This window comes from Moschus berezovskii, chromosome 17, assembly GCF_049115385.1.
Source record: "Moschus berezovskii isolate FMDL1 chromosome 17, NW_MosBer_1.0, whole genome shotgun sequence".
Taxonomy (NCBI): Eukaryota; Metazoa; Chordata; class Mammalia; order Artiodactyla; family Moschidae; genus Moschus; species Moschus berezovskii.
The window spans coordinates 70,804,178-70,948,356 of NC_142476.1; the positions used below are offsets into that span (position 1 = coordinate 70,804,178).

A 144,179-nucleotide genomic window follows, 5' to 3' on the forward strand; every position below is an offset into this window, starting at 1 on the left:
ATTAAGACATTAATATCATCTAACATATGAGTAAGTTATTGTTGTGTTTAATGGGGTCTATGACTAGAGCTTGGATCGGACTGTATTATTTGGCTCTGTATCCTGGGGCAAGTTATTTATCCTACTGCCTGTTTCCTTAACTGTATGTTGGGGATAATAACGGCACCTCCTTCACAAGGTTATAGGAAGACAGACTGGATGAGTTAAGGGTATTAGAAAATGTTAGATAGTATCTGGAACATGGTAATTACTGTATAAAGATTTGCTGTTATCACTGTTTTCTGATCCAACTCATATTTGAAGGGCTGACGCAGTCATCAATTGCATCTCTCCAGTGGTAAAGAATCCACCTGCCAAGCAGACACAGGTTTGATCCCTGGATCGGGAAGATCCCCTGGAGGAGAAAATGGCAACCTGCTCAGTATTCTTGCCTGGGAAATCCCATGGACAGAGGAGCCTGGCGTGGTACAGTCCATGGGGAGGCAAAGAATCAGACACAACTTAGCAACGAAAACAACTGTCAACCCTTCGAATGTTGTATTAAGACAGTATTTAGAGTTTGGGTTCTGGAACAGCGGAAGTGGGCAGTAAATATGTCTTAGGCTCTCATTTAAATGTCAGAATCTTGGTACTCAGTGTGAGACTTGTCTTTTCAGACCGTCAAAAGTTATTTTCTTAAAAAGAGAATGCATTATGTTCTTGTGTTCATCTAATGAATTTCTGGCATTTGAAAAATGTACTCAAGCTAGCCATAATGCTTTTAATCTTACATTTTTGGTCTACGTGCATTCTTGACATGTGATTTCACCAGTCTTCACAGCCTTCATGTTAAATGGTAGCACACACGTGGAAGTTACCATAGCTGATCGACATTTGTATGTGTCCTCATTTCACTGAACTTGTCTATAATTTGTTGCTGTTAAAAATAATGCTATTGTATTGTTCACACAGCATTTTCTATAATTGAGATCTTTTCCTGCGGAGGGTTTTTAGAAGTAGAATTACTGGGTGTTCAAAAGTACCTACTATCTTCAAGGCTTTAAACTTTTATGGGGGGCACTCATTATTGAGAAGAGGAATACTTATGATTACACAGATCAGAAATGAATACCATATCTACATGTACAGCACCTAGTTCTCCAACTGCATAATACTGTTTCTTCAGACTCTCCCTACTAGAGCAGGCACTGTGCTAGACAGCCGCTGTGCATGCACCATTCCAATCCCTCCAATGGAAACAAATGGATCCCTATGCCCGAGCCACGTGTGCTGTGCTTATTTGCTCAGTTGTGTCTGACTCTTTGTAACCCCATGGACTGTAGCCCACCCGGACCCTCTGTCCATTGGGGATTCTCCAGGAAAGAATACTAGAGTGGATTGCTATGCCCTCCTCCAGGGGATCTTCCCAATCCAGGGACTGAACCCAAGTCTCCAGCACCGTAGGTGGATTCTTTACCATCTGAGCCACCAGGGAAGCCAGAACTATGAAAAAGCCTCAAAAAGTTTTGACGTTTTTGCATGGCTTAATCAGAGTCCAAACTGAACTCTGAACTTAGTTTTGATTCCAAAATTTTGCCTTTAACAATGAATATTGGCATTTCTAGCAATATTCCATGTAAATATAGCTTCATTCATCATTAAAAATACTTGGGAGTCCTCATGAAGGCCAAAATATGGCAGTTCTGTCATGCAATAGATATTCCTATCATTTCTACCATTTATAAAGAAGGATAATGTCACCTTGAACCTTCTGGACTCTTCAGCTTATTTACAATACACTTAAGAGAGCCCAGCGTTATTATACAAAGACAAATATTATGCAGAAACAGCCCTGATGTTATGCTTAGTACTACTCAGGATTTCAGGGTAACTGCTGTGTCTGGCTGCCTCGCTGATGTTTTGAGAGCTAATGTCAACCCATTGTTTATGTCCATCCCAGGGGAGGGGATCCATTTTTACCTAAGACTGAAGACTGGTTCTGTGAGTGCGCAGAGGCAACTGTCTAGTAGCTCCAGGGTGAATCAACAGCTGCAAGGCCACCCACGCAAAGGACACAGCTCTCAGCTGTCTCTCCATTCAGAGCCCCAGTTGGTCTTGACCCCATACAAATTTGGTGTTCCTGCTTTGATGTTTATGAACCGATTGCATTAAAGATGCAGGATAATGATTCAGGGGTTAGAGAAACTGTTATTTATACAAATGTGGTTAACACCTCATCATTTTAAACTGGCTGTGCTAATAATGCTCATGGTGCAATTTGTTTTCTCTTGTTTTTTTTTTTTTTTTTGGCCCCAATCTGCAAGCTACATTTGCTGGGGCAGGATGTCGTGTGCGCGCTGGGACAGATCACAGCTGCCGGACACCGCGGGAGCCTGCCACTGAAGGCACTTCCTCCGGAGACCCCCAAAATAAGGAGGCTCCTGACCAAAGTTCCCTAGCTTAGATGGTACCTGTTATCCACTGCTCCGGCAGTTCTCAGTATGTCATTTTTTTTATCACACACCTAACACCTATTCTTTGAGTGTACAGCCATGAGACTTAAAGTTCAGTGTGTTCATTCTGAAAGCCGCAGGTGATAATACTAAAAAATACCATTTGTTACGCACAGTAGCCTAACATGTGAGGATAATAGTTACACCTCAGGAAGTAATTACAAAGCAACTTAACACATTTCTTTAAAAAATACAAGTAGTGAAAAAGACATCAACCATAATTTAGTCAATAAACTCACATCAGTATTTCTATGTACATAAATTGTATCTATCAAAGTTTAGGGGAGAATTCGAGGTAGACGGATGATTCCAAAATTGGCTGATGTTTTATTAGACTAAATATATGCTCTGAAACTTTAATCTCTTCACAGATAGACATACTACCACTAGCCACGTGCAGCTTTTAAATAAGGAGATGCTCAACAGCCACTTGGGCTCCCATATTGGGCAATGGAGATACATTCCCATCATCACAGAAAGTGCTACTGGGCAGCACTGATGTAGGGACTACAATCGTAAGAAATTAAACCCACTTCTCTAGCATATACTCTTGTTCAAAGACTCAATGAAAACCAAAAAGCATTAACAGAAATACACACTCCTGCTATGGTGGGGTGGGGGAGTGAGTGAGGTGAGCAATGTTGGGCCAGATATTGTTAACAAAACATGCTTTGTAACTGTCTCTGAGTACAACTCATCTGAGTACAGAAGGTTCTTCACACACCTCCATAAAAAGCCCGAAGTCATAACTCCCTGGAAGGATGCTCACTAGACCAGATGAAGAATAGTGTGTGGCTCTAAGCTAGAAAACATCCTTTAGAGGACCTAAAATTGTTTAAGAATTGCTGGAAGATATTTTTCAATCTACAGAGTTCTGATTAGATTCATTACAATTCTTAGGACTTGCCACCAGTCATTATTCTAAACATCTTGTCACCTATCTCAGACACGGTTTTACTTCCCAATGTGTTCCATTTCCTCCACCAGGGGACCTTCCCAACCCAGGGATCAAACCCACATTTCTTGTGTCTCCTGCACTGGCAGGTGGATTCTTTACTACTAGCACCACCTGGGAGGCCCCCTCATGATTGACATTTTTAGTCAAGTTTCAGAAAAGCTCACCCAAAGGAAAAATTCACCAGGGGAACTAACTTTACTTAAGTAGTAAGATTCATCTATCCAGCTGGCCCAAAATCATAGATTGCTGCTTTCTTGGGGGAGGGATTGAGACCTTTCTGTAGGCAAGGATGCATCTTCTCCTATTTCCAAAATTTGTTCTAACTGCCAGTTCGCCTCAAACAGTCTTCATACTATTTCTGCAGAGCTTAACAGGCTTTACCAGTCACTGATACACGGAGTGGAGATAAACACTAGTCCCATTGATTGTGACAGATGAACTTAAGGAAAGAGCAGTTATGAACTCTGCTTCCCTCAACTGAAAATTGTTTCCAAGTAAAAATGAAGTTAATGTCAATAGTGTACTGACAAATCAATCTATTTACAGACCTAATCTATTTAGTACAGACAAGCTTCGTTATTCCAGGACCTCTGTTTCTGTACAGTTATTGTATAATTCTATTGTAATAGATTTTTAATGTGCAATTTAATCTGAATCTTTAATCTGTGCAACATCCACTATAATCTTTAAAAGGTTATTTTTTTAACAAGTATTTCTTAAGTCATGGTAGGTAACTGATTTACTTCAAGTTATCACTGTTAATTCAAACTGCCGCAAGATTCAAATCACATGGTGGGCACTTACTGCAGGAAGTCAACTTTAGAAAGGAAGAGGAGGTTTGACTCTTTTTACAGGAGTAAAATTATTCCTTATTTTGCATAAACAATATCATCACTCAAATAATTCTAGCACAGTTCTTGGAACAGATGTTCAATTAATGCCAGATAAATGTTTCACTTAACTTTGTAATTCTATTGAAATTTAAATATTAAGAAATTTAAGTTGAGAACAACAAGGACAGCTAAAGTTATTTCATGTCTATGTAAAAATGTACCGTTTGCTATTTTATACACTGCTATGGACTGGAATTTTGTATCCTCCCCCACAACGCGTTCTCCAATTCCTATGTTGACGCTCTATTCCTGATATGAAAATATCGGAGGTGGAGTCCTTTAGAAGGTAACTGGGTCATGAAGGAGGTGCCCTGGTAAGAGACATCGAGAAAGACTATCTTTCTCCCTCAAGTAAAGACACAGCAAGAGGTCAGCTGCTGACAAACCAGGAGGAGGGTGCTCATCAGACATCAGATCTGCCAGCACCTTGATCTTGGACTTCCCGACCTCCAGAACCACAAGAAATAACTGTCTGTTGTTTTTGCCACCCAGTCTACGGTATCTGGTATAGCAGCCTGGATTAAGACACACTCTCCACCACGCCCCAACACACACACACACACACACTTAAGAAATTACAAATGTCAAAAAGTACTTACTGATTTCTTCAAATGTTTGTTTTAAAAGTGAGATTCATGTGGCACAAATGTATTAATAATAATATACTAAGCATACTAATGGTCCTCTCTGGGCATTTAAAAAGACTGAAAAAATAAAACTCCCATCCCATTTCACTTGACTCCTTCAACACATATATTCATAAAAACCTGTAACAAAAATAAGTAAGTATATAGAGAGAGGAAAAAATTATCCAGAAGACGCCAAAGAGTCAACTTATTTGACCTCCTCTTATCTCTCTTAAAGAAATATTTCTGTCTTACGCAGCGTGTTTGATGGGCGCTCTTAGGCCTGTAATCCCTTTCGCCCCTCAGCACCACAGGCTGTCTTCAGTCTGTCCAGGTTCCTGTTCACACTGCAACCCGAGGACATCTCTGCTGTTGTATGCTTGACAGGGACATCTTTGGGTGTCTATCAACTGTCATTAAAAGGCTTCATGGTTCAGTACTTCATGGTCCTCAAGACCAGCATGGGTGGCTATGGATTAGGTTAGTTGGTAGCCACTGAATATTAAGTATGTTCATATGTGCAAAATCACAGTGACTGAAAAGTCCCAAGACATCTTCCACAATTTAAACATTCCCTTCACCTACTTATTATAAAAGACAAAATATTTTAGAAGGATTGGACTTACCGTTCAATAAATCTTCTGCAACTTCCTACAGAGTCATTTCAGATTATAAGTACTGAAAGTGAGCCATCAAACTAGTCCATCAAAGTGTTTCCCAGATACATTTTTTAACAAATAAATAATACCTAATCTAGTATATGGAGAAGGAAATGGCAACCCACTCCAGTGTTCTTGCCTGGAGAATCCCAGGGACGGGGGAGCCTGGTGGGTTTCCGTCTATGGGGTCACACAGAGTCGGACACGACTGAAGTGACTCAGCAGCAGCAGCAATCTAGTATAAGTCTAAGTAACTTTAAAAATTCAGTATTTTAAAGTACTAAACTACTGTAATGATTCTAAGTTACTGTCAGTCTATAACTTTGTGAGACTGCAAAGCCTAAAAACAAAAAAATAAGTAATTCTAAACTATGCTAATACTGAGAATATTCTCCCTAGCTATCTGAACACCCAGATAAGGGAATATGATAATACCAAGTAATTGGTTTCCTGGTTACTATTTTCTATTGTTCTTTCTAAACAAAAATAAAATCTATTTATTACTATTACCCTAAACAGTTAACCAAAACATATACCCAAATATTGTTATATTTTAGGTGTCAGAAGAATTTAAATGTTGTAGGGTAAAATATTTAGAGTAGAAATGAGAGATTACTTAAAACATTCACCTAAAGATACACACTTAGTTTCTAAAATAATATGCTAATCCTTAGATTCATGTATGGTGGTATTTTGCTCAATTATCTGACAGTCAATATGCAGAAATACTAACACACAAAAAACATTCCATCTTTATGATGAAAATTATTTCACATAATTTATATATGCTTTATAGCCTTTTAGCATAAGTGATACATTTTTTTCCTTACAACAGCACTTCAATTTTATTTTGGAATAAAATAACTTCCAAGAGAAGAAAATCTACAAATATGCTCTTACTATCAGTTTGAAGTTAAACCAAGGACTATACAAAAACAACTTTTTTTTTTTAACTAAATGAGAAATTATTTACCCATTTCTATCACCTGATGTTAGTACAGAAGATTTGCAAAGCTTTAATATGATTCAGAAACAGATTAAGAGAAAAAAATTAAAATCTTTGATTCTGAGAAGTTTTTAGGTGCTACAAATTTCTCAAAATTGTCTACATATTAGGTTGCACTGAAATATTTATGTGTGTTACGTTATATTGAGATATTTAGCTGCTCATGTTACTACTGAGGAATATCTGTTCACATTTATTTATATTACATTGACAAAATAGCAGTCCTATAATTCAAGAAGACACTAAATTTCAAAAGTCTGGATAAATATAAAAATGCATTTTGAGCTCTGCTGGTTTAAGCATTTGATATCTTAGATGTATACCTTCCTTTTAGGATAACAAATACCAGGCCATGGACTAATTTGACTCTGGTTACATAACACTTGTAACACTCAAATGGTTTTGCAAATATAAACATCTCTGCTCCAGCACAGCTCTGAGGGGAGGATTATCCTTCCACATATAACACACGCAAACAAGTGCAACTGGGCAGTAGGAGGCAACTGTTTTTATTACGGAAAGATGGCAAAAGAGATGAGTCCTTTTATAAAAAAGAACAGATCACTTTTATTAAATAATTCCCCTACAAACTTTGCAGCTTAGGCTCAGTGTCACAGAAATTTGGGAATGGTATTTAAATAGTCCTGCTTTCTCATCTCTTTCTGTTTAACACCTAGACTGTAAAAGTCACCCAATGTAGTAACCTTTAAGGCAACTATAAGGAATCAAGCCTCAACTCAGATGCAGCTTTCTGACGCAGACTCTGTTGTCTGGGCTTCCCTGCTAGCTCAGTGGTAAAGAACCTGCCTGCAAGTCAGCAGCCGCAGAAGATGCTGGTTCGATCCCTGGGTGGGAAAGATCCCCTGGAGGAGGGCATGGCAATCCACTCCAATATTCTTGCCTGGAGAATCCCATGGACAGAGGAACATAGTGGGCTACAGTCCATAGGGTTGCAAAGAGTCAGATACAACTGAAGTGATTAAGCACACACACACAAATTTATTGTCTACGATTTCACTGGTCAGTCCGTCCATAAAAGAGAATTTAAGCTAACTCAAATATAGGGAAAAAAGGGAGAAAAAAACTCAAAAATAGGGAAAATAAGAGAAACTAGAACATGTCAAATATGCTTCCAAAGAAATTATGCCTCACTGTATAAGTTAAATATGAGAATTTCCACCTCAGTAAATCTCTCATACAAAACTAAACTAACATTTAAAATAAACCTAAGTCATTATTTATATACATTACTTAGCATATACAAGGCAATATAAAAGTAGAAATTTGATACTTCTTAAATCATTATTTGCCAGAGTATCTATAAATAAAATCATTACTCCAAATCAGAAATGCTATGATTTAAAAATTTTGTTATTAATACATAGATTTTCTCAATACCTCACCAAAACCACCACCAACCCTTTCCCATAAAAAATATACACATACAGGTCTGGAAGTTAGAGGCTGAAAAACACTAACATCAAGGAGTTCATTTTAATTATAAATTGATGTTGCATTTCCACAAACACCGGTGATAGCTGAATGAAATACCAGTATCCAAGAGCAGTATGTAAACCTACAGTGAACCCAGCAAAATGCACCTCTCAAGGAGAAATATTTCTTTTTACAAACGTTCTAAGGAACAATGCTTAAAATCATGTAAAGTTTGAAATATAATTTTAACAAAGTTTACATGAAAAAAGGAAACACCAAAGTTGGTAATAATGCAAGTCTTTTGGCTTTCTGATAAATGCAATCTTTATAATTTCCCAACCTTCAGAGTATGAACTCTTTTTCCAGGAAAATTAAAACGTGAACTGTGTTTCTTATATAGCGTTATGTGTCAGAGTCACTTCCAGACCCTGGTCTGCTGTCATCTGGTCCATCACTTTCTTTGTCCCAGTCTTTCATGGATGCTCCCATCATGAAATCATCACGCAAGATCGTCCATCCTGGGCCCTCTTCTGATTTCACTTCAGTCTGAGGGAAAGTACATGATCAAAATATTCAGAAGTCAATTTCACTGTAAGGAAATTTTAAAATTCTAGGCTACAAAACAAACCTGTCAACACTTTGTTTTATAATAGGAGTGAAACTAAGGCAAACAATAGATTAACTGTATACATTATCATCGTATACACACAAATACTGTTAAAAAATGTGAGCCTCATACAAGAACCACAGAAGCAGAATTATATTTTTTCTTTATCTGCAGTGTGTATGTTGGGGGAGGAGTGGGGGATTGTTTGTGGTGATACAGTAAAATTTAGGTTTGGGATCAATTTTTTAAATCTTCTGACAAAACAGACTTACAAAATATTATTTAATATTCAGTGATAACCTATTAGAAAACATTTGGCAAATTATTTTAACACACAGAGAAATGTTTAACAAAGTATTTTAATCCAAAATTAATTAAAAGAGTGAAAATTAACCTCATACTGTGCTAAGTGTTTATAGATGCTATCACATTTAAAATTTGATAAAAATCTGAACCAAATGTTATAAGTTATGATCTCACTGCCTCCCCAAATCATGGACTCAAAAGACTAGTCACACACTAAAACCATAAATAACCGAACCAGGCAATAAACATAATGGTAGTCAATTCATTTTGTTTATTCATAGGATTTATATAAAACTATGCAAGAGAGTCTAAGAATTACAGCCTTTTATTTCACGGTACAACAGTACCACCTTGTGGCATTAATTAAGTAGTGCAGGATGCTGAACTAGTTTCGTTTCTTCATTCCACAAATACTCACTGAGAACTGCGTATCAAACACTGTACCGAGTGTCAGCGAGATGAACAAAGTCCCTGTCTTCATGGAGCTAACAGTCTGTGCTTTTCTACTTACTCCATGCACAGAAATACACCATGTGGGGGAAAAATCTAAATATACAAGGGCCCATTTGGTTAGAGAAAACAGTTACTTTATGGGAGCCTATTAACCTATAAAAAGCAATTATTAGGAGAAAGATGTTAAAAACACTTACACGGTTAAGAGATTACTTACCTAATTCTGAAGCCATTATTTTTTAATTTAAACAAATATAGCCCTGAAACAGTAATACCTTTTTTTTTTTAAAAAAAGGATGCTATCACAAATAGGAAAAAAATGTCCTTTTGGCTTACTCGTCAAAGCTTTTTCCTAAATAGAACCTGAAGACTGGAGAGCATATAAATGTGAGCAAAGATTACAGAACTGACTTAGTGAATCAAACAGTATGCTTTATACTGTAATTTAACCAGCATGAAGAAACGAGACATCTGTGTTGGTTAAAAACCCAACCATAGAACAGTTCCAATGCTTTCTGTGCCGCCACTGATGGAGAGCCACAGAGCAGAAAGGCAGTTTACAACACTGCTCCTGGAGGGCTGGACATGCCTCCATCCTCATCACTTATAACGCTGCTCAGGAGGACGCAAGCACGCCTCCATTCCTCCTCTCTACCGGACCAAACCCACATTCCTAAATGACTGCTGCTTCTGTTAGATTAAGTTACCTAACTGAATAAAAGGCCATTTTCCCTGAGTCAGCTAGTTTTCTCTGCCTATCTCACCTTATTTAAATAAGCGAGAGCTTACTTAAATAAGAGATCTCAATGAACAGAGATCCACTTTGAACCATTAACTGTAACACCTCTGCCAAGTTAATTATTCAAGGCTTTCAATTAAATTCTAAAAGGTATATGCTTCCTGGTGTTTGTTGTTCAGTCACTAGCAAAGTGAAACTCATTCAGTCATATCTGACCCTTTGCAACCCCATGGACTATATACAGTCCGTGGAATTCTCCAGGCCACTGGACACTTTGCAACCCCACGGAGTGTAACCTGCCAGGCTCCTCTGTCCATAGGATTTCCCAGAGGCAAGAATACTGGAGTGGGTTGCCATTTCCTTCTCCAGGGGATCTTCCTGACCCAGGGATCAAACCCACGTCTCCTGCATTGGCAGGTGGATTTTTTATCACTGTGCCACCTGGGCAGCTCAATCCAGGAGGACAAGATCCAAAGAGAAAAAAGCAACACGACTTTAGAAGGTGGAAGCAGATGGACCACGTCTTGGCAAAGCCAAGGAAGGTGAATCCTACAACTTCAATTGCCAGTCTGACAACTAACCCAGTTCACCCTGCAGACTCTTCAGGGGAAAAAAAACAAAACCTAGGAATGGGCAGTTCTGGCACTTTTGGAAGTAAGGACAGAACGGAGGAATCAATCAAGATAGAGAACTGGGTGAAAGTTAGACTGAGAAACAATCAGACTGTTTCCCTTGGATTCCCCTCCCCACTCCCCTGGCAGAAGACTAGAGGTTTAACCTCTGGAGGGGTAATGGGCTAGCAGAGATGAAAGCACAAGTGCAGTACCAAAACCAGGGGACTAAGTTACACACAAGCACATACACTTCACCTCCAATAATGAGTCCCACCCAGCCTTCTTCTCATGGTGGACTCCCAAAATGCTGGTAGCCAGAGCTTTTTCCTCCAGGGAGGAGATCAGGAATACTCAATAGAAAATCTAACCAGTAACTAATAAATAACACACTAAGAGAAGGCTACATTAAAGCTCACGTCATGTGGGCAAACTCCACATATTCAGAGCGTTTAATCAACTTTTCTAGGATTATTTGTTCTAATCATGAAGATTTATCAAAAAGAAGAGGAAGAATAATATAAACAAACATTTAAAAAGCAACTTCCAAGAAAAAGAAACTTTTCAAATTAAAAAAAAAAAAAAAAACTTAGGGGAAAATACCATGAATATCCCTGAAGAGTTAGGAGATTATTTTGTATCTACAAAATGAGAACAGTTGCTACTTTAAAAGAAACATTAAGAGAATAACAAAGAGCTTAGAAATAAAAGCATGATGGCTGGAAAAAAAAAACTATAAAGGTGAGAAAACAAAGCTAAGAATATCACGCAGAAAATAGAGCAGAAAGAAAAAAGTAATGAAAAACATTAGAAAAAGTAAGATAACTGGAAAAATAGTCTGGGAGATTCCAGCACGGTGACTACAGTCAGGCAGTGAGGAAAGCCTGGAAGAGTGACCTCAAGGAAGACAAAACCCCTGGGGGGTTGCTGCTGTTGTTCAGTCACTAAGTCGTACCTGAAGCCCATCAGGTTCCCCTGTTCATGGGGTTTCATATGCTTTACCAAAATAGTGGGAGTATCAATTCACATTCCCACCAGCTATGCAAGAAGGTTCCCTTTTCTCCACACCCTCTCCAGCATTTGACTTTCACCAGCAACACAAGAGTCCCCACACCCTCTCCACAATTTATTGCTTGTAGACTTTTTGATGATGGCCATTCTGACTGATGTGTGGTGGTATCTCACTGTAGTTTTGATTTGCATTTCTCTAATGAGTGATGTTGAGCATCTTTTCATGTGTCTGTTAGCCACTTGTATGTCTTCTTTGGAGAAATGTCTGTTTAAGTCTTTTTTTCCCACTTTTTGATGGGGCAGTTTGTTTTTCCAGTATTGAGTTGTATGAGCTGCTTGTATATTTTGTAAATTAATTCTCTGTCAGTTGTTTCCCTTGCTATTATTTCCTCCCATTCTGAGGGTTTCCTTTTCACCTTGTTTGCAATTTCTTTTGCTGTGCAAAAGCCTTCAAGTTAAATTACATCCCACTTGTTTATTTCCATTATTCTAGGAGAAGGGTCACAGAAGATCTTGCTTTATGTCATCGAGGGTTCTGCCTATGTTTTCCTGTTTTATAGTTTCCAGTCTCACATTTAGGTATTTAATCCATTTTGAGTTTATCTTTGTGCATGGCATTAGGAAGTGTTTTAATTTCATTCTTTTCAACTGAGCTGTCCAGTTTTTCCAGCACCACTTACACAGGGCACTATGGAAGATGGTAAAAGTTGCTCAGTTGTGTCCAACTCTTTGTGACCCCATGTACTATACAGTCCATCGAATTCTCCAGGCTAGAATACTGGAGTGGGTAGCTGTTCCCTTCACCAGGAGATCTTCGCAATGCAGGGATCAAACCCAGGTCTCCAGCACTGTAGGTGGATTCTTGACCAGCTGAGCAGTACATGGGTACAATCTCAAAAACGACAGAATGGGGGGAGCGTAGGAAGATGGTGGAAGAATAGGACAGGCGACCACTTTCTCCCCCACAAAATCAGCAAAAGAACATTTGAACGCTGAGTAAATCCCACAAAACAACTTCTGAATGCTGGCAGAGGACATCAGGCACCCAGAAAAGCAGCCCATCGTCTTCGAAAGGAGGTAGGAAATAGTATAAAAGATAAAAAGACAAAAGAGGGAGGGATGGAGCTCCGTTCCAGGAAGGGAGGCCCAAAAAAAAAAAGAGAGAGAGAGAGAAGTTTCCAAACACCTGGAAACACTCACGGGCGAGTCTGTGGCGAGCCTTGGAACCTCAGAGGGCCACATAACCGGGAGAAAAAAGGAATAAATAATTAAAACCCACAAACTAAGTGCCCAGAGGAAACTCCCAGCAGAGAAGCAGTGCAGACGCCCGCACCCCCCATTAGCACACAGGGACAGGGCAGGGAGGCACAGTGGCAGCACTTAGAGAGAGGACCTGGCCTGAACACCCCGAGGGCAACCTGAGGGCGCTAAAGGGGAAATAGCTAAGCAGACTGTGGGAAAGCGACCCCACGGAAAGGCAAAAAGCCGGCGAAAAGCCCCAACCTAAGACTCCGCCAGCCCTGCTCACAGAACAAAGGACTGACCAGAGCAAGCCGGCTGTGATCAGCCCATCCCCCGGCCCCCACGGGGACAGGCAGGGGAGGGCGGCCAGAGACGGAAAGGGCAACTGCGGCCCCAGAGAGGCTTCCCATACCAAGCTGCAAGCAGGCTTCATTGCTAACTGAGACTTTGTGGGTTTGGGCCAGTGGATATCCGCCCGAGAAGATGCGCCGGTTGTACACCCAGAAAACCGAGTGGCAGGGACCGGGAAGGCGATAAGTCGCAGCAACTGCGCTCACCAAATGCCTGGTCACTTGAGCTGCTCGGACTGGGGAAGGCACAAAACGCAGGCCCAACCAAGTCTGCGCCTTTGTGGAGTACCCGAGGACCTGAAACCAAACCACTCAGACCTGGGAAGCGCATACAACCCAGCGCTGGTCTCGGACAGCTCCCTACAGAGCAACCTAGAGCCTGAGCAGCATAAACAAGGAAAGCACACACGCTGCGAGTGGGAGCAATCCCATTGTAGCCGAGACACTGCAAGCACTCCCCACAGATGCCAGGGATATTTGTTAGCAGCGTTCCTCCCTCCCCACAGCAGGACTGAACAGCTGAGCCGAAAAAAGTGTCCACCACTGCCCCCTGGTATCAGGACGGGAATTAGACACTGAAGAGACCAGCAAACAGAAGAGTTTTAAAAGAAGGAACTGCCCTGGAAATAACAGATGGCGAAGTCTTGAGTCTACTGCAAGAATAAGAAGGCTACTACTGAAAACCAGAGGTAGCGGATTAAGTCCAAATCCTGAGAACACCAGAGATCTCCTGTTCCAGGAACATTAATTGATAGGTGCTCATTAAATGCCTCCATACATACACTGAAACCAGGCACCACCCAAGGGTCAACAAGTTTCAGAGAAAGACATACCACGCAAATACTCCAGCAACACAGGAGAATAGCCCTGAGCATCAATATACAGGCTGCCCAAAGCCACTCCAAACCCACTGACATCTAAAACTCATTACTGGACACTTCATTGCACTCCAGGGAGAAGAAATCCAGCTCCACCCACCAGAACACCGACACAAGCTTCCCTAACCAGGGAACCTTGACAAGCCACCTGTCCAACCCCACACACAGCGAGGAAACTACATAACAAAGAGAACTCCACAAACTGTCAGAAGACGGAAAGGCCACCCCAAGCACAGCAATATAAGCAAGATGAAGAGGCAGAGAAGTACCCAGCAAGTAAAGGAACAGGATAAATGCCCACCAACACAAACAAAAGAGGAAGATATAGGGAACCTACCTGATAAAGAATTTCGAATTTTAATTGTGAAAATGATCCAAAATCTGGAAAGCAAAATGGAGTTACAGATAAATAAAGTGGAGAAAAGGATTAAGAAGATGCAAGAAATGTTTAATAAGGAATTAGAGGAAATGAAAAAGAGTCAGTATACAATGAATAATGCAATAGATGAGATCAGAAACACTCTGGAGGGAACAAACAGTAGAATAACAGAGGCAGAAGACAGGATAAGCGAGCTAGAAGATAGAATTGTAGAAATAAATGAAACAGAGACGGAAAAAGAAAAAAGAATTAAAAGAAATGAGGACAATATTAGAGACCTCTGGGACAATGTTAAACACCCCAACATTCGAATCATAGGAGTCCCAGAAGAAGAAGACAAAAAGAAAGACCATGAGAGAATACTTGAGGAGGTAATAGTTGAAAATTTCCCAAAAATGGGGAAGGAAATAATCACCCAAGTCCAAGAAACCCAGAGAGTCCCTAACAGGACAAACCCAAGGCGAAATACTCCAAGACACATATTAATCAAATTAACAAAGATCAAACACAAAGAACAAATATTAAAAGCAGCAAGGAAAAAGCAACAAATAACACACAAGGGGATTCCCATAAGGATAATAGCTGATCTTTCAACAGAAACTCTTCAGGCCAGGAGGGAATGGCAAGACATACTTAAAGTGATGAAAGAAAGTAACCTACAGCCTAGATTACTATACCCAGCAAGGATCTCATTCAAATATGAAGGAGAAATCAAAAGCTTTCAGTTTAGTTCAGTTCAGTCGCTCAGTCATGTCCAACTCTCTGCGATCCCATGAATCACAGCACGCCAGGCCTCCCTGTCCATCACCAACTCCCGGAGTTCACTAAAACTCATGTCCACAGAGTTGGTGATGCCATCCAGCCATCTCATTCTCTGTCATCCCCTTCTCCTCCCACCCCCAACCTTTCCCAGCATAAGAGTCTTTCAGACAAGCAAAAGCTGAGAGAATTCAGCATCACCAAACCAGCTCTCTAACAAATACTAAAGGATCTTCTCTAGACAGGAAACACAGAAAGGGTATATAAACTCGAACCCAAAACAATAAAGAAAATGGCTACGGGATCATACTTATCAATAATCACCTTAAACGTAAATGGGTTGAATGCCCCAACCAAAAGATAAAGGCTGGCTGAATGGATACAAAAACAAGACCCCCATATATGTTGTCTACAAGAGACCCACCTCAAAACGAGGGACACATACAGATTGAAAGTGAAGGGCTGGAAAAAGATATTCCACGCAAATAGAGACCAAAAGAAAGCAGGAGTAGCAATACTCATATCAGGTAAAATAGATTTTAAAACAAAGGCTGTGAAAAGGGACAAAGAAGGAAACTACATAATGATCAAAGGATCAATCCAAGAAGAACATATAATAATTATAAATATTTATGCACCCAACATAGGAGCACCGCAATATGTAAGACAATTACTAACAAGTATGAAAGAAGAAATTAAGAAAAATGCAATAATAGTGGGAGACTTTAATATCCCACTCACACCTATGGATAGATCAACTAAACAGAAAATTAGCAAGGAAACACAAACTTTAAATGATACAATAGACTAGTTAGACCTAATAGATCTCTATAGGACATTTCACCACAAAACAATGAATTTCGCCTTTTATCAAGCGCACACGGAACCTTTTCCAGGATAGATCACATCCTGGGCCATAAATCTAGCCTTGGTAAATTCAAAAAAACTGAAATCATTCCAAGCATCTTTTCTGACCACAATGCAATAAGATTAGATCTCAATTACAGGAGAAAAACTATTTAAAATGCCAACATATGGAGGCTGAACAACACGCTGCTGAATAATGAACAAATCATAGAAGAAATCAAAAGAGACATCAAAATATGCATAGAAATGAATGAAAATGAAAACACAACAACCCCAAACCTCTGGGACACTGTAAAAGCAGTGCTAAGGGGAAAGTTCATAGCAATACAGGCACACCTCAAGAAACAAGAAAAAGGTCAACTAAATAACCTCTCAGTTCAGTTCAGTCGCTCAGTCGTGTCCGACTCTCTGCGACCCCATGAATCACAGCACGCCAGGCCTCCCTGTCCATCACCAACTCCCAGAGTTCCCTCAAACTCATGTCCATCGAGTCAGTGATGCCATCCAGCCATCTCACTCTCTGTCGTCCCCTTCTCCTCCTGCCCCCAATCCTTCCCAGCATCAGAGTCTTTTCCAGTGAGTCAACTCTTCGCATGAGGTGGCCAAAGTATTGGAGTTTCAGCTTTAGCGTCAGTCCCTCCAATGAACACCCACATCTAAAGAAACTAGAAAAGGAAGAAATGAAGAACCCCAGGGTTAGTGGAAGGAAAGAAATCTTAAAAATTAGGGCAGAAATAAATACAAAAGAAACAAAAGAGACCATAGCAAAAATCAACAAAGCCAAAAGCTGGTTCTTTGAGAGGGTAAACAAAATTGACAAACCACTAGCCAGACTCATCAAGAAACAAAGGGAGAAGAACCAAATCAATAAAATTAGAAATGAAAATGGGGAGATCACAACCGACAACAGAAATACAAAGGATTATTAGAGAATACTATCAGCAATTATATGGCAATAAAATGAATAACTTGGAAGAAATGGACAAATTCTTAGAAAAGTACAACTTTCCAAAACTGAACCAGGAAGAAACAGAAAATTGTAACAGACCCATCACAAGCACGGAAATAGAAGCTGTAATCAGAAATCTTCCAGCAAACAAAAGCCCAGGTCCAGACGACTTCACAGCTGAATTCTACCAAAAATTTAGAGAAGAGCTAACACCTATTCTACTCAAACTCTTCCAGAAAATTGCTGAGGAAGGGAAACTTCCAAACTCATTCTATGAGGCCACCATCACCCTAATCCCAAAAGCTGGTAAAGATTCCACAAAAAAAAGAAAACTACAGGCCAATATCACTGATGAACAGAGATGCAAAAATCCTTAACAAAATTCTAGCAATCAGAATCCAACAACACATTAAGAACATCATACATCATGACCAAGTGGGCTTTATCCCAGGAATGCAAGGATTCTTTAATATCTGCAAAGCAATCAATCTAATATACCACATTAACAAACTGAAAAATAAAAATCATATGATTATCTCAATAGATGCAGAGAAAGCCTTCAACAAAATTCAACAACCATTTATGATAAAAACCCTCCAGAAAGTGGGAATGCAAGGGACATATCTCAACATAATAAAAGCTATATATGACAAACCCACACAAACATTATCCTCAATGGTGAAAAACTGAAAGCATTTCCCCTAAAGTCAGGAACAAGACAAGGGTGCCCACTCTCACCACTACTGTTCAACATAGTTTTGGAAGTTTTGGCCACAGCAATCAGAGCAGAAAAAGACATAAAAGGAATACAAATTGGAAAAGAAGAAGTAAAACTTTCACTGTTCGCTGATGACATGATCCTCTACACAGAAAACCCTAAAGACTCTACCAGAAAACTACTAGAGCTAATCAATGAATACGGTAAAGTTGCAGGATATAAAATCAACACACAGAAATCCCTTGCATTCCTATACACTAATAATGAGAAAATAGAAAGAGAAATTAAGGAAACTATTCCATTCACTGTTGCAACGAAAAGAATTAAATACTTAGGAATATATCTACCTAAGGAAACAAAAGACTTGTACATAGAAAACTATAAAACACTGGTGAAAGTAATCAAATAGGACACTGATAGATGGAGAAATATACCGTGTTCATGGATTGGAAGAATAAACTTTGTGAAAATGAGTATACTACCCAAAGTAATTTACACATTCAATGCAATCCCTATCAAGCTACCAACGATATTTTTCACAGAGCTAGAACAAATAATCTCACAATTTTTATGGAAATACAAAAAACCTCAAATAGCCAAAGCAATCTTAAGAAAGAAGAATGGAACTGGGGGAATCAACCTGCCGGACTTGAGGCTCTACTACAAAGCCACAGTCATCCAGACAGTATGGTACTGGCATAAAGACAGAAATATAGATCAATGGAACAAAATAGAAAGCCCAGAGATAAATCCATACACCTATGGACACCTTATCTTTGACAAAGGAGGCAAGAATTTTAAAATGGAGAAAAGACAGTCTCTTTAACAAGTGGTGCTGGGAAAACGGGTCAGTCACTTGTAAAAGAACGAAACTAGAACACTTCCTAACACCATACACCAAAATAAGCTCAAAATGGTTTAAAGATCTAAATGTAAGACCAGAAAAACTATAAAACTCCTAGAGGAGAACATAGGCAAAACACTCTCCAACATAAATCACAGCAGGATCCTCCAAGACCCACCTCCCAGAATACTGGAAATAAAAGCAAAAATAAACAAATGGGACCTAATTAAAATCAAAAGCTTCTGCACAGCAAAGGAAACTCTAAGCAAGGTGAAAAGACAGCCTTCAGAATGGGAGAAAATAATAGCAAATGAAACCACTGATAAAGGATTAATCTCCAAAATATACAAGCAGCTCCTGCAGCTCAATTCCAGAAAAATAAATGACCCAATCAAAAAATGGGCCAAAGAACTAAACAGACGTTTCTCCAAAGGAGACATAAAGATGGCTAACAAACACATGAAAAAATGCTCAACATCCCTCATAATCAGAGATATGCAAATCAAAACCACAATGAGATACCATTACACACCAGTCAGAATGACTGCTATCCAAAAGTCTACATGCAATAAATGCTGGAGAGGGTGTGGAGAAAAGGGAACCCTCTTACACTGTTGGTGGGAATGCAAACTAGTACAGCCACTATGGAGAACAGTGTGGAGCTTCCTCAAAAAACTGGAAATAAAACTGCCATATGATCCAGTAATCGCACTCCTGGGCATACACACCGAGGAAACAAGAATTGAAAGAGACACATGTACTCCAATACTCATTGCTGCACTGTTTATAATAGCCAGGACATGGAAGCAACCTAGATGTCCATCTGCAGATGAATGGATAAGAACGCTTTGGTACATATAAAATGGAGTATTATTCAGCCATCAAAAAGAATGTGTTTGAATCAGTTCTAATGAAGTGGATGAAACTGGAGCCTATTATACAGAGTGAATTAAGCCAGAAAATCACCAATACAGTATACTAACGCATATATATGGAATTTAGAAAGATGGTAACCTTAACCCTGTATACGAGACAGCAAAAGAGACATAGGTATACAGAACAGTCTTTGGGACTCTGTGGGAGAGGGTGAGGGTGGGATGATTTGGGAGAATGGCATTGAAGCCTGTATATTATCATATGTGAAATGAATCAACAGTCCAGGTTTGACGCATGATACAGGATGCTCGGGGCTGGTGTACAGGGATGACCCAGAGAGAGGATATGGGGAGGAGGGAGGTGGGAGGGGGGTTCAAGAAGGTGACATGTACACCCGGGGCGGATTCATGTCAGTGTATGGCAGAACCAACCAATATAATATTGTAAAGTAATTAGCCTACAATAAAAAAATAATAATAATAAAAAAACCGACAGAATGATCTCTGTTTGTTTCCAAGGCAAACCATTCAGTATCACAGTAATCCAAGTCTATGCCCCAACCACTAATGCTGAAGAAGTTGAACATATACCCCAACCACTAAAGAAGCTGAAGTTGAACAGTTCTATGATGACTTACAAGACCTTCTAGAACTAACACCAAAAAAAGATGTCCTTTTCATTATAGGGGATTGGAATGCAAAAGTAGGAAGTCAAGAGATAGCTGGAGTAACAGGCAAATTTCACTTTGGAGTACAGAATGAAGCAGGGCAAAGGTTAACAGAATTTTGCCAAGAGAACACACTGGTCATAGCAAACACCTTCTTCCAAAAACACAAGAGATGACTCTACACATGGACATTACCAGGTGGTCAATACCAAAATCAGATTGATTACATTCCTTGCAGCTGAAGATGGAGAAGCTCTATACAGTCAGCAAAAACAAGACCAAGAGCCGACTGTGGCTCAGATCATGAACTCCTTATTGCAAAATTCAGACTTAAGTAGGGAAAACCACTCGACCATTGAGGTATGACCTAAATCAAATCCTTTATGATTATACAGTGGAAGTGACAAAAAGATTCAAGGGATTAGATCTGACAGACTTCCTGAAGAACTATGGGAGGTTCATGACACTGTACAGGAGGATGATCAAGACCATCACCAAGAAAAAGAAATGCAAAAAGGCAAAAAAGTAGTCTGAGGAGGTCTTACAAATAGCTATGAAAAGAAGAGAAGCGAAAGACAAAGGAGAAAAGGAAAGATACACCCATGTGAATGCAGAGTTCCAAAGATTAGAAAGGAGAGATAAGAAGGCCTTCCTCAATGATCAACGCAAAGAAATAGAGGAAAACAACAGAATGGGAAAGACTAGAAATCTCTTCAAGAAAACTGGACATACGAAGAGAACATTTCATGTAAGGATTGGCACAATAAAGGACAGAAACGGTATGGACTTAACAGAAGCAGAAGAGGTGGCAAGAATACACAGAAGAACTATACAAAAAAGATCTTAATGACCCAGATAATTACGATGGTGTGATCACTAACCACACATCCTGGAAAACAAAGTCAAGTGCATCTTAGGAAGTATCACTTTATGAAGAAAGCTAGTGGAGTTGATGGAATTCCAGCTCAGTTATTTCAAATCCTAAAAGATGATGCTGTAAAAGTGTTGCACTCAATATTGCAGCAAATCTGGAAAACTCAGCAGCAGCCACAGGACTGGAAAAGGTCAGTTTTCATTCCAATCCCAAAGAAATGCAATGCCAAAGAATGCTCAAACTACTGCACAATTGCACCCATCTCACATGCTAGCAAAGTAATGCTCAAAACTCTCCAAGCCAGGCTTCAACAGTACGTGAACCGAGAACTTCCAGATGTTCAAGCTGGATTTAGAAAAGGCATAGGAACCAGAGATCAAACTGCCAACAATTTGTACCTATGGCTGATTCTTCTTGATGTTTGACAGAAAACCACGAAATTCTATAAGGCAATTATACTTCAGTTAAATTATCCTTCAATTAAAAAAATAAAGTGGCAAAAAAAACAAACAAAAAACACTGGGAGTAAACCAAGAAAGAAGACACCAGATCCAGGAAACAAGGAATCTAATCCTGGAGATACTCCCAGGATCATACGAAATTCATGTCCCAGGATGACAACTGTGAAGTGGCCCAAAAGAGCAACCCACCCAGGAAAAGGAAAACAGAAGACTCTAGGAAAGAATGTCTCCAAGGAAGAAATTATCATAGATACATTACCTGAGACAATTTGATTATGAAAGACTAAAACTATGTAAGTTAAATATGACAAATCAAGGCAATTAGTAGTTTCCCTTCTATTTGTCTTCCTTGAAATTAAGTAAGGAATATTACAACTTTCAGCTATAAATAATACTTGCTTTGTCATAATGATATATGGTGAATACAGAATTAGCAAAATATTATAAACTAACTATACTGAAAAGGATGGAGGGGAAGAAACAGACTGTGTAAGAGATTGAAATCTTGGCCTACAGTAACAGAAAGCCAGCAGGTAATACCTCAAATTGACAAGTGACAAGATCTGACTCTGTGATAGCTGGGAGGTGTCTAAATGCCAGCAGAACCACAGCCACAGGAGCTGGCTGCCCTGGCTGCCCAGGTGGCTCTAGGGTCCGAACTGTGTGGACAGAATGGGGCAGAAACCTGCTTTATCTAACATAACGAACTTTCTGGCAAACTGTGGTCTTTTAAACTACATGCAGAAGTAAAAATTAATTTAAAGGACGACAATGAGAAAACTATTCTTCAATCATTTCCACAAATCTCAAGTTTTACCAGTCTCCTCCAATGTCTTCCTAAAAAATCTCCACCAAGAAACCTTTCTGGTTTTATTAATTATAATGTTTCTCTTTTCCTGTTTAACTTCTTCAATGATAAAAGAATTATATTAATACTATGATCTATACTATGAAGCTATTATGTGCCAGACATTTTATACAATATTGTCTTGCTTCTAATTCTCTTAAGATTCTTAGCCAGATAGTTATCATCTTCCTCATCTCTGATAAGGAAACTAAGACTCAAAGAAGAGAAGCAACTTACTTAAGTCAGAGTTAATAAACAGCTGAATCAATACTTAAATCTAGATCCACTTCATTCCAAAGTCCAAGTTGTTTCCACAATACTACACTGCTGTAAAACTGAATCAGTATGAACACAGCTCAGTTCAGTTCAGTTGCTCAGTCATGTCCGACTCTTTGCAACCCCATGGACTGCAGCATGCCAGGCCTCCCTGTCCATCACCAACTCCTGGAGTCCACTCAAACTCATGTCCATCAAGTTGGTGATGCGGGCCAACCATCTCATCCTCTGTCATCCCCTTCTCCTGCCTTCAGTCTTTCCCAGCATCAGGGTCTTTTCAAATGAGTCAGCTCTTCGCATCAGGTGCCCAAAGTATTGGAGTTTCAGTTTCAACATCAGTCCTTCCAATGAACATTCAGGATTGATTTCCTTTAGGATGGACTGGTTGGATCTCCTTGCATAAGGGACTCTCAACAGTCTTCTCCAACACCACATATGAACACAATATACTACTAAATCATCTGTTATAACCTAAAAAGTACACAGTAGAATGAGTACTAAAATACACTGAGAACTGAAGCACACTTTAAGTTAATTTCTATGAAAGTCAGAAGTTGGGCAAATTATGTCAAACAACAGATATACATAATTGCAACTTACTGGATCTTTTCCATAAAGATGTCTTACCATTAAGTATAAAACTTCCTTAAAAAAATGGAGCACCCACAAAGAAAAGGTGGATCAGAGATTAAGAGATTAAGGTGGATAAGAGAAAGAGAAAAAGTGTGAGGCAAATTCCAAATGTGTCATTCATTGGTAAAATTTGCCTAAGGTGATCCCTAGATACTGTTGTTGTTCAGTCACTGAGTCGTGTCTGACTCTTTGTGACCCCCATGGACTATAGCCCATCAGGCTCCTCTGTCCAGGAGATTTCCCACTGGAGTGGGTTGCCATTTCCTTCTCCAAAGGATCTTCCTGATCCAGGGATTGAACTCTCATCTCTGCATTGGCAGGCAGATTCTTTACCATTGAGCCACCAGGGAAGTCCAATCCTTAGAGAGATTTCATTAAATTTTGAGACATCATAAGAATGAAGTTTTTGTTTTATTTGTAAAACAGAAGCAATGGCAAACTGATGTATTACGATTACAATAGGAATAAAAAACCCAGAGAGTTCTGGATTTGAATTACTGGTTAACTGATGACTACAACACCATCTACAAATGAGAAAGTATATATAGAGGTCTAAGATTGGAAAGAAACTAAATGTACTTCCCATTCTTCACCTTGATATAAATATAATGTTAAGAGACAAGGACCCAAACTGTATACATGAGACTCAGATATTTACCTTTGCAGGATGAAGTTGTGCTGACTGATCAAATTTTACCAGCTTATGAAGTCAGATTTACTGCAAGGCAATAATGACTCAATGACCTAAAGCAACCTACAAGACAACTCTCTGTGCCTACATCAACTGAAAAATAAAACTGACTTAAATGCAAAAACTTAATGAAAACCATATGACACACGGAAACAAAATAGTCCCCACCCTCACTGGCCTGGCTCTGTACAAATATTTAATCAAGATCATACAGAAGCAGTCTGTGTTGATTTTGAAGATGAAGACAACCCTTCAAAATGTTAATCAGCTTCCATTTCAAGGATCAAACATACACTGGCAGCTACTGAAAAGGAAAACTGAAAACAGAATTTTGGAATTATTCATTAGTCTAATACCAAATAATTAAGAGCTTAAACTCACTCCAGTTTTGAAGGGGGAAAAATTAAGTCAAATCCTAAAAAAATAAACATGATAATCATATCTATATTTAGCCATCAGCAAAAGCTGATTTATTTTCACTGCTTCCCCTAAGAAGACCGTTGTGTTTTCATTTTATTTTCACCTAAACTAAAAAAGGTTCACACCACTGGCTAAATTCATCTTAATACCTTTGCTGCTGTATAATTTTTTTATGCGATTTCCAACTGTAGTTAGTAAATCTCCCCTACATGTGTGAAAGGCAATCAAAATGGAATCAGTAGTGTGCGAAGTGAACTGTCTGACTCTTTGCGACCCCATGGACTGTAGCCCTCCAGGCTCCTCTGTCCATGAGTTTCTCCAGGCAAGAATACTGGAGTGGGTTGCCATTTCCTTCTCCAGGGGATCTTCCCAACTCAGGGATTGAACCCGGGTTTCCTGCATTGCAGGCAGACGCTTTATCCTCTGAGCCAAATGGAGCCAAGAAGCCATTAGAGAAGTATGACTCATGCACACCTCTGCCTGGATGGAATCTGACCTTCTGATCGGATAAAGCCATTCAGAACATTTCCCAGAAAATCATGACAGCAGAGTCTTATCTACTTGTTGGACCTCCTACCCTGAAACAACTAGTGATTCCTTAAGGACAAATCTCTGACTTGAGTCAGTCAGTCACAATTCTTGGTGGGTGACTTTTGTTAAGTCCCTATCTCTTTCTCTTCCAGGATTACCCAAATCTGCCTCCCTCAAATTGCAATTCTTAAGATCCAACAAATAAACTCTTTTCTTATTTGCACCCTCCTATGTTGAGAGGAATTCAAAAGCCTCTTGATGAAAGTGAAAGAGGAGAGTGAAAAGGTTGACTTGAAGCTCAACATTCAGAAAACAAAGATCATGGCATCCGGTCCCATCACTTCATGGGAAATAGATGGAAAAACAGTGGAAACAGTGTCAGACTTTATTTTTTTGGGCTCCAAAATCACTGCAGATGCTGATTGCAGCCATGAAATTAAAAGACCCTTACTCCTTGGAAGGAAAGTTATGACCAACCTTGATAGTATATTAAAAAGCAGAGACATTACTTTGCCAACCAAGGTCCGTCTAGTCAAGGCAATGGTTTTTCCCGTGGTCATGTATGGATGTGAGAGTTGGACTGTGAAGAAAGCTGATCGACGAAGAATCAATGCTTTTGAACTGTGGTGTTGGAGAAGACTCTTGAGAGTCCCTTATACTGCAAGGAGATCCAACCAGTCCATTCTAAAGGAGATCAATCCTGGATGTTCATTGGAGGGACTGATGCTAAAGCTGAAACTGCAATACTTTGGCCACCTCATGTGACGAGTTGACTCACTGGAAAAGACTCTAATGCTGGGAAAGGTTGGGGGCGGGAGGAGAAGGGGACGACGGAGAATGAGATGGCTAGATGGCATCACCGACTCTGTGGACATGAGTTTGAGTGTACTCCGGGAGTTGGTGATGGACAGGGAGGCCTGGCGTGCTGTGATTCATGGGGTCGTGGAGAGTCGGACACAACTGAGTGACTGAATTGAACTGAACTGATGTTGAGAGGTGGTGGTGGTAGTGACATATCCTATCTTAAAGTTCTGCCTATGAAATTAAGAGCATACGAAAAACCCCTTCAAATTAAAAAACATATTCTGGTAGAAATCAACAGAAGTAAAATATAGCCCCAAATCTTCAGAATTTGAGTAAGAACAATAATGATTTTCTAACTGTGTAAGACACTGTGACATCCCACTAAAGAACTGAAAATTTAATCATAAGAATTGAATATTTTCAATCTTGAATATAAGAGAATTTCAATGAAGAACCTATTGATTCAAGATTATATGGAAGATTCCATGTCTAAGCAAACTTAACTTTTCTTTAATTCTCAAAGGATTCTTAATAAGTAATTCCCAAGTGAAGAGTAACTAAAGAGCCTCTTGATGAAAGTGAAAGAGAGAGTGAAACAGCTGGCTTTTAAGCTAACATTCAAAAACCAAGAAAATGGCATATGATCCCATCACTTCATGGCAAATAGATAGGGAAAAAGTGGCAGATTTTATTTTCTTGGGCTCCAAAATCACTGCAGATGGTGACTGCAGCCATGAAATGAAAAGAAGCTTGCTCCTTGGAAGAAAGGCTATGACAAACCTAGACAGTGCATTAAAAAGCAGAGACATCACTTTGCCGACAAAACATCTAGTGAAAGCTATGTTTTTCCAGTAATCATAGTACAGATGTGAGAGTTGGACCATAAAGAAGGCTGAGCACCATAGAACTGATGTTTTCAAACTGTGGTACTGGAGAAGACTCTTCAGAGTCCCTTGGACAGCAAGATCAAACCAGTGAATCCTAAAGGAAATCAATCCTGAATATTCATTGGAAGCGCTGATGCTGAAGTTGAAGCTCCAAGCCTTTGGCCACCTGATGCGAAGAGCCAACTCACTGGAAAAGACCCTGATGCTGGGAAAGATTTGAGGGCAGGAGAAGGGGGCAACAGAGGAAGAGATGGTTGTATGGCATCACCGACTCAATGGACCTGAGTTTGAGCAAATTCCAGAAGATAGTGAACGACAGGGAAGCCTGGTGTGCTGCAGTCCACAGGTTCGCAGTCGGAGACAACTAAGCAACTGAACAACTGTCTTGAACAATTTTTGCCTTCTCCTTCCTTCACAGGCTTTTTTTTTTTAGTTCTTTTAACTGTCTTACTATGATGGTATTCTGGCAACAAGCCCACTTGAGCTTCATTTTTATTAACATTTTTAGTTTCCAGATTCTCATATAGATTACAAATTCAAATGGAAAATTTCTAAGATCCTAGCAAACTAGAAAAAAGCATTTATTTGTATATCCTAGGTAAAAAAAGATCAAGATGCTGAAATCACATCACCTTTAATTACAGCCTAAGCATACATTAAATGTACAGAGCTCTCTAAGAAAAACAAATTCTGCCTGGCTTTCCAAGAATTCAGGCCTCATACTCCTGGAAAACACACTTGTTCGATGCATTATTTTTTTCATCCACATACTGTTTTTTGTTTATTTTTTAATTCCATTTGCTGCCCTTGACTTAACTATGGACTTAATTAACACTTATGTCCTTGCTCAACAAAGACTCTTTCTGGTTTCTTCTATTCTAACTTGCATCCATCCAGCTCCACAGAATTAAATTTTAGGAAACATTCCTGAAACTCCGATTTTCTTCATTGTTGATAATATCTGAAGGACTGCTAATAAGTTAAAGTTGACAAAACTGCCTAAAAGGACAAAGGTAACATCTCAAGGAGTCTTTTGACACAAGCCCTCTATTCATTTTCATACTTAATTAGGAATGTGAGATATTCAGAATACACTCCACCAGTCTCTTAAAGTACATCATTATTTTTTTATCTCCTACATTACACAGTACACATCAATGAAAATTCAGATTTATAACAAATTAGCAGAGCTGTGAATTTATCTAGAAAATAGATACCCATGTTTTAGTATCACAAACTGTTAAAACCTTAAATGACACAAACAAACATAAGCCTCTCTTCCGTGTGAGAACATAGCAAGAAGGCACCTCTAATGATAAAGGAACCATGTCCTTTCCAGACACCAAATCTCCCGGTGCCGATCTTAGACTCCCGGCCCCCAGCACTGTGAGAAATGAATGAATGTTGTTTTTAAGCCACCCAGTCTGTGATAACCTGGTGAAGCAGTCTGAATGGGCTAAAACAGTATGTGACCTGACAATTCTCTCTTCTGAAATGTGAGAGATAATAAATACCCCCTCTCTCACATATTACATGCACAGCCAGTCATATAGGTCACTGATTATAAATACATGGCTGCTTTTACTACCAAACAGACTCCTTGTCAGTCTTTTAAATATAATACTTGATGATTCTCCCTCCATTCTTCTCTTTAACTTGTTGAAGAACAGCAACCATGAAGGCCCTTGCAGCAAGAGAATGCAGAGAATTCTTGCTAGTCCACACTGCAGTTAATGAGACAAGGTATCAACAAACAAAAAATTTCAAAAAAAAAATTTTTAAGTTCTTTGTAAGACCATGAAAAGCTATACAAACGAAATGAAGTTTTATCTGGTAGATAACATGCATAGTAGCAATCTACTGAAGTCAAGAAAAGAGTTAAAAATAAATGTACTGTCTCACTAGAGTTCCCTGTACAAATAGGTGATTCCAAGTCTGGGATACAGGAAGTTCAAGGTTCATTCTGGGACATCTTGCTGTCCCAGAAAGCAAGAAAGCACTCAAAGAAAAATGAGGTCATGTCAAAAGGCCATGAGGGTTAGTATGCACTGGTTCCCATTACCTCATTTGTGAATTTAACTGTCAAAAAGCACAATGATTGTAAAGGACTGAACAAATAATAACTCCTGTGTCCATGTATTAAAAAAAGAAACAAAACCAAAGGCAAAGGGGGAGGGGAAGAAGGTTCACTTGCCACAATTGGAGATGACTGTTAAACCAACTTCTCACTCCAGAAAGCAATAATTAAAGGGAAAAGAATCTTAGCCCCCACCTTCAGGAACTTAAATCAGTCCTAGAAAAACAAACAAAAAGTGAATGAGAAAGTCATCATTCTGTAAATGACATTAACTGTTTTAGGCAAGAATAATCAATTGATGCTAAAAGGTAAAGATACACAGGGAAAGGAATACTAGACACCAGCTCCTTTCAAAGCACACACCCCAGAAATGACTTTATAACTGTAGGGGGAAGTGTACCCTAAATAAGGGACTATTTACTGCCACTTTAACCCAACGAGAAAGAACCATCACTAACAAGAGGTGTGAGGCAACATGAAGTGCGGAGCGTTCACGTGTCACACCTAAGAGACAGGCCGGATACGCCAAGTCCTAACCTTTAGTCCTAACTTCCAGCTTACATAAAAGGACACAGGGGAACGAGTTAGCAGAAGACATCATGACAAAATCAGACAGAATCTGGAATCGTCTTCAACTGGCTTCTCTCTGTACAGGGTCTCCTGAACAGGGGGCAGGGCCACACGTGGGATGGGGAGGACAAGGGACTAGTCAGCAGAAGAGGGAGGAACGGAGATGAACAGAACCAAACATAAGGCATGAACCCTGACCAGATTCTGGGTCTCAAGGTTACCAAAGAATTCTCTGAATTTTGTGGATGTGAATCATATCTCAATAAAGCTCTTTCTTAAAAAAAGAGTCTCTGAGACAGTACAGAGAGCACCTTCAAGTAATCACCCCAAACAAACAAAAACCAGATGGAGAGAGAACAGGCAGACAGCTATATAAAATAAACACACGGACAACTGCTAACAACTGTAGCGACTAGGTGAGAGAAACAGTGTTCTTTCACACTTTTTTCCTGTTTAAAAATCTTCTACAAAATAACTGAGAAAAAAAAAAAGGATTCTAAAATTTCCATTAGCCAAACAATTAAATGATATCCAGTAACTTTACAAAATTTCTTGATAAATGAATGGAAAGTCAATTCCAAGAGTAAACTTATAAAGAACTCTCTCTTCTTTGGCCGCACTGCGTGGCTAGCTAGATCTCAGTTTCCTGACCAGGAACTGAACCCAGGCCCACCGCAGTAAAAGCGCAGAGTCTTAAGCACTGGACGATGAGGGAATTCCCTAAAGAATTTGCCAAATGAGTTTAATGAATTTCATTATTCTTAAGTGTTTCACTATGATAATATTTTATCTTGCTTCCTTCTTAGCAGTTTTGAGGAATAAGATTTTAAAATGAGTCATTCCCAAGTGCTACCATGCAACCAGCGAAGGGGAGCTGACTCAGGAGACCTCAGCAAGCTGCCCGGTTCACCACTTGGTCCAGTACGGGCAGGTGACATTGTGGCTCGCCAGGCAGCCCCCTTCTTTCCAGCTTATCTAGGTGAGAGAACGGAGACAGTTTTCTGCTCTGCTTCTGAAAAAGTACCTCACTCCTCTAAGCACACAGGCACCGACGGCTAAAAGAGGGTTCTGAAGCAACACAGACTGGTTTTGATCCAGTCTGTCCAGTATAATCAGTGGGACCTGGGGCAGGTCATTTAATCTCACTTTGGGTTTCTCAACTCTAAAATGGACGTTCTAGTATTCTTAAAGTGGTAATTACAGAAAAATACCTTCCATAGTACCTGGCGCAAACAATAAGACAACCCCTCCCAGACCCGCTACCACAATTCCTTCCTAGAAATGCCTTGAGTCGTCATGTACACACAGAATTCCCAACTCAGGACATCTGTGATATTCTAATGATGCTCTGTGCTTTGCTCACAATGATGAGAATGCTCAAACAGTAGGAAACCACACACTTAGAAATCAAAGTCTCCCCGGTAAAGCAAATCTTTTAAGTAACACATTTCAACCACAGCTTGAAGTGAGGAGTAAGAAAAAATGGACACACTTCTAGGTCCTCAAATCTAGCTTTATTATTTTGTTAAGAATTACACATTCATTCGTAAACCAGATACACCTAAAACGAGAGTTGTTGTTGCTTAGTTGTTTAAGTCGTGTCTGACTCTTTGCAACCCCATGGACTGTGCCCACCAGGCCTCTGTCCATGGGATTTCCCAGTCAATACTGGAGTGGGTTGCCATTTCCTTCTCCAGGTGATCTTCCCACACAGGGAATTAACCCGTGCCCCCTGCATTGGCAGGTGGGTTCTTTACGACTGAGCCTCTAGGGAAGTGCAAAATGAAAGACAATTTTCCGAACACAATTTTTATTCAACTATTGGATAATTTTTGGACTATCTTGTAATTCAGCAGAAGTAACAACAGTTTCCCTTCAAACTAGCTTCCAACTTTAGATTCATCTTTGACTATCCGTTAGGAAAAAAATAAGAACTGAATATAAGAAACTCATTCTAATAATCACATGCAGTTGCAAACATTTATATAGCACTAACCAGATGCCACGGAGAAGGCAACGGCAAGCCACTCCAGTACTCTTGCCTAGAAAATCCCATGGACGGAGGAGCCTGGTAGGCTGCAGTCCATGCGGTTGCTACGAGTCAGACATGACTGAGCGACTTCACTTTCCCTTTTCACTTTCACACATTGGAGAAGGAAATGGCAACCCACTCCAGTGTTCTTGCCTGGAGAATCCCAGGGATGGGGGAGCCTGGTGGGCTGCCTTCTATGGGGTCACACAGAGTCGGACACGACTGAAGTGACTTAGCAGCAGCAGCAACCAGATGCCAAGCATTGTTCTAATTCTAAGCACTTTACAAATACTAATTCACTTGACCCTCACAGTTATCTCTGTGAGGTGATTATAACCCCGAGAATGACTGTCTCAAACAGAAGAGAAACCTGAGGTTTGGTGAGGCTAAGCAACCTCTTCACTAAGTGGCAGACCAAGTATTTGGAACCCAGCTGGTCTGGCGTCTCTGCCACTATGTATAGTACACCATCCATCCCCATACACATACTCAACTGCCTACGACACAGAAACGAGGATTTTTAGTGAGAAACAATAAAATACTCTTGATTTTTAAAAATGCATCCCTAAGTGCAAACACATGCTACAAGACATACTTTATGCAGGACATTTAAATGTTTAAAAAAGCCTCAATCTCACTGATGAAAATTCTATGTAGGCAGCCACTTCAGCAACTTCAAATAGAACATTTCTTCAAAGAGGGCCAGAAGATGTATGGCACCATTATTAATTTTTATTTTAACAGTAACTAAAGATTTCCACAGCAGCTCCGTAATTATATTCTTCACTTATACCCGTATTTTCCCCATGTCAATGCTGCACGTTACCACACTGCCAAACCTAAATTCACTGTGATTACAACTGCTGTTCACATCAGAAACCGCCCTACATTAAAATTAAACAGCGTATTTTAAAAGAAGTGAGTACAAAGAGAAACTGGCTTTAAACTGTTCCCATCAACAGCAGTGTGCACAATCATGTGCATTCTCATTTCAAACTCCGAGTCTCTCTTTTGTCTGAACTCTAATCTATTTAGGCATTTTCAGTAAACAAACATTAAGCTGAATTATTTACAAAGCTAGCATTCCACACATTCCTGTTAGAGCAGCTTTTATGTGAGAGTAAAATACTGTTGCTTTGCAATGCAGGGGCAACTCCAGGACAGCATCTTTCTCTACATCCCCCACACTCAGCCCTGGCCTGCGTTCCACACCCCCAACTCCTTTTAAACACTGAGGCCTGAAAATTGCTGGGGAACCACTGAGGGACGTGTGTGAGGAGTCCTTCCATTCCCAGGCATTCTCCTTTGGGAGTAGGAATTCAAAAGGTCTAGGAACCAGCATGAATGCACAATTTTAAAAGTAAACAGCGATTAAGAGTCTAGGGCTAAGTTACCAAGATACCAAAGAAGCCAGGTATTTCACAAGTATTGCCACCACTAAATATCCAGCTGTGAAGAAATCACATGGCTGCCATTTATGAGAAACAGAGTCCCCTAACTCAGCTCTGTGTTTGACACATATCTCTGTTTGTGCTCCTATCACAAAATCAGAAAAAAGTAAATACCTTATCTCTTCCAGTAATTTCTGCCCTTGATTTTGATCGAAATTTGCTGGCCTGCAATCACTAGGGAAGCTACTTTCTAACAGAAACTAGCTGGCACTTTCCCTTACTACAAGATTATCATTGCAGTTCCACTATCACAAAAGCCAAAATGGATATACTGGCAATTTCAAATAGATGAAAACCTTGCAAAAAGTCTATAACTCAAGAGTGTTAAGTAACAGTTAGTCAATGATCTCCTAACAGCAGCCAATATATTCTCCTTAACAGACTTACAGATTTAAATTGCATCATGCTTGCTTCAGTGCCACCTTTAAGGAAACAGGCACTTAAATGCCAAGAAATCTGACTGAATTTCAGTCAACTTTTCAAGAAAAGAGCAAAAGGAAAAATCACAACTTTAAAGGTATGGAAAAACATGGGCAACTCTAATTACCAAAATCTTGGGTTATTCAACATACTGGGAAAACAGATCACTCTAGACTGGTACGTGTTCTGAAATGAGGGTAAGAAGGTACTATTTCCTTAAGGAGTAAAACAAATCTTTCTTACACAAAATGTTAAGTTTTTGTTTCTTCCTAAAACAGTGTCCTAAATACAATTTAATCTTTGTTTAAAAAAAAAAAATTCACTCAAGGTCAACATCAAGGAAGCAGTGTGCCCTGCCATTTGTTGCTATGTGGCTGGTACAGGGCTTCATTTATTTGGTCCAACAGAGGGATTTATAGACTCTAGATTAAAGAATTCCCTCCAAATAGGTGACAATTACTTATTTGAACCTAAAAATGTTAACATTTCTAAAATATACTACTGACATTCCCCAACTGTGTAAACTGGCTAATTGTTCTCCGGGTGCCTGGGACCCTACAGAGACAGAAAAATTGGCCTACACACACACATGCACGCACACCACACACACACACACACACACACACACATGTACACTCAGCTATCCAGGCTGCCTGCTTCTTTGTGTCATGTTTCCTGCACTAACCCAGGGCCTCTCCCCACATTTGATGTTTTTAACCTGATCATTACTTACTGTCATCCATGTCAATTCCGATTACAACCTGGAGCAGGCACTGCCTCCGCAAGTCTTGACCTCTCAGACACATTCCACTTTTTAGTCTCCATTTGGTGAAAGCTCTCACTGTTTCTGAATCTCCCAAGCTGTCACCCTCACAGTCCCTCCCTCTCCGTCATCCTTCTAAATCCTGTCAGTCCCAAACTCACTCAACCTCCAAACTGCCTTTCAAGCCTGCTTCCTCTTTTCTATTCACCCCCTGACCCACCCCATCTTACACAACCTTAGTTCTCCCCCTTGCTCTGATTACTGCAAGAGCCTACCACTTGGTCTTCTGATACAGGATTTACATGCTTCAGCCTTCCTTTTCTTAAAAACAACCAACTCTCATTACATCACTTACCTGATGAAAAATTACAACTGGCGCCCAAATGCCTAAAGTCCAGATTCCTTAACTAAAGGCAGAAGACTAAAAAATCTGGTCCCAACTTCCTCAGAATCCCCTTTTCCAGCTCCCCATTGCAAAGAATCAGACACGACTGAGCGACTTCCACTTTCAACTATCAGCAAACACCCTATATCCCAACCTCTATGGAGGAAGAAAAGAGAAAATTATAAAGAATGTGAAAAACTGGAAAATTGTTAGGCTTTTCCGCCTTCGAGTAGTACAGTGACTGGCAATTCTTTTTTCCCTAACCAATGAAGTAAAAATGAGATGCACTAGCTCCTATTCCGTGAATTAATAGTAGTGAAAACGTCTACTGATTATGGCTTCATTCTCTGATGCTTATTTCATTTAAGTGTTTTCAAAGACTGTCTCAATATAGGCTGGTTTCAGCAACACTGAAAACTTGTTCTTTGTGACTTTCTTTATGAAATGCTTCAGTTTGAAGGTAAACACTTCAACAGAAGTATCACTCACTGCTGCTTCTTCCCCTGTTATCATCTGAATTCACCATTACACAATAAAAGACGCTTTTTCAGTTACTCAAAGCACCTTCCTTCACCTACAGACTACGTTGGTCCCATGGATGAACTAGTGCCATCACAATGTATTCTTCATGACACTAAAATCAAAGCTAAGGTTCTTAGTCTTCCAAACACGTTTCTTGAGTGACATTTCCTATGAATACTCTCACACCATAACTTTTCCAGCATTTAAGACTCGAATTTCATAAGCAAATATCTGTACTACCTGGAACACATACTAAATCAATTTTCCAAATGGTTTCTCTTCTTGTTTCTATATGAACTATTTGGTGGACTGATTCATTCAAAGAACCAAACCTCCATCTACTGAATATTCGATACTGATATTCAATACTTTATCCAAAATTTCTATTTTTTCAGGTAAGAATCACTTCTTTCTTAGGCTTTCTCACTTTCACTAATGATGCTCCATTTCATAGCCTTATCTCACAAAAAATTAATAAAATAAAAATAAGTCTGCTGTATTTAATAAGACTGCTGTACCACAATATGACAGGGAATAGAGAAAACAAGGACATTACTGAGAAGTGAATACTGTGCAGCGAACTCACCAGTAAGTGATGTATTTCTGCACGTAAGCTTTACAATATCAGGAACTTTTAATACATCCTCTGTACAAAGGACCATAACCATACATATTTAACTGAAGAAACAGCTCATTTTTAAGAGATGAGAAATACACAGAACAGTAACTGCCCCAAGCACAAATGAAGGCATTTTTTATTTATAAGTATTAACTGTTATCTCTTCTGAAATGAGCCCATCAAGCACCTTTTTGCTTTATTTCGCAGTACTCCAGCTCAGCTCCAAGGAGTATAGTAATTAATGACTCATATGTAATTTAATATATCTGTGTGACATGTTTTAAAATACTTACAAACCATTTCAAAATCTCTTTCCCTAAAAATGATCTTGGAAAAGCAGTTATACCTTTTCTGCCCTAAGAAAAGCTTTCTAATACGAGTTCCCAAGTACTCTTCTGCATAATAATGACTACACATGGCATAATTGGGGCAGGGGCGGGGGTCACTCTAGGAGCAATTATATTATCCAACTCAGCAGGATCAGAGGATGAAAAATGTTCTGATAAACAGCTAATGATATGAATGGCAGTCTTTAGAACATATCAATAAGTACTCCAATCTACGTACCAAAAGCCTTAAAGCAGATCATGGTTTTAAGTGAAATAAGCAGAGTTTAAATAGCTAAGTTGTAGCTCACAAAAACAGTAAATATGAAAACATGAAATAAGTCAACTGTCGATGTATAAAGTGCATAAACAGACTTATAAATCAGATATGTGACTTATAAAGAAATGAATCAATAATTCTATTTTTCAGACTAGATAACAAAAATTATCAGACTAGTTAAAATTTTTAAAACGCATACACTCTTTCCGTCTTAATTTTCTAAGAAATAATGCTAAACACACATGTGCCAGAGCATGAATCTAAATATCTAGACTTTCAAAAGAATAGAGATAATCACAAAGACTGTTTCCAAAGAAGAAAAAAACCCAGAGAATGGAGGCGTATACACATGCTTTCCATGGATACCCTTTCTTTATACGGCTAAAATTTCAGGAAGTGTTTTAATTAATTCACTTCACTTAAAATGTCCATTATCAAAATTTCAAGGTTTACTGTTTGTGAAATACCTTATAATCACCTTAAGACTACCAACAATTCTATTAATGTGATAAGGTCAACCTTTTTGCTGTCAAAATAAAAAGGAAGTCTTCCAATTAAACATCAGCCATGCATTTATCTCCAATTTTTATGGAAAACTTTAATTAAAATAAAGGTATAAAAGTTATAAACATACAAGGAAATAACACAGAAGAGAAAATAAGAGTAAACACAATAAGCCAATTAATTTGGAGGGGGAATGAAAACTAGGCAGAGTAGCAGCAACCAATTAACAGAAAAATAAACTGACATTTAAGTGAAAACCAGTGGATCCATGCTCAGAAACTAGAAGAAATGGGCAGAGTTGGGGAGGAAAGCATGTGATAAAAACAGAAGATTGGCTGATAGTCCGTGTAAGAAGCAGTTATTAAACCTCTAGGTCCCCTCTCCAGCCTATGGAGGCAGTGACTGACTCTAACATAGACAGGAGTTTACTCCCTGAGGATAATTAAATCAGAGAGGTCTTGGACTCCAGAACATTGGTTAACACAAACAGCTTATACTGAATTAAGTCTTCATACTGAATGCTGGAGCCCCAAAGACTATTCCTATATTCTGTTCCAAGAATACTGGCAGCAAGTTCTTAACCCATACAGAGGCAGCAGATTGCTAAGAGTCTTCTCTAGAAAAGATAACTTCCCAGAAGAAAGTCCTACAGAAAACTGACATTTGGACATTCCCCAATGAAAGAACCAACCCTCTTGATTCTTCCACAGCTGAGTTCACCAACCAGTGAACTCCGGGCTCATGCTGGAATGTTCAATCCATCCTCTTTACTCTTAAATACAAATGGACAGTGAGGATCACCATGTACTAAGGAAGGCCTCCAACTGCTGAGTGAGGCCAAGACAAACAACATGAATGAACTCAGAAGAGATTAAAACAAGGCAGAGAAAAAGAAAAATTTAAGATGCCTATAATTAATTCCCCACAGAGAACAGACAGTGCATTTGTGAAATAACAGGGTCCCAAGAACAAAAACAAAACAACAACAAAAAAAGAGTTCTTGAAAAATAAAAAATATGAAGTCATATATTTTTAAAATTCAACGTAAGGGCTAGAAATCAAAGAACTTCACCAGAAGGGGTCAGAGAGAGAATCGGAAGGGAAAACACGAGAATAAGAGGATCAATCCAGAAGATCTAACAACCAATCAGCAGAAGCTCCAGGAAAGGGAACACAAGAAAAAAGGGACAGAAATAATCAGACATTAATTCAAACAAACCACACAATGTGTAGAGAAGGGAGGAACATGAATTTCTCACTGGGGAGACAAAGTCACCACAGCACAAGAAGTGAACAAGCTGCACAGGGAACTTCACTGCCAAGTTGTGCAACAGGAGAGACAACGAGACGACCCAAAAGGTTTCAAGGAGGAAAGAACCAGAAATCAGAGTAGCACCAGACCTCGAACCAGCAAAAAAAAAAAAAAAAAAACCAAGAAAATGAAACAGTAACTTCAAAGTTCTGAGGGAAAATTATTTCTCACACACACATCTATATGGTATTAGTTTCCCATGGTTGCTATATGACTACCACCAACTGGGTGGCTTCAAACAACAGCAATATATCCTCCCACAGTTCAGAATCTGGCCAGGCCTCCCTTCCTGGGGACTGTGGGCACTCTTTGGCTCACGGCTATCACTCCAGCCTCTGCCTTGGCTGTCACCGTACCAGCCTCCTGAGAAAACTGTATGCAAGTCAAGAGGCAACAAACATGGAACAATGGACTGGTTCAAAACTGGGAAAGAAGTACGGCAAGGCTGTATATCATCACTCTGTTTATTTAACTTATATGCAGAATACATCATGCGAAATGCTGGGCTGAATGAATCACAAGCTGGAATCAAGATTGCTGGGAGAAACATCAACAACCTCAGACATGCAGATGATACCACTTTAATGACACAAAATAAAGAGGAACTAAACAGCCTCTTGATAAAGATGAAAGAAGAGAGTGAAAAAGATGGCTTAAAACTCAACATTCAAAAAACGAAGATCGGAGAAGAACAAGATAGTGGAGGAATAGGTGTCGTCCAGTACATCTCTCTCCACAGAACATCAGAAATACACCTTCAGACACAGAAGTGTGTGCGGAACACCAGCTGAGAGCAAACAGGAGCACCTGACCAGCAGAAAAGAATATATAGAACCACCCAAAACTCGGTAGGATGAAGGAACTAGAGGGAAAAACAGGAGTGTTAGGAGGACTGGACCTGCCCTCAGTTGTGGGGAAGGAACTGAAGCAGGGGTCCAATCCCCATATCAAGGCAATTGTCTGAGTCAGAGGAAAAACATTTAAGGCTGAGAGTGAAACAGCTGATCTGTGGCAGCCTAAATGGAATGAGAATCAGACAGTCCTTGCCGCAGCCATACATTCCCCGGACAGGGACACAGGTCCACTGGAAGGTGCAGCGGCTGGGAGCTGGAGCTTAGGGATTGTGGAGCAACCCCAGGCGAGGGCTGCTGTTGACTGTGGAGAGACGGATCTGGGGGGTGTGAGGGAGGAGACTGTGGTGGTAAAGGCCTGTAAAGGAAAGCCAGGCAGCCTTGGAAACAAGGAGATACTGCTGAGTCAAGCCAGGGGGTGGAGCCATCACCATAGCCTCTCTTCCCACATAGGACGGCATGGGCAGCTGAACAACAGAAAGGCAGGCCCATCAAATGTCTGAGGCACTGAACTACAGAGTAGGACAGCACCCAGGGTGCTCCTTTAAGTGACTGACATGCGAGAGCTACAGAGTAGGACCCCAGCCAGGAGGGCTCCTCTATGAGCCTGAAGCACTGAAGGACCACTAAGTGCCTGAAGGGGTGGAGCTACGGAGAAAGACTGGCCAAAGAGGCCTTCTGATCACTAGCCACAAGAGGCTTGAAAAAAGACTGACAGGGCCATAACTCCTGCACCGGAGGCAGTCCATGTGCCTGCACACTTGGCGCAGCCTGGGTCCCCACAAGCCAAGAAACCACGCCACCTTCACACTCAACTCTCACTGGGGCAGAGCTGCTACAGGCAAAAAAATTCTTCATCTATGTGTGTAGTGTCGCTTTGGTCATGAACAACTCTTTGCAACCCTGTAGACCGTGGGCTGCCAGGCTTCTCTGTCAGGGGGTTCTCCAGCCAAGAATACTGGAGCATATTGGCCAATACTGATTGCCATAGCCTTCTAGAGCACTATATTTCCCGCTGCCCTAGCCACCAACTCACCTGAGTACCTGGTGCTGCCAGAACCCCTGCAACTCAAGCAGCTGCACCATCTCCACACCTGGCCCTCACAGGGGCAAACCCAAGTCCTCCAGGGCAGCCTCAGGAGCAAACCCCAGTGGACGACTCACATGCAGAGGTGGAAATTTAAGCCACAACTGAAACCCAGGGGCTGTGTGGCTAAGGAAGAAGACCCAAAACCTTCCCACCAGCTATACAAGCTGCAGATTAAATCCACACTATCAATTAGGCAGACTCTGTGTCTATGGAATATTCAAAATGACATTGAGAGCTCCCACAAAAGAAAACGCACTAGTTCTGATACCTGTGGACGCTGGAGGAAAGAATACACAGTAGGACCAGATGAGAACCTGATCTGCCCCACAGCAGGTACAGAGATCAGCACAGTGTTGGAGGACATCCCAGGGAGATGAGGTGGACTGTGACTCCCAGCGAGGGAAAGGACTCTGATTTTAGTGACTCAAGACAAACATTTGTTTTTCTTATGTTTGGACTTACTCTATATATTTTTTCGGATTTTATCTTTTTTTTCCTCCCTTTCCCCACCGTGCTCTGTTGTAATTATTGATTTTATTGGCACTATGAAATCTAATTAAGATTTTGAGCTTTTTTTTTTCCCCGCAGTCACATTTTTTTATTGTTGTTATATACCTCTGCCTCTACATTGGGCTTTGGCAGTTCTGTGGAGTTTTTCTTCTTTTCTTCTTCGTTTTTCTCTTTTTTTAATTTTAACTTAAACCTATTATTTCTTCTATGTCTGTTTCTTTGTTTGCTTTTCCTACTGCTCTTTTCCCCTTGCAATTAATCTTTAATGTATATAAATCTTCTTTATCTACTTCTATTTAATTCTGCATATCTATTCTCTCTTTCTTTCCTTTCCTCTCAACATATTTGTTAGTTTTATTTTCATTGCCTTATTTCCAAATTGGCACCATGCTTTAGTTTTGTTTTCCAGTTTGTGCATTAGTTTTGTTCTTAATTAGTAGATATAATTTTTGGTTTCCTTTGGTCGCCAGCTCAGTCTTTTACACTTTATTATTCGTTCTTTTTTTTTCTTTCTCTTAAACCTATTGTTTTATCTGCATTTATTCCTTTGTTTGCCTTTCCTACTGCTCTTTTCCCCCAGCAATTAATCTTTAATGGATATAAAACTTCTTCATCTACCTCTATTTAACTTTGAAAATCTATTCTTTCTTTTCTTTCCTTTCCTCTCAACATATTTGCTAGTTTTGTTTTCATTGCTTTATTCCCCACTTGGGACCTTGCTTTAGGTTTTCCAGTTTGTGCTTTAATTAGTTTTGTTCTTAACTGGTAAATATAATTTTTGATTTACTTTGTTTGCCAGGTCAATCTGTACTTTATTTTTGTTGAACTGTTTTGACTTTGTTTATGGATGTGTGTGTGTGTATATTCCATTATTTTAATTATTATTTGCCTGATTTTGTAACAGCCATTTGTCTGGGGTTCCTCATGGTTTCTCGTTTCTGGGTATTTGTTTTAATCTCACTTAATGGGCTTCCCTGGTGGCTCAGAGGTTAAAGCATCTGCCTCCAATGCGGGAGACCTGGGTTCGATCCCTGGGTCAGGAAGATCCCCTGGAGAAGGAAACGGTAACCCACTCCGGTATTCTTGCCTGGAGAATCCCATGGACGGAGAAGCCTGGTAGGCTACAGTCCACAGGGTCGCAAAGAGTTGGACACGACTGAGCGACGGAACGGAACAGAATGTCATAACAAACCACTTGTGGAATCTTCGTTCCTGATCAGAGATCAAGCCCTGAGCCTTTGCTCCTGAGCCTTGGGAGCACTGACTCCAACACCCTAGACTACGAGAGAACTAAACATAGGGAGTATCAAATAGTGAGAACTCACACAAAGGAAACCATATGAATACAAGATCCAGCATCACCCAACCACCAGTAGCACCCTGTGCAGGACACCTCATCTCAACAACAAACAAAGCAAAAACACAAACCCAATCATCAGCAGACAGGATTACCACCTCAATCAGCCTTGCCCTCAGAGGAAAAACAAAGAAACAAACAAAAAAGTCAGCAGAAATCTCACCCTATATGAACCTTATACAAACCACTGGACCAACTCAGGAGGGCAGAAACCAAAAGGAAGAAAGAATTCAACCCTGAAGCCTGTGAAAAGGAGACCTCAAACATAGTAAGCTAAAAAAAAAATAATAATAATAATGAAAAGGCAGAGAAATACTACACAATTGAAGGAACAAACCAGAAACACAGAAGTCCAAATAAATGAAGAGGAAATAGGTAAGCTACCTGAAAAAGAATTCAGAATAATGATGGTAAAGATGATCAAAAACCTTGAAAACAAAATGGAGAAAATGCAAGAATCAGTTAACAAAGACCTACAAGAATTAAAGAATAAACAGACAGAGATAAACAACACAATTACTGGAATTAAAAATACTCTAGAAGGAATCAGTAGCAGAATATCTGAAGTAGAAGAACAAATCAGTGAGATATAAGATTTAAAATGGTGGAAATAACTTCTGAAGAGCAGAATAAAGCAAAAAGAATGAAAAGGGCTGAAGACAGTCTCAGAGACCTCTGGGACAATATCAAACACACCAACATGCGAATTATAGGGGTCCCAAAAGAAAAAGAGAAAAAGAAAGGGTATGAGAAAATTTTTGAATCTGAAAAGATTATAGTTGAAAATTTTCCCAACATGATAAAGGAAATGGTCAATCAAGTTGAAGAGGCGCAAAGAGTCCCATATAGGATACACCCAAGGAGAAACATGCCAAGACACATACTAACCAAACTAATAAAGACTAAACACAAAGAATATTAAAAGCAGCAAGGAAGAAGCAACAAGTAACATACAAGGGAAACCCATAGGCTTAACAGCTGATCTTTCAGCAGAAACTCTGCAGGCCAGAAGGGAACGGCAAGATATACTCAAAGTACTGAAAGGGAAAAATTTACAACCAAGATTAAGGTAACTGGCAAGGATCTCATTCAAAATTGATTGAGAAATAAAAAGCTTTTCAGACAGGCAAAAGTTAAGAGAATTCAGTACCACCAAACTAATGTTAAAGGGACTTACAGAGTCAAGAAATACAAGAGAAGAAAAAAGATCTGCAAATATCAACCCCAAACAATTAAGAAAATGGCAGTAGGAACATACATATCAATAACTACTTTAAATGCTCCAATCAAAAGACAGACTGACTGAATGGATAAAAAAGACAAGACCCCTATATATGCTGTCTACAAGAAACCCACTTCAGACCTAAAGACACACACAGACTGAAAATGAGAGAATGGAAAAATACATTTCATGCAAATGGGAAGCAAAAGAAAGCTGGAGTAGCAATCCTCATATCAGACAAAACAGACCTTAAAGTAAAGATTACAAGAGATAAAGATGGATACTACTAATGATCAACAGATCAATCCAAGAGGAAGACATAACAATTGTAAATATCTACACACCCAACATAGGAGCACCTCAATACATAAGACAAACACTAACAGATATAAAAGGAGAAACTGACTACCACAATCATAGTAGGAGATTTTAACACCCCACTTACACCAATGAACAGATCATCAAAACAGAAAATTACTAAGGAAACACAAGTCTTAAATGATACATTAGATGAGATGGATCTCATTGATATCTTCCGGACATTCCATCCAAATGCAGAAGAATACACGTTCTTCTCAAGTGCACAAGGAACATTCTCCAGGATAGACCACATCTTGGGTCACAAATCAAACCTCAGTAATTTGAAGAAAACTGAAATCATATCAAGCATCTTCTCTGACCACGAGGCTATGAGACTGGATATCAATTACAAGAAAAAAACTGTAAGAAATACAAACACATGGAGATTAAATAATATGTTTCTAAATAACCAATAGGTTATTGAAGAAATCAAAAAGGAAATAAAAATATTTCTAGAAACAAATGACAATGAAAACACGACAACTCAAAACCTATGGGATACAGCAAAAGCAGCTCTAAGATGGAATTATATAGCAATACAAACCAACCTCAAGAAATAAGAAAAACATCAAACAACGTAACTTTACACATAAAACTGGAACGAAGAAAAACAACAACAAGAAAATTTAAAGGAAAGAAAAGATCCAAGCAGAAATAAATGAAAAAAAAAATGAAAGAAACAATAGTAAAGATTAATAAAACTAAAAGCTAGTTCTCTGAGAAGATAAAACTGACAAATCTTTAGCCAGACTCATCAAGAAAAAAAAGAATCAAATCCACAAAATCAGAAATGAAAAAGGAGAGGTTACAACAAACAACGCAGGAATACAAAGGATTCTAAGGGACCATTATATACAAATATATGGCAATAAAATGGATAACCTGGAAGAAACGAATAGATTCAATTTTCCAAGACTGAACCAGAATGAAATAGAAATTATGAACAACCCAATTACAAGCACTGAAATTAAAGATGTGATCAAAAACCTACCAAAAAACAAAAGCCCAAGATTAGATGGCTTCACAGGAGAATTCTATCAAACATTTAAAAATGAGCTAATGCCTATCCTCCTAAAACTCTTTCAAAAAGTTGCAGAAGGAGGAACATAGCCAAACTCATCCTATGAGGCCATGGTCACCCTGATCCCAAAACCAGACAAAGACAATACAAAAAAAACTTCAGGCCTATATCACTGATGAACACAGATGCAAAAATCCTCAACAAAATTTTAGCAAACAGAATTCAGCAAAACATCAAAAAGATCATACACCATGATCAAGTTGGGTTTATTCCAGGGATGCAAGGATTCTTCAATATACACTAATCAATCAATGTGATATACCATATTAACAAATTAAAGATAAAAATCATATGATAATCAAAGGAAATGCAGAAAAAGCCTTTGATGAAATTCAGCACCCATTTATGATTTAAACTCTTCAAAAGTGGGCATAGAAGGAACCTACCTCAAAATAGTAAAGGCCATATATGATAAGCCTACAGTAAACATTATTGTCAATGGTGAAAAACTGAAAACACTCCCCCTAAGATCAGAAACAAGAAAGGGTGTCCACTTTCACCACTATTATTCAACATAGTTCTGGAAGTCCTAGCTACAGCAATCAGAGAAGAAAAAGAAATAAAACGAATCTAGATCGGAAAAGAAGTAAAGCTCTCACTGTGCAGATGATATGATACTGTACATAGAAAACCCTAAAGAGAGTATCAGAAAATTACTAGAGCTAATCAATGAATTCAGCAAAGTTGCAGGATACAAAATTCACAGAAATCACTTGCATTTATATATACTAACAATGAAAAATCAGAAAGAGAAAGTAAGGAATCAATCTCATTAACCACTGCAACAAAAAGAATTAATTATCTAGGAATAAACTTACCTAAGGACACTGGAAAAGACTCTGATGCTGGGAGGGATTGGGGGCGGGAGGAGAAGGGGACAACAGAGAATGAGATGGCTGGATGGCATCACCGACTCGATGGACATGAGTTTGGGTGAACTCCAGGAGTTGGTGATGGACAGGGAGGCCTGACGTGCTGTGATTCATGGGGTCGCAAAGAGTTGGACACGACTGAGCGACTGAACTGAATTGAAGGAGACAAAAGAACTGTACACTGCAAACTGTAAGACACTGATGAAAGAAATCAAAGACGACATAAACAGATGGAGAGATTATCCATGTCCCTGGGTAGGAAGAATCAATACTGTGAACATTACTATTCTACCAACTTCAATCTACAGATTCAACGTGATCCCTATCAAACTACCAAAGACATTTTTCACAGAACTAGAACAAAAGATTTCACAATTCATATGGAAACACAAAAGACCCCGAATAGCCAAAGCAGTCTTGAGAAAGAAGAATGGAGCTGGAGGAACCAACCTTCCTGACTTCAGATTATACTACAAAGTTACAGTCATCAAGACAGTATGGTATTGGCACAAAAACAGAAATATAGACCAATGGAACAAGATAGAAAGCCCAGAAATAAACCCATGCACCTATGGGTGCCTTATTTTTGACAAGGGAGGCAAGAATATACAATGGGGCAAAGACAGCCTCTTCAATAAATGGTGCTGGGAATACTAGACAATTACATGTAAAAAAATGAAACTGGAACACTTCCTAACACCATACACAAATATAAACTCAAAATGGATTAAAGACCTAAATGTAAGATCAGAAACTATAAAACTCTTGGAGGAAAACATAGGCAGAACCCTCGATGACATAAATCAAGATGCTCTATGATCCACCTCCCCAAGTAAACAAACGGGACCTGATTAAACTTAAAAGCTTTTTCACAGCAAAGGAAACTATAAGCAAGGTGAAAAGAAAACTCTCAGAATGGGAGAAAATAATAGAAAATGAAACAACTGACAAAGGATTAATTTCTAAAATACACAAGCAGCTCACACAACTCAATACCTGGAAAACAAACACCCAATCAAAAAGTGGGAAAAAGACCTAAACAGACATTTCTCCAAAGACATACAGATGGCTAACAAACACATGAAAAGATGCTCAACATCGCTCATTGTTAGACATATGCAAATCAAAACTACAATGAGATATCACCTCACCCCAGTCCGAATGGCCGTCATCAAAAAGTCAACAGACAATAAATGCTGGAGAGGGAATGGAGAAAAGGGACAGCTCTTGCATTGTTGGTGGGAATGTAAAGTGATACAGCCACTATGGAAGACAGTATGCTGCTGCTGCTAAGTCACTTCAGTCGTGTCCGATTCTGTGTGACCCCATAGATGGAAGCCCACCAGGCTCCCCCATCCCTGGGATTCTCCAGGCAAGAACACTGGAGTGGGTTGCCATTTCCTTCTCCAGTGTGTGAAAGTGAAAAGTGAAAGTGAAGTCACTCAGTCGTGTCCGACCCCTAGTGACCCCACAGACTGCAGCCCACCAGGCTCCTCCATCCACGGGATTCTCCAGGCAAGAGTACTGGAGTGGCTTGCCATTGCCTTCTCCGGGAAGACAGTATGGAGTCCTTAAAAAAACTAGGACTAAAACCACCATATGACCCAGCAATCCCACTCCCAGACATATACCCTGAGGAAACCACAGCTGAAAAAGAAACATGTATCCCATTGTTCATAGCAGCACTATTTACAATAGCTAGAACATGGAAGCGACCTAGATGCCCATTGACAGATGAATGGAAACAGAAGTTTTGATACATATACACAATGGAACATTACTCAGCCATAAAAAGGAACACATCTGAGTCAGTTCTGATGAGGTGGATGAACCTAGAACCTATTATATAGAGTGAAGTGAGTCAGAAAGAGAAAGGGAAACATCGTATTCTAATGCACATATATGGAATCTAGAAAAATGGTACCGAAGGATTTACTTACAGGGCAGCAATGGAGAAACAGACATGGAGGATAGAGTTACGGACATGGGGAGAGGGGAGGAGAGGCTGAGATGTATGGGAAGAGTGACATGGAAACTTACATTACCATGTGTAAAATAGATAGCCAACGGGAATTTGCTGTATGGCTCAGGAAACTCAAACAGGGGCTCTATCAACAGAGAGGGGTGGGATAAGGAGGGAGACAGGAGGGAAGTTCAAAAGGGAGGGGATATATGTATACTTATGGCTGATTCATACTGAGGTTTGACAGAAAACAACAAAATTCTGTAAAGCAATTATCCTTCAATAAAAAAATAAACTAATTTTAAAAAGTAGGAATAAAAAGAAAAAAAAAGAAAGATGCCTCCTGGCAGAACAGACTGTACATGGAGTGAGAGCCCTCTAGAATTGCTGGAGGGCTGAGGAGGGGACTCTGGAGTGGTCAGTTAAGGGCAAGTCGGGCACTGGTCCTCTAGGGAAGCCACTACCTGGGCCTGGAGGGGACTAGGAGGCCACCAGTGGAACTGCTAAATTAAAACACGCACTGTCAGTGCATCAGAAAAATAAGGAGTAATGCATCTAGGTAGGGGGGACATCCGATAAACCAAAAATAACACGTTAGCAGTGGGAGGATCTGGGTGGTGTCTATATGTATATTCACTCTACAATACTTCGAACTCTTACATATCCTTGAAAAGGCTAATTGAACAAAATTAAACAAATGAACAAAATAACAGACTTGTAGCCTCTCTCTATAGCTGCTATTACTCTAACTGGCCCTTTAGATGGCTGTGGGGTGACTGGACACTGGAAGGGCGAGTCTGGCCCCTGCACAGGCTCACCTGCCGTGACCATGGAGCTGGAGCTGTGGGAGATCAACTTTCTTACCTGTCATCACCGCATCTGCCATCAGCAACGTCCCAAACAGCAGGAAGATGGCCCCCAACTCGCCCCTCCTTGCTATCTTTTCTGCAATTCTTGAAAGTGTGCTTTAATTTGAAGAAAATTAGTCTGACTCCTTAATTCAAGGAAATCTAAGGATCACAGTTCTTAGCTTCCTAGTGTCTACAGTTTAGGGATACACAGAAGGAAATCATACAGAGTGAAGTTAAGTGGGACAGAGAAAGACAGTTATATGATATCACTTACCTGTGTAATGTAAAAAAAAAGTCACAAATCAACTTATATACAAAACAGAAATAGAGTCACAGATGTAGAAAACCAACTTATGGTTACCAGAGGGGAAAGGGGAAGGAGGGATACATTGTGAGATTAGCACTGACATATACACACTACTATATATAAAATGGATAACTGATAAGGACCTGCTATATAGCACAGAGAAGTCTACTTGATACTTTGCAATGACCTATATGGGAAAAGAATCCAACTATACTTCAGTAAAAATTTAAATAAATAAAATATATACTTAAAAAAAAAAGAAGATCACAGCATCTGGTCTTATCACTTCATGGCAAACAGATGGAGAAAATATGGAAACAATGTCAGATTTCATTTTTGTGGGCTCCAAAATTACTGTGGACAATGACTGCAGCCATGAAATTAAAAGACGCTTGCTCTTTGCAAGAAACGCAACGACAAACCTAGACAGCGTATTAAGAAGCAGAAACTTCACTTTGCCATCAAAGGTCCATCTAGTCAAAAGCTATGGTTTTTCCAGTAGTCATGCGCGGATATGAGAGCTGGACCATAAAAGAAGGCTGAGCACTGAAGAACTGATGCTTTTGAACTGTGGTGCTGGAGAAGACTCTTGAGAGTCCCTTGGACTGCAAAGTGATCAAACCAGTCAATCCTAAAGGAAATCAACTCTGAATATTCATGAGAAGGACTTACGCTCAAGCTGAAACTCCAATACATCTGATGTGAAGGGCCAACTCACTGGGAAAGACCCTGATGCTGGGAAAGACTGAAGGCAGGAGGAGAAGGGGGTGACAGAGGATGAAGATGGTTGGATGGCAGCACCAACTCAATGGACATGAGTTTGAGCAAACTCCAGGAGATAGTGAAGGACAGGGAAGCCTGGCGTGCTGCAGTCCACGGGGATGCAAAGAGTCAGACACGACTGAGCAAGTGAACAACCACCCTTCAACCCACTGCATATATCCAATCAATCCATCAATTTACAAAATGAGGATACCTAAACCCTTTCCCAGAAAGCTACTGGTAAATGTAACTGTCAAAATGAGAGAGAGAGCCAAGAGAAAAGATATTTAGTCCCAGAAACAGAGGCTACTGCACAGGAAAGAGACAAAGGGAATTCCCAAGACAGTGATAAAGCAGAGCTGAAAACAGACAGTGCATACCAGGTAAAAAACAATCAGTCTGGATTGTAGCAGGATGACCATGAAAAAAGTAGTACTAAGAAGGGTTTAAGAATTCTTTTTGCAGAGCATAGGAAGGCTCTGGTGCATAAACTAAGCAAATGAGAAGAGGCAGCCATTAATTCCAGGAAAACAAAAACTATAAGGAAATAAGTTAAAGAAAGAAAATAATATTACCGTACATTACTTTGCACAGCAATGAACAATGTTTACAATGAATATTGATTCAGCCAAAATATGAATATATCATATTAGAAAGACAAAGTATGCGATGTATGGGGGTGAAGGAATGTTAAGAATGCCAATTCTTTATCTTCCATTAAAGATAATAATATTGAGAGTGAGCTAGTATAAACATTATTTAATATACGGAGGTAAATACCAGTAGAAAGATCTACTACTTTGGGGTGAGGGAATGGAACAAGGGGTAGAGGCAGATGGTCAAAGATACTGGCTATTTTATTTTGAAACTGCGTTCCCATTGCTCTGAAAACAAAATTAAACAAAATATAATGATGCAGGAAAAAAGAAAAGGTTCTGAGAAAAGGAATTTGTTCAGGGCCATGACACAGTTAAGAAATATTTGTCACAATGTCTCAAAGTTTCTAATAGCTTGCAAGAGTATGAAAATTCTTATAACAGGGTTCTTCAAAAAACAATAAGTTTCCAAAGTCCTAAGTCTTCCTACAGAGTCTTCCTAAAGAGTCAAAGGAAACCACACACACCACCAACAGCACTCCTGAAGTATGCTGACTAACAGATCCACCCTCTATGTTACATTATTATAACTCTGCCCAGCTTTTGCTTATTGTAACACTACTGGCTCCTTTTCATTTTTGAACTTTATAATATCACAACCATAAATGACTTGTGTAACCAGGTAAAGAAGTTCAAGATATAATCCACACTGGTTATCTGGGAAGATACCTGCCAGAGAATCCAGTCTGTAGGTGAATGGACCCTAAAGATTGCACAATATTAGGAATATGCGATTAAAAGCCTGTGCTCTGAATACACCCAGAGAGGGACAATGAGCAGCTTCCATAAAAACTCTTCTGTCAAGCTTGTATGAGGAGAGGAGAGGCTATCAGGAAAACGTGTAGCAGCAAGGGTGCTGGGACAAGGTGAAAGAGAAAAGGGAAATCTTATTCTCTACTTAATATCCTTCTTTATCTAGTTCATTCATGTCTGACTCATTGGCACACCAAATCTATTTCCACTTTGGCCTTCCCTCCTCTTCAGTTGCCTTAAAAGTCCACCTACTTCAACTAGACACAGACTAAACTGCTCTTATGTCCTAAATGAACATTGGCTACTTTGAAATTCTCCCCACAAATAGGGACAGCCACTTAATTACAGCTGTTATAGTCAGTGTAACTGAAAATAACGCACAGTCTAAACGACCAATTTAGAATCTCTATGTTGTCATGCTAATCTTATTTACTTATTTCCTTGAGGTCGTGTGTCTACCTGAATTGTAAACCTTTAAAAGATGTAAGGATAGCACCAGGAACAAATAGGTACTTAATGTTTTCCTATAAATGTATGAAAACAAACATTTTTAAAAGAAAAAAAAAATGTGCCAGGGTAACCACTGGTGGAGGGTAGGTAGCTCTAGAAATAAATTTTTAAAGCCAAGCCACTTTGGTTAACATCTCAAGCAGTTTTTGACCTTGTCCCAGATTACTACCATGCCTGTGAGCACTGAAGTAGGAAAAATCAAAGGTCAAGGGCAAAAAAGCAAATGGTAACAAAGAAAATACAATGATGCCACTGAAAAGAATCCTTCATGTATTTTCATAACTCATGAAAACATTAATCCCAAAGCAAAAACAAATGCTTCTATTAAAAGTTATTTTGAAACCAACAAGGAAAAGGGGGGGAAAAATCTTCCTTTTCAATCAGCTCTTTCTCATTCAATGCTGCTCGATCTTTCTCCAATTTTTACAGTAAAACACTCTTATCATGAGTGAGGACAGTCTGTTAAGACTTTTTAACTAAAAAGTATAAATGCCCAATCATAGCATTCATGTCTTCATAATTACTTCTGACAAACTTTAAAAGGCAACACTAGTGAGCACACTTACATAAATATGCAAAATGTGAGTCCTTTTGACATTCAGAAGACAGATCAAATTCAAACAGCTTAGAAAACTTCTGTCAAAATTAGATAAAATGGCAACTTAATCAAGAAACTTGAAGAATACTTCAACTCTAGAAGAGCATGAAATTCCTAAATGCTCTTGCCAGAGTTTCTATTGTTTTCCCAAAATACAAACAAAAACTTATGATAGAAACTCTAGCTTCCTGATTGAAGTTCTCTTTATTGGCAACAGAAATCAAGCCTTCAAATACAACTATGTACTTTGCTTTAATTTAAAAAGTAAATAAGCCCTTTCAAGAGTAAAGCACATTTCAGAACCTTTCACCTGGTACAATAAAAAGAAAGCTATTGTGATTCATAGGTCAGAGGGCTGGAGAAGCGGAGCTACATGCCAAAGATCATGAAAAGCATTTACGTTCTTTATCTCCCAACCAGCTGAGTAGCATCAAAGCTGCCTCAGTCCAAGGATGAGTTCCCATCATACTTCCTAAAGCTCCAGTTCTTCATTTTAGGAATTATGCACCATGTCAATTACCACTGTGGGTTAACAGTCTCAATTGAAGCTGTATCCCTCACTTGGCCTTCTATTCTACAAAATGCACAAAATGCAGGATTTCAGAAAGGAGACTGTCCTATCTCTAAAAAATTTACCTAAATCTACCAGTTCCTAAGTTTTAACAGCAAGGCCCTGGCATCTGTAACTGGCAACTTCCATACTGAATAAGTCATCATGAGACATAAGAATACAGAGTTAAAGTAGGCTGTGGGCATGTGGAAATCTTAATAACATCTGAAAAGAAAAATTATTAATTCTATAGTATGCTTTTTTTTTTTTAATTTGGCTGCGTCGGGTCTTGGTTGTGGCACTCAGGTATAGTATGCTTTTCAACCTCTAAACTCTAAGAGCTGACATCTATCTGATGTGCTGAACCCTGTGTAAAAGTCTTACCTGTTTGGCTTTTGAGTTCTTCCCAGCAGAATTCTTCTCACTTGCACTTCCGTCCATCCCTCTCAGAACACTGATGAAGTCCTTCTTGGAAACCGAGGATATTAACTTAGCTCGTTTTCTAATAGAGCCTCCAGCTTCTTTAACCTTTTCATCTACATTCTTTTGATGCTTTTGAACTGCATTAAATAACTGCACCACACCCCTATGGAACACAAATTACCAGAATAATGTCATTAAATAACAATTACACTAGAACACAAATTCGTGAGGACAAGCGCGACCTATTTTCACTGCTCAGAAAAGAGGCAATCATCTAATACGTGCTCAAGTGAAAAGCACGGAATAAATCTGAAAAGTGAACATACATTTCAATGAAATTGAATATAAGTATCTGAATAGAGAATAAATACATGTGAGTTGATTTGTGGTTTTTCTCAACTTCAATCTTTCTAAATCAACTTCTGAACCAACAGCTACTTCTCAAAATCTAATCATATAATGGCTGAAAACTTTAAGTGTCAATAGGATGAGCACAGGCTTTACAGTTAGCTATCTGATTATCTGACGCTAGAAAGATCTCCTGGATCTTGATTTTACCTGTAAATGGCAAAAATAATACTTAAGAAGCTTAGAAAGTATTCAGCTACTTTACCTGCAAGTCTTATGATATAAAACTAATTTTTTAAAAAGTTTATTTGAAGTACTTTGTTCTGAAGTTAAACTCATTGAAATTCTCAAGATTAAGACTTTACAGTAGTCACAGGTTACATGTAACAAGTGAACACACAACATACAGCCAGAACAATGTTGCAGTGTGCTCCAAGTTTAAAATACACACTAGATTTTAAAGACAGTATGAGAAAAAATTTTTTTATTTCATTAATACTTGTTTTATATTTATTACATGTTGAAATAATTTGAATACACAGAGTTAAAATTTATCATTGACTTTAATTTCACTTCTTTACTTTTTTCAAGGAGGCGCTCAGAAAATTTTAAGTTGCATGTGTGGCTCACACTGGATTTCTAGTCGATTTCTACTGTCCAGCACTGCTTTACACCATCGACACCCTCTCTAGCTCTAAGCTTCTATCACCTATTCATGTTCCTGCTATAAACATCAACAGTGGAGGCAATCCGCCACAGGTGCTGAGCATCCCTGCACGTTCTTGCTGGGTTCTGAAGAGCACAAGGCCTGGCTGCTCTTAACCAGGTCGTTTCTCAGGGTTGTGTCTGCGGTACGCAACCTTGAGAGATGAGGTAATGTCTCCCCCCAGACAAAGAGCAGGCTTGTTACCATTCCCCATTAAAGCAATGGATCCCCAGGTACAGAGTTCCTCTCCTGTAACACAACCCACCGCACGCACAGGCATCCGTCGAGGGCACCTGCGCCACCCCTGGGGACACAGGGAACCGGTGGGAATGTGGAGCTTTGGCTACGGCTTCAGCTGTGAAGACAGTCCTTTGTCTCTGACCTACAAGCGTCTTGTCCTCTGGCAGCATCTGAGAAATCTTACCAACCTAGCTTATTTGTTTATAAGATGGGAAAAATTCCATACACTTCACAGCAGGGCTGGGACCACGGTGCTGAGAGGGAGATGCCCCGGGTATAAAATGTAAGGGGCACTTACTCTCTGGCACCAATCCTGTACTCTTCTCAGCTCTGCGTGGGTATTAATTCATTTAATTCTCAGAGAAATCCTATAGCATAGGTATAACGTTCTCGCTTGTTTCCACGGATAAATAAACTGAAACAGAAGGAAATTAAGTAACTGCCCAGGGACACCCAGATGGTAAGTCAGCGCTGGGATCGGTTAGCAGTCTGGCTCTGCTCTCACTCCCTCACCCATCCGGCCTCACTGGCTCTCCATCCAACACCCAGATGGATTGCTGTAGGCAGCTAGGAAGTTAAAAGGGATTTCACTGAATGTAACTGTTGTATTCTTTAAATGGTAATCCAACTGCTACCTCCTTCATGGAGCCTTCCTCAACTCCATACACAATCTCCCATCAGATGTTCCCAACTCACAGGATACATCTTTACTCCCAAAGAGATTAGAACCTCCACAGATAAGCGGGCAAGGACCATGCAGCAGCCACCAGATTCTATTCATTTCCGGGCACAGAGGATATCAACTAAATGTTGGTGCCAATATTAAAAAAAAAAAAAGTGCTGAGTGAAAGGAGCACACGAAGCTGCTATAATGTGTAATTTGTTAGGTCATAAATATAGTGCAAGATAACAACAATCACCTCGTGCCATAAATTTAGATAATCAGCCTAAGAGAAACACAGGTAGAGGTCTGATTATAATGTTCTCGTGATCATAAAACACAAGACGACCGAAATAAGTTCATACCAAATATACACTTAGCCCATTAGACTCTTGCCTCACAAGACCTCCAAAATCTGTGGCTGAATCCAGTATTAGGTAGGCAGGCTGAGATATAAATCACCTGGCTCTGACCAGGCAGAGCTTAAGAATCAAACCTCGTCAGAAATGGATCACTACAAAGCTTTAGTGCACTTAGTTTTTAAAGGGCAAGAACACTGTCTTACCTCGTAGCAATTCTCTGAAGATTTCTCTCCGTTTCTTTGTCTTTGACAACATCTGGCTTTACTCTGCACATCATTTCCCATTCCCGCTTCTTATCAAGCTGTGTTATAAATAGTGTTATGTGAAAGAATATTAGGCATTTTTGAAAGTGCAGCACACTTTGATATGATACTCTGTGAAAGGACAAAGGTAATAAATCATTCAAGCTTTAGTTTGTCATAGGGCCTTTCAGAAACCCACCCTTTCGGGGGTCGGCTCCAGGAGCCTGCGGTTAGCGCTTGGCATGTCATGTGAGAGGCACCAAGTGAGCAGCCGGCAGGCTCTCCGACAGCAGGGGCCTGGAGCACCGCCAGTGTGAGGGGCCAGCAGGGCCAGGCTGGGGGTGAGGGAGCCCCATGCCCAACCTGCCATCACAAGAAGCCTCAGAGGGCAGCATCAGCAAGATGCCAAACCACCCTCTTCCGTAACCACGACTTTAAGCACTGCTTCTCTTTATTTTTAGAACCTGACTTCCCCAGTGGCCGGAACTTGTATCAGCTTTTAAAAGAGCAGCATGGTGTCCTACTAGCGCTGTAATAAATAGAGCCTATTTAAACAGTGACTGTTCTTTTTCCTCTTATGGCACATCTGACCACTGTCCTTGCCGTACATGGCTTATCAGTCACAAACTACAGCAAGCTGACTCTGAGATAACGCAGATATAGAAATGGATTAGGAAATAAGAATATCCCACAGACAACAACATCTCATTCAAAACTGTTCTCAGGGGGGTTTCCTGATCTCAGGTCCTTGATTTGATACACTTGCTTCTCCAGGTCCCCTGCTCAGGTCAACATATCACCAAACATCAAATATAATGAATACGATGAACTAATTATCAAGAAGCTGGTAATAAGCGTCAAAATCAGGAAAAACCAGTGGGAAAAAGTCTCCTTTTATCTTTTCCTTTTCTTCATTCATCTGATCTCTCACTTTGTATTAACAAAAACATCTGTTCATGGTAAAACCAAATCTTTGCTCTTGCTATACTCTGAAGCCTTTTTAAAGAAACAGATTCTTCCCCAAATCAGATATTTCAACTATAATGAAATTCACTGTCAGATTAAAAAACCTTACTTTTAAGTTTAAAACAGTCAATCCTTAATTATCTCTTGTACCCAGGGGATAACAGGCATGCATGATCCCTAGGTATTTTTTAACTCTGAAATGTATTTCTTTACCTATAATTAGAAATAGGTAGCCAATATTCTGGAAACCAATAATACTTAACATTAAGAAACAAACACAATTTACACAGACTCTACCCAGAAATATATACTCAAGAGCATTTGTGGCTGCTGTGTCATGTTCCTGGTATCAACACACATGCTTTCATGCATTATGTGGACAGCATCAGCTCTAGCACTCAAAGCTTTGGCCTAGAGAGGCCAGGAATATCTTTCTGTTGGCTTTAAAATGTTGTTCTCTTACTGGAACATTGGGACTAGGGGTAATTAAGGATTCTGATATTTTTAAAGCATCCTTTAGTTTTTGCCAGATTAAAAAAAAAAAGGTTCAAATTTTAAATTGAAAAGCTATCAGTAAAACTCAGAGACAAAGTTGATCTTAAATAAAGTACAATGAGAATACTGAATTAGTAATAGAGTATGTTCTGTTTCTAAGAGCAGCAGTTGCAAAGTTCCATCTTTATACAGCCTCCAACAGAGAGCACCCAGTATTAGGAACAAAGAAAACATTCATTTTGAAACAAGATAAGGGGATGGTGAACTTAAAAGGAAACAAATGCCAACTGAAACTTAAGTTTTCTCTCCTTTTTAGTATGAAGTACCTCTTGGAAATGAGTACTTTTATACTGTCAGAATGATTGTAGAAAGTTATTTTTCTTTCATTAAAAAATAATACCTATTTCAGCAGCCAAATAGTTTAGACGTATTATTGTTCTACTGTTCATTTATTATTGTTTATCTTTTTAATACACAACAGCAAACTTAAAGTCCAACTTCTGGCCTTTCATTAGCAGACAGCACCAGTCTAGCTTCTTCCATCAGTGGTTTAACAAAAGATATAATGAATCCAAGTTTATCCATCAGTAAAACAGTTTGTTTCAGAACTGCAACCAACCCTGTCAATGACATCATCACAGATTTATATCATAGATTTTAAGCTAAAAGTAACTAATATGATTTCATTAGTTCAGTTAACTTTATTAATAAAGTTTGTTAATAAAGTTAGCATCTGAACAGGTAAGTTGAATAAGGTATTCAAACCCAGGAGTCACTGGTACAAGTATAAGTACTTGACTTTTAAAAGGATACATTTCCTTGGAGTTCACATTTTTATTGTTTTGTTTAGTTGAATAAAAAACATGCTCAAAAGAATGATTCAGATTAGGTTTCTGAATACAACCTTGGTTATCCACTCACAGATAAAACACAAGTTACAAACTGGAATGCTAACTGGACAAACACTGAAATTTGGTACCAATGAGAACTAGCCTTGACACCCCAATGTACAGACAACTGGTAGGACACACCTGTTTTCTTTTCTCTAGTCTCTCTTGTTTTAACTTCTCTTTTTCCTTTTCCAGCTCTTTGTTTCTGACCAGGATGGTGGGTTTGCTTTCAGGAATCTTCTTGCTCAGGACTCTAGCCATGGCATCTGCCCAGCCCGCGTTAGTCCCCACATTGGCCTCTGCAGCACTGTCACTGCCATCCTCGCAGGGTTCAGCTTCATCTTCGTTGTCAGCTTCCACTGCTTCATCACCAGAGGAAAAGTGATCTTTTTCCAATCCACAGCTTCCTAGAGAACCTAACAGTAGAAACAAACTAAACTTTAATACTGGAGGCAGAGTTTGGCAAGGCCTTGGTGAGGCCCCTGCCCCGGGGCCTTCCTAAGGCTAATGGTTCTCCATCTGTCTCCATTCTTATTTCCAAGTCCCACAGCTGCAGTGAGAGTGGAGAATGGCAGGACCCTCCATCCTACTGTCACCCATCCGCAAAGACCTGGCCGGGTCATGTGGACAGAGGAGGCCGCCACAGCATCAGCACCCAGGACCCAGGGAATGGAAGTAAATCCACCAGCCTCAGGGCATCCTGTGGTCAATGGTGATAGATGCTGCCATGGGGCTGCTGCAGGGTATGCCCAAAACCCACAGGCTTTTAATTGTGTTATTAAACTACTTGAAGAGACTAACAAATATTATTTTAAAAACAAATAACAACAACAAACTTTAATCTGTCAAGAAAATGGAATACTGTTTCCATGGCACAGAGAAGTCAGAGTAAGTTCTCTGAGGGCTTTGGCCCAGATGTTTAAAATCCTGAATCCTGGTTCGGAAAAATCTAAACACTTGTTTCCTTTTATAGAATCTGCCTATAACATTAATAAACTGGGTGTTGCAACATTTTTGAAAAAATAATGAAGTGATATGTGCCCAAAATCTGACTGCACTGCTGGATGGCTGAATGAAAATATCAAGTTTTGAGTGAAGGATACAAATTTGTACACTGTGGAGTTGTACCGTGCAGAACCACCCAGAACCACCCAAAGCATACACATGAAACTATGTCATCTGTAAGATTCAAACGGCTGAGATCAGAGGAGTGGCCAAAACATGATCCAGTTGGTGGCCTCGCTTGAAAAACAACCTGCTGAGAACCCCTGGGTACTTTAAGTTTTGCAGTCTGTCTCAAATTCTGAAGCTCACTGTAGTTTAACAAGAGCACAAGTGCCAGTGAAATCTGTGTGCAACTATATGATCCAGAGCCTTCTGAAGAGCTTCTGCTTTGCTCTTCAAAAACCTGCGGAACTAAATTAGGAAATACTTCAAAAGTAGTTTTATATTAGCTCATGGCTACAATCAAAGAGAATGGAACTGACTGTATAGTCAGCTCTTCCACTCCGAGTGATCCTCCCTAACCTCTTGACTTGAAGTCATGAATTAAGACAGAACTGCTGAAAAGACTTGACTTAGCTAGTCATCACTACACTTGCTTTTTGGTATTATGTTTGCCTGATATCTTTTGTTTTTTTCATTGCTGAGAACTCATGAAACAAAAGGATGGAAAACTAAGTATTTAATACATTTCAAACAAAAATTTACAGCATATTAGAAAATGGCAAATAAAAATACATAAAACAAATCGGTTTATACATATGAGTCTCAAGCATAGGAGTAAAAATGAAGTATCTTCAAAAAGTAACAGAACAATACATAAAATTAAACACAGAGAGCAAAATAATACTTTAAAAAAGCATGATCTTACATAAAGTATGTTAATGATATCAAAAAATTAAAGGAAATGATAAAGAAGCAAGAATCACTAATAATTCTACTGCCCTAATGTGTTGCATATTTCTTAATAAAGAAAAAAAAATTTGAAACAGAACTTAACTTTATGCATAATTTGAAGCCTCCACTGTATCCTGTATGCCTGGCAAATTTAAGAAATCTGAGAACGTGACAAGGATGTGACATGTGGGGATTTAGGCAATATAAAAACGCTCACTGCCTGCAATGTAAGAGAAAGTATACAAATTTTGCCAAACAAAAGCTGAAAGCACTACCATTCAATGAAAATCTGTGTGTCTACTATATACCAGATTCCAGAGCCCAGAAGCACCTCCTAGGATCAGCATTCCCTGGAAAGTACATTCAGAAACAGAGTCTGGGGAATGTAGTTAAGTGAAAAACATGTATGTTAATACTGAATATGTTTATTCCTCAGAGTCAGCAGCACTGGACAGGTAATAACAACAAAATAAACAATTCTTTGAAAAGTACTTCTTCTAGGTACGCATTCATCTAAATGTAAAGATGCATAACGGTTTGTGTCAATGAAGAATCTCTGAGTGATCAGAAGCAGAGGTCTCTACTAGTTCCTGGTAAAAAATGTCAAAACTACAACACTGACACCTAGTGTTTTGTCCTAATGAAGTCACACGGAAACTGCAGTGAATTTCACATATTCACCTACACTGTAAAGGCAGCCAAAGACTTTCTGGTTGTATAAGCCACTGCAGTTCTCCATTTCTAAACCTGGGCTATTTTTCCTTGGTGTGTTTCTTACCCAGCTTGACTACCACAACATGCATGATACGGACACAATAAATTCATGAAGTTTTATAACACCATTTCATACAACCTGCACTTACCCCACCAATTAAAAAAAAAAAAATTCCAGAAGAATTTGCTGCAGTCATGGGCTTTTTATTTTACTATATTTTTAAGACTCCCTAACTCAGAAGTTTTCAGTCATGCATTCACGGCCAATGGAAATGATGGTATTTTCTAGAAATAAATTTAAATATGTCAATGTTATGAGGTCAGCTAGCATACAAAAAAACAAAGTTTTCTTCTGGAATACCAAAGCAAGCGAATCACTACACAAGTCAGAAAATAGAACTGGCCCTTAAAATTTTACTGTGGCCAATGAAGACAAGAGTTTTTTGAATTTACCACAAACTGATATTCAACAGAAGTGGATGTAACCCAGTGATCTAAAGGCCCCAGATAAGCAAAAAATTCCTTTGAAGTCCTGTGTGTTATTTTAAACATTAACTCTAATTTTTCATTCTATTTAAAAAACCTGGAAATTAAGGAAGAGTGACAAAGAATGTTTACTGGAAGTAATAACTAACGGTTCCAACAGAACTTTCTGTACTTATGGAAATGTTCTCTTATCAGAGCTGCCCACCAACCACAAGAGCCTAGTGGGTCCTTCACATGTGGCTAGTACAATGAAGTCACTGAATTTTTTTTAACTTGACAAAGTTTTAATTACTTCAGCGTGACTAGTGGCCACCACATTGGGCAGGGCAAGGTTAGACTTCTGAGGTAACCAGGTAGGCAGAGGCATCTCTGCATCTCTTGCTGCGCTTTCTCCAAACTTCCATTAGCCTTTTAAACTTGCCATCTGTCCCTCATCCCAGATACGGTGAGCTGCTGGCAAAAAGTGAGTTATTTTCCTTAGCCTTTGGAACTGGGATAAAGTTTTTTAAAAAAACTCACAGTACTTCAATATTTACCAAGTACTCATGAATCAAGATGAAGGAAGGAGAAAATGAAAAATCTAGATTTTCCCCTTGAAGAAGTCAAATATTTAGTAGGATACATAAATCAGTTAACACCAAAAGAAAATTTTGGTTTAAAAATTGTAAGCATTCTTCTAATAGAAAAATAACGAAGAAAAAGGTTTAGGGGTATCTTTTACAAAGATGATTTCAAGTTATTTCTTAAAGGTAAAGTAAGAGCTGGAATGACAAGAGAAAGAAAAGGCCACAGAAGTAACATTATACAACAAAGCCAACCGAAAGAGGCATGGGCAAGATCACTGAATCTAGAACTGAAAACACTCTAGACTTGAGTCGATGCTCTGTATTAAAATTAAAATTACTACTGTAATCATCACTACAGCACTCCAGGCAGAAGAAACCAGCATGGCCAAAAAGCAGGGGTATGTTGAAGAAGGTAAGATATGTAAAATATAAAGAAGTTCACATAGGCTGAAACTGGAGATGTGGGGATTTAACGGTAAGAACTGGGTGTGAAAACCTGGTTAGTTTATATAAATAAGCCGGTCTGATTTATCATCCAAGAAAAAAAACACACATTGAGCCCCAGGTTCTGCACTATAGGTGTGTACTTCCAGTAAGTGGCCAAACTGCTAATGCCATTTTCACCTCCCACTTACCTCAGATCCCTCAAGAAAGTTTCTCTACTGGATTAAGAAAGTTGTTCTTTTAAAATACAATTATCATCTGGGAGCACTAAGGATATTGCTTAACTTTGATCTTACTTCACACCTTTAGAGTTTACTCTAAATCAAACAGAACTTGTAAAAATTTGAGATCAGTAAGTAGTGGTTAAAGAGTAAAGACACAGAACTCCGGCTGACTGATTCAATCTTAACTCCAGACACACACCTACGTGACTTTTCTAAAGGTTTTTACCTTCTCAACCTTAGTTTCCTTGTCTATAAAAATGGCAATAAAACAGTACCTACTTCATGGGGTTTTATGATAATTAACTCAGTTTCTTAAAAGAGAGCCTAGCCCATAGGAAATGTTTACATGTCAATTACACGCCTCCCCGCCCCCCACCCCCATGCCCCTCAAGACATACATAATGTGGCTGCAGAGAACACAGGAACAAAGGACAGCTCTGGTGGCTGGAATCTACAGGATATATGAGGTGCTGAATGGGAAGCTTTAGATGACCTGTTACAGCACAGGGGTTAAGCACTCAGGATATAAAATAAGCAGACGTGGAGCTATGCCCCATTTCCATTACTTCCTACTAGCATAATCTTGAGCAAGTTACCTAACCCCTCTGTGTCTCAGTAAACTGGGAACATGGGAACAAAAACAGTACCTACCTCACTAGGTTGTTATGGTGATTAAATGAGATAAAACAGGAAAAGCACTTAGCACAGCTCTAGCACACAGTAGGCATTAAATAGATGATAATAATCAGAAGACAGACAAGGAGACTAAGAACCTGGGAGCCAGAGCAGGGAGGCATCCCAAAAGTCCTAAAAAGGACTGACAAAAGATAGGGGGAGGGGGAATAAATTTTCCTTCCACTATAATTCCACCCAGTCTTGGCTATCCTCTAACTCATATGCCAGGGGTTCACGGTGGGCAAGACACCCTCGATTCAATTTTAGAAGCAGTCAATGTCTCTGTCCTACAGCTTTCCAAGTATTCCAAAACAATGATGAATGTTAACCAGCCATCAAGTGTTTAGGGCAGGTACTCTTTAAAGTGCTATTTATGCTTTATCACTCAATCCTCACAACACTCTCTGAGATGCTATTATTATTCTATTTACAAAGAGAATGGTTCTGAAGTTTAGAAAAGTTTTAAAAATGTCCAGTCACAAAGTGAACAAGGTAGGGTGACAGGGTGCTGATTTCTGAGGCACTGCTAAGCTCTGAACCAAGATTCAACTCTGACTAATGTATACTGAACTAATACAGAGAGTAGCCACAATACATTGGGTCAGCCAAAAAGTTCATTTGGGATTATCCTACCAAAAACCTGAACAAACTTTTTGGCCAACTCAATAGCTTAATAAAGCTTGAATTAGAAGAGGAATTTCTCTCTAAGCCATAGCTAACCAGAACGGTCAGTGTTCACATCCCATTCTCATTTCACCCCTAGTCACACAGAGCTCTAGGGAACCGCTGCTCTCCAGTCCAGGTATTAAAGCATCTGTTCTATCACATCTCGTGCTCTTTCCTGCCCTTTACTACTTAATTTAGAATATTCAAAACTGATACTTGAAAACATTTTAAAAAGCATTTACCTCTTAAAAAAAAAATGAAGTTACTCAGCTTTCCATACAAATAACCAAAAATAAAGTGAAAGTTTTACCACAGGACAAACTGTCAGATGTGATTACTGTGTGCTATCTGGGCAAGCCAGACAGAGCCTGGAAGTAGTCTGTTTCCTGAGCCTGTTCTATAAATTGCTAAACTACTCAAGTAGGACTATGATACACTTCATTTCTTAGGCATGTTCCTTTGTTATCTTGCTGATGCTGCTGCTGCTGCTAAGTCACTTCAGTCATGTCCGACTCTGTGTGACCCCATAGACGGAAGCCCACCAGGCTCCCCCGTCCCTGGGATTCTCCAGGCAAGAACACTGGAGTGGGTTGCCATTTCCTTCTCCAATGTGTGAAAGTGAAAAGTGAAAGTGAAGTTGCTCAGTCGTGTCCAACTCTTAGCGATCCCACGGACTGCAGCCTACCAGGCTCCTCCATCCATGGGATTTTCTAGGCAAGAGTACTGGAGTGGCTTGCCATTGCCTTCTCCGAGAGCCAAGCATACGTGGTATCTAAACCACCACCAAGGTATTAATTCAATAAATCTGAGTAGTTCCAGGTTAACTCATGTAAGGGTGTCATCCTCTCCTTCATAACACTTGGCATTGATGTATTACTCGAATGCTGACTACAGCAGCTTTCCTTACACGTATCTCTGATTTGGGATCATTCGCAATTTTACTATGACCAAGGTTCAAACCCTACTGAAAAGTAAGTATTACAATTTACCAAAACTTACAGTCTGACTCATTTTGCTATCATTCAAGTTTATATCACATATAACTTCTGCTAATCTGTAACCTCAGTGATATCTGGTACATGAGAAAAGAGGGTAAAAATCACATTAAGAGAAGTTTCCAATTTTATAATAAATGGCTTTCAAGTACTACATCACGTATCAGGATTCATGCCAAGTTCTGAAACACAGCTTTTACCAAAGCTTTAAGGTAAAGAACTAGGAAACTTCTGCAAAGTCTGACAAACAATATCCAAGAGTTTTACACTCATGAAAGCACAATTTTCTACCTTTCTTACACAACATGTCATGAGAAATTAAAGCCAGAAGGTAAAAAATAAAAACGCAAACTACATACGGGCTACACTTGTGTGTTTTTCTAGGAAACGTAAGTAGCATCTAGACGAAGGAAGCTGCTTTCAAATGTTGATACAAGGCACATCCTGATCAATTTTTATGAACCAATTAAAATTCAAAGATAAGTCTATGACTCAACTTCCTGATAAAATGAGCTGGTACACTTCAATAACAAGCCTGTAACGTGCACACTGATTTCTCATGTGTCTGAAGTTCGCTTCAATCACCTGCCTTTATAGTCTCTCAGAATCCAGTCTCTGTGAATTTTTTATAACTTAATATAGTTCTGCCAAGGCCAGACGTACACAAATATCTGAACTAGAAAAGCTATTTCCGGGGACTTTCCTGGTGGTCCAGTAGTTAAGAATCTGCTTTCCAATACAGGGGACACAGGTTCGATCCCTGGCAGGGAGCTAAGATCCTGCATATTGTAGGGCAGCTAAACCTGCTTGCTGCAATTAATACTCGAAGCAGCCAAATAAATAAATAAATATAAAAAAGAGAAAAGCTATTTTATGTATCACCTTTCCAGAAATATATGATTCCACAGGCGGAAAAACAAAAATCCATTTCTTACACTAAATAGAAAATTCTGAGTTAAACCAAAGGAAAACATCTCCATCCAAAGAATCTACATTACTGAATTTATTAAATAAAAGGCCTTTTATTATTGACAAATAATACTGAAGAGATATTGAATATCAATATTGATAATACTGATATCAAATAAAAATTGATAATTCAATATTGATATTGATTATTAATAATATTCAATAAATTTATTGAAGAGACAGATTCTAAATCCTGAAAGAAAAGGCAGAGGGAGACAACTAAACAGAAATCTAGAGAAGCTGGTTAAGAGAAAGTGAAGGGGAAAAAAGAGTACTAGTGGGCCAGCATAAGCATGGCGAGCAGGGAGGAGAGCAAACGTGTTCAAGAGATGATGAGTTCAGACACTGTGTCACCAGCAAGCTAGGGGGCAACAAGATGTGTGCCCGGAGGAGTGAACAGCCGTCAGGTCATACGCAGATCACCAGTGCACAGTGACATGGGCCAGCCTCCTTATTCACTGGATACTGTTTCGAAGATGAAATCGTGAATTCAGCCTGGCAAATACTAAGTGCACACCATCTACAGAACTAGGCAAAGACGATCCATGGCTGTCAAAATCACTATCACCGAAAAATAAACAGAACCACTATTTATGCCTAATTTACCACGAAAACATGACTGGATGGTTACTTACGGAGTAAGAAGGACAGAATTAAGAGATAACATCTGGCATCTATGGACTGAACAGTTTTCCACTGAGAGGCTTTCTACTATAATGGAAAACAGTATCTTCAAGACTCTGTCTCCTCATCTGGAAAACAGAAAGGCCACCAGCTCCCGTGCAGGGGTACCTGAGGAAATTCTAACCTCTCTTCTAGAGAAAGCTCCAGCTTATAAACATCACTGTTATCAAAGGCTGGATGGCTTACTGGGTGGCCGAGAGATGGGACTAGCAGTTTTGTTTCATCAGAAAAGATGTCACGATCATGACTCCAAATAGTTATGAGAAGGCTGTTGTTTAGTCGCTAAATAGTGCCTGACTCTTCCTGAACCTATGGATGTAGCTCACCAGGCTCCTCCATCCATGGGATTTCCCAAGCAAGAATACTGGAGTAGGTTGTCATTTTCTTCTCCGGGGGATCTTCCCAACCCAGGGATCGAACCTGCATCTCCTGCACTGGCAGGCAGTTTCTTTACCACTGAGCCACAAGAGTATGGTATTTATTTTATGGCTACCATGTGCCAACCATTAAATTAAATGCTTTATATACATGAGCCCATTGAATCCTGAGGAGACACTATTACCACCTCCATTTTATGGATGAGGGAACTAAGGCAAGTTCCCTCATAAGGAGCCCAAAGTCCCTCTGAAAGGCAGGACAAACCCAGGTGCCTCTTATACAACTGAGAAAAGAGTGATCATTGATTTCTGGAGATAATACACAGATTTTAGGAGAAAAGAAAGCACAGGATGGGAGAAGACAGGAAGGAAGGAAGACTACAGTTACAAACGGTGGAAAAAGTGCTATAAAATCTGACCACAAAACACCCCTTAGTGATCGAACCTTGGAGAGTGGAACAAAAAACTGTCTCAATATCATTGTCTGCTTATAACCAATTCGCGCTTAAGATTCTGTGGCCCTGCCTTTTACTTTCCAAAAAGTTTTGTTTTGTTTGATCATTTCTGTCCTCCTGGTTCCTCAACCGTATCAGGGAGTTAGGGGTCAGAGAAAAAGCTGCAGATCAAGCTCCAATACTGATTGTGTCCTCTATCAACTTATCAGCTTATGCACTGCGGGAGCAAGATATAAACCCTCTACATCTCAGTTTCTTACAAGTAAAACGAGGATAAGATTAACAATAACCCTGTCTACAGTACCTAAAACTATTATTATTACTACCCAATTCCTCTAATAGGAATATACCCAAAATTTATGGTGCTACAAATTTATTTGGAAGTTGGTTGTCTAGAAAATTGAATGCTTTCCATCTGAAAAACATTTCAAGTGGGGACCTCCTCTCTGTCTTCAGTGTACTTTCCTAGTGCAATCCCTAACAGAGCTTTGCAACTTTGCCTAACTGTTCAAGACTCTATGGCAGTCACCATTCAGTTAGCAGTGATACTTATAAAGAAGTGTCATTCTCTTGCTTAAAATGTCTCAAGAGCTTCATATTGCCTACAAATAGAGAATCCAATCTTCTTCATATGGCATGCAGGGCCCTTTACAATCTGGCTTTATCCTGTTCCTAGTCTCAATGACACCTCTGAATAGCTAGAGCCACAGCCAACAATTCATTTCAACTAGCCATGTGTTTCAGGAGACTACATGCCACTGTGTGTGCTTTCCCTATGTCTGAGAAAACTGTGCTCTTCACCTCCAGACTTAGAAAACTAAGGCCTGGATGAAATGATTCCTTATTCATTTATTCAGCAAGAAAACTTACTTAGTACCAAAATGTGTAAGGGAGGCCCCATGAGAATAAAGATAAAGAAGACATGTTCCAGCACTTGAACAACTTGTATCCGTAAGGAGAGAGACACGTTAAAATAAAAATAATCATACAGTAGGAGGTTCATGTATAAGACAGAATGTCTATGTATAAGCAATGCCTCGACTGGGTTCTACAGGATATGGATTTCTCTGTCTCCATCCTTATTGTTAACCGGACCAGGATCATGAGAACTACCTGTGTAACTCCCTCTCAATATATTAAGGAGCAATCTCTGAGCAGGAGAAGGTCAGGGGTCGTCTGCGATCCCTTGTAACCTGAGAAGCCCGTGCCAAGAACGATGGTAAAGAGTAGCAGCATGGAGATACCACAGTTGAAAGCCTCAAAATACATTTCCTTCCTTTCAGTATAAACGTCTCTGAAAGACATCTTTATCAACCGCTGCTGCTGCTAAGTCGCTTCAGTCGTGTCCGACTCTGTGTGACCCCATAGGCGGAAGCCCACCAGGCTCCCCCGTCCCTGGGATTCTCCAGGCAAGAACACCGGAGTGGGTTGACATTTCCTTCTCCAATGTGTGAAAGTGAAGTCACTCGGTCATGTCTGACTCGTAGCGACCCCATGGACTGCAGCCCAGCAGGCTCCTCCGTCCACGGGATTTTCCAGGCAAGAGTACCGGAGTGGGGTGCCACTGCCTTCTTCCTATCAACCGCTGCTGCTGCTGCTGCTGCTGCTGCTGCTGAGTCACCGCTACTTTTATTTATTCTACTTTAACCACCTACGGTTTCCCCACTAGTAGCTCATCCCTAATTCCCCAACACACGCACGCACCTACTGCACAAGAAAAATCAAGTATACCAGCCGTCTTCCTCTCTCCGCCTTCCCCTCCTTGCTCCTTATGAGCCTCTCTCGGACTTTCCCTCCGTGCTCCCTAGGAGACCCAACTCATTCTTGTAATTTTAGATATCGCCCTTCCTTTCGCCCCTTGCTACTGTAAGCCTCTTTTTTTTTTTTTTTTTTGCTGCTATAAAAAAAGCAACAGATTCATCTTAATTACAGTGACAATGAAAATGTCTAATAAAAGAACTTGAAGGCTTTAACACGCGACAGAGACTTTCCTTCCCCTGAACACCACTTTCTCAAACCTTCTCACACGGAGCCAAACTCGCCCCTTCGCCGTCCTGGGGAGATGAAATTAGGGCTGCCAGGGGGAAATTGACTCGCACCCCCTGCTTCCCGCAAACTCAGCCCGGCCTTTTCTCTGAGCGGCCAAAGCTCAGCCCAAGTAGGTTACCTTCATTATCGGAAGCGGCTTTGTCCTTATCTTCCAGCTCCGATGCTACCGACGGGACTACCATTTTCATCCTCTTCTTCTTCCTTAGTGAATTTTTCAGCTTTTTCCCCGCACTCACACGTGAGTCGCCAACGGCCGCGGCCATGATTCCTAACCGGAAGCGTTCCTTACATTTGCGTCCGGCAGTAACACAGGGAACTTCGGCATCTAGTTCCGATGAAACAAGGTTCCAGTAAAACAAAGTTCCCGTGAAACAAGGTTCCGGGGCGGGGCCGTCTAGCGGGAGTTCTCTGGCTGGAGCTTCAGAATGCGGGGGAAGAGGACTTGGCTGTAGTCACGAGCTACAGGCTCCGGTAAAAAATAATAATAATGAAAAAAAAAAAAAATCAGTGAGTGTAAGTTCTCCGCTGAGTCCGCCAGCTCGTCCTGGGCCTGGCCTGCCGCCCCACTCTGACCTCAGGCCTACCCAGTCCACTTTAATTTCCTCCCGGTGGCCGCTTCCATATTTGCCGCCTTATTTCTTGGTTTATGGGGTTCTTTGGTTTACGGGGTTCGACGAATGTCCCGAACGTGCCCAGTAAATGCGTTAGAAGATAGAAAGCGAGGAAGATCGCATGGTGGGTTGATAATTAAGAGTATGAGAATGTCCTCCCTTCTGCCCGGATCACCACCAGCAAAGATGCATAACACGCCAGATCTTTCTTAAAACTGATCAGATAAATCTCGCTGTGATTAACCCCTGAGTGGCTTCCAGTTGCACACCGACAAGAAGCTGGATTTCTTCCCCGGGGTCCTGGGTGTGGAGGACTGCAGCCCCATCCTCCTGCCTCGGACCTAGCTCCGCCCGCGCGGTGTAGACCGAGGCTGGAACAGCTGTGCCCCTGGCAAGGTGCCCCTGCCTCCCTCCCGAGGCCGGCCTCTCCCTGAGGTCAGCCTTTGTCTCCTGTTTTCCCAGCCCCGCTTTCCCCAAATCTGCTACCACAATCCGCCGCTATTCCTTTCCCCTGACTTGTCGGCTCCTTCTCTTTAAGGACCATATTTCAGTCACCATCCTACCCGCAAGGCCAGCAACGGGACCTGGCCCAAGGTAGGAACTCGCACATACATTTTAGAAGCGATAAATGAATGAATGACAAATACCAATCACAAAGTTAGTAAGTCGAAGGGATAATGTAGCATATTCTTACATAGTGTTCCATAGGCAGGGCATAGTCTAAAGGCTTTCTGTAAGCTTAGCATTTTCTTGGAAAAGCATTTCTTCGTTTTTTTTTAATATCCAAAATTTCTAAAGGGGGAGGGAGCACACTTTTTCTTTGGGTGCTGTATCTCTCTGCTTCTTTTAACTGCTATTACTATATTCTTTAGAGTTCTCTTCACTTACTAGCGCAGTTATTCGGATCCTATGTGGAATCCACGGGATTTTCCCAACCCAGAGATTGAACGCAGATCTCCTACACTGCAGGCGGATTCTCTACTGTCTGAGCCACGGGGCTCAAACTTATATTAAAATGTATAATCAAATTCCTAAGTAGTATCCATCTCCTGATTGGCCTTGACTGATACAAAGTTAGAATGGGTGTTGTGATGGAAATATTATCAGTACCCAACTACTGTCCCTGCCAGCCTACAGCACTGTTAAAAGTTCCACTAAAGATTATTCATTTTTGGAAGAGTGGGAGGTATTAAGAGGGATTCCCAGGTGGCAGTGATAAAGCATCTGCCTGCCAATGTAGGAAATGCAAGAGACTCCGGTTGGATCCTTGGGTCAGGAAGATTCCTTGGAGTAGGAAATGGGAACCCACTCCCGTATTCTTACCTGGGAAATCCCATAAACAGAGGATCCTGGTGGGGATACAGTCCATGGGGTTGCAAAAGAGTCCTCTCACAGGACTGACTAACATTTTCACTTTCACACCATGTTCATGTATCAGAAGATGCAACATTATTATCACTTCTTCCCAAAGTGGTCAATACATTCAGTGAAATCTCAATCAAAATTCCAACAGACTTTTTGGGGAAATTGACAAACTGTTTATAAAATCCTTATGAAAATTCAAAAAACCTAGAACAACAAAGTAAATGAAAAAGAAGAACAAAGTTCCAGAGTTTGCACTATATAATTTCAAAGCATTATAAAGCTATAGCTACCAATACAGTGTAGTATTACCATCAAGTAGACAAACAGATCAACAGAACAAAATAGAAAGTCAGAAAATAAATACATACACACATATATATGGAACATTGATTTTTGACAAAAGTGCAAAGTCACATCAACAGAGAAAGGACAGTATTTCCAACCAATGTTGTTGGAACAATTGGAAATCCAGATGCGAAAAGATGCACTTCAATTCATACCTTGCACAACACATAAAAATTGATTCGAAATGGAGTAGGCCTACTTCAGTTCAGTTCAATTCAGTTCAGTCACTCAGTCGTGTCTGACTCTTTGCAACCCCATGAATCACAGCACGCCAGGCCTCCCTGTCCATCACCAGCTCCCGGAGTTCACTCAAACTCATGTCCACAGAGTCGGTGATGCCATCCAGCCATCTCATTCTCTGTCGTCCCCTTCTCCTCCTGCCCCCAATCCCTCCCAGCATCAGAGTCTTTTCCAGTGAGACAACTCGTCGCATGAGGTGGCCAAAGTATTGGAGTTTCATCAATATTAGCATCAGTCCTTCCAATGAACACCCAGGACTGATCTCCTTTAGAATGGACTGGTCTAAACATACAACTATAAATTCTGAAAAAGAAACCAGACGAGAAATCCATTGTGCCCTTGAGTTAGGCAAAATTTTGTATAGAAACCATAGGAGAAAATCATTGTGTCCTTGAGTTAGGCAAAGTCTTTGGTACGGCACCAAAAACATGATCTACAAGGGAACAAATTGAAAAACTAGACCTTATCAAAGTTAAAAACCTGCTTTTTGAAAGACACTAGAGAATGAAAAGTCACATCAAAAGAAAGCAAGAGTAGCTGTATTAATCTCACACCAGCAGAATTCAAAGCAAGAAAGTAATCAAGGATAAAGAAGGGCATTATATAATCACAAAAGGACAATTCTCTAAGAAGATATAACAACTGTTAAGTGTAGTTCAGTTCAGTTCAGTCACTCAGTCGTGTCCAATTCTTTGTGACCCCATGAACCACAGCATGCCAGGCCTCCCTGTCCATCACCAACTCCCGGAGTTCACTCAAACTCACGTCCACAGAGTTGGTGATGCCATCCAGCCATCTCATTCTCTGTCGTCCCCTTCTCCTCCTGCCCCCAATCCCTCCCAGCATCAGAGTCTTTTCCAGTGAGTCAACTCGTCGCATGAGGTGGCCAAAGTATTGGAGTTTCAGCTTTAGCATCAGTCCTTCCAATGAATACCCAGGATTGATCTCCTTTAGAATGGACTGGTTGGATCTCCTTGCAGTCCAAGGGACTCTCAAGAGTCTTCTCCAGCACCACAGTTCAAAAGCATCGATTCTTCGTCGATCAGCTTTCTTCACAGTCCAACTCTCACATCCATACATGACCACGGGAAAAACCATTGCCTTGACTAGACGGACCTTTGTTGGCAAAGTAATGTCTCTGCTTTTTAATATACTTAACTGTATTTACCTAACATCAATTGTCAAACTATGTTAGATAAAGCTATTAGAATTGCAAAAAGAAGTGGATGAATTCACCAATCATAGTTGGAGATGTCAACACACCTCCATCAGAAATGGAGAGATTCAGGGGACAGAAAATCAGGAGAACACAGTTGAATTCAGAGCACCATCAACCAAAAGGATGTAATTGCTATATATAGACTCCATCCAACAATAGCAGAATTCTTCTCAAGATCACATGGAATATTCACCATGATAGACCACATTCTCAGCCATAAAACACAACTTAAAAATTAGCACTGTCTGCCATAGGGATTCTCCTGGCAAGAATAGGGAGTGGATTGCCGTGCCCTCCTCCAGGGGAATCTTCCCAACCCAAGGATCGAACCCAGGTCTCCCACATTGTAGGCAGATTTTTTACTGTCTGAGCCACCAGGGAAGTCCTAATAGGCTTAAAGAAATACAAATAATGCCATGTCTGTTCCTGGATCACAAAGTAATTAAACTAGAAATCAATGGCAGAAAAATAAATGAAAAATCCAAAAACAGGTAAAGATTGAACAACAAGCTTCTAAATAACATATGAACTAAAGAAGAAATCCTGAGAGAAAAATTAAAATATTCTGAACTAAATGGAAATGAAAAACAACTTATCAAAATTTGTGGGATACAGAAACAAGTCGTGCTTAGAAGAAAATTTACAGCATCAAATGCATACAGTTATAAGCATGTAAAAGAAGAAAGCCCTAAAATCAATCATCTAAGCTTCCACCTTAGGAAACTAGAAAGAGAAAAACAAATTAAATGAAAATAGAAGAAAATAAATAATAAGCATTACAGCAGAAATCAATAAAATTGAAATAAGCATCTCAAAAAAGAAAATTGATGAAACAAAAAGCTGCTTCTTTGGATAAGTCTCTACGCAGGCTAAGATAAAAAGAAGTTCAAAAATTACTAATATTAGAAATAAAAGAGAGGACATCACTAGATATTATGAATGTAAAAAAGATAATGAAAAAATACAGTGAACAACTCTATGCCCACAGATTTGATAACCTAGATTAAAAGGACCAATTTCTTAAAAAGTGTTTTCTCCAAATTCACAAAAGAATAGACAGTCCAAAGAGGCCTCTCTCTGTTAAATAAATGGAGTGAATACTGACCTGTCTCTTGAGAAACCCATATGCAGGTCAGGAAACAACAATTAGAACTGGACATGGAACAGCACACTGGTTCCAAATAGGAAAAGGAGTACGTCAAGGCTGTATATTGTCACCCTGCTTGTTTAACTTCTATGCAGAGTACGTCATGAGGAACGCTGGGCTGGAAGAAGCACAAGCTGGAATCAAGATTACTGGGAGAACTATCAATAACCTCAGATATGCAGATGACACCACCCTTATGGCAGAAAGTGAAGAGGAACTCAAGAGCCTCTTGATGAAAGTGAAAGAGGAGAGTGAAAAGGTTGGCTTGAAGCTCAACATTCAGAAAACTAAGATCATGGCATCCAGTCCCATCACTTTGTGGGAAATAGATGGGGAAACAATGGTTGATTTTATATTTTTGGGCTCCAAAGTCATTGCAGTTGGTGCTTGCAGCCATGAAATTAAAAGACTCTTACTCCTTGGAAGGAAAGTTATGACCAACCTAGAGAGCATATTAAAAAGCAGAGACATTACTTTGTCAACAAAGGTCCATCTAGCCAAGGCTATGGTTTTTCCAGTGGTCATGTATGGATGTGAGGGTTGGACTATAAAGAAAGCTGAGCGCCAAAGAATTGATGCTTTTGAACTGTGGTGTTGGAGAAGACTCTTGAGAGTCCCTTGGACTGGAAGGAGATCCAACCAGTCCATCCTAAAGGAGATCAGTCCTGGGTGTTCACTGGAGGGACTGATGTTGAAGCTGAAACTCCAATACTTTGTCCACCTGAGGTGAAGAGCTGACTCATTTGCAAAGACCCTATTGCTGGGAAAGATTGAGGGCAGGAGGATAAGGGGACAACAGAGGACAAGTTGGCTGGATGGCATCACCGACTCAATGGACATGAGTTTGGGTAAACTCTGGGAGTTGGTGATGGACAGGGAGACCTGGCGTGCTGCGTTTCATGGGGTTGCAAAGAACCAGACACAACTGAGCGACTGAACTGAACTGAACTAAATAAAAAACACCAGGCCCAGCTGTATTCACTGTTATGGATTGAATTGGGTTCCCAAAGTTCATAAGTTGAAACTGTAACTGCCAATGTGACTACATTTAGAGATGGAGCCTTCAAAGAAATTATTAAATTTAAATCAGGGCCTATGAGTGGGCCTCTTTGAGCAAACTCCAGGAGATAGTAAAGAACAGACGAGCCTGGCGTGCTGCAGCCAATGTTTGGTAGCAAAAGAGTCATACATGACGTAATAGCTGAACAACAATGAATGCTTGGGCCTCAACCCAGTAGGACTGGTGTCCTTAAAAGAAGAGGAGAAGACAGCAGTAGTGTGTATAGAGAGAAGGTGGCTACTTATAAGCCAAAGAGACGGGCTTCAGAAGAACCCGCCCCTGCTGGCACCTCAGAGCCTCTTCAGTTCAGTTCAGTTCAGTTCAGTTCAGTTCAATCGCTCAGTCATATCCAACTCTTCTCGACCCCATGGGCTGCAGCACGCCAGGCTTCCCTGTCCATCACCAACTCCCAGAGCTTCCTCAAGCTCATGTCCATTGAGTCGGGGATGCCATTCAGCCATCTAACTGTGAGAATATAAGCATGTTTATTTAAACCACTGAGTCTGTGGTATTTTGCTACGACAGCCCAAGAAAACTAATTTTGCTGTTGCTGTTGTTTAGTCACTAAGTTGTATCCGATTCTTTTGTGACCCCGTGGACTGTAGCCCACCAGGGTCCTCTGTCCATGGGTTTCGCAGGTAACAATACTGGAGTGGGTTGCCATTTCCTTCTCCAGGGGGTCTTCCCTACCTAGGGATCAAACCCACATCTCCTGCATTGGCAGGTGGATTCTTTACCACTAAGCCACTTATTCTCAGCCTGTATCTATCCTTCCTTTTAATGAGATAAATTGAGTCATTATTTAGGTCAGTTTGTAATAAGTCAAGTTTTCTGTTCTTTGCATCCAAAAAGCATTGCACTGGATACACTACATGACCTTGGTCAAGTTGTTTTACTTTCAAAGAGGTAAATGTGTTTCAATTTCCTCATGTTAAAAATAAGGGAGCTGGACTAAATAAACTCTGAAATTTTTTTCAACTTACATTTCTATGCTATTGTAGAATATACTTCCAGGAAGTCTTTGTTTTCCCAAACCATCCCCACTTCATCCAAAATCTATGATTCAATACTGATATGCAAAGTTACTTGATAACTTTTCCAAAGTTATTTGATGGCAATAATCTAAAATTAATAGTAATAATAATAATTTTGGGTTCTGAACTCTGGGCGTTTTTTAGAGTATAGCAGAGTAGAAAGAATATAAAGATGACCATAAATTCTTCTGTGTAGAAAGACTCTAAACACAGCAAAGGAGTCTTCCTTTGTGGGAAAAGAGGACTCATGGAATTTAGATGCCTCTGGAGATTGACGCTAAGGACAGAAGAAATTACTTGTAATGATCTTTCATGTGAGTCGCCTTAAGGCTTTTGAAATCCACTAAGGAGCAGCTAACTAGAACGCCATTTCCTCTCAAACCAGGTAACTTTACTTTCTAAAGAAAAAATGTAACTCCCCACAAAGCCCACATATTCCAAACTCCTGTTCTTATGTCTGTTTCTGAATCTTATCGTCTTTATTTTAAGGACACACGTCAGGGTGTCCCTGGTGGCTCAGTGGTAAATTATCTACTGGCCAATGCATTCAATTCAATGAATGAATGAAATTATTTTAAAATGGACACGTGCCTCTGAATCCTTTGGAACATCTTAAGAGGAGGATGCTTTCCCTCTGTCTTTCTTCTCCTCTAGTACTGGACTTCTGCCAGTGATAGAATTAAGACCCAAGCAGTGGCTTCATTATTCCTAATCAGATTGAGGCAATGTTAGATTGCCTCTTTAGAAACACCCCTGTAAACAAGAAAGGGACAGATTATATTATCTGGCTGGTGTTAAACAACGAAGCAGGGGAGTACTAGCAAGACTAACAGGCATTATTTCATTTGAACAAATTACTCTTGGACTCCTGGTCTCAGAGCCCGCATTAGTAAAATGGCTACTATCATGCATCAAGAAGACGTATTCCACCTTGCATAAAGCCTTTCCATTAAACACTCACCTCCCTGTGGGAGCTAACAGTCTCTTAGGCAGTATTCATCAGCCATGACAAGATTTGCCCTGGATTTCTGAGTGATCAAGCAACCGTAAGATAAAAGTGGGCTTCCTCGATCCTTCTAGACTTTCGGATTCTCACTGGTGCTAGTATAAAGTGCATCCTGAACATTATACAAGGAACTGCTGTTTCCTTTCCATGGTGACAGCTGAGCTCAATCTGTGCATCCTTAATAGACCAGAGATACAGATGAAAGAGGCCTTAAGAGCTTGGCCTTCTTATTTCATCCTTCTGAAGTTGAATGGCTTCATCATCCAAGACAAGTGATTGTTTGTCCAGTGGTAAGGTCACAGGCTCTAGCCTTCCCAGACCTGACATCCGTTCATTCATTTATTCATCAAATATTTAATGAATGCTTACTATGTACCAGGTTCTGAGGCACCAGGGATTCCTAAAAAATAAACAGCCAAAGTCCTTGTTCTTATTGACGCTTACATTTTTTGTGAGGGAAACACCAACAAATAAGTAAATAAAAAAATAAAATAAATAGCTTCAGATAATACTGTCAGGAAAATAGTAAAACAAGGTCATGTAATAGGACTGATTTGGTGATAGGGTGGTGGCTGGAGTGGAGTACCTTAGATAGAGGTCAGAGCAACTCCAGGGGATGACATCTGAGCTGGGATGTGAAAGGTGTGACTGAGACAGTCAGGTGGCAATCTGGGGAAAATTTTTCAGGAGAGACCAAGTTCTTTTGAGGAACAAAAGCATAGTGAGCAGGGAGATGCAGGACATGCTGAGATAAGAGGGTTAAGAAGAGGCCAGATGAAATTTGTCCTTATAGGTCACGGCAAAGGCATTCGACTTTACGTCAAGAGAAGTGGGGAGCCATGGTACTGTTTTAAACAGGGCAATAACAGGATCAGAACTCACTTCTCAAAGATGCTTTAAGTTCCTTTGGAAAATGTGGGGATCAGAGTGTCAATGCACAGACCAGTTAAGAGGCAACTCTAAAATTCTATGTGAGAAATAATGGTCATTCAGACTGGGGTGGAGATAAATGACAATCGACATAGTAAGGGTATATTTTAGATATGGAAACAGCTGTTGATGGTTTGTATATAGGATGTGAGGGACAATAAATTAGAAATTAGGCCTAGATTTTTCTGTTTAATAACTAAGTGGATGATGGTGTCATTTGCTGATAAGGGGAAGGCTGGGAAGAACAGCTTTATGGGAAAAGTCAATTGTTGCTCCTTGGATTTATCAGGTTTACGATCTTGACAGCTAAGTCAAAATGTTGAATAAGTAGTTGAATCTCAATTGAGAGGCCAGGGTTATAAATATGAGGTCTAAAATTAACAAAATAACAAAAGACCTCCTATTGGTGGGTTTTAACATCTTGGGATAGCGGAACTTTTCCAGGCAGAAGAGAAAAATGGAGGCTGTAGAGCCCAGGTGGCAGGAGCTCCTTTACTAGGAGATGTGGAGTCAATGCATGAAAATGTATAGCCAGAAAGCAGAAAGAATTTGCAAATTAAGAAAGCAAAGGAGGAAAGTGTTTCAAAAAGGACGCAAGCATCATCTTTGTTAAATGTGAGGTCAGGATAGATGGGAACAAGACTGTGTCCATAAGGTATTTTCAAAGTAGAAAACTCTACTCTGATCTCATCCATATCAAAGAGATGGTGGGAACGCCACATGGAGGAATATTTGCATCATCTCATACAGGCTGAGAGGGAGGGATCGTGTCCCTTCCACAGAGGTGAACCAATGCCGAGGTGCAGGGAGACTCAGTCACATAGAGACCACGGTCCTCACCCCATCCCCACTGCCTTTTCCCTGGGGTTCCCCGCACTTACTGAGACCTGCTTACTCCTGGAGGGCACTGGGTAGGGAAGGCTGTACCAGGAGCCTGCCCTGAGTCTGGCCAGCACTAGCTGTCTGTCATCCTTCCTGTTTGCAGACTGAGGCTCTCCTATTGGCCTGTTGGGCAGACAGGGTGGTCTTTGAAGTCTACACTGACATAACCAGAGGCTTTGCTTCCAAGACCAACAGCCAGCTGGGCACCTGTATCTCCTTTGGGATGTGAAGAGTGCTCTTTTTTCTCGGCCATGCCAGGAACTTGAAACCTAACTTTGCAGAGCCCATGAAACCCTTGGCTGGAATAGCCCTGAGTTCTCTGAGCTAAAGCCTGAACCCTGAGTTGCTTTATGGTGCGAGGAGAGACTTCCTGAGTAAAACAGGTCAGGTGATCAGAACCATTTTGTAAGGCTTCTCACATGGCTATGGGAAGCTAAGATTTCCAGTGCTCTGTTTACTAAGTCCTTGTACCAGGCAATGCGATAGGTGTTTAATAACCCCGTTTTAAAAATAAGAATTGTTGCTCTTGTTCAGTTGCCCAGTGGTCTCCAACTCTTTGCGACCCATGAACCGCAGCACGCCAGGCCTCCCTGTCCCTCACCATCTTCACCAGTTTGTCCAAGTTCATGTCCATTGCATCAGAAATGCCATCCAGCCAACTCATCCTCTGACAAATAAGGATATAGTGGCACAAAAATAACCTGTGACATACCCAGAATCAAGATTTTACCTCTAGCAATTATTACTTCAGGTATTTTGAATCTCTATTACTTGATATACACAAATTTAGGATTGTTAATGTCTTCCTGGTGGATTAATCCTTTTATCATTATGTAATGTCTGTCTCCTTTTGAACTGTGGTGCTGGACAAGACTCTTGAGAGTCCCTTGGACTGCAAGGAGATCCAACCAGTCCATTCGAAAGGAGATCAATCCTGGGTGTTCATTGGAAGGACTGATGCTAAAGCTGAAACTCCAATACTTTGGCCACCTCATGCGACGAGTTGACTCACTGGAAAAGAGTCTGATGCTAGGAGGGATTGGGGGAGGGAGGAGAAGGGGACGACAGAGAATGAGATGGCTGGATGGCATCACCGACTCGATGGACATGAGTTTGAGTGAACTCCGGGAGCTGGTGATGGACAGGGAGGCCTGGCGTGCTGTGATTCATGGGGTTGCAAAGAGTCGGATACGACTGAGCGACTGAACTGAACTGAACTGAATGTCTGTCTCCAATGTAATGTCTGTCTCTAGTGATTTTCTTTGCTCTGAAGTCCACTTTACCTGATATTAATATAGTCTCTCTTCTTCTGTCTTCCACTGTATCCACTCTACTATTGAACGAATCCAGCCGGCTTTTTATTTTGACTATTGTATTGGATTGGTCAAAAAGTTCCTTTGGGTTTTTCTGTAACAGTTTTTAAAAACCCAAATGACCTTTTTGGTCAACCCAGTGTTTTTCAGTTTTATAATTTCCATTTTTCCTTTTAAAAAAATAACATAGTTATTTCTCAAGATTTTCTATTTTTTATTTGTTTCAAAAAATTCATAGTTATGTTGAGGCATTTTATGATGACTTTTTATTTATTTTTAAAATGTATTTTATTTATTTACTTTTGGCCATGCTGTGCAGCCTGTGGGACCTTAGTTTCCCAACCAGGGATTGAACCTGTGCCCCCTGCATTGCAAGTGCAGAATCTTAAATGCTGGACTGCAAGGGAAGTCCCGATGACTATTCTTAAAATCTTTGTCATACTTCTAAGATCTGAGTCATCATCATCTCGGAATCTATTGATTGCTTTTCTCACTCAAGGTGTAAATGTTCCTGGTTGTTATTATAATGAGTAATTTTTAAAAATTGTATTTTGGACAGTTAAGTTATAATATTATAAGACTCCAGACTCTATTGACTATTTGGAATATTATAAGACCGGAGCCTGTTTAATCTTCTTTATTTAGCTGACCGTGCCCCTATTGAGGGGAACCATAGGGCCAACTAGGCATGTGTGTTGCTTCCTGCTGAATCCTCTGATCTCACCCCAGCAAAAGTAGAACTCATTCATGTTGCTTCGTTGTTTCTAAATGCTCGCTGTTGAGCACTGCTGACATCAGCCATAAGCTTTGTGGCTGCTGGGCCCTACCGACACTAGACCTGCCCTCCTCCCACCTCCCTGTGCCTTGTCCCACTGCCTTGCTGCCAGATGGGAGCGGAGATGCTGCTGTTTCCTGGGCTCTGCTGCTGTATCCTGATGAGGCAACCAGAGCACCGCCTGGTAGAGTTGGGGGCGGAAGGCAGCTCCTCACGTAGCCTTTGACCTCATTGTGAGGCCTCGAAGCACTGCCTATTTCCATCAGGCACTGGAAGGAAAATCAGCTCCCTGTTCTTTACACACCACCTAGAAAGCATATTAAAAAACAGAGACATTACTTTACCATCAATAGCCAAACTACGGTTTTTCCAGTAGTCACGTATGGATGTGAGAGTTGCGCTATAAAGAAATCTGAGAGTCAAAGAATTGATGCTTTTGAACTGTGGTGTTGGAGAAGACTCTTGAGAGTCCGTTGGACTGCAAGGAGATCCAACCAGTCCATCCTAAAGGAGACCAGTCCTGGGTGTTCGTTGGAAGGACTGATGTTGACGCTGAAACTCCAATATTTTGGCCACCTGATGCGAAGAACTGGCTCATTTGAAAAGACTGTGATGCTGGGAAAGATTGAAGGCAGGAGAAGAAGGGGACGATGGAGGATGAGATGGTTGGATGGCATCACCAACTCAATGGACATGAGTTTGCATAAACTCCGGGAGTTGGTGATGGACAGGGAGGCCTAGCAGCTGAAGTCCATGGGGTCGCAGAGTTGGACACAACAGAGTGACTGAACTGAACTGAACTGGATGGGAAGATGGGTGCACTATAGCCTTCGGTGGGGCAGATAGGAGTGGACTGAGATGGGAGATCCTCTTCCTCCTGAGAGATAAGTCCTATTCCTGGATCACTAAACCCACATCTCTGGGGAGAGGGCACCAACCCTGGTGTTTTCAAGAAGCATTTCAGCTCATTCTGATGTTCAGTGAGGGTGAGAGCCAAGAGTCTATGCAGCTGCTGAAGTCACCAATGATAATAAGCAGTGCTAAAATCCATGATGAATGAGGTGCTGAGATTGAAGGATGACAAAGCAAGGTGAATGGGAGCAAATGTTTCAGGAAGGTGTGGTTCTAAATGTTTATCATTTATTTTTGGTTGCACTGGGTCTTCATTGCTTTCTCTAGTTGTGGTATGAGGGCTTCTCACTGCGATGGCTTCTCTTGTGGCGGAACCCAGGCTCTAGGCACGCAGGCTTCGGTATTTGTAGCACATGGGCTTTGATTGCTCCACGGCATGTGGAATCTTCCCAGACCAGGGATTGAACTTGTGTCCCCTACCTTTGCAGGCAGATCCCTATCCACTGTTCCACCAGGGAAGTCCCAGGAAGACATGGTTTTAAAAAGGAGAAGCGGGTTTGGCAAAGAGGAGCAGGAAAAATACTTTGGCCGCTTCAGATGTGACAGGAAAAAAAAAAAAAAGCAGCTTTCCTATGAGAGATTTCTAAGGTCAGCCTAATTTCAGATGAAGAGGATGTAAAAAGAATCCTGAAGGAAGAAGTTGAGACATAGAAAATTTGCTGATGGCAGGATTTGGTTGATGTAGGGCACAGGAGGAGGGTTTGAGAGAATGGCAGAAGAGAGAGTGCATCAGATCAGAGATTTTCCAAGCAGCAGGGAACAAGTGTCTGGGTGAAAATAGATGATCTAGAGGTCTCGGGGGGTAACTGGGAGAACAGGGAGACACAGTCATGATGGAGCTCATCCAATCACCAGCTAGTCAAAGGAGCAAAATTCAGATATAGCTCAAGAGTCTTTTTTTGGTAGACGTAGGCTCACTGAGCAACTATGAAACCCTACGGCAATCCAGGCGAGGGGCCATCTCACCTGGGAAAAGCGGTCTGCGGGTTTGATGGGATACTTTCTCATACAGTCAGGCATTCCCTTGTTGCTACCTTAGGGTAACTCCCTGTTTCCTGTTCACAGGATATTTCTCTTCTCTCCTTTGTCACTGAAAGGTATTCCCCTCTCTTCCCAGCAACTTGCTTATCACTCTGTAAGTCTCAGGGTCAGTAAAATACAAAGGCCTAGTTACCTGCTTGCAAATGAAAAGAGGGGAGGATGGGACTTCCTGGCCGTCCAATGTTTACAAGTCTGAGCTACCACTGCAGGGGGTTCGAGTTCCATCCCTGACTAGGGACTAAGATCCAGAATGCCACACGATGCCTCTAAAGTAAATTAATAAATAATTTTTTAAAAATAAAAAGAAGGGAAGAGTCTAGAAAGAAGAACATAAATTAATGACTCAAAAATTATCTGGACTCACCATACAGAAAATACTTTGTTCAGCCAAATTTAATCGAAAATTTAAGTGAAAGTGTTAGTTGCTCAGTCATGTCCCACTCTTTGCCACCCCATGGACTGCAACGCACCAGGCTCCTCCTTCCATGGGATTCTCCAGGTAAGAATACTGGAGTGGGTGCCATTTCCTTCTCCAGGAGATCTTTCTGATCCAGGGATCGAACCGGGTTCTCCTGCAGTGCAAGCAAATTCTTTACCATTTGAGTCACTCAGTTCAGTTCAGTTCAGTCGCTCAGTCGTGTCCGACTCTCCACGACCCCATGAATCACAGCACGCCAGGCCTCCCTGTCCATCACCAACTCCCGGAGTACACTCAAACTCATGTCCACAGAGTCGGTGATGCCATCCAGCCATCTCATTCTCCGTCGTCCCCTTCTCCTCCCGCCCCCAACCTTTCCCAGCATCAGAGTCTTTTCCAGTGAGTCAACTCGTCACATGAGGTGGCCAAAGTATTGCAGTTTCAGCTTTAGCATCAGTCCCTCCAATGAACACCCAGGATTGATCTCCTTTAGAATGGACTGGTTGGATCTCCTTGCAGTATAAGGGACTCTCAAGAGTCTTCTCCAACACCACAGTTCAAAAGCATCGATTCTTCGGCGATCAGCTTTCTTCACAGTCCAACTCTCACATCCATACATGACCACGGGAAAAACCATTGCCTTGACTAGACGGACCTTGGTTGGCAAAGTAATGTCTCTGCTTTTTAATATACTATCAAGGTTGGTCATAACTTTCCTTCCAAGGAGCAAGCGTCTTTTAATTTCATGGCTGCAATCAGCATCTGCAGTTTGAGTCACTAGGGAAGCCCAAATAAATAATTCTCAAAAAATAAAGAGAAGGAAGAGTCTAGAGAGAAAAACATAAATTAATATCTCAAAATTATTATCTGGACTCATCATACAGAAAATACTTTGTTCAGGCAAATTTAATTGAAAATCTTCCTTATAAAGAATCCTTATAGCGCTTACTGGAATCTGAAATTATCTTATGTATTTATTGATTTGATTCAATCAAAAAATATTTGGGGGATACTTTTATATGCCAGATGCTCTCCTAAGTGCTTAAGATATGGCTAAGGCTAAGAATGGGGCTTCCCTGATAGCTCAGTTGGTAAAAAATCTGCCTGCAATGTAGGAGACCCCAATTTGATTCCTGGACCGGGAAGATCCTCTGGAGAAGGGACAGGCTACTCTCTCCACTATTCTTGGACTTCCCTTGTGGCTCAACTGGTAAAGAATCTTCCTGTAATACGGGAGACCTGGATTCAATCCCTGGGTTGGGAAGATCCCCTGGAGAAGGGAAAGGCTACTCACTCCAGTATTCTGGCCTGGAGAAGTCCATGGAATGCATAGTCCATGGGGTCACAAAGAGTCAGACACAACTGAGTGGCTTTCACTTCAAGGCTAAGAACAAGACAAGCTAGGACATTCTTCTTATGGAGATTATATTCTTATGGGACTGAGTGAACAAAATCCCATCAACCATCAAGAAATAAACAAGGAAGATGCCAGTTAATGAACCTCTTATAGATCGTTCATGAAATTTTTACCATGTATGGTAAATGCTGCCACTTGTCCCTTCTCCAGAACTTAAGGTCTTGCCTCAAAAGCCTAATTAGGTTAGGCAAATCTTGTCCATTTCCTCCTCAATTATGTTTATTAAGGTGTTATTTACATGCACTGCTGCTGCTGCTGCTAAGTCACTTCAGTCGTGACCGACTCTGTACGACCCCATAGAAGGCAGCCCACCAGGCTCCTCTGTCCCTGGGATTCTCCAGGCAAGAACTAAAACTAACCAATTTTAAACGTAGAGTTTAATGAGTGCTTGAATAGAATCATGTCAGCACAATAATTAAGATACTACCCTAAAGTGTTCTCATGTTCCTTTGTATTAGATCCCCTCAATCCGTCACCAGGCCCTAACAACAGCTGAACTCCATTTAGACACTCTAGTTTTGCCTTTTCTACAATTTCATATAAATACAAGTGTGTAGTACATGGGCTTCCCAGATGGCACAGTGGTAACGAATCTGCCTGCAAAGCACACGACAGGGGTTCTGTCCCTAGATTGGGAAGATCTCCTGGAGGAGGAAACAGCAATGCACTTCTAGTATTCTTGCCTGGAAGATCCCATGGAGAGAGGATCCTGGCAGGCTACAGTTCATGGGATCACAAAGAGCTGGACATGGTTGAGCTACCGAGCACACAGTACCTAGTCTTTTGTTTTTAAGTTATATTTTTATTGAATCTGTAATTATAATTTCCTTAACACCATCCCATTGATTCAGTAAAGATGACCACATTCAGCTTTATCTGCAAGGATATAATGTTTTTAAACTAATTATTTTAAAGCCACCTGCCCCACTTTTGTAAATTGCACAATAAAGTACTGTAGGCAAATATTCATATAATGCCCAGTGCAATGACACTGAAAGCAGGGATTTTGTGGTTCTTATTCCTAATCTTCTCATTTGCCCCATGATGTCACACACATACATACACACACGAGTAAGAGAGCATTTGAATGCTGTAATATAATATCCACCTTTCCTGTGCTTAGCAAAAAACATGTAAAGTTTTGGCACAAATCAGAGTCATTAATATATGCATAAAATTTTGAAAAAATACAAATTAAAACTGGAGTGACTTCTCAGCTTGCATAGATTTGCTTACTATTTCTATGTTTTCAAAATGGAATTTGTTGTATTTTTACAACAAAATAAAGTTTCACTATAATAATTTTGGAGAGGATGCATATTAAGAAAAATTTATGTTTATATTTAAATATAATGTGGAGCATAGTTGTATTTATTACTTCTCTACTAAATGTCACATTATAAGGATTTTGTCTTCAGATTCTCTGCCATTTCACTGCATCATTTCAACACTGAATGTGTTTTCCTCTTTGTACCTGGAAGGGATGCTAAGCACAGAGGACTGATGCTATTACCCTACAGAGTTTTTCAGTGTTTATTTCTTATTGAATTTATGGGGATTGGTAGCACTTGCTGGGTTCAAAATATGGACTCAGCATGTGGCACAATTCACCACTCAGCCTTCAGACTTCTTTGTCATAGAAAACCAGGATTCTGTTTTCTGAATCTCTGATTCACAGATGGGTCATAACAAGAATCTTGATGTTTAGACAATGGAGAGATTTGTCTAGCCTTTCAGTCTTGTTCTGAACACTTGCTGCCTGGTGGTGTGAGAAAAACATGCCTATTTTCAGAATGATCCCAGGCTTGTGCAGAAAAGGACACCAATATGCAGTGTCTGGAGACTGAGTTCTCTAGTTAAGAGAGAGATTAGGGGACAAATCACCAAAAGCCAACCTCCCCTTTCTCAGCAAGGGGATTTGTTTCTCTTTTCCCTCTCATGGTCATATACAGCCATGGAGGATTAAAAGAAGCATGCAATCTTGTGAATTCTTTTCCTGTTAATAATTTTTTTTTTTTTTTTTTCTGGCCACATGGCTCTGTGTGATCTTAGTTCCCCAACTAGGGATCAAACCTGTGCCACTGACAGTGGAAGCATGGAGTACTAACCACTGGACCACCAAGGAAGTCCCCGATCATAGAATTTTAATGCCTGACAAAGCTGTAGATGCATGAGACTTGAGTGGGTTGATACTGACTATGAACAAGACCACGAAGGGAGAGGAACTGGCCAGCACTCACGGGCCTGCCTCCCAGCTCTGTATACTTTCTTTAGCACCAATTTGCCTCTCCATGGCTAAGAAGGTTGTCCTTTTCAGGCTCTACTGAAATATTAACTTCCCAGCTTTTTGGACTCTACTACTTTGAGTGGGCTTCCCATGTGGCGCTAGTGGTTAAAAAACAAACAAACAAACAAAACCCTCCTGCAATGTGGGAGACACAAGTGAAAGTGAAAGTCACTCAGTTGTGTCCAACTCTTTGCGACCCCATGGACTCTACAGTCCATGGAAGTCTCCAGGCAAGAATACTGGAGTGAGTAGCCTTTTCCTTATCCAGGGGATCTTCCCAACCAGGGGATTGAACCCAGGTCTCCCACATTGCAGGCGGATTCATTACCAGCTGAGCCACAAGGGAAGCCCAAGAGATGCAGATTCTGTCCCTAGGTCGGGAAGATCTCCTAGAGAAGGGTATGGCAACCCACTCCAGTATTTTTGCCTGGAGAATTCCAAGGACAGAAGAGCCTGGCAGACTACAGTCCATAGGGTTGCAAAGAGTAGGACACAACTGAAGCAACTTAGCATGTATGCAGCTTGAGAAGTAGTGACAGATTTTATTTTATTTTTTTGAGCTCCAAAATCACTGCAGCCATGAAATTAAGAGACACTTGCTTCTTGGAAGGAAAGCTATGACAAACTTAGACAGTGTATTAAAAAACAAACACATCACTTTGCTGACAAATGTACATATAGTCAAAGCTATGGATTTTCCAGTAGTCATGTATGGATGTGAGAGTTGGACCATAAAGAAGGCTGAGCACCAAAGAATTGATGCTTTCAGACTATAGTGCTAGAGAAGACTCTTGAAAGTCTCTTGGACTGCAGGGAGATCAAACCAGTCATTCCTAAAGGAAATTAACCGTGAATATTCATTGGAAGGACTGATGCTGAAGCTGAAGCTCCAATCCTTTGGCCAGCTGATTGAAAGAGCCGACTCACTGGAAAAGCTCTTCATGCTGGGAAAGATTGACGGCCAAAGGAGAAGAGGGTGACAGAGGATGAGAAGGTTACAAAGCATCACTGACTCAGTGGCACGAATTTGAGCAAACTCCAGGAGATAGCGAAGGACAGGGAAGCCTGGTGTGCTGCAGTTCATGGGGTTGAAAAGAGTTGGAGATGACTTGGCAACTGAACAACAACCTCGAGAAGCTGTTGTGGTATTAAATAGACATGACTTTCATTTAAAAAAAAAATAGGGATAGTCCTTTTTTTATCAAGTCTAATTTTAGTCATTATCACAAACAAATGAAAAATGGCCATTATCACCACAAACATTTCTTGAGGTAAGATAGAGCACATTGCCTACTTGCTTTTCTAATTTTATTTCAAACTTTGTCCATTTTGTGATTTCCAATAGACAAGAAAATAGAAGACTTGAAATTTATGTTTTTTAAGATGGAAACTGGGCAACATCTGGCAACAACAACGGTATTGAACTCAGTGCCCTTAGGTCTTGATTGCACAGAAGACTAGGGATGGGTGGAGAATGTGGGAGCTTGCAGCACAATTCATAGCTGGCTTCACCGCCAAAGAAGAAGGTGTCTCCATGAAGCTAGTGGTCCTCTAGTGACTTGAGATCAGGTTTCCAGGTCCTAATCGAGTCGTGCTTATACAGCTCTAGGTTGAAATAAGTACCATGGCTTTGTCTCTGTGTATATTTACCCATGGATCTTCCCAACCCAGGGATTGAACCCTGGATCGGAAAGATCCCCTGGAGGAAGGCATGGCAAACCACTCCAGTATTCTTGCCTGGAGAATCCCAAGGACAGAGGAGCCTGGAGGGCTACAGTCCATGGGGTCGCAAAGAGTCAGACACAACTGAGCGACAAAGCACAGCACAGCACATATTTACCCACAGATTATTGTGGATGGAGTGCTGTTAAATTGGTCCTGGAATATGGCTGGCTTTCAGGAAATCTTGGTGCCCTTACTGAAGAGTTTCCTCAGTGTTAGTATTTTTTCCTAAACTTGCCTTGAATAGGGTTCACCATGGTAAGACTAGATATTTACAATGGCTTTGGATCAGAAGTAGGTCCCAAATGGTTACCTGTCCATTCAGTTTCTTTAATGTGAGGCATCCTGGAGCTGGAATCTCACACTTGGAAAACCCGTCATTAATAGTCTTGCTGCGCCTTGAATATCCATTGATGATCTGTGTCTCACTGATAGAAAAACCAACAAAAATGAAATTGTGTATTTTTTATTTTATAATGGGATTAGGTAATGGCCCAATTATGTTCAGCCTCACGACGTAAAGGGTCTCTCTTTCTAATTAGTGGGTGGACGTTGCAGGATAGCTCTGACCTTTTGTTCCTCCTTATACTGATGGAAAAGACCTTATACTGTGTGAGGGGGGTCATAATGAGATTGTTACTGAAATCCACTAAATAGGGTAATAAATATAGTCTGACGACTGTTGATTTTTCTGTGACATAACCAGAAGGCAATTCTGTTGACTTCAGCAAGTGTTCAGACTGTGGTAGACTCATCAATGGTAATTATTTTTCCCCTTTAAACTTGGGATTTCTCCCTGAGTTTCCCTGTAAAATGGGGATCAATGGAAGGATGGGAACTGCTTCAGCACACTTCTGGTAATCCTGCCCCCAGGAAAGACAGGTAAGATAATCAAGAGGCATGTATGACCTGGGCTTCACTTCAAAAGAAAATGCAAACCATGTCTATCACAGTTAGAAATTACAGCAATAAGTAATAAGCAAGGAGGACTCCTGAGTCACAAAAAGGATCTAACCAATTGAAATCAGACAGGTATTAACAGGAAGACCTGCTCTGCTGATTCTTCCTCAAGCATTGAGTAGAGTCCAATAGAACAGTGAAAACGGTCAGGAAAAAAGATGCAGGGCAAGATTATTAATACTACTTGGATTCTACTCCCTAACATCCCTTGAATCTACCAGTTTTTGTCCATCTGACTGCCACCACCTTAGTCAAAACCTCCATTGCCCTTGAGTGGACTCCTTACCATGGCCTCCCAGTTGGTCTCTCTGCATGGATTCAGCAGATAGTAATTTCTTCAAAATGCAAGTCAGGTCACAGTGATCTCCTACAATTCCTTGTGTGACCTGCAACGCCCTGCCGTGGCCTAGGGCCCAGTGGTTCTAATTCTCAGAAGTTTGTCTCTCAAGGAGCCTCTTGGTGGTATCTGGAGATGGCGGTGTTCACCCCACTGGGGCAGACTGTTGGCATCAAGTGTTTGTGCCCTAACCATCTGTTAATGCAAATTCATATGCCTAACACACAGTGAGGCCAAGCACACTGAACCTTTGGAGTTTGGAGCGTCTCATCAGAGGATGAGATGGTTGGATGGCATCACTGACTCAATGGACATGGGTTTGGGTGGACTCCGAGAGTTGGTGATGGACAGGGAGGCCTGGCGTGCTGCAGTTCATGGTGTCTCAGAGTTGGACATGACTGAGCGACTGAACTGAACTTGGAGCAGAAAAAGGTTTATTGCAGGGCCTTGCAAGGAGATAAGGTGGCTCAAGCCCTAAAAAGCCTTCAGGGTATGTGTATGTGCTTAGTTATGACACTCTTTGCAACCCCATGGACTGTAACCTGCCAGGCTCCTCTGCACATGGGATTCTCTAGGCAAGAACACTGGAGTGGGTTGACATTTCGTACTCCGTGGGATCTTCCAGATCGAGATCAAACCCACATCTCCTGCATCTCCTGCGTTAGCAGGTGGATTCTTTAGCACTGTGCCACCTGGGATGCCCCCTCTTACCCTCCAGCCAAAAACAGCCTTGAGTTCCACACACGCCCCCTTCCCCCACCAAGAGTTTCAACACAGCACTTTTAAAAGCCAGATGAGAGAGGAGTGTCATTGGGTCAGAGATCAGATCCTGCACGATTGTCTGATTGGCTGATGGTGAGAAAGCAGCGTGGAGTCACAGGGGTATCAGTCCTTAGGCTCCAGGAGGCCTGGGGCCCTGTGGTCAGGTCATCAAGTAGTTAACATCTTTAGTTTGGTTCCAGGGTTCACACATTTGCAAAACAACTCAGGAAATGTATATCAAATACTGTTATCTAGGAACCACAGAGAGGAGCAAAAGCAGAGGATAAGAAGGGAGAGATGTCCTGGGGGGTCCTGCTCAATGACACATCCACAAGGCACAGGACCCTGAATATTTATTGGAAGGACTGATGCTGAAACGGAAGCTCTGCTACTTTGGCCATCTGATGCAAACAGCCTACCCATTGGAAAAGACCCTGATGCTGGCAAAGACTGAGGGCAGGAGGAGAAGGGGGCAACAATGGATAAGATGGTTGGATGGCATTATCTACTCAACGGACATGAGTTTGAACGAACTCTGAGAGATAGTGAAGGAGACAGAAACCTGGTATGCCACAGTCCCTGGGGTCGTAAAGAGTTACACACGACTTGCTGACTGAACAAAAAGCAAAGGCGCAGGACGGAACTCCACATCGGAGAATTTTCTGGCCCCAAATGTCAAGCACAGAAGTTGCCAACGCAGCCCTCGCCCCTGCCCATTTACCCTCATCTTGAACCACTCTCTTCCTGACTCACTCTTCAAGCGTGCTGGATTTTGTTTCACAAATTTTCCATCTTTCCCATTTTCAGTCCTGTGTGTCTGTTATTTTCTCTGAAAGCTATACTCTCTCCACTAAAATTCCCCTCAAACATCATCTGAATGTTTCTTTAGGAGTCCCTTCCACAGGGAAACCTTGATCAATGTCCACCCAATCTCTTATATGCTAACAGGCGTGGTTAGGGTCATTTTCAAATCTAAGTAGGGCTGATTCTAAAATCTTTACCTGATGGGAGAACTAAGATTCCAGGTGCTATGTGGTATGGCCAAAAAAAAAGAAAAAGAAAGTGGAAGCTAAAATCTACAGTACTGGCAGCCTGTCAGTGGAGAGGGCTGTGGTGGACACAGGTTGTAGGGGGCTTGACGCAGACATGGCTGAGTACTGATCCTTCCCCTCCTTAAGTTTTCTATTTGAAATGATTATTAACTGACAGACGTTTTGCTCAAATATATTCCAAGCCCCCTCCATGCTCCAGTGACTGTGTCAGATAAGGAAGGGTGAGAGGAAGACTAAGATGCACACAACACACTTTCACCTGGTGTATTGTTCAAAGTGCTGTATCATTTGTGCAGAGCAGAAGAGGAAGTGACTAATTTGATCTCTGTTGGTGTTCATAATCATACAATCATTTTTTCACTAAGTATCTACTAAATGCCAAGCATTGTGCAAGGTGCAGGGGATACCAAAGTAAATTGTCAATGCTTTTTACCCTTAAAGAACTTCCTATTCAGTGGAAGTAATAGCTAACTTTACTGGGCTTCATCATTCCTTCACACATATTGTATCTCATCCATTCCCTCCTACTTTCTCCATGAATTAGGTGCTATTATTACACTGAATTAACAGAGGAGGAAGCTGAGCTTTGGAGAAGACAGTTCAGTTCTGTTCAGTTCAGTCACTCAGTCATGTCCAACTCTGTGACCCCATGGACTGCAGCATACCAGGCTTCCCTGTCCATCACCAACTCCTGGAGCTTGCTCAAACTCATGTCCATCCAGTCGGTGATGCCCTCCAACCATCTCATCCTCTGTTATCCCCATTTCCTCCTGCCTTCAATCTTTCCCAGCATCAGGGAATGCATGATCTTCACGCTTTTCCAATGAAGATAGTTAAATAGAGTGAAATCTTTTGCATGAAGGGCCCATACCTGACTTTTTTATTGTCATAACTCCAGTGGTCAGCTGAGAGTGGGTGGTCATTGTCTATTTGTTGAATGAATGAGTAAACTTCCTTGCCAAAGGTCACAGCTTTCAAAGTGATGTGCTGGGATTCCCAGCCTTCCAAGTTCACACTCATTCTTTCATATCACAGCCTTAAATGGTTTCATGCTTGCCCTCACTTAATGTCTGTTTGTCTACCAGGTGGCTAATCTATGAGGTATGAGAAGTAGGTTTATAAGAGGAAAGGAGAGGGACTTTCTTGGTGGTCCAGCCTTTAAGAATCTGCCCTCTAATGCAGGGCATGTAGGTTTGATCCCCGGTCAGAGAACTAAGGTCCCACATGCCCTGGGGCAACTAACCCCCTGAGCCACAACTAGAGAAGCCTGGATGCCACAAGGAGGACCCAGCACAGATTGAAAAGAAAAAGTAGAGGGAAAGAGCCAGGCGAAGCAAAAGGGATGCTCATGATCCTGTGTGTCTCTCTCCCGTCAGCTAGCTAGAAGCCCCTGGAATAACAGGCTGTTCCTTAATCCCTGTGCACCCCCTGTTAATGGCAAAGGGTATTCAATTTTACACAGAAGTTATCTAACAGAGGAAAACTTTCACAGCAGAAGGAGACCTTTAAAACTGCTTCATTTTCACAACTATAGGCCTAAATTTAAGTAAATGAGACCTCCCTTGTTAGTTGTGGAGGGTTTGATGGTTTTATAAGTCCCATGAAATGCTTTGGCTGTTAACCATAGTTGACTTTTGGAAGGAGAGTCAGGAAAGTTAGCAAAGTGGAAATTATACAACAAGGTATTTTGTTCCCCTTAAATGGTTGAAAAGGGTTCTTTAAGACACAAAAACACTAATTCAAAAATATACATGCATCCCAATGTTCATAGCCGGAGAAGGCAATGGCAAGCCACTCCAGTACTCTTGCCTAGAAAATCCCATGGACAGCGGAGCCTGGTAGGCTGCAGTCCGTGGGGTTGCTACGAGTCAGACATGACTGAGCGACTTCCCTTTCACTTTTCACTTTCACACATTGGAGGAGGAAATGGCAACCCACTCCAGTGTTCTTGCCTGGAGAATCCCAAGGACGGGGGAACCTGGTGGGCTGTCGTCTATGGGGTCACACAGAGTTGGACACGACTAAAGTGACTTAGCAGCAGCAGCAGCAATGTTCATAACAGCAAGACTTACACTTGCAGAGATATGGGAGCAACCTGAGTGTTCATCATGAGATGAATGGATAAAGAAGAAGCACACACATCTTCAATGGAATACTACTCAGCCATGAAAAAGAACCGCATTTTGCCATTTTTAGCAACAGGGTTGGACTTAGAGGGCATTATACTAAGTGAAGTAAGTCAGACAGAGAAAGACAACTACTGTATGATATCTCTTATATGTGAACCCTAAAAAATACAACAAGCTAGTGGATAAAAAAAAAAGAGAAGCAGATTCACAGATATAGGGAACAAACTAGTGGTTACCAGTGTGGGGGTGGAGGGGAAGGTATGAATTATTGGGTGTACGATAGGATCAAGGATGTGTTAAACAACGTGGGGAATATAGCCAGTATTTTGTAATAACTGTAAATGAAAGTAACTTTTAAAATCATGTAAAAAACAAACAAAAATTTTAAAGAATTCTTTGGGGGAAAAGATATTATGAGAGTTATATATACAGTATATGAGTAATTATACTGGTGTCAAGTAGATGTAAACATGTGTATATGCTGTGTCATTAGTGACTTAGTTTGAATAATTATACACTGGGGGTAAAAATTCGTCCCGGTACTCATGTCATGTCAATCCAACCCTGGACTAGTCATGAGCATTAGAAACCTAATATGAAGTGGTCTGCCATTCATAATTCCAAGCCCTGCTCTTTTGGAGTCATTAATTGTAATTTGTAGTTGTTACAGATAGTGGCAATTGCACATGTTGCCAAAATCGACATGGTTATGATTATCTAAGCTTAAACTGAGTGCTACTGCCAGGGAGTCCTGTCTGAAAAGCTCTTAGGCATCAGCCCTGCAGGAGACAGTGACATAGTGTCTGGGGATAGGCTAACAGAAACTGCCAGATTCGTTTTCCCTTAAACTCCATCAAAAGTGTCTAAGCTCCAAACCTAAGATCTGAATGCGATCAGGCACTTAACACTTGCCTTTTCCTACCAAGCAGAAAGAGTATGATATTTGGTAAACTTTTAGAAGATGAGTGGAAAGTGGGCCCAAGCCAGCCAAGGACTGCTTTTTGAGAAAGATATGGGAGACGCAGGAGAAAAGCTAAGAACTTCTTTTTAACTTGGGGATAGAAAGAGCAATTAATAGAAGTTCAAAATCAATTCTAAGACACTAGAACAAAACCAAATCTCAGTGGCCTCGCTGACCGAGAGGCAGGTCCAGTTTGAGAAAGGACCTCGAGACTTCTGAATGGTGATTCTTGCATTTAGTGTCATCCGTGCCAGCTGCTCTGAGAGGTCTGTTCAGGAGGGTATGAAAGATACCAGAACAAATTCTGGCCCAGTGGACTGCTGGGAGAAACTGGGAGAAAAGAAGGAGGTTAAGTCCCTACCTGTAGTAGTTTGATGCTTTAGAACTGTGGTGCTGGAGAAGACTCCCGAGAGTCCCCTGGACAGCAAGGAGATCCAACCAGTCAATCCTAAAGGAAATCAATCCTGAATATTCATTGAAAGGACTGATGTTGAAGCTGAAGCTCCAGTCTCTCAGTCACCTGATGTGAAGAACTGACTCATTGGAAAAGACCCTGATGCTGGGAAAGAATGAGGGCAGGAGGAGAAGGGGGAGACAGAGGATGTGATGGTTGGATGGCATCACAGACTCAATGGACATGAGTTTGAACAGGCTCCAGGAGATGGTGAAGGACAGCGAAGCCTGGTGTGCTGCAGTCCATGGAGTTGAAAAGAGTCAGACATGACTGAGCAAGTGAACAACAGTTAATTTCTTAGAGTTGACACAAAGTATCACAGACTAGATGGCTTAAAATAACAGAAGTGTATTCTTTCCTCATACTAGAGACTAGACATTTGAAATCGAGGTGTCAGTAGGGTTGGTTTCTTCTGTATGCTCTGAGGGAAGCAGGTGTTCCATGTCCCTCTCCTACCTTCTGGTGGTTGTTTGCCATCCTTGGAGTTCCCTGGCTTGAACACATCACTCTGTTCTCTGCTTCCATCATCATGTGACATTCTCTCTGTATCTCTGAATCTCTCTTGATAAGATCACCAGTTATTGGATTCAGGGCACACTCTAATCCAGTACAACCTCACCATTTTATTATTATTATTTTTTATTTTATTAAAGCTTTTTATTTTGTTTTGGAGTGTAACCGATTGACAGTGCTGTGATAGTTCCAGGTGCACAGCAAAGTCACTCAGCCATGCTTACACATGTATCCATTCCTCCCCAGACTCTGCTCCCATCCAGGCTGCTGCATGACATCAGGCAGAGTTCCCTGTGCTGTACAGTGGGGCCTTGTTGAGTCCTTCATCTTAACTTGACTTCATCTGCCTAGACACTATCTCTGAATAAGCTCACTCCACTGAGAACAAAGATGAGGACTTGAGCAGATCTTTCTGGGGGAGACGATTCAACTCATGACAACCTCTTTGCTTCTCTTATGCTAGCATGCCTTCCACCGTTCTTCACCTAGCCGCCATTCATTCCTGATGTTTCACCACCCTAGCTGTCCCATGACCTGAGTATCCCCTTGAGCTGAGTATCCCCTTGTCCCTCCCATTATGGACACTCTGAATCAGCGCTGGCCTGTAGCAGGTTGGATTCGTGATGTGGACTGCTGACCCTTCTTTGCTCAACAGGTGGGAGTGGCTGGGGTGAGGGGGTGGGGAGAGCAGGGTCACACTTCTCTCATCATTCCCAGCACCCCACCCCACTGCTCCCAGGTAGCATCAGTTGCATCTGGCATCTGGGCGGTGTCTGTCATCAGCAGTGAGGCCTCAGCTTGCCTCTGAGCAACGACTATGCCATTTATGAAGAGTGTGCAGTCATTTCACATCCCCCCTTTCACATTTTCTGTTATTCTCAAATTCAGACAAAAAAGAGGACAATAATAGGGACTCACAACTAAGTCCCAACACTTGGGCTTGAAATCTTTGCAATTTCCTGTATACAACATTTTTCTCTCTCACTATTACTTTTCAGGACCATGTGATTCTGAAGGGAGGGAGAGAGGTTTTGCTGTTGATTGTTATATAGCTTGAAACCATCCTTAATCTTTAGAGTACAGAAGTGATAATCTCTAGTATTAATACACAATGCCAAGAGGGGAGGGGATCCAAGGGTACCATATACTGGGATTCTACTGTTTTCAGATTTCCAATATAATTGAAGGAGGGGATTGTCCCATAATAGAAGCTGTAGACCTGAGTAACTGTACCAGTCCCACAAATCCAATCCTCTTTTAAATTAATTTAATAAAGCCATGATTTACAGTTTTCTTTGTAATCTTGAGGCAGGAGGTAGATACTCGCCTCCCCGCCCCCCACCAAGAGTAAAGCAATTGGAGTTTCATTCCCTGTGGACTGAAACTCCAAGACAAGAATAGCAGGACAATTGAGAGAGGAGTCTGGACCCTGCTCAGACCACATATTTCTCAATCTCAAGTGAGGAGACCTCCCCACCCACACAGCACAGAAAGGCTCTTTGGAGGTTCAAAGGGAAGTGAAGTTAAGAGATGCTTTGCCCATATGCCTCTTCTGTAGAACCCATCTTGGCTAAGAGATGCATGTGCACATGTGGGAGGATCTTGAGATATACTAAATATGGACTCAGAACTAAGCAAATCAAAATGAACGGCCAAAGGAAACACAGAAGAAATGCCCCATGTGTCGTGAGAGCACGACTCAGCAATTCTCTCTCTGAGTCTGTCTGTGTGTCCCCATCTCCTGTACTTTTTTCCTCCTAATAAATACTCTACTTGTTTCTCTACTTTCCATCTTTGAGGGAATTCATTTCTGCGGAGCTGAAGGGCCGGGGCCTTGACCTTTGATCTAGTGTCTGGAATTCGGTGCTCTCACCGCTATGACCCAGCCTCAATCTCTGACCTGGAGCCCAAGCCCTGCTCTGAGCCACTGCAGGCTTAAGCCACCCGAGGTCAATCTGAACTTAATTTTTTTATTTTTGAAAAATAAAGTACAGAATTTGAAGAAAAAAATTCTTTTCTGCTGAGATGGGAACAGTAAGAACTAAAAGAGAAGAAAATTATGCCCCCTAAATCACATCTAAATAGCAAGAAGCAGATAAAAAGCTTTCTGCTTTGTTAGTATTGTTACTATAGATAGAATATTTTTTAAAAGAGAGTTATTGATAAAAAATTTTTTAAACACAAAATAAATTTCCAGTCATCGGAAAGGCTTTTCTTCCACTCTCTTTTCTAAAATAGAAATCCCTGGAATAAAAAGAAAAACAACAGGAAAGTCACATGAAAATGGACACAGAAATCACCAGACTCCCTGAAAATACTCCCATCTTGCCTGCTTCCTTATTTGCACTATGTTGCATTTACTGCAGAACAATCTTGTTATTGTTTCAATGTACAGACATGCAGATATATTTACCTGGCCAGGTGCAAATACTAATGCCACTGAGAAGACAGCAGTGGTTGCTTCAAAATTCAGGGCTTAACGATTTCCTGTCCCTGAAGACTTTTCCAGAGCACCATTAAATGCACAGCCACGTCTGAAAGCTGAAAAAGAGTTCTGTGTCCCCCCTGGTCAACTCTGCTTTGGAAAGAGGTCTTTCACCCATCTCTCGGGAGGAGGAGGGGGTGCATTCTTGGCCTCACTCTAGCATTCTTTATTTGCATGTGCTAGCTTTTTTTTATTGCAAATAGGGCTCTAAATCTTACTTTAGAAATGGATATTGCACTGAATGTGGGTGCCTGCGAGGGAGAAGCCATCAATAATGTTAGTTATGAAAACCTGATCATAAGTGTTTTTAGTCCATTAGCCATTTCGCTTTATTTATGTCCCCTTTCAGGCAGGATTTGAAGCCAATATTCAAAAGATGAAGTTTGGATGAAGAGCAACACAAGAGGATATAAAACACTGTCACATATTTTCATGCTAGAAAATATTTCTTCCTCATATCATTTTTTTTAAACAGCTCCTAAAAATAAGTAACCTCTGGGCAAATGAGGAATGCACAAAGAGGAACTGGGTCAAGCATAGGTATTATTTAACATTTATCTATCTGTCTATTCCTTTTCTATCATTGCATCTAATTACTTTAACCAAAGGTAAAATACAAAATTTTAGAAATTACTTATCACACCCTTCATAAACATACCCACAGGCAATTCGGACACATTTTTTTCTCCATTTCAGCTCCTAACAGAAATTCAGCTCATGATTTATTAATAAAGTCCCGTTTGCTCTTATTTGCCGCTTTATCTTCCAAAGAGCCTGCAGTCTGAACAGTTAAACGTGCAAGGAGAGAACACTTCTGGGCCTTTTCCTGGTGGACAGTGGCTGTCCAATATTGAGATTGTGTGGTTACCAATTTAATGCATCCCCGAAGCGACTGCCTGATCCTGATGCAGAGAGAAGCACTTGGAAATGTCAGCCCAGGGACTTTGCTCCAAGCTTCACCCCAGCATAGGGAGCAGAGCCATATTGAGCGCATCCAGTGATTCGCTCCCATTTCACAAAAATAATGCTCAAGGAGAGTAGGAGAAGAAACCAGACTGGTGAGGAAAAGGACATCGTGACTCATCTAACTTTCTACTGTATTAAAAGCCATCATAATACAAACGCAAAGGTGAATGCATTTTTTTCCCCAGGAGGTTAATAGACATTTGGGGGTCTTTTAAGAAAAAAATCAAATGTTTCAGTTGAATGTCTCAAACCAGTGAGCAATGTTGTTTCTCAGTGTTGGGCTCTGTGCTTCATCTGAGCTCTGCACCCTTAATGGTGAGGCCCTGACTTTCATGTTAATTTCCCTGAATGACAAGGCAGAGACGAGGTTTTAAGTCCTCCTGCACACCCAGATGAAGGCGAATCCTAGCAACTTGAGTCACCTAGCCCTTCTCTGTGGACTTATTTCTAATTGAATGTTAAGATCAAAGTTTAAGTTTATAAGAAAGAAAAACAAGTGCCTATAAATAGTTATTATCTGACATCCTTATGAAAATTCATGACCTGCCATTTTATCAGAGACCTTCGAAGAATTCTAATTGTGAAGTCTGCAGAGCTATTAAATGGCTAGTACACTTCAGTCTCTTGATAAGAAGTGAGTTAAATAATTGTCCTGTTTAACTTGTGCTTGTTAACCTTTAAGGTCAACTAGTTTGAACATACGTTTAATGAAATCCTGGAGCCAGAATTTATGATACTGCTGCTGAATGTTAAATTGGACAATTTACATAAGCAGGACATTAACCTTCTGAGCACTAAATAGCATTTTAGCACTTAGCCGCTGGGGACAATAAGGAACATGTTCTATATATTTGTGATTAGCTTGCCTGGAAACTCTCATGATGACCAATTGGCCTACCAAGTTTAGCAGCATAATTAAATGAATGGACTCAGCCTAAGTAAATTATCAGTGCTGTGTACAGTATATCATTATAGTCTGAAGGAAAAAAAGATATGAATAATTTAATAATACATTACTAATTTATCAATGCTAAGTGACTTCGAGGAGGCTCTTTGTAGTTCATTGTTTTCAATTTGATATTTGATTGACTGCTCATATGATTAAAATTGAACCTATTTCTTTTGTTACCAGAAATATATAGGAGCAGAAGATTTGATGTGTTATTTTTTTTTGAGCTGAGCGGTGTGGTGTTTTCTGCCTTGGTGAGATTACAAGATAGTTACTACTGGGCGCTGATTAGCAGGTAAGGTAGGCATTTGTCACAATCAGATGTGTGCAGTCCCTACTTCTTGGTGGCTTTCCCAAGGGGAAGGTGCTAACCCTTGCTTTGTTCATAAGCCCATCTTGCAACACAGCAGCAATTATCATTATGGCTTGGAAGGGTCAAGCACAAGGGAAAGCAATTTGCACTTCACCTAGAAATGTTCCTGCTGATTGTGGACAATCAATCCACTGGGAGGGCTGTCCAGGAGTAGCATTCTGTAACCTCAGTCCAACACTTGGGTGTATTGATGGCCAAGCACATATTTGGAGAAACAGTAGCTTACCCTGAAGTACTCTGTCTTCAAAGACAATCCCAGGATCTTGTAGCTCTTCCCAGTGATATTCTATTTTGTATGAATTTGTATGTCTCTCTTTTGAGATCCACTTGGTAACATACTGGTCATCCTAGTCAGATCTTTGATTTTTCACATAAATATATGTCTTGGTGACTGGTCTCTTAGCACACACTAATATGGTTAATTTCTTTTAAGGTTGCACAGTACTTTCTTGTATGTATTTGGCATAATTTATGTATTCTTCTGGCTCCATCAATTTTTTTGTCTTTTCCTATTACACACAATTTTAAAATCTTTGTAATACATTTCTATGTTTGAATTCAAGTATATCCAGAGGATTAATTTCTTATTTGAAAAGAATCACTCTGATACAATTCCTGGTCATGTACTGGTTACTCAGCTTGGTGCCAAACTTCTTCATCATAGAAAGCAGGCTTTCCTATGAGTATGTTTTCCATTTTGCTCTCAGTTGATTTAACTTAATTCTGTCTTTCCAAAGTAAGCTGTCTTTGGGTTTGATAACCAGAATTAGGAATATAGCAGAACATTAGGAAGTTAACTGAGACAGAGGATCTGGCTAAGTTTGAGTCAAGTAGACATAGTAAAAGGTTTGACTCTGGAACACTACAGACCTGGATTCAAGTGGCAGTTCAGCTGATTAGTAGCTGTATAATGTGGACAAGTTACCTAGGCACTCAGTCTGTTTTTTACATCTTTTCTATGTAGCTAGTAACAGTATTGGCATTCATGTAACTGTATGGGAATGAAATTATGTAATGTTTGCAAATGCACAGTTTCTGGCTCACACTAAGCAGTGAAAAAACTTACCTATCATTAGCTATTAATATTATTTAAATTTTATAAAATGACTAGATCGCTGAGTCAATCCCAGACAAAATTTGATTGTTCACTTTTAAATTTAAATTTAAAACCATTTCCATCAAGCTATTGCTTGACTATTTTTACCTGGTCAGAATAACATCCAGACAATTCTTTTGACCTAACACTGTTTTCAGTTCAGTTCAGTTCAGTTCAGTCGCTCAGTCGTGTCCGACTCTTTGCTACCCCATGAATCACAGCACGCCAGGCCTCCCTGTCCATCACCAACTCCCGGAGTTCACTCAAACTCATGTCCATCAAGTCGGTGATGTCATCCAGCCATCTCATTCTCTGTCGTCTCTGACTCCTCCCTCCCCCAATCACTCCCAGCATCAGACTGTCTTATAACTAGATACGATTCAAGCTTCAGCAACTACTATATATACCTTGTTAGGTAAGAAAAGTATTACTATTCAGATAACCATTTTCAACTGAGATCTCATAGTAAAATATTTTGTAGGTGTGAAATCATTTTCTTTCACTGTTGCTGGTTTGCTTTTACTGTTACCTTTATATTAATCTATAACGTGAAAGGACTCACGTATGGGATTAACCAATACATGCTACCATATAGAAGAGATTAACAATAAGGATTTTACTGTATAGCACAGGAAACTATATTCAATATCTTGTAATAAACTATAATGGAAAAGAATAGAAAAAAAGAATATATATAAAACCCAATCACTTTGCTATACACCTGAAACTGACACAGTATTATAAATCAACCACACTTCAATTCAAAATATAAAAGAAGTACAAAGGAAAGCATTTTAACTATATGTCAGAGGTTAAATGTGCATATCTTTGAACCCAGTGATTCTACTTTAGAATTTTATGTAACAGATATTTGGAAAAATCTAAAAATACTGTTACTCATATTTTTGTTATATTGCTTCTACTAGTAAAAAAAGTAATAGAGGGAGGGAAAAAAAGAACTCAGAATGTTTGGCCTTCACTACTTTGGAAACCTCCAGGCCTATGTTTTTTACATAGTTAAGAGAAAAGTAAAGGAAAGAATCAAGTTAATTGTCTCCCTGTGCCTAGTCTGACTGTGGAAGGCTGGAATCCTTCCTCTTGAATTCTCTACGAGGACCACTCAGATCAAAGCCCTTTGGGATATTCAGTTTCCACTTGGAATGTACCAGCCCACCTCAAAACCTGCAACTTTGCCTCTAGATGTTCCACGACATTTCAACTCAGTGGAAAAAAAAAAAAAAGGTACTAGGATCTGGAGCCCCAGGGCTTGAGTTTGTGGCTCATTCAGGTGCTTTGCATTCTGGGGAGTTGCCAAAGTCAGCTTCTTCATCTGTCAGGTTTTATAAAAGTACTGACCCTACCTGCCTCATAGAAGCAAATAAACTGATAGGAGTCTTTGTAAATAACAGAACATGGTTTAGCAATTATTGTTATTATGATTTTCTTAGAGACTGGAAACAATGATGAGTCAGAGGTAGTATCTGAGGCCAGCAAAAGAAGTCATCCCTGGAATTAACTGGCTCTTTTGTTATACTTCCCATTCTGTCCAGCAAACCCTTTGTCAGTATGTTCAGACCAACCTATTGGCAGAACGTATGTCTTACTCCAGGGTTCACCTTGAAATTGTAGACGTATATGTGTGTGTTGACAATATCACTGAATGGTTTTCGCACCTTTGTTATCACTCAGGTCAATACTTTGAGCTGACATAGCTGAAACTGTGAAAATTCAGTTTCTTTTTAAATTTCTTTTTAGATGATTTTCTTTTTCTTTTTCCATGATCTCCCTCCTGGGCTTCCCAGGTGGAACTAGTGATAAAGAAGCTGCCTGCCAATGCTGGAGACATAAGAGATGTGGGTTCTATCCCTGGGTCAGGAAGATCCCCTGGAGGAGGGCACACAATCCACTCCAGTATTCTTGCCTGGAGAATCTCCCATGGACAGAGGAGCCTGGTGGGCTACAGCCCAACAGATCGAAAAGAGTCAGAAACGACCGAGGCGACTAAGCATGCACACATGGTCTTCCTCCTAGCCTGTCTGGCAAGTCAGTCAGTCAATTCAATCACTCAGTCATATCCAGATCTTTGCCATCCCATGGACTGCAGCACGCTATCTTAGTTCCTTGAATGTTGAGTTTTAAGCCAGCTTTTTCACTCTCCTCTTTCACTTTCATCAAGAGGCTCTTCAGTTCCTCTTTTCTTTCTACCATAAGGGTAGTGTCATCTGTAAATCTGAGGTTATTGATATTTCTCCGGCTTGTGCTTCATCCAGCCTAGCATTTCACATGATGTACTCTGCAAAGAAGTTAAATAAGCAGGGTGACAATATACAGCCTTGACATACTCCTTTCCCAATTTGGAACCAGTCTGTTGTTTCATGTCCAGTTCCAATTGTTGCTTCTTGACCTGCATACAGATTTCTCAGGAGGCAGGTAAGGTGGTCTGGTATTCCCATCTTTTGAAGAATTTTCCATAGTTTTTTGAGATGCACACAGTCAAAGGCTTTGGCACAGTCAATAAAGCAGAAGTAGGTGTTTTTCTGTAAATCTATTGTTTTTTCTATGATCCAACAGATGTTGGCTATTTGATCTCTGGTTTCTCTCCTTTTCTAAATCCAGCTTGAACATCTGGAATTTCACAATTCATGTACCATGGAGGCTGGCTTGAAGAATTTTGAGTGTTACTTTCCTAGCATGTGAGATGAGTGCAATTATGCTGTAGTCTGAACATTCTATGACATTGCCTTTCTTTGGGATTGGAACAAAGCTGACATTTTCCAGTCCTGTGGCCATTGCTGAGTTTTCCAAATTAGCTGGCATATTGAGTGCACTTTCACAGTGTCATCTTTCAGGATTTGAAATAGCTCAGCTGGAATTCCATCACCTCCACTAGCTTTGTTCATAGTGATGCTTCCTAAGGCTCACTAGATTTCACATTCCAGGATGTCTGGCTCTAGGTGAGGGATCACCCTATCATGGTTGCCTGGGTCATTAAGATCTTTTTTTTTTTTTATATAGTTCTTCTGTATTTTCTTGCCACCTCTTCTTAATAGCTTCTGCTTCTGTTAGGTCCGTATCGTTTCTGTCCTTTATTGTGCCCATCTTTGCATGAAATGTTCCCTTGGTATCTCTAATTTTCTTGAAGGGATCTCTGGTCCTTCCCATTCTATTGTTTTCTTCTGTTTCCTTGCATTCATCACTGAGGAAGGCTTTCTTATCTCTCCTTGCTATACTTTGGAACTCTGCATTCAGATGGGTATATCTTTCCATTTCTCCTTTGCCTTTCACTTCTCTTCTTTTCTCAGCTATTTGTTAGGCTTCCTCACTTTGCCTTTAGCATTTCTTTTTCTTGGTGATCGTCTTGCAAGGGCCCCTGACAAATCACTGTGTATGCTGAAATGCAAAATCTCTAGAATATTTGTCATATCAAGATGAAATGAGAAGCGTAACTTGCTATGAAGAATCCCAATAAACTTCATTCTTCTCTCAAAGCTAAACAGATGTGGTTTATGGATTAGCTGATAGTTTGGGTTAGCTAAACTGACAATCCTCTCTAATGTGTTTGATACTCGAGTTAGAGATTTCCTTGGTGGTCCAGTGGTTAAGACTTGGCCTTCCAATGCAGGGGGTGCAGGGTCAGTCTCTGGTGGGGGAGCTAAAAATCCCACATGCCTCGGGGTCAAAAGACCAAAATATAAAACAGAAGCAATATTGTAACAAATTCATAAAGACTTTTAAAATGGTCCACATCCAGAAAAAAATAAAAAAGGTAAAGGTGTTGTGGCTTCTTTTTCCTCCTAATTCTTATGATTTATTCAGTGGTTTCGAGTTTTCCGGCTAACAGGCATAGTAAGAAAGTATTTCCATCTTTGCTTCTGCATCTCCTTTGTGGCACAGCTTCCCTTGAGACTATATCGCTACATTAATGTTACTAGGATGATTAAGTACAGAGAAAACTATTTTTCATAATATTTTATTTATTTTTAAAATTTTTATTGAAATATAGCTGATTTAAAAATTGTGTTACTTTAGGTGTATAGCAAAGTGATTGAGCTATACATACACCTACATATTTATTGTTTTTTAGATCCTTTTCTATTATAGGTTATTATAAGATGCTAATACGGTTCCCTGTCCTAGATAGTAGGTCCTTGCCGATTACCAGTTTTATATATAGTACTGTGTATATTTTAATCCCCAATTCCTAATTTATCCTGCCTGACTTTTCCCTTTTGGTCACCATAAGTGCCTGTTCTTTGTCTCTGAGGCTGCTGAAACTGGTAGACTTTGGGACGTAAGTATCTATTTTGGAATCTGTAGCGCCCACTAATGGTTGCTATGTTTATCCATTTAGACAGCTTTTTCTCTTTAAACATATTGCTTGCCAGACACTACAAGAACATTAGTTTCAGGACAGTTTTCAAAGAATGCAAATGATTTCATGGCCTTATAATCAGCCAGTATAATCTTAACTAGACCTTGCTTTCAATAAGCATTTGATGCCTTGTAAGCATATTTTCTTTTCTCCTATTTACTGCTCTTCCGTGTTTCCTAGGTTTCATTTCTTTTCTTGAGTAAATTACTTAGTTGCACAAGGATAACCTTACATTATTCCCAATCAACACCAGGCTACACACATTTTTTTTTTTTTATCTATAAGGACAAACTCAAAGCATTTGATGGAGAAGGCAATGGCACCCCACTCCAGTACTCTTGCCTGAAAAATCCCATGGACGGAGGAGCCTGGTCCATGCGGTCGCAAAGAGTTGGACACGACTGAGCGACTTCACTTTCATGCAATGGAGAAGGAAATGGCAACCCACTCCAGTGTTCTTGCCTGGAGAATCCCAGGGACGGGGGAGCCTGGCAGGCTGCTGTCTATGGGGTTGCACAGAGTCAGACACAACTCAAGCATCTTAGCAGCAGCAGCAGCAAAGCATTTGAAAAATGAAAAGTGTTCTTGTAGCCACCTGAAAAGATTTGAAACATTCTTTCAACTTTAGTGCAACCATTCTCCTGCTTTGCAAAGAACATGCTTCCTGTTAACTGGAAGGAAAAGAAATTTCCCTGACATTTTTTCCACTCAGCCCTCTTCAAGATAATTCCTTTCATTGCTTTGGGAAGTCAATCACACTAACAGGTACCAGCAATTCTATGCCTGCCTTGGGCTAAATAGAGCAGGTGACAAAAACCCTTTCAGGTTGTCAGGTATTAATGTAAAATACCCCTAGACCTCACTGCTTATTCATCTTCATCTAGTTGACTAATGCTTTCCCCACGTTCTTACATGTTGGTAAATTAAAGAAACCTTCCAGACAGTTCTGTCAACAGTTTACTGAAACTTACCTCATTAGTGAAGTTGAGCTGTCACATGAGTGTAATTTAATTCTATTGAATTATCACTCAAAAATGCCGAGATGCTTGGTTTTTATATACCAGATAGAACATAAGGTGCTAACACTGTCATGTTTCCAGTTGATGAGAGAGAAAACAAGCAAAAAATATGCAGGGCCCTGTCTCCTCTTGCCCCCCTTCCCCAATAAAATGATGCTAATGTCAACTCCTGAGAGGAATATTATGTTTCACTGTAGATCAAAAACATCCCCACGGATCATTTTCTTTTCAAATCTACAAAGGAAAGCATGAATGCTGACTGCTATCTTTATTTCCTTGTCCACCAACAGAAGAACTCATTGATACACAGACTAGTCTGAAGGAGGAAGTTGGTTTGCAGAGTCTAGGTAGCATTTCTTTAATGTTAGTGGAATTTTTTTATTGTAAAATATTATTTCTGACCTGCTGTAAGTAATATCATGTTTCATCGATAGCAAAACAGCACATGAAATGAATTATTTGGCTTTAGTTCTACCTTTATTGTGAGTTTTACATTATTCCGAGGTGAGCTGTGTCAAGAGAAGGACAAGAACTGATTATAAGGAAACCATGCATGCTTCACATTTTGTTAAGCTCTCCTCTGCAGAACATGTTTGTAATAGTTTCCTTGGTTATTCCAGTAATAGTCATGATAAGATCAAAGTGTGGATTTTTTCATTGTTATGATCTGTCAAGTTAATCAGCCTAACCTATAGAAACTGAGGAGAGTCTCTTTAATAGGTAAAGTATATATTGTGTTAGTCGCTCAATTGTGTCCAACTCTTTGTGACCCCATGGACTGCAGTCCACCAGGCTCCTCTGTCCATGGAATTCTTCAGGCAAGAATACTGGAGCGGGTAGCCATTCCCTTCTGCAGGGGATCTTTCTAACTCAGAGATCGAACCCGGATCTGTATTGCTTCAGATTCTTTACCATCTGAGGCACCAGGGAAACCCACAACAGATAAAGACAAAGCCAAATAATTATATGTGCTGCTGTGCTGAGTCACTCGGTCATGTCTGACTCTTTGAGACCCCATGGACTATAGCCCGTCAAGCTCCTCTGTCCATGGGATTATCCAAGCAAGAATACTGAAGTGGGTTGCCATGCCCTCCTCCAGGGGATCTTTCCAACCCAGGGATTGAACCCAGGTCTCCCACATTGCAGGTAGATTCTTTACCATCTGAGCCACCAGGAAAGCCCATAATAGGTAAAGACAACCGAAAACTATATAAGCAGGTCTAAATAAATCAGCCTGATATATCACAGACTGGTGAGCTACCTGTCATAATCATAAAAGCTTCCTGTGGGACATATTCTGTATCATACATGGATTACAGTTTTCTTTTAACAGCCCTGTGTGCTTGTCTTTATTTTGGTCACCATCTTGTAGTTAAGGAAGATGCAACTTATTGAAGCAGAAGTCGAAGTTATCCAACTCACAAATGAGAGAATCGACATGTGAACCCCAAACCCATGCCCTGAACATCTAGGCAGCACTAGGGTCACAATTACGAAGTCACAGAGTCTCTGCCTGATTGTAAGTTCTGGATGCCCTCATTGGTCACGAAGGTTCTCCAAAGCGATGTAGTTCAGTCACTTGCATTTGGGCTCCTGGTTATCGGGCAGGGAAGCAGCAGAGGTCTGCAGTTGCTGTCCTGCTCTGTCAGAGTAGATTAGCTCTGGCCCTAGAGTGGGCCTTTTGTGCACTGTGATGCCGGTCACAGGATAATGAAATAAAACCCTGTAGTCTGTGGAGGCCTGGCCCCGTGACAGCACACTCGACCTTACCTGCTTGCTGTGCTCTTACGGTCCTGAAGATTGTAAATTAGACGGCTGCTTTCTGAGCCCCCTTACCTTCCTCCAACCTCTCTCCACCGACCCTCCATGTACTTGTCAGGCTTCACCAAAGATGCACTAAATCCTAACTGGTGGAAAACTGACTCTGCATGATGGTGGGTGAAAAAGGCCAGGGGGCCCTATATTCCTATTCAGATGGCAGTCCACTTGACCTGAGAAATAAAGAGGAAAACATCTGGGAGGAAAATCTCAGACAGATCACATTTTCATACTCATTTTTTTTCTTCTAAAAGTAGAGCAAAGAGACCAAAATCAAACTAATGCATGTGTATTTTTTTCTGCAATTTCTACTGATAGAATAAAATCCATAAGCAACCTCGGAGATTGCTACAGACACAGAACTTAATGATTTCCACTATTCCTTAATTATTTCCACTGGAACTATTTTACATGGGAGACACAAAGTCAGGGTGCCAGTGGGGGATTGTACCAGATATGGGAAAGCTCATCTGAGAAGCAGAGAAGATGGTGGAGAGAAGTTGGTTCTGGAGTATGAAGCTCAGGTTCTACCACTATTGTTCTACCATTATTGACATAATATTTGGGAGCTTAAATAAGAAGATCTCAGAATTCCCTTTCAATTCTAAAATTTTAAGTCAGCCCAACCAGCATATGATTATTTGGGAGTGAATATAAGCTCACCTACCGTATTTTGGTCTTCTTAAAGTGTGGTTCCCAGACCAGCAGAATCAGCATCACTCATTAAAAATGCAAAAGCTTAGCATCACCCTGTTACCAAGTTCAAACATAGTATGACAGGTTAGTAAATTGAGAGAAGGGTTATTGGGGCAGCGCATAGTGACTTTATTTGGAAAGGCAGCAGATTGAGAAGGTGGTGAACTAGTGTCCTGAAGGATCATCTTCCCCTTGTTAGAATTCAGGCTTCTTTTATACTAAAAGAGAAGGGGAGTGAAGTCCTGGTTCCAGCCACACTCTTTAGAGGATGTGTTAATTTCTTTTTTCCTGTAGCCATTCACTGGACAGGATGTTTCCTGTGAGCTACACAAGGTATTTTTCCTTAACCCTCATTACTTGGGAGGCAGGGTTTCTGGAGGTAGACCATTATGTAGAATTTAAGCTTATAGGAAGTGATTAGCTTGTAGTAGAATATAGAAGTTTTCCCCTATTGCAATTCTGGTGGTGGGGCCCCAGTAATTTGTGAATTAACACAGCTTCCAGGTGATTCTCATGCATGGCCAAGTTTTGAGACCCACTGACCTAATCCTTGCATGATGGTCTGTTTACACGTATGTTTCTCCATGTATTCTATGATAAACTTCTTGGGAGTGGAAACTGCATTGGTTTTGCTCTACCTTTAGCTCATAGATTATGAGTGAGGCATGCCCTTTACTTTCCCAGAGATTATGATCAAGTAAGGAACATAAAACTAGCAACTCTCAATGTATGAAAGAGACAGGCTTCTCTTATCATTCTGAGATTTATGAGTGTGGGAGTGACATTTGAAATCATTTGTGGTAATTTTTGATAACAACTTAAAATGCAACTTAAAATTCATATCTACTGATAAACTGGCAGAGAAACATATTTGATTCTCTAAAAAATGATCAGTGTGCCGATATCACTTTCTTGGACATGTCAGCAAATGTTTTGATATAGGGAGAAAGACCTGAATATTATATGCCAAACATTTTGAAAAAGTCATCACAACACTTCCCAAGTGAGGACGAAGTTCCTAACCTTCCTGAGAGAGAAGAGTCCCCAGTAAATGAAAGGATGTTTCATTGTCACTCCTTGCTTCAAACCACATTCAGCCATGCCACGATTAGTTTGAAAATGGTTGCAATTTTCGGATTTTACCTTCTCCTCACCCTGAAAAATCCCATGGATGGAGGAACCTAGTAGGCTACAGTCCACGGGGTTGCGAAGAGTCAGAGATGACTGAGAGACTTCACTTTCACTTTTCACTTCCATGCATTGGAGAAGGAAATGGCAACCCACTCCAGTGTTCTTGCCTGGAGAATCCCAGGGATGGAGGAGCCTGGTGAGCTGCCATCTATAGGGTCGCACAGAGTCGGACATGACTGAAGTGACTTAGTAGCAGCAGCAGCACCCTTTCAATAAAAGTGAGCCTACCCTGTCTATGAACTTGTTAAAAAAAAAGAACTAATGACAACATGTGGTTTTAGGTGACTTAAGAGTTAATGCATCAATGTGCTTCCCTTCCGCATTTCTTCTTTGTCTTATTTTTCTTAATAAACTACACACACATAAATTACCTGCATGAATTACCTGCACACAATATTTCCTATTCCAAATCTTTTTAGTCTATTATGCCTGGTCAAACTATTTTGCCTGTCTTCCCACCTGTCTCCCCTCCATCTTCCACTCTCTACCTCGGCTTTTCTAATGCCATTTTTCTTATCCTCAGGATCCTTCAAGTTTATTGCATTAGAAGGTGGAGGGTGTAGTAGCCCTATTTACGTGGGTGAGAAATGTTGGAAGAGACTAGAAGGTGGGTAGAAAGGACAGTGTGGACTTGGTGTATTTGAGATGCCCGTGGAACAAACATGTGGACATTCTTTCCAATATGTGCAGATCCAGGGCTCAGAGGGAAGATGTGTGACGAATTAATGATACACGTGGTAGTTTCAAGTCCACATATAGATGAGATCATTGCAGAGACTAAGTAAAAGGAAATGAGATCTGAATTTAGAGTAGCTTCCCAGCAAATGTTTGCTGTTTGTGGCATTTTCCTTGGATATTTACTACCAGTATGTGTGTCGTTAGGTCTTGCCCAATGGCTCAGCAGTAAAGAATCTGCTTGCAATGCAGGAATGGAAGTTTGATCCCTGGGTTAAGAAGATCCCCTGGAAGAGGAAATAGCAACCTATTCCAGTATTCTTGCCTAGAAAATCCTAAGGACAGAGGAGCCTGGTGGGCTACAGCCCCTGGGGTCGTAAAGAATTGGATGCAACTGAACACTCACACAGGATTGTCATGATCCTTTTAGGTGGTCATGACCTGCGCCTTTGAGGTTGTTAAACTTGCTCATCTCCTATGTTCATTATGGATTCTAACTCTCAAAAGTCACTTTAAAGAGAGAAGTTCCTAGAAAGTTTTGGATAATCAAACGGCAGCTCAGAGGATGGAACATTTCCAAGATAAATACTGAAAATAGGTTTTAACTCTCACCCATTTTGAGGATAAGAAAATAAGTATTTTGTAGAAGAAAAATCCAACAGAAGCTATAATCAGAGAAGAAATACAGGCAGGGACCTTGGAGACTGAAGCTGAAGCACTTACTTCCTATGAGAAGAAACTGAGGCAAATAAAAGTTAAGAAGCTACAGCAAGGGCTCCTGCTTAAAATTAGCAGAAATCTCAAGCCATGTCAACTGAATAACAGATTTAGAAATAGAATATTTACTATAAGTTCTGATAATGCTGAGAGTGCTCCCTGGAACTTAAAGGGTCAAAATAATGGCCTGTTACCTAATTTCAAATTACAGCTTAAAATTTCAATTATATTTTTACTTAATTAAAAAAGGAAGGCAAGTTCTGTTATTAGTGAACTTTTAAAAATGTTTTTAAAAATATAACAATAATTATAAATATTATAATAAATAATAAACATAACATAATTATTATAATAAATCTAAGACTAATTTTTATAATTGTTATTATCCTGGTAGCACTGTGCTGCATGCAGGATCTTAGTTCCCCAACCAGGGATTGAACTCATGCACCCTGCAGCGGAAGGGTGGAGTCTTAACCACAGGACCAATAGGGAAGTCCCTAAGCTGACTTCTCAGACTTACCTTTCATTGTTTTTTTTTCTTCAACCTTTTTTTTTAAGAGGGGAATGTGGATTGGAATAGGTAGTATTAGGTACCTTTTAGCTCCAAAGGGATGTGACTTGAAATAGATAACATTAGGTCACTTTTAGCTTCAAAAATGTGACATCCTATAATTTTTAAAAATCACAATATACTTGTGTAAGGAAGGAAGAGAATGCCAGTAAATCAAATACTAACATTCATGCTGACATTTTATAATTATAAAAAATTTAAAAATTCTTGACCAACACAATCAGTTGTAAAGTGAAGATTTTGCTTGCTTTGTTCTATTTTGACAATCTGTATACATAGCTCTTCAAAAGACTTTTTGAATCATCATAGATATGGATGACTTCTACAGTTTATAGAACCATACTATAACATTCAAAGGAAAGCTTCAGACTACTTTTATTTTAGAACAAGCAAAGGTAACAGTTCTTTCTTTCTTTATACCCTATGCTTTTTTCCTCCACGGTAATGAATTTTTTAAGTGTGAAAGCCCAAACTTCCCAAGTATCTACTTTTCCTTTAAAAAGAACAGACACTGCCTTTTCTCTGACTTCCCACCACATAAATTGGTAGTGGTGCGGAGATGGGAGGAGTGAGTTTTAGTTATAAAAGAAATGATTGTCTCTAATATTCTCTTCCAGTTCTACGAGTCACTGTAGCTAATATCTATAAAACATCTTTTATGTGCAGCCAGAATTCAAGAACATGCCAATTATTTATTCATCTGATGTTAGTTTTTTATTTATTATTCATTCAATGGACATTTTTCAGCCTTGACTTGTGATCAGGTTAAAAAAAATTCTGATGTAACACCTAGCAGTTGTTTTCACTGAACTGTGGGAGGAAACTCTTCCATTAGGCAGAACTTTCCAAAGACAACTTAGAGCATGATATGGAGTAATTATGGAGGTTGATCACTAAAAGTAAAAGAGATAACACAATTCCTTCATCATTGCCCTTGTCAATTCAACTTGTAAAATCATTAGGAATCTCTAAATCTTTTGACAGATTCACAAACAGGCAAACAGAATCACAATGATAAGATGAGAGAAAGTTTTACTGTTCAATACGAACATCAAACAATAGTTTTATGAATTGCAGAGATTTATTTCAGAGTTTCTTCTCGTTCCCCCATACCTGTGTGTTCAGTCATTCAGTTCAGTCCAACTCTTTATGACCCTACGGACTGTAGCCCGCCAGACTCCACCGTCTATGGGATTCTCCAGACTAGAATACTGAAGTGGGTTGCCATTTCCTATTCCAGGGGATCTTTCTGACCTAGGAATCAAACCTTAGTCTCCTGCATTGGCAGGCGGATCCTTTACCACTGAGCTACCTGGGAAACCCTTTTCCCCATAAAGCACATACAAAATACTTCTGAAAATCAGCAGACAACCAAAGTCACTCAAAGGTTTTGATTTCTTGGCTAGCCATCCAAAAATGATCAGCAGGTTGTAACAAAATAAAACCATAGGTTTAGGGTATAGTTTTGGATTTGACATAATCACGAAAAAGTTTCCATCTTCATTTTGTCATATAATGATTCTGGACATTGTTTTCTTTTTTGACTCTGTTCCCAGCTTGCCTCCACCATCCACGGAACAGTTCATCATTTCTGTCTCACTTTAGCCATGGTACTTTGTCCACATTTCTCATTTTGCTCATGTACATTTTTGATTACTCTTTCATATTCAGGGTTGATTATTTATTTACATAGGAGTAAGACATTGATTGTTTTATTACTCTTTGCATTTCTACAAAGTGTCTAGTACAATGCAAACACATCACAAGCCTCCCAATAAATAAGGATTCAATGAATAAAGACCGACTCACATTCAATCAAATTATGATATAAGCACTGTTAATTCCCAAAGAGTGATTTGTTTACACATTCATATCAATGCTGCCTTGGTTCTTTCTGTTTAATGTTTAAAACATAATGAACATATCATAGCTGAAATTTATCTGTAAATAGTACCAGATGTTACAGTAGATCTAAGCTTTATAGCTACAAGAAGGATTCTAAGAAATATCGTCGAGTTCGTATCTATTTTGAACCCTTAAAGTCACTGAATAGGATACTACCTTGTATCTTTGATAAGTATGAAATGAAATGAAGTTAAGCAAAATCTTAATTCTAAATAAAGGAAGCCCCCACATCCATGCAGTTCATTTATTAAATAGTTGCCTATCAAATGGCACTGGACTAAAAATTCCTTGCCAAATATTGAATTCATAGCATTCTGTAAAAATAAGGGATTATGTTATGTCAATATGACATATTTATTTTTAAATAAATATTTAAAATATTTATTTAAAATTTTTAAAAATTTATTTTTAAATTTATTTAAAATTTATTTTAAATAAATGTCATTAATTAAAACTGAGAAAATGTTTCAGACTTGCCTTGAATCCAACAGATGTTTACCTATTATATGTTAGATGCTATTCTGGGTACTCAGTACATAGCAGTGACCACACTTTCTGGCCTTGAAACTTACACACAGTCTATATTCATTTGCAACTAGAGGCATGTGGAGAAGATAGTAGCTTACTTCTTAAGTAAGTTAATAAATATGTTGTTTGCATTTTCTGCCATTTAATTACTTGATGATTCAGATTTCATACGAAAGAATTAACATAGTAAGGAAAGAAGGCATGAATTCTTTCTGTATCTTTTCCAAACATTCGAGACTATTTAAACACTGTTACTTAGAATGCTTCAATGATGATTTGGTCGATTCCCAGTTAGGATGATTTTCTATTTTACTTTCTAATTTACAGTTTTACTTATGTTTAACTATTATTCCTTGCCTTGTAGAAATATAGTTACAAGTAGCTATCTAGTTACATATTTAGGCAATAGGTTCAAATTTAATGTTTTATTTTAAAAGAAACACAGAATTTGTCTGAGGATAGGGAAAAATAAGCAGGAAAAATAAAACTTACCTCTGGTCATTAGTATATATCCAGTTGCCTATACTTTATAGGGAATTAGTCACTTTTTAGAAAGAGCTTTTAATTGCTTAATCTAAGTAATGTGGGCAATGGCATACGTGTTTTATTTTAGAGTCTATCTAGCCCACTCAGAAAATGTAATGGACCTAATTTTCATTTAGTATAGGTCTGTGCAGTTCCTAAAACATCCAAATGGCTATTAATTTAATCAGGTAATTTAACTATAGCTCTAGAAAAGGCCACCAGCTAGTTGTCACGCAATGATTACGAGGATGACATTTCTATCCCATGATGCCAGAGGCAGACTTTGATACATCATTTTCTTTTTGAAGGTTAAACTCAGATAACCTGCCTTTGGCATTTAATTAGCTACATATTAAACACTCTTTTAATAATAAAATGATTAAAAATTTTATTGCTTCTCAAATGAGGCCCTTTTAGATAGATTTAATGGCTTGGTTAGAGCTCTATAGTTTGTGAACCAAACCTTACTTAGGCCAGTATGCAGTAATGATATGCTTTACAGCTTGCGAAATCTGTATTTTATTCAAATGATGGCTATAATCATTTTGGAAAAAACTTATAAGGCTTTCTTCTGTATTTTTAAGTCTAACTGTTAAATGTCATTGGAAAGTAACCAAAAACCCCTCAATTCAAAATTTCCAGAAATTATCAAGTTCAAGATGAATAAAGAGACCATGAAATGTGTGTAATGTGCTATATCTTATACACTAATTGTTTACCCTTTGAAAAATCACTTGTCCCCATTGAATACCTGCCAAAAATTCATAAAATGATTGTAGAAATGACGGAGAAGTGTGAGTGGACTGCAAATCCTCATCTATATTTTCACTTAATACTAGCTCTTCAGTGAAAATGGTCATCAGGAGACTCTTCATTGTTCATCCTGAGCATGAATTGGGAGGGAGGCAGGGAGTTAAAATACCTGTACCTGTAAAATAGGTTGAAGAGACCAGAAGCTATCACACAAGCACATGTAGTAACTACAGTCTGAATAAAAGTGATCACTGCCCTCTTACTCTTTCTTAAAATTTTAATTTCAAACTTATTTTATTATTTATATATGCACACGTGTTAAGTGCTTAGTCCAATGACATTTGATGAAAATCTCCAACAATATAACCACCACCTCAGCTGATCTATGGAACAATTCAGTTATCACTTACCCTTCCTCATGCCTCCTTCTATAGCTGCCCATGGCTATCCAGCTGTTTTGAATCCACCCTGTCATTATAACTTGGTGTGCTTGTTGTAGAATATTACATAGATGTCATCATGTAGGATGCATACTTCTTCTGTCATCACATTATTTTTAAGCTATATTTGATTTTGCTCCTATCAGTAGCTGTTCCTTTTTTTTTAAAAAATATTTATTTATTTATTTGGCTGCCCGAAGTCTTACTTGTGGCATGGATTCCTGACATTCATGAATCTATAGAGGGTATTTTTTCTCCAAACAACTGACTTATTAGTATTTTAGTTATTCCAACTAAATTTTCTGCTAGTTTCCTCCTTGATAAGGTGTACATTTGGGTTCCTTGGGTCAAAGAAGGAACCCAAGTGTACAATCAGTTTCTTTGTTAATTCTCTTTCTGAAAAGATAATAGAGAATATATATATATATATATTTAAATTGTTGATTTTGTTTTATCAAATAACAGATATTGAAGAAAAATTTAAATGCAAATATGCAAAAAGGAAAAAAAACTAGTGGTAATTCTATGACACAGAGTCACTAACATCACAGTACATGTTCTGTCAGGTTTTTATGTTTTTATATATATATTGTTGTTGTTATTCAGTCACCCAGTTGTGTCCAGCTCTTTGCAACACCATGATCTGCAGCATGCCATCACCTTCACAGATCACTGCCTTGTTGTGGCGAAGGGGCTTGTGTAACTCAATGAAGCTATGAGCCATGCTGTGTAGGGCCACCCAAGATGGACAGGTCATAGTGGAGAGTTCTGACAAAATGTGATCCACTGGAGGAGGGAATGGCAAACCACCCCAGTATGTTTGCCGTGAGAACTTCATAAACTGTATATACATGTATACTTAAAAAAAAAGTAACCAATTTCATTCATTGAACAAAATACAGAAATACTTTGTCAATACATATTATCCACAAAATAATTTTATATATTTGAATCATAGTCTACTGTATCACAGTTTATGTAATCATTCTTATATTGTTGGACATTTATGTTGTCTATAATTTTACTTTCTTATACACAGTGGTGAAGTAAATATTTTTGTAGACAAAGAATTTAATACATACATTTAAATTTCTTTCCTTAGGATAAATTTTTATAAGTAGAATTGTACAATTACTAGATATCCATAATAAAGATTTTTATTTGGCAAATTATTTTTGTATGAAGAGCAATCAAACATAGCTACTTTACTACTAATCCATGTTACTCACTTTTAACTTTTTATGGAACATTTTGCTACCTATAATACAAAATCTTGAGAACATTTGTGAACCATAGACATATCCTTGAACTTTGATCTTATAAAAATAATTCATTATAGCTTGACTTTATCAGCTGAGAATAGATTCTTGTTTACATAGAACCTTAATTTTTAGGGTAATAGTATATACAATTAAGATAGAAACTAAACAATAATGAGTCAAATAAAACTGGACTAGAGGTACTTTATTTTAACTTTACTTAATGATTTTTAGCCTCCTTCTGATGATCGAGAGCAGAAGTCCCTGACCTCTGGGATCTAATGCCTGATGATCTGGGGTGGAAGCGATGTAATAGTAATAGAAATAAAGGGCACAATAAGTGTAATGTGCTTGAATCATCCCAAAATCATCCTTCCTCCACCGGGTCCATGGAAAAATTATCTTCCATATAACCACTCCTGGTGCCAAAAAGTCTGGGGACTGCTGATCTAAAGCTTCACATCACGGTAAGGTAGCCACTGGTCACATGTGGCTCTTGAGCACTTGAAATACAGCTAGTCAGAATAGAGACTTAGCACCAATGATATAAAATACCTCATTAATGATTTGCATATTGATCACATATTAGAATGAGAATACTTGGGATATATGGGTTCAATAAAATATGATATTAAAATGAATTTCACCTGTTTCATTTTACTCTTTTCAAATGGCTATTGGAAAACTTTAATTTACACATGTGGTTCCTATTTTATTTCCACTGGACAGAATTCATCTAGATGTTTATATTCTACTGCTATAGAATATGTCCAAGGATCGCTACATACTAACTATACTTTTATGCTTATGAACTGAGAGTAGTTTCAATAGTGGTTTCAATAACTGATCCATAAATTGGACTCTAATGAGTGAGTAAGAGACTGACAAGAGAAATCTTAGTTTGCCCAGAGCACCTAAGCTCTATAGATTGCAGAAGACCAATTCTCCCTGGCAGCTTAATAGACTTTCTCCTTGCTGAAGTTCCAAATTGTTGAAAAGCATTTATACCAGTTTTCATGAGGATGAATTGAGGGTGGATGGATAAAGTGAATGGCATTCTATTCTAGATCCACTTTTCTCATTTCAAGCTTTTAAAAATATATATATCTATATGTCTTATTTATCTTTGGCTGCGTTGGGTCTTCGTCGTGCACAGACTTTCTCTAGTTGCAGCAGGTGAGGGCTCCTCTCTAGCTGCCGTGTGCAGGCTTCTCCTTGTGGTGGCTTCTCTTGCTGTGGAGTACGGGCTCTAGGGCGTTCAGGCTTCAGTAGCTGTGGCACGTGGCTTCCGCAGTTGTGGCTCCCAGGCTCTAGAGCACAGGCTCAATAGTTGTGGTACGTTGGCTTAGTTGCTCCATGGCATGTGTGATCTTCCCAGATCAGGGATCAAACCTGTGTCTCCTGTGTTGGCAGGCAGATTCTTTACTACTGAGCCACTAGGGAAGCCCCTCAAACTTTGTTGATCACCATTCGGCCAATGTATTATTTGCCTTTATCCTCATGCTGTTTCAACACAGGCAAAAAGGATGAACTCAAATGAAGAACTAACTTACCCTGAGGCAACTCGAGACTTAAAGTTTGAAAGTAAAACTCCATGTGAATTTTTGTTCATGTCCTATGTATATATTTAGAATGCAGTAGAGAATTGAAGCATAGATCCTTCCCACATAAACAATAAACAACAAAAAACTGTAGACAAATGATTTAATGATCCAAACTAGGCATTTGATTTGGGGCGTTCATAGAACTTCCTCTTGTGTGTGTAGATGCTGCCAAAAAAACAGACTATGGGACAACAGAAATATGAGTGTTTGGTGAGAAGAGCAAGGAAGGTTCTCTGACTTCTAGGAAACTTCTTATCTGCCTTGGGAGTACTATACTTGGGGCATATTCTCTTTGATAACTTCTAAAAGCGAGCCTATAGCGGCTATAATTGCAAGAGTTATGAAAAAGGAAAGAAAACAATTTCACACTATTGACAAAAGGACTAGAGCCTTAATTTGTTCACCTGTGTATAGGATGCTGTATTAAAGTTGGAAATTTACCTGCCACCTCTCTAAGTTTGTTTAGAGAAATTTCTGCTTGCTTAGATTTTCTTTGGGATATGTAATACTTGTTGAAAAGGTAAAATTGAGATTTAGACTACCTATACATATTTCCTCCACCAAACAGAAGCTATCTGTGCCTCCCCAAACAAGCTCTATCAATGCCTTTGAATCTTGTTATGGCTTCATACACCAAACAATTCACTGATGTGTGAAAAGATCAGTAAATCAGCAAGCTGCTTGTTCTGTGTAAGCCCAGCTAGCTGATGTGCTTGAGTTATTGGACTGGGCAGTGCAACGGTTTGGTGCCATGAATTTCTAGTCCTTGGTGAGACAGAGGTTCAGAAACTGTTATTTCTCACTGAGGAAATGCTCATGAAATGACAACCAAATTTCTAAACAGTGCCATCCAGAACTCATTGAATACCCTCATCAATTATAGTTTTTACAAACAGCCATTGAATCGTCAGAGACTTAGGCTGTCTCTTTAATTATAAAAGGGCACTATGGTGTGGCATTTAAGAGCAAAGATGCTGGAGTCAAACTGGGCTCTGCTCCCTGAAAGTGGTGTGACCCTAGGTATTCACCATTCTGAAGAAGAGAAAAGAGCCCTCTCTTTACCATGCAAGGATAGAGCAATAAGTCTGCAAGCCAAGAAGAAAACACTGATCAAACACTGAACCTGCCTGCGCTCTGACCTTGAACTTCCCAGCCTCCAAAACTGTGAGAAATATGTTGGTTGTTTAAGCCACTGTCTATGGTATTTTGCCATAGCAATCCAAAGTAGGTGGCCCTAGTGGTAAAGAATCCGCTTGCCAATGCAAGAGACACAAGAGACCTGGGTTCAATCCCTGGGTCAGGAAGATCTCCTGGAGAAGGAAATGGCAACCCATTCCAGTATCCTTGCCTGGGAAATCCCATGGACAGAGGAACCTGGCTGGCTACAGTCCATAGGGTCGCAAAGAGTTGGACGTGACTGAGCACAGCACAGCACTCTATCTATGGTATTTTGTTAGAGCAACCCAAAGTGACTATGACAATAGCTAGCATTTGTTGAGCATTTATTCTGTGCCAGACACTGTTCTTAACATTCTTAAATTAATTAATCTTCATAACTTCATGAAATATGTATTATTATTATCTCGTTACCCTATGTTGAAGATGGATACCAAGGCACAGAAAATTTATATCCCCAGGATCACCCATTGATCACACTAATATTAAAGTACAAGCAGTGTGTTTTGGGCTCCATAAGCATTTTACTACACTGAGAGAATTCTTTTTCTCAAAAGATGGTCTCATGATGAAGACTCAAATTTCTTTCTCCTCTGAATTTCTAAAATGCTACAATTCTTAAGAAGAAAACTAGACATTCAATACTGTGTACTAGCGTAAAACTTTGTCATCCGAGGGATGTGGTTTCATATCTTGGTTTATTTGCCTAGTAGGTATGTAAATTTGGACAAGATAATGCATTATTTACAAGCAACTCCCCATAGCATCCCTGTTCTTCATCTGATAGGAATAAAATACCAGTTCCATATGGGGTTTTATAAAGGATGAAAGGAAACAACTCATATAAATTCCTTAGCGTAGACCTTATATATAGTAAGAGCTCAATAAATGATAACAAGTATTATTGTTCCTGACAATTTGTCTTTAATGTTCCTGTTGGTGACAGACTACCTGAATGCTGCTGCTAAGTTGCTTCAGCCGTGTCTGATTCTGTGCGACCCCATAGACGGAAGCCCACCAGGCTCCCCCGTCCCTGAGATTCTCCAGGCAAGAACACTGGAGTGGGTTGCCATTTCCTTCTCCAATGCATGCAAGTGAAAAGTGAAAGTGAAGGCACTCAGTCATGTCTGACTCTTCGCGACCCCATGGACTGCAGCCTACCAGGCTCCTCCGTCCATGGGATTTTCCAGGCAAGAGTACTGGAGTGGGGTGCCATTGCAATGTAACACTTCTTGTTCCAATGATTTTGCAGTTTTGAAACTGATAAGAAAACCATGATGATTTATTGTGGATGTAGCTGAAACTCCAATACGTTGGCCACCTCATGCGACGAGTTGACTCACTGGAAACGACTCTGATGCTGGGAAGGACTGGGGGCGGGAGGAGAAGGGGACGACAGAGAATGAGATGGCTGGATGGCATCACCGACTCGATGGACATGAGTTTGAGTGACCTCCGGGAGTTGGTGATGGACAGGGAGGCCTGGCATGCTGTGATTCATGGGGTCACAGGGAGTCGGACATGACTGAGCGACTGAACTGAATATAACCTATTCCCTTGTGCTTGAAAACTTCATTAAAGTTGAACTCTGTACACAGTTGGAAGGCAGCTAATAGTACACTACAAAATAATTAATTAAATTAATAATAATTAAAGTTTAATATTAATTAAATAATTAAATGATAGCTTTTTATTTATTAAGTTCCCACTGTGAACCACGGACTATTCCAGGTAATTTATGTACAACACTCTTAGAAATAAAACTACCATATGACCCAGCAATCCCTCTACGGGAGATATGCCCAGAGAAAACTATAATTCAAAAAGACACATGTACCCCAGTGTTCACTGCAGCACTATTTATAATATCCAGGACATGGAAGCAACCTAGATGTCCATTGACAGGTGAATGGATAAAGGAGTTGTGTTATATATATGCAATGGAATATTATTCATCTATGTAAAGAAACAAAATTGGGTCCTTTGTAGAGACATAAGTAGACTTAGCAACTGTCATACAGAGTGAAGTAAGTCAGAAAGAAAAAGAAACAAATATTGTATAATAACACATGTGGAATCTGAAAATAGTATAGATGATCTTATCTGCAAAACAGAAATAGAGACACGGATGTAGCGAACAAATGTACGGACACCAAGGGGGAAGGAGGAGTGGGATGAATTGGGAGATTGGGATTGACATAAATACACTATTGATACTATGTGTAAAATAGTGATTTTATGTGATTTTAGTAAAATATTGATACTATGTGTAAAATAGATAACTTATGAGAACCTACTGTATAGCTCAGGGAACCCTACTCAGTGCTCTCAGTTCAGTTCAGTTCAGTCACTCAGCTGTGTCCAACTCTTTGTGACCCCATGGACTGCAGCATGACAGGCTTCCCTGTCCATCACCAACTCCCGGAGCTTACTCAAACTCATGTCCATCAAGCTGGTGATGCCATCCAACCATCTCATCCTCTGGCGCCCACTTCTCCTCCTGCCTTTAATCTTTCCCAGCATCAGGGTCTTTTCCAATGAGTCAGTTCTTCACATCAGGTGGCCAAAGTATTGGAGTTTCAGTTTCAACATCAGTCCTTCCAGTGAACACCCAGGACTGATCTCCTTTAGGATGGACTGGTTGGATCTCCTTTCAGTCCAAGGGACTCTCAAGAGCCTTCTCCAACACCACAGTTCAAAAGCATCAATTTTTCGGTGCTCAGCTTTCTTTATAGTCCAACTGTCACATCCACACATGACCCCTGGAAAAACCATAGCCTTGACTAGATGGACCTTTGTTGACAAAGTAATGTCTCTGCTTTTTAATAATATGCTGTCTAGGTTGGTCATAACTTTCCTTCCAAGGAGTAAGCGTCTTTTAATTTCATGGCTGCAATCAGCATCCTCAGTGATTTTGGAGCCCCCCAAAATAAAGTTTGTCACTGTTTCCATTGTTTCCCCATCTATTTCCCATGAAGTGATGGGACCAGATGCCATGATCTTAGTTTTTGAATGTTGAGTTTTAAGCCAGCACTTTTTCACTTTCATCAAGAGGCTTTTTAGTTCTTCTTCACTTTCTGCCATAAAAGTGGTATCATCTGAATATCTGAGGTTCCTGATATTTCTGCTGGCAATCTTGATTCCCGCTTGTGCTTCATCCAGCCTGGCATTTCTCATGATGAACTCTGCATAGAAGTTAAATAAGCAGTGTGACAATATACAGCCTTGACATACTCCTTTCCCAATTTGGAACCAGTCTGTTGTTCCATGTCCTGTTCTAATTGTTGCTTCCTGACTTGCATACAGATTTCTCAGGAGGCAGGTCAGGTGGTCTGGTATTCCCACCTCTTTAAGACTTTTCCACAGTTTGCTGTGATCCACACAAAGGCTTTGGCATAGTCAATAAAGCAGAAGTAGATGCTTTCTGGAACTCTCTTGCTTTTTCTATGATCCAACAGATGTTGACAATTTGATCTCTAGTTCCTTTGCCTTTCCTAAATGCAGCTTGAATATCTGGAAGTTCACATTTCATATACTGATGAAGCCTGGCTTGGAGAATTTTGAGCACTACTTTGCTAGCATGTGAGATGAGTGTAATCGTGCGGTAGCTTGAACATTCTGAGACCTGGGTTCAATCCCTGGGTTGCAAAGATCCTCTGGAAAAGGGAAAGGCTACCCACTCCAGTATTCTGGCCTGGAGAATTCCATGGACTGTATAGTCCATGGGGTTGCAAAGAGTCGGACAGGACTGAGCGACTTTCACTTTCACTTTGAACATTCTTTGGCATTGCCTTTCTTTGGGAGTGGAATGAAAACTGACCTTTTCCAGTCCTGTGGCCACTGCTGAGTTTTCCAAATTTGCTGGCATATTGAGTGCAGCACTTTCACAGAATCATCTTTTAGGATTTGAAATAGCTCAACTGGAATTTCACTTAGTGCTCTATGGTGACCTAAATGGGAAGGAAATCCAAAAAAGGGGGGATATATGTATATGTATAGCTGATTCACTTTGCTGTACAGTAGAAACTAATACAACATTGTAAAGCAACTACACTCTTATAAAAACTAATGAAAAACACTATTAGAAATTTGCTCTTATTTTTATTTTAAAGAAACTGAAGCTTGAAGCTTTTATTTTTGAAGAAAGTAAAGCTTGAAGGGTTTGCTTGCCCACAGCTGGCTTATAAAAAGAGCTAGTACGCCAACCTTCTGCTTTCTGAGTGAGATATAGACTTGATAAATGTAGTAAAGGATAGGAATCTTACATTAATTATTATTTTTGTCTCCTCAAGTTTCATTGTGAGAATGAGAGAATAAGAGGATGAATGAAGGAATAATAACAAAGATAACGGGGCAAAAAACATTCAGGACATGAGCAAGGAGATTTCTAACCTGTTATTAACTTTTAAAAACAAAAACACACACAGAAACCTTTCCAAACAAGTTGGTGATCTTCAAAAGGAATACGAGGGATCATCTGTAATTGTTCAATTTTGAAACTGACATCACTAAGAGATTTTCTTTTATCCTTTCTCTCAAATAGGCATGATTTTCTAAGGCCTGGCTTATTCTTGCAGCTAATTAGTCAGCATTATTAATGACTGAGAAACCAGTATCCAATCATATCATTAATGTCTTTATGGGGAAGCTTTGGGTGTTTAGGAAGGACACGATCTTTATCATGTCATGGTGGTGAGGAGATTGTCACTTCCGGTAATTTTCTACTTGGACTCTTTTTTCTCTAGGCTTTTGGGTGAGTCATTAGATTTGTCTGAGGAGGCGACTGCTATTTGTAACCCTACTTTGCCAGTGAACTTGATCCTCAGCTTCTTGAATTCAGCTCTAACGTCGTCCTGTTTTGCTTGCCTCTGGCTGTTTCATTTACTCTCTCCTCATCTGATAAGCGGAGAAGGCAATGGCACCCCACTCCAGTACTCTTGCCTGGAAGAATCCCATGGGCGGAGGAGCTTGGTAGGCTGCAGTCCATGGGGTCCGTAGGATCGACACGACTGAGCGACTTCACTTTCACTTTTCACTTTCATGCACTGGAGAAGGAAAGGGAAACCCACTCCAGTGTTCTTGCCTGGAGAATCCCAGGGACGGGGGAGCCTGGCGGGCTGCCGTCTATGGGGTCGCACAGAGTCGGACACGACTGACGTGACTTAGCGGCAGCAGCATCTAATAAGATTTATTTGGGTTGAATATTCACATTACTGTTGCCTAAACCAACTTTTGCCCCTCCTTTTTGCTTCTCTGCTGTGGAGGCATTCGATTCAAGCCAGTTTTATGACTTGAGAGAGAAGTTTCACTTCTTTTTACTCTCTGTACACTCTGAGAGTCTCTGGAGGGTAGAGCAAAAATCTCGTGAGGCTGGCTGTTTATCTCAGTTGGAGCGAAGAGCCAGGGATGGGGTCAGAGGGGAGATTTTCTACTTGCCTGATTTCACAGGACCCATTTCTGTGCTTTGCCGAATGGGAAGGAAGCCTCTATCAGATTTGACAGATACACATTCTTTTTTTTTTTCCAGACCAAAATACTCACTAGAGAGGAGTGACCTGCTAGCCAAAGACATCCCCAAACACGAAGCTGCCGTGCCGGCGTTGTCCTGCCAGTGGTGGTTTTCCTTCCTGCCGTCTCCAGTACCCCCAGCCCGGAAGCAAAGGGCCCCTCTGCGCGAGGGTGGAGATTGCTTCCCATCCATCCTCATCTGTTCCCCATCGCTGAATTCTCCACTGCGCTTTAGAAACAAGCAGTGCAACCTCCGCCACCAGCGACCCCGGCGGGGTCTCGCTTTCAGAAGCAAGATTGAACGGCTATCAGCAGGGGCGAAGGCTATAACCTAACACTGTCCAGAGAGAACGCGGTAATGAAGTGACACGGGATTGGGGAATGGCTAGACCTGGAAGACTCTTTAGACATCTCACTGGCCAGCTTCTTCCCTTTACAGGTGAAGAAACCCAGGTCCAAAGAGGTTAATTGACTTACCCAAGGTCATATTGTGAATTGTTGTCCTTTGGTTGTTAAGGTCTCCTTTAAACAAAAAAGAAAAAATTGTTTGCCCCCAAGACCTCTAAGAATTCAAAGTTCATAGCCCATTGGCTTTAATAGTTGAAATGCTTCTCTTTAGAACTCGTTCATTGGTGGTGTATCACGGGAACCTATCACGAGAATGCCCCATATGTTGTAGGTGATTAAAAACGGGGAAAGAGGTTTCTGAACCTAATATCTTAACAGTTTAATTGGAGACTTCAGAAATATAAATAGCAAGAGGAAAAATGAAATGCTTGATGTATGTATGCATGTAAATGCTGTATATAAAGAGAGTTCTGTTGAGCAGGTGTTATGCTTTATCTTAAAGAAACTGAAGAACATATATTTGTGCTAACATACAAAGGGCAATTAAGTTATTATTGGGACTATCAAACAAAAATGATAAATAACAATTTATACTTTGTGTTCTATAGTATGAACTCTCCATGTTTGGAGTTTCCTGGGTATTTCAGCAGTTGCCCACATCACTGAAAATATGCCTTCAGCCCACAAAAAAATATTCCATCTAAATCTTAGCTCCTTGAAATACAATTTCCTCTTTTTAAAAATTATTATTATTATTATTCACATTTCACAAACATGGAAGTTGACCACTAAGTGTAATGAATGCTAAGTGCTAGGTCATATTTATTTATTTATTTGGCCATGCCACATAAATGCCACAGGGCTAGTGGGAACTTAATTCCCTGACCAGTGATCGAACCCGTGCCCCTGTAGTGGTGTCATGGAGCTCTACCCACTGGACCACCAAGGAATTCCGTATAGCTTCCTCTCTTGATTCTTATTTCCTCATTTTTTTTTAACACAAAGTGATCACAACAGATGATCTTTAAGGTTCCTACAAATTTCCACTTTCCCTTGATTAGTGAGTGGCCAAAAACAAAAAACAAATTCCTCCAGATCTTCTAGTAGCTTACACTGGATCTGAGAAAAAGTCCTAAAGCACCTCAGTACTTTTAAATTATATTTTGAGTGGTGAAATACTCCTGAGGCTTTTCTGTGACGTTCTCCAAGTAGCAGAGCTAGCTTTAGAGTTGTAACCTGTCGATCTTGTAGTTCCTGGACAGATTTGGGATAATTATCATGATTTCCATGGGGTAGAACAATATTTTAGGATCATAATAATGAAACTCAAATTGTACAGGCATGACAGTTTAACAAATGTAACACATATTGGACAATTCTTATTGAATTGATGAGTTCCTTTTGTCTATCCATCAAAATAATTGTGAGAGGTAAATAAGCATTCATTTCCATGTGAACATTTCTGTATTGCCATTTGAAAACTTTTTCTAAGGGTACAGTAGCAATAGATGCCACTGAAAGGCTCAAGCCCAGAATGATCATTTGAATAGTTCTTGTGAATGGCACAACTCATATTTATAGGTTCCAGGTACCACTGTCTTAGATACACTGAAACAACTTTGCCAATGCAGCATTAGGCAGTAAGAATAGTCAATACTAAATACAACTCTTTGCAACCCCAATGGACTGCTACCCGCCGGGCTCCTCTATCCATGGATTTTCCAGGCAAGAATACTGGAGTGGGTTGCCAAGCCTTTCTCCAGGGGATCTTCCCAACCCAGGGGTCAAATCCACATCTCTTACATCTCCTGCATTGGTAGGCGGGATCTTTATCACTAATGCCATCTGGGAAGGCCAACTATAACCAGGAACTATACTAAATGTTTTGCATATATTATCTTGTTTAATACTCCCAGTAATCTGAAGAAACAGGTACTGTTATTATCTCCATTATAAACTCACTGAATATTAGAAGGTTAAAAAGTTTGCCTAAGACACATGTAATAAACAACAAAGCTGAGGCTTGAAACCAATTATGTTGACCTCACTGGCCATAGGCTAATCACTATACAGTATTAGCTCCTGGCTTGCAATATTCTAGAAGACAGATGACTTCCAAGTTGCTTTGATAAATATCCTTTATCTAGGAAGATGATGACCGTGAAGACTGAGTAGTCTGTGTGATGGTAGTGGGGGTTTGAGGGTATGAGGGATCATTCATTTTTATTGATTTTAGTTAGTTGTATTAAATTCTGGTCTTTCCATGATTTTGGCTAGCTGCAGTTTGTACCCATATGGATCTGCAGTATCACTGGGTACCAGGCTTGGCAGGCTTCCTTCCTACTAAGAACCTTCACCTGTAGACACGAGCATACATCATCCAGCCCGGGTCAGAACAGCGGTTTCAGAAGCTGTTTCATTATTTAAATTTCTTATCTGCAGTGTTATATGAAATACTGTTAAGAACCCCATGCTTTAAGATCTGTGGAATATCAACATATTTGCAGCCTAACTCTAAAGCAATGGTGCTTAATAATTTATATGACTGCATTTCCCCCTTCTGCATGTGGTTAAAAATAATGAAATAGAGAACCGTGCTCTCTGAGAATGTTACAGGCCAATTTATGATTCTAATTCTCTGTTTGGTCATCTGAAATATACGATTTTAGCAGCTTTCTAGCTTTAACAGGTATTTCTTGAAAGCAATTCCTACTTGCATTACTGTTCTGTAAATGTTTCGGCTTGAAAGGAAAAAAAAATGTGTCCTTCAAACAAGTGTGTTTCTTTCAGGGCTACTTCTGTATGTGAATTTCTCTGTGGTGACTTCCCAGTGTTTTCTGTTATCATCTTCTCAGTGTTCAATTCATTACCCCTGTTCATTATTCAATTTGTTGGGCTTTGAGCACCTGAATAATTGAAAGCTATGCAAGTATTATAAATTATAGTGCCCACGTTCATAATTCCCATTTTAGAGTTTATAGCTTCACTGTAAAAATTCACTGTGTTGGAACCTTACATACAAGGTCTTATATTGAAAACAAATTAATTTATAAATATATTTTTTTCTTCCCTAAACTCAATATTTATCAAATCTTACATTTTTTTTCTAGTTATGACTTTTAGGACTTTTACTGCCACAGAAAGACCAATGAAAAAGAATGTTTTACATGTTCACTTATTCATTCTTTTTTGCAACAAATATTTATGGAGTGACTATTCCTTTGACAGTGGAAGGATGGGGTAGGTCAATCTGTTCTCTTTGAGAAGACTGAGAGGCTTTGCAACCCTCTAAGTTATGGCCTTTACCTCCCTCTGACATTCTAAAACCAAAAGGAACAAAAACACCCACAAACCAAATCCTCAGCAGTCTTGCCTCTGTAGTCTCTGCTTTTTAGTTCTTTCTGGTCCACCTAGAGCCCTGAGCACTGAAAGACCCTGCAGCTTCTTGGAGACAGGTAATCTAGTTCTTTGCTCTGCAAATAAATATGGAAACAATTCTTTTTCCCAATGAGTGTAAGAATGAAAGAGCCTGTGTGAGGCTTAAGAGACTGATGTCCTAGTCAGTCAGTGCCTGAGCTAGAAGACAGGATGCAGACTCAAGTCTTGTGAATGCAAGATCAGCAGGGTTTTAAATTTCATCTGCACTGCCTCTGCATTGCTAGACTGATCAATTGATTGATTGGCCTTATCATAATAAAAATAGCTTTACTGTTTTTTTTCCTGTAATTATACCAGCAATACCCACCCTTCTCCTTGTGAAAGCTGAAAACAGTGGATGAAAGTAGAAAGCAGAAAGTGAAAACTCATCTGGAAACAAGTTTGTGTGGCCCTAGCTAGAAAATCCCATGGATGGAGGAGCCTGGTGGGCTACAGTCCGTGGGGTTGCGAAGAGTCGGACATGACTGAAGCGACAGCAGCAGCAGCAGCAGCTCAACAAGCATTTCTGAAGCACATATTCTGTACCATTTGGTCCTGAGGCTATGGTTTTTCCCGTGGTCATGTATGGATGTGAGAGTTGGACTGTGAAGAAACCTGAGCGCCAAAGAATTGATGCTTTTGAACTGTGGTGCTGGAGAAGACTCTTGAGAGTCCCTTGGACTGCAAGGAGATCCAACCAGTCCATTCTAAAGGAGCTGGGAGGGATTGGGGGCAGGAGGAGAAGGGGACGATGGAGAATGAGATGGCTGGATGGCATCACCGACTCTGTGGACATGAGTTTGAGTGAGCTCTGGGAGTTGGTGATGGACAGGGAGGCCTGGCGTGCTGTGATTCATGGGGTCGCAAAGAGTCGGACACGACTGAGTGACTGAACTGAACTGAACTAATACAAATGTGGTTCCTGCCCTTAGCGTAAAATTGGTGAAAGACACAAAATCTAAGCAAGAAAGTAAATGAATATATATTATATTTTTATGAAAGCTGAGAACAGAGAATCATGATGGCAAATCAACAGAGGAGGTACTCCTTATATCAAGCTATTAGAAACAATCTCTTCTGGGAAGTAATATTGTAGGGGAGAGCCTTTCAAACTGTATTCTATGGCCCTGTTTATACATTTATACTTTTTACGAAAACAAGATCATATGTGCATATTGTTTTGCAGCTTGCCTTTTCAATGTAACTGTGTTAATTTTCCATGTAAGTAAGTAAAGATTGAGTGCATTATATTGCAAGAATATATCATAATTTAAGAAAATCAATCCTTTATTGATGAATATTGATTTCTTTTTTTTTTTTTGCTTTCATATGCATTGCAAGGATGGACTTCTTTTGAAATATCCCTTGAGAGTGTTTTTACCATTATTTCTTAGCACAAATATATACAGGAATAGAATTTCTGAGATTAAGAGTATATACATTGAAGTTTTGATACTATGTTACTTGGATAATAGCTTAGGTGTTCACCCACTTTATAGAAAGAATTTGAGCAACTTTCTGAGGTAGCTGGCAGGAAGTGTTTGATGGCTTCCTGGCCATTATGTCTATATATTTTGTTGTTGTTTATTTGCTAAGTCATGTCCAACTCTTGCAACCACATGGCTCCTCTGTGCATAGAATTCTCCAGGCAAGAATCCTGGAGTGGGTTGCCATTCCCTTCTCCAGGGTATCTTCCCAACCAAGGTATCAAACCCGTGTCTCCTGCATTGGCAGGGGAATTCTTTACTGCCTAGCCACCGGGGAAGCCTAGTGAATGGCTGAAGACAGTATGTTTTCTTTGCTTCTTAAGGTTTCATATCTTTTCTTGTGGGTTCTGGGGTTCATGTCCCTTTGTCATGCTTGATTTAAATGGTGCCTCGTGTCAACCTATCATTTCTATTCAGAGCAGTATTTTCCTTAAAAATTTTGAGGTGGCAAAAAAAAAAAAAAAGAATCTAATTAGGATATTTGTCCCGTGGTAGATTATTGCCTTATAATGTTATTTTATTATTCCTTTAAAAACTATTTCAGATTTATGGAAAGGTGGCAAGAATGATAATTAAAAATCTCATGCTATCAATGTCCAGTTTAAAAAGTAAAACACTACCTATACATTTGGATTCCCCAGTGTTCTGCATTCCTGTGTACTCTTCTCGACTGTAATATCTTTTTCTTACCCCAAGGCAACTACTCTACTGAATGTAACTCTTCCCATTTCCATACATTTAAAACATAATTGCAATGTATGATGTATAATAAAATAGATAGTATTGCTTTCATGCTTTAAAACTTTTAAATAAATGATGTGCAATTTAGTTTTTTTTTTTTTTTACACCCAACATCCTATTTGAGAGAGTCTTGGTGGTAACCTGTAGAGGGCTGCTGCTGCTGCTAAGTCACTTTACTCGTGTCCGACTCTGTGCGACCCCATAGACGGCAGACCACCAGGCTCCCCCGTCCCTGGTATTCTCCAGGCAAGAACACTGGAGTGGGTTGTCATTTCCTTCTCCAGTGCATGAAAGTGAAAAGTGAAAGTGAAGTCGAATTGATACTTTTTCACTGGTCTACAACATTGCCTTCTATGAATATACCACTATGCATTCATTCTAATCTTTTTTAAAAAAACTATGTTCTGACATTGAATATTCTTGACCATAAGTGTAAAAAACAGATTGCTATCCAAATGGATTGTAACCATTCATATTCCCACAGCAGTGAGGAAAAGATTTAAGATCTCTGTAAAACTATTTAACTTAGGAAATCAGGCAATCACCTAAACATTTCACATCTATTGTAATTAAGGTAACTGTCCTAGGCACTTAAGATAGATATGAAAAAATATAAGAGACTCTGAGTAGACTATATACACACAGTGAAATTCTTTGTAGACAAATACCTCCTACGTGCTATTAATATATACTGTCCTAACTTCACAGGTGGTACAGTGGTAAAGAATCCGCCTGCCAATGCAGAAGACACAGATTTGCTCCTTGGGTTGAGAAGATCCCGTGGAGAAGGAAATGGCAACCCAATCCAGTATTCTTGCCTGGAAAATCCCATGGAACAAGGAGGCTGGTGAGCTACAGTCCATTGGGTTGCAAAGAGTTGGACACAAATGAGCACTCGGGCAAGCAGTGGAAATACCAAAGTGATCAAGAATGTAAGATCTGGCCAGAACTTAATAACAGAGGTATAGAAGACATCCCAGGAAGAAATGCTGTGAGTGACCTGAATATTCGCTTTGTCCTTTCTCCTGTTAGACCCTCTGTTCAGTGGTGATTATATACCACATTGAAGAATTTTCCAATTTGCTAAGGAGCACAACTCAGAAATGAAAATATTTCATAAATGTTAACAGATGGCTCAATGATGCAAATATTTTATTATCATTGTTGGTAAATTCCAGTATCTGAGACAAAATATATATTTAAGTAAATAGGCTTTTCATGATTCTAAGTGCACTTGAGAAAATTACAGCTTTCCGTGTATAGACTTTGGTTTGCTTGAGAACAAGAATTGTTATAAGAAGATATAAAAGCTACTTATTTTTTTATGGGACTTCTGCATAAATCTTCTATCTATAAGATTATCTAGTGACATAAATTTTAGCAGCTTGTTTCTGTTTCACCTGCTGTGGAACCAGTGCTGTCCTACAGCAATATCCAGGGTGGAATTGAGCTATTTGCTGGTGTCATAAATAAGAAAGAATGTCATGGCTGTTTTCATTTGACTGAGCAGTAATGGAGTTAATTATACTTTCCGTCTCTTTGTTTTTGATCTGTGTTTCCAAAGTCATCTAAGCTTTGGAGAGTTCTCATATTTTAACTCTTCCCTTGTCTGATTGGATTTCATTGCCTCTGGGATTTCACAGCTATAGGTTACTACTCTCTTTAAATTTCCATCTTTCATTCGCAACTGTGCAGATTGAGTTTCATATGAACTCTTTGTCAAGGAAAAAAGAGAACTGGCATTATTTTGTGTTGCTATGCAATTTTTAATTGGAGCATTTTATACAAGTTATTGCTGGAGAAGGAAGGATTTTAGTCTAATTTTCCAGTTGAGACAGACACAGGAGAAATATTCTAAAGTGTGGACTGGCAAGTCTGGGAGATACTCAGAAGTGTATTTAGAATTTTCTTGAGCATTTTTGCTGAGAGTAGGGACCATTGTTGAAATGAAAGAGGATTTCCATGATTTTTCTGTCAAATTATTACTTATCAAGTTGAGAGATACAAAGTAGATAAATACACATATACGTACAATAGATAAATAGTTGGAGACCTCAGATTAATTTTTCATTTTATTAATATTATTTGTCTGTCTACATATTCTGAAATACTTGAACTACTAAATCACTATAGATATTTTAGTTTTAATTAATTATCCTTTTAACTTTTTGTTTATTTACATATTTGTTCATTAAACTGGCAGCTAAGCTCCCAAACAAGAAAATTGAGGGAGAAATTATTTGCACATTTTGATCAATACATATAACAGTACACATTAAAGCATTTGAAAATAAATTTTTAATTTTTTGACTTTATAAATTGCTGGACAATTTATATTGGATACATAGGATACACAGTTGGGATATTGGATACATAGGAAAGCAACACATGTTATTCTCAAATATATACATACATATATGTATATACATAACATTCATTGAAATAATGAAATGAGTTTTCAACTTTATGGCTTAATTTTATTTAAACTGTGATTTTGCTTTTTAGTAGATATAGCTCCTCTTTGGTAATGTTCCCTTGGTAATGAATGACTTCATACCATAGCTTTTTAATCCATCTTACAAGATTAGATTTGTTTTCCAAATGAGTTAAACAGTCTCTAGCTGCTATTTTTATTGATATTAAAAGTAAATAAATCCTTAAATCATTTAATCTCATCTTTTATCTCCTACACAAGTGACTGTTATCTTTAATCATGGTATTTCTATAATTGCCATCAATTTTTTTTTTGTTTGGCCAAGCGGCATACTGGATCTTAGTTCCCTGACCAGGGATTGAACTCATGTCCTTTACGATGGAAGCACTGAGTCTTAACCACTGGACTGCCAGCGAAGTCCCTCACTATCATTTTTATGATGAACTTATGAGTCAAGTTATTTTTCATTATGAAAAGAAATAGGTAAATGCCAAAGAAATACACTAAAAACAGGATTTGCTGTTCAAAAGTAAAAAAAAAAAAAAATTTCACTGACCCTGGCACCTCCAAAAGAGTGGAATTGAAAAGAATAAACAAAGCAACACAGTCAGGCCCTTTAGTAGCTGCTAAGTTTGTATTTCCCAGGCAGCGCAATGGTAAAGACTCTGCCTATCAATGCAGGAAACACAAGAGCCGTGGGTTTGATGCCTGGGTTGAGAAGATCCCCTGGAGTAGGAAATGGCAACCCACTCCAGTATGCCTGGGAAATCCCAAGGACAGAGAAGCCTGGCAGCTATAGTAAGCCACACCTGAGTACACACACACACACACACACACACGTTTCAGCCTCAGTATTCTCTGTGTCTCTTGTCCTTAACAACTGTGGGATTCAACACAAGTTACTGTGAAGTTTGACACATCTCTGGCATTTAAATAAAAAATGTACAAACTAGCATCCCAGCTTGTTGGTTTTCTGAGTTATTTAGGAAGCAACTTACAGGGAAATAGACTTTCTTTGTGGGTTTTATGAACACTACCAAAATTCCATACTTAAGAGTGACTATAACTGAGCAACAGCTTTTTACTAAGGAAGGTCAAATGTTCTTCTCTTTGAAATCTTTCAGGCTTCCAAACAAGTTTGCATATTGAGTTTCCCAGAACTCTTTTCAACTACCTGGAGCAGTTGAGCATGAAGAACACCATTCTCAATGTCTTTAGCTACAAATTGGTAAGCAAATGTGCTCCAGAGGCCGGGTGAGGAGGGGCACTCCCCTTCCATTCAGTCTGTTTATTACTGAGGAAGTTCTGATCAAGTTTATGGTGTTAAAGACTCCAACATATCAACTCCTTTGAAGAGCAGGACAAGCCATTGTAAATATGAACCATCAAAGCATTAGCCATTTCAATGAAATGAAGCAAATCAATTGTTTTTTAGAAAGGTGCCTTTCACATCTCCTCTCTCAGGTTTGGAGTTGCTGTATCAAGTTCACATTAAAACAACTTGTGCTAATGGGATTTTAGCTCAGGATCTTGGAAGGTCAGTGACTTGGCCAATAAACCGTGATTCCCTGAATCCATGGCAAAACAATCACTTCTCTGCTTTCGAACCATTTAAAACAATTCAGTTCACATATTAGCATTAGGATAAAAACGAAATAGCTAAAATAATTGAGGTTACTCTGTGAGTTTGCTTCTAACAATCAGCTGCCTTTCACTGAATATGGCATTAATTGTTTTTCTCCCCTAAATGTGTTACGGTGTATTAAAATTGATATGTCAGATTCATGTAGATATAAGAGATATTATTTCTTGAAATCAAAACATCTTTAGTTAATCTCTTGGAATTTTTTGTTCTGGAAAATAATTTCAGCTACCAAGAGGATGCTGAATGTAATTTCTGTATAAGTCCATAAGGTAATCATTACTGTATTATACTCTGATTATTTCTTATAACACACTGAGTGACTTGTATGCAGCAAACACTGAACTGAATATTCTCATGTGCTCTCTCATTGAATGTGAATATCATCAGGCTTTGTGCTCTGTGGGCTTCTAATGATCAGAGATCTCATTATATGTCTTTTCTTATCCTTAGGCTCCAGCAACATAATATTTCATCAAAATCTTTCTGTTAGATAGACATAAATATATGTACTTAGTTTCTTAAAAAATTAACTTCTAGCCAAGAATTTGAATTCAAGATGTTTAACCCTTTGGAGAAGGCAAAACAAAGGGTTGCACTATGGAATATTTTTTCATGTAGTCACACCAAAATTCTGTAGTAATTTGGAAGTAAATGCTATGTTTAAATTGAGAAAGGACTGAATGAGAGAAACATATTTTGCCAAAATATTTCATTTGTACTTAAAAACTTATTCAGTATTAAAAATTAACCAGCCTTTGGGTAGAAGTTTGGGGTCTTTATTTGAATGACTGAAGCGGCTTACCATATCTTAACTAAAACTAGATAATGAAAAACAGAACACTTTATCCATAGTCAAAAAATTAACTCTCTTTAAATTGATTAGATGTTGGTTTTGTGCACAGTTTACCTATAAAGATGGGTAGGTGGGTAGATAGGTAAGTTGTTGTTGCTGTTTAGTTGCCAAGTTGAGTCTGACTCGTGACCCCATGGACTATAGCCTGCCAGGTTCCTCTATCCATGGGATTTCCCAGGCAAGAACACTAGAGTGGGTAGCCGTTTCCTTCTCCAGGGAATCTTCCTGAACTGAACCTGTGTTTCTTGCTTGGCAAGAGGATTCTTTACCATTGAGCCACTACGGAAGCCCCAGATAGGTAAGTAGGTATATAGATATATATAGAGACAGATGTCTACACAGATACACAGACAAATAGAATTATTTTTGGAAGGTAATATTTGATGAGAGACACCTCTTCTTTCCCACAGTTTCTTATCCAAACACTAGAAATAACACTACATTTGACAGCTTATGATAATTGATGAAACTATTTGAGAAAAATGATATGACCACTTTAAAAGAGCTAGACTTTTTAAAAACTCAGATGTAATGAGTATGAAATATTCTGAAAAACTATGTAACTATCTTGATGGCCTGAATTCAAATTCCAGAACTATTTCTGGGTTCCTTTACTTTTCTGTTCTTCAGTTTTCTTATTTCTAAAATAATTTTGTTGGAAAAGTCAAGTATTAGGAAGAGACAGTGTAATAGCAAAGCCTTGGGCTCTGGAGTCAATCTGCTTGAGTCTGAGTCCTAAATCTACTGCATGCTAGCTGTGTGACTTTAAGCAGGTTACCTAACTTTTCTGCACTTTGGTTTCCCCATTTGAAAATGAGGATAATGGTAACCTTCTTGAACTGTGCCAGTACAATTAAGTGAGTAGCTTGTTATTTCCTGATTCAAAATACTACCTTTCAGTTCAGTTCAGTTCAGTTCAGGCGCTCAGTCGTGTCCAACTCTTTGCAACCCCATGAATCACAGCACACCAGGCCTCCCTGTCCATCACCAACTCCCGGAGTTCACTCAAACTCATGTCCATCAAGCTGGTGATGCCATCCAGCCATCTCATTCTCTGTCGTTCCCGTCTCTTCCTGCCCCCAATCCATATATTAAGTTCTTACATAAAGTACGTAGATTGGTGACTTTCTAATGTAGTCATTGTTCAGTCTCTATAACACTGAACTAGAATATTTGCTCCTGGAGAAGGAAATGGCAACCCACTCTAGTATTCTTGCTTGGAGTATCCCATGGGCAGAGGAGCCTGGTGGGCCGCAGTCCATAGGATCGCAAAGAGTCAGCTGTAACTGAATTGGCTTCAGTTCAGTTCAGTTCAGACGCTCAGTCGTGTCCGACTCTTTGCGACCCCATGAATCACAGCACGCCAGGCCTCCCTGTCCATCACCAGCTCCCGGAGTTCACTCAAACTCATGTCCATTGAGTTGGTCATGCCATCCATCCATCTCACTCTCTGTCGTCCCCTTCTCCTCCCACCCCTAATCCCTCCCAGCATCAGAGTTTTCAAGTGAGTCAACCCGTCGCACAAGGTGGCCAAAGTATTGGAGTTTCAGCTTTAGCATCAGTCCTTCCAATGAACACCCAGGACTGATCTCCTTTAGAATGGACTGGTCGGATCTCCTTGCAGTCCAAGGGACTCTCAAGAGTCTTCTCCAGCACCACAGTCCAAAAGCATCAATTCTTTGGTGATCAGCTTTCTTCACAGTCCAACTCTCACATCCATACATGACCACGGGAAAAACCATAGCCTACGCTTGCTCCTTGGAAGGAAAGTTATGACCAACCTTAATAGTATATTAAAAAGCAGAGACATTACTTTGCCAACCAAGGTCCATCTAGTCAAGGCAATGGTTTTTCCCGTGGTCATGTATGGATGTGAGAGTTGGACTGTGAAGAAAGCTGATCGTCGAAGAATCGATGCTTTTGGACTGTGGTGTTGGAGAAGACTCTTGAGAGTCCCTTATACTGCAAGGAGATCCAACCAGTCCATTCTAAAGGAGATCAGTCCTGGATGTTCATTGGAGGGACTGATGCTAAAGCTGAAACTGCAAAACTTTGGCCACCTCATGCGACGAGTTGACTCACTGGAAAAGACTCTGATGCTAGGAAAGGTTGGGGGCGGGAGGAGAAGGGTACGACGGAGAATGAGATGACTGGATGGCATCACCGACTCTGTGGACATGAGTTTGAGTGAACTCCGGGAGTTGGTGATGGACAGGGAGGCCTGGCGTGCTGTGATTCATGGGGTCGCGGAGAGTCGGACACGACTGAGCGACTGAACTGAACTGAACTGAACTGAGACTAGACAGAGAATTGGCTTAGCATAGTATATTTTGTTCATTGCTTTAGCTTTATGAAAGTGAAAGTGAAGTTGCTCAGTCTTGTCCGACTCTTTGGGACCGCGTGGACTGTAGCCCACCAGGCTCCTCCATCCATGGGATTCTCCAGGAAAGAATACTGGAGTGGGTTGCCATTTCCTTCTCCAGGGGATCGTCCCAACTCAGGAATCGAACCCAGGTCTCCCGCGTTGCGGGCAGATGCTTTAACCTCTGAGCCACCAGGGAAGCTTTATAAGACATACTTTAAATATAGAAATTCAATTCTCTATCTCTATATACACACACATGTACACTCATGAGCATACACCTGCAGAAGTTTTTGCAAGCTCATTGTTCTTTGTGGTGAACTTAGAATCACTTTGTAAAGACATAAATAAAATTCCATTTAAGTGTGATAAAAATTATTTCAATCCACAAATTAAATCAGGAAATATTGACTATTAGATACCACCAGCCAGAAATAAGTCAATTATTTTCTAGTCTTCTTAAATATCCCTTGGGGAAGTTTTCTTCATAAATGCCTGTATCATGCTTGTTGTATTCATTTCTGACTCTTTTATATGGATTTGTTGTTAACATGAATGGAAGAATAATTTTTCCATTTTTTTATTAGTACTCTTCTATGGAAATATTACTGATTTTTATATTTATTTTGCAACAAGTCTTCTTTCTAAATTATCTTGTTACATCTAACAGTCTTTCAGGGGATCTTATATGATGATCATCTGGATTTTGCACAACAATTTTCTAAGAAAAATCTGAACTTATGTTTATAATGATCATGGATTGTTGCCTCAAGTGTTGTTAAATTTCTCCAATGTATATAGTTTTAAAAAATAAAGGCAAAGATACATCCTACTCTAAAAAGATTCGGGAATTTATATTAAATTACTGAATGAAAAATTTATTGTTAATATATTCAGCAGAAAATTTATTTCTACTTATAATTGAGTATTTCACACTTAATTATGCATTTTTCTAAATTCTGGAATACTATAATTCTGTACCTTTCTTGTCTTAATCCTTACAACTCCTTAAAATATAGGAAGATTAAAAGTCCATTAAATGGTATCCATTATTCCTTACTATTGTAAGGTCAGCTATGGACAGTGAGCAGCTGCAATACTTGTCAAGTTTGATTGCTTTGAAGTCTGAACACAGGATTCATTTAATGGCACTCACTTATTTGTACCAAGAAATAAGGCTGATATATGAAACAATCTGGTTTGAAACAGGTAAATGGCAGGAATGTTAAACTTGTTCCTTAAATATTGAAAGAAAAAACTGTAAGTAGAAAGAAAAATTCATTTAAGCTGAAAATATAACATTTTTATTAGCTAAGAGAAAAACTGGATCCTCATTTTTTCTGTATTATTGATATAGTCATTCTAAACATTACTTTGCCAACAAATTAAGTTGGAATTTCCGATGCAGCTTTCTTTGGAAAACTTCCTTATTTAGGGACTTATTAAGCCTAATTATGACTGAACATTAACAAACAATAAATAATGTTTATTCTTATAAGCTTTGTCTATAAATTATCAATGAAGCATCCATTGGATATCTAAGCCTTAAAATTTTAAGATTTGGGATTGTGTGTACACAGGTGGTTGAGTCAGGCAATCTTTTATTTACACATAGAAAGAGAAGGGTTATTGTACTTCTGTTGGCAATTTCCAAAGAACTGAGTAAGTTTTCATTAAGTAAAAAAGGAAGAAAACAGGAAAGAATTTGAATGCCAAATCCTTTATGAAGCAAAGAAAATCTTACTTAAAGAATAGATGGAAAAAGCCATAGGAGTTATTGGAAAGGACATCTGGTGAGGGTGAAAGAGGAGCTTGAAAAACTTATGTTGGCTTAAAACTCAACATTCAAAAACCTAAGGTCATGGCATCCAGTCCCATCACTTCATGGCAAATAGAAGAGGAAAAAGTAGAAGCAGTGAGATTTTATTTTCTTGGGCTCTGAAGTCATTGTGTACGGTGACTGCAGCCATGAAATTAAAAGACACTTGCTCCTTGGAAGAAAAGCTATGACAAACCTAGACCGTATATTAAAAAGCAAAGACATTACTTCGCCGACAAAGGTCCGTCTAGTTAAAGCTGTGGTTTTTCCAGTAGTCATGTATGGATGTGAAAGTCAGACTATAAAGAAGGCTGAAAGCCGAAGAATTGATGCATTTGAATTGTGACGCTGAAGAAGACTCTTCAGAGTCCCTTGGACCTCAAGGAGATCAAATCAGTCCATCCTAAGAGAAATAAACCCTGAATATTCATTGGAGGGACTGAAGCTAAAGCTGAAACTCTAATACTTTGGCCACCTGGTGTGAAGAACTGACTCATAGCATTTTATGTATAATAGGCATTGAATAAATACTTTTTGATTCAAAGAATGAAACTTCCACTGATACTTCCAAGATCTTAGACATTTCAAAATTAAAAATCTAGGGGACATCCCTGGTGGTCCAGTGGTTAAGATTCTGTGCTGTCAATGCAGCAGGTATGGGTTTGATCCCTGGTCAGGAAACTGGGATCCCACATGCTGGGAGAAAAAAAATAAAATTAAACTAAAAATCTAGTCTGCAGCTTAAGTCACATGAATTGAGGCTAATATTGTCCATGTACTTTTCATCAAAAACACATTGTTACAGATGTTGTCTCATTCTATGAAATTCTTTACTAAATGATACATATGCTGGCTACTATTATCTCAAAGGTATATGGTACTTAATATTATTTCTAAGACATGAGGTGTTTTAAAAATGTGTTTTTGAATAAGAATATAATACTTTTGTACCTCATTATATTCTACATTATATTTTTTAATTAAATTTAAAAATAGCAGTTAAAATATCACATATATTCTACATTATATTTAAAATAAAAATATCTTTTTATAATAAAATTTAAGTGAACCAGTCTGTAAAAAATAAAGAAAGCCCTAAGAAAAGGGTTTTTCATCCCTAAGAGCCATTAAATATTCTGGCTTTAGACAAATCCTCCCAAACATTAGTTAGTTAGTTAGTTCAGTCGCTCAGTCGTGTCCAACTCTTTGCAACCCCATGAATCACAGCATGCCAGGCCTCCCTGTCCATCACCAACTCCCAGAGTTCACTCAAACTCATGTCCATCGAGTTGGCGATGCCATCCAGCCCTCTCGTCCTCTGTCATCCCCTTCTCCTCCTGCCCCCAATGTCGTAAAATGTATATTTACTGAGTTTAAATGATCTCAGACTTTCACAGCCATTCTTTTTCATACAAAATTAAAGGTTCCTTAAATGCTATAGTGCTTTACAATCTCCAAAAGTTCCACACGTACGATTTCCTATAATCCCATAGTATTCCACTCTTTCCTCCCCTACCCCTATACGGCCGTCCCCTCTCTTTTCCCCACTGATAACTGCTAGTTTGTTCTCTACATCTTTCACACTCATTCCTGGTCACTCACTCCTCATCACCCTTTTTATCTGTTACAAACTGAAACTGTACCATTTCAGTTGCACTGCACACCTGTCCTTTTGTACTGCACGTCTGTATAACAAAGGCAGTGCTCCAGTGTTTGAGGCTGGTGAGCCTGGAGGAAGTCCATGAAACCTCCAGAAATCCTCATATGCTCAGACACACATGCAGCTATTGTCCACTAGGGATACAGGGGGATAACAGCACAGTATCTTGGTTGAGCTATGAACACTAACTTTCAGTTTGGATCTTGTTTGCTATTATGCACGCAAGTCAGTAACTCAGCCCATCTTAAAGTTTGTCCTTATCTGGATGGTAGAGCTGGCAAGTATAACAGAAGGAACACATGGGAAATAACTCTAAAAAAATCATGTTACATCTGTATTTCCAGCTGATACTTGGATCAATATATATGAAGCTTTAGTGGCCAGTATAAAAGGTTGAAGGTCTTTAAATTTTCATCTATTATTTTAAAAACAGTCTCTGACTTAAAAAAGTCTATTGTCTTTCTTTCCTGAAAAAAATTTGAAAAGATGTGTCTAAGTCATTTCAGTTTACATGACTGTAAGAAAAACAAAAGGACTTAGAGACTTGGCTCTTTGCCAATAAATCATTCCTCTCCATTATTGGCTACTATTTATTTTATGAGCTTTGACTAAGCCCCAAATACTTTAACAACATAAAAGCTTAATTTAGTAGACCATGCTAATGAGATAAATGTCTCCTACATTCTACAGGTAATGAAATATCCTATCAGGTAATGTTATGATGTTTGCATTTTTTTATTTTCACAAATATCCAATCATCTTGAATGAATTAATTGAGATCCGAGAGTAGTAAATGTACAGTTATCTGACATACATACCTAGCTAACAAGTAAAAAATATTTGCATTAGGCACCATCCATCAGCTTTATGTTATTTTCCATGTTCATTATGATTGTAGGCTCAAATTGCAATGGTCATTAAACTGGTGAAGATACTAGCGTGCAAGCAGTTGTGTGGGAATGAAAGCTTTTACATTCATCTGGTTGCAATAGAGTATTAACAAAGAATTAAAAATATTATTTGTCACTTTAAAAAACCACGTGAACAACTCTTATTG

General features: G+C 39.8%; 1 protein-coding gene across 1 annotated transcript; it reads right to left on the reverse strand.

Annotated features, from left to right (window-relative positions):
• Positions 1-7,610: 7,610 nt before the first annotated feature.
• On the reverse strand, positions 7,611-69,139 carry RRP15 (ribosomal RNA processing 15 homolog). Its single transcript, XM_055419886.2, has 5 exons — positions 68,957-69,139; positions 57,777-58,051; positions 55,246-55,343; positions 52,687-52,888; positions 7,611-8,614 (listed from the first exon to the last, which is right to left on the reverse strand). Exons 1-5 carry the CDS (start codon positions 69,099-69,101, stop codon positions 8,471-8,473), a joined length of 864 nt encoding a protein of 287 aa, XP_055275861.2. The 5' UTR covers positions 69,102-69,139; the 3' UTR covers positions 7,611-8,470.
• Between the last annotated feature and the right edge of the window lie 75,040 nt (positions 69,140-144,179).

Bases quoted from the DNA above. Each gene is read 5' to 3' on its own strand.
- RRP15 (XM_055419886.2), bottom strand. From the start codon at position 69,101: ATGGCCGCGGCCGTTGGCGACTCACGTGTGAGTGCGGGGAAAAAGCTG. The intron at 58,052-68,956 runs GTAACCTACTTG...TTCTACTGTTAG, and splicing joins AGCCGCTTCCGATAATGAAG to GTTCTCTAGGAAGCTGTGGA. The intron at 8,615-52,686 runs GTAAGACTTTTA...ACTTTCCCTCAG, and splicing joins AGAACTCAAAAGCCAAACAG to ACTGAAGTGAAATCAGAAGA.